Source organism: Xenopus laevis, chromosome 8S, assembly GCF_017654675.1.
Source record: "Xenopus laevis strain J_2021 chromosome 8S, Xenopus_laevis_v10.1, whole genome shotgun sequence".
NCBI lineage: Eukaryota > Metazoa > Chordata > Amphibia > Anura > Pipidae > Xenopus > Xenopus laevis.
Window position 1 is genome coordinate 92,363,403 of NC_054386.1, and position 144,179 is coordinate 92,507,581.

The 144,179-nt window shown below is 38.0% G+C and overlaps 1 protein-coding gene across 1 annotated transcript; it reads left to right on the forward strand.

Annotated features, from left to right (window-relative positions):
- Nucleotides 1-45,974: 45,974 nt before the first annotated feature.
- On the forward strand, nt 45,975-47,668 carry LOC121397635. Its single transcript, XM_041574692.1, has 2 exons — nt 45,975-47,014; nt 47,121-47,668. Exons 1-2 carry the CDS (start codon nt 45,975-45,977, stop codon nt 47,125-47,127), a joined length of 1,047 nt encoding a protein of 348 aa, XP_041430626.1. The 3' UTR covers nt 47,128-47,668.
- The last annotated feature ends 96,511 nt before the right edge of the window (nt 47,669-144,179 follow it).

Below are 144,179 nucleotides of genomic sequence, written 5' to 3' on the forward strand. Positions count from 1 at the left end.
ATAGGACAATGCCTATCAACTCCTTCTTTCTTTCCAACATAGAGCCATACATTACATTTAACACTTAGCACATTCGTTTTATACCCAACAGTAGTGTTATGTTACTTTGGTGGGTCCTAGGAGGTCTAGTTCAACACAGTGTCCATCTAATAATGCCTCTGAAAATTACAAGTTTTGACTTTCCAAGTGATATTAGAATGATGAAGGCAAGTTGCGTTATTTTGGGTATTTAGGGCAAAGTCAACCTGTCTATAGTACAACTAGGCCATCCAGAAAACAGCTGAGCAGGAGCGAAAAGGAGTTATAATTCCACTCAGTTCTACATCTGTCATAAGACAGACTGCGATCAAATGAGATAATGTGAAGGTCCCACAATGGGCCATACATATCCAGATGTTTAATTGTTATGGTCAAATCCTACAAAACTACTCAAGCAACTGGTGGTGCCCCTTTAATAATAAGCACCAAAACCCAATTATACCAGGGTGGTTTGTCTTAAACTGCATTAGGACTGGATTATGCAGGCAACTAGCAAACAAACTCAAGTTTACTGAGGTTTTCCCATAACTGAAAACATTTAGATGTACAGATCCAGAGCTGATATGGTTTCATATGCTCTTGAACAGAATTTTTTTCAATACACATATCTCAATGCACATTTTATATTTATAAAACAATGAGTAGAAACATTATTGATGGGTGCAGCTGGGCTACTGGCAGCAATAACATAAGTCACATGGTGTTGCTCTGGTTGGCTTGCACCTGATTAGAGTCCTGACACTCTTCAATTTTGTGTTGATTGCGACATTGATACTATTGATATTAAGGCCAACATTTGTACAGGGCCATGGATGAACATTGTAAATGATGTGTAGGTAAAGGCTGTCCAATAGAATTGCTCTAATGTGGCCCCTTACATGATGGCCACAAGTTAACCTGCCAATGTGCAGTCTTTTTACTTTCAGTCTGAAATCTCCACCCATTCTAAATGAGTGTTAGCTGTAGGGGAAAAATCATCACCACTGATAAACAATATTAGTAAAGTAAATAGAACTTAAAATATATTCTTCTTACCATGTTCTTATAAAGCATAGGATCACTATCACCTCCCTGTAGTCAACTGACTTGGTTTGAACAAAGATAACAACACTCTCTTTTAAATCAGTGATGTGGCTTACAGATGCATAGACATCCCAATGTGCATGGGTTATCTGAGCATTAGTATTAAATAAAATATGTTATCCTCCTCCTACAACTGCTCGGCAGAACCAGGAACTGAAATGAATTTCCTTTTTCTGTTTACCGTGTTTAGCTCAATGAATAACTAAACCCACTTATTTATCTTATAGAACACAATATGCCAAAAGTATGCTCAGACATATTCATTTTACTCATGCTGAACAATGGGGTTTACTGCCCCTTTAATATTTAATATAATGAAGGTGTTGGGAAATAACACAAAATGAATATAAGGCAGCCAGATACCAGCACAGAAAAGACCACTGTCCAGGGTGCTGAACAGCAAACATGATTTTTCTGCTTAATAAAACCCCACCCACATATAAAATTGAAAACCCATTTATTACTGAAGTGGTATTGACCTCTGCTGTCACATTCATCTACTCCTTTTGTGATATTATCTGCTTCTATTTACTCTCAACTTTTCAGTTGCACTGCTAAGATTGACGAGATACCCTGAGGCCTGTGAGTATCTTTTGATGCAATAGGATAATCTCTCTACCTCTTCATGTAATAAGAGATAATCACTTTAGGGTATAATTACTGTCACCTCATAGGCAACTAACCTTAGGCGGTGACTTCTTGGTGCACAGATTCCCTAATCTAATGCAAACCCATACAACGAAAGGACTCATCGGAATTCATCGAGCTCAGGTTGCCACATTGTACAAAATGTTAAGCCAAATAATGAACTGACCCAGGATACTGTAATTAAACAAAGCGGTCCATAGTTACTGGTGATTCACTGTCTGATCCACCAATGGGCATTGCATAATTCCACTGCCTCTCTAATAGTAAAGACAGCCCCAAGACTATAATCTGCTTTTTTTAGCTTTGATGCACTTTTCATTACTGATCACTTTTGATACTATTAATTGCTTTTTACAAAAGGTTTGGGCCATTTGGGCAACCTGTGTTCCCACTGTAATGCCAGTCACTCACAACAGATCATGCTATACTATTCTGAGAACAGTTTTTGTGTTTTCCCTTCTTTGTCCGGGGTTTGAGTATTTCGATTTCAGCTGTATTTCAATAGTGATCTGCCAAAGGTCCTTAACTGATGTCACATATTTAACAGGTTCATTGAGCAATCATTGAAGACTATTCATCCGAGCAGCTTCTTCAGTTCAACTGACCAGTACGAGAAGTCTTCTGCATATAAAACCTTCCAATAATCCAATCACAATGGTACAATGTAAATAAATGCTGAGGACTTCCCGTACCAGTCAGTTGAACTAAAAAAGCTGCTCAGATGAGTAGTGAAATGTCTTCAGTGATTGCTCAGCAAGTCCAGTTTTGATTGATATGATTTTCCATGACCTGGAAGAATGAATTCTCTTTGAGAAAGGCTATAGGATCCGTTATTTATTTTCAATACATTTCACCAATTTTTTTGCATCTTAAGACCTGTGAGTGCTCCCCTTTTTCCAGGATATATATATATATATATGTTTACCCAATATAAAATGTTGCAGAAGGGAAGAACAAAGGTTTGGGAACACAAACCCCAAATACCCTGATCACTCATACCCCCAAAACTCAACATTGATTCCCCAACTGACTTTTACCAATGATGTTTTTTTAGTATGCTGGTATAAGTTTTAGTCGGTTCAGTGTTATGGAACCTTGTTCTATTTCGACTAGGACTTTTGTTGCATGTTATGTGCAGATTGGAGTTATAGATATCCCATTTCTTGCATATATGCATATTAGTGATGTGCGGGCTGGCCCGATACTCGCTGGACCCGGGCTGACCTTGCACCCTCATTTGTGGGTGGTCTGGGTCAAGCTCTTCTTCCTGCTCTCCCGCCAGCCTCCTTACACTGCCGGCTTCCGACTTTCGGGTTCTGGTTTTATAGCTGCGCGCCTGCTCGCCCTGCCTCTTTTGTGACATTATTGGTGGCGGGTTGGCACAGGTCTATAAATGGAACCCGAAAGTCGAGCTGGGCGGGCACGGGTGGTGGGAGAACTGATATCGGGCGGGTGCAAATCGGGAAAAACCTGATCCACATTTCACCACCGGTGAATAAATTTGCAAAACTGCTGCAAAAAATGCACCGGCGTCAAAATTGACGCGAGCACAAGAATTTACTTTTTTGGGACCAATTCGCCCATCACTAGTCATGCCTCAAAAAAAAATTTGTTGCCCATAGACTTCAATGCATTTTGGCAAATTTTTGCTGTTTCGCAAATTTTTGGGATCTGAAGTGTAAGATAGGGATGCTGAGCAAAATAGGAAGTATTATCATATCCACTGGGAAAAGCTGTAATTATATTGTAATCTCAATGGGAATATTTTCATCCCAAATCTTGCATGGAATGTATTTCTGATTTTGTGCCCTGTTTGGATGTGCCCTGTTTGGGGAAATTCGGGAAAAGAATGACCAATCGAAATGTATAAAAAAAATTGGAATTAATTTGGGTGAATAGGATCGACCTGCAAACTCGAAACAAACTCGAATCGAATTTGATTTGAGTTTTTCACAATTTTTTTTTTTTTTTAAAGAAAATTGATGTTTTTCAAAAGTCCACCAAACAACTCCAAATTGATTGTAGAAGGTCCACCATAGGCTAAAACACCAATTTGGCAGGTTTAAGATGGTGAATAGTCAAATTTGAATTGTTTAAAGTATATGATACTTGACAGTACAGGACAGTAGATGATAAATTTCAAAATTTGAATTTTGAATTTTTTTTTAAACACAATCTAATTTGGACTATTCCCTAGTCGAATTACACTAAAATAAACTTGAGATTTGAAATTTAAAAATCTGAACTTTCAATTAGACCCTTGATAAGTCTGACCTTTATTGTCAGCATAATTTAGAAATTTCTGAAACTCCAAGTACACAAATATATCCTGACACGAGCGATAGCCAGTTTTCATTCAGTTTGTGCCAAATTCCCTGGGGGCACGGGCACTCTGTAAAGCACATTATGTAACATGCTGGTTCTGCAGGATCTAACATACAATAGAATAAGTGAATGGATGCGGGATCTCCTATTTAAAAGAATGTAAGAACAGTAGATTCATTCATGATTAATCCTCTATAATCTGATATCAGCCTCCTAATCACCAGCTAAAATTAGTGTAAAATAGGGAACGCTGAGCAAAAATAGGAAGTATTATACTATCCACTGGGAAAAACTGTAATTATATTGTAATCTCAATGGGGAACAATTTCATCCAAACTCTTGCATGGAATGTCTTTCTGATTTTTGCCCTGTTTGCCATCATAATATACTCATTGAACTGCATCATGTCACGTAGGTCATCTTTAACACGGTAGAAATATTTTGTTCTCTATTTGATTGTTGGAGACTGAATAATAAAAATAATACATAACCTAAAATCTGCAGATATAGTGGTAGCCTACTTACCTATCCAGCATCAGCTATTCTATAAACAATTATAATGAAAAAACAAATTCACGCACCATCTACTCACAATGATGCCTGAAAGACAAAGTGTTGAGATATAGACATCCACCACTTTTAAAAATCTTTCAGATTCCTTCTTTTTTTCCTACAGGTATCTTCAAAACTCATCTAAAAATAGTGGCAGTGCCTTGTGTCAACATGTTGCTGAGACTAAATGTTATGTGCAGTATGGCATTTCAAAGGGACCCTAACAAAATTGATAGCGCTGAAATATGTTTTGAGCCTATTCGTCATGCTGACAGCCGTAATAATGATGACTGCAAGGTTACTGATATTTTATAATATATTGATTATATCAACTTGTAAAGTACCAGCACTGGAGGACCCCTTGTTGGCACTGGATGCCCTTTTGGTGCAAGGCAAACTTGCCTTTTAAACACAAGCCAAAACCGAAGACTGACACCAGGAATTGAAACCCTGACATCAAAGTTAAAAAAAAACAAAAAACGGCACGAATGATGTCATGATGCAGATTTCCAATCTTGGGGATTTCTCTTGGCGTTGCCATGAATTTTCTTTTGATTCCACTAACTCAACTGCTGGATAAAGGAGTGTAGAGGGAAATGTAATTGCATTACAGTGCATTAGCACATTAATCTGTACATGATATTATCATTACATCAAACTATTATTACTATAGAAACACATTGCAGTGAGAACTCAATAACATTTTTCAGTGGAGGCATAAGAACAACATACAGAGTTACTGTGTTACTGTTTTACTATTATGTTCTGAATATCCAGTATTCCATGACATGTCCCAAATGTATGTAAAGTGGGGATAGGAGTCTAGGTCATTCTCTTGTTTCCCCTTCATGGATGAGGTTGGAGGCGTGTTTTCCTACATAAGCAACTAGTGATGTGCGGGTCAGGAAAAAACTCAACCCAACACCTGACCCTAACATGCAATACCTTAAGCCACACACGACCCTAACCTGAAAAAATTGTAGGTTCCCGCACTCAACCCATACCTGCGTCTTCTGTACGCTACATCTGTAGATGCCTCTGGTTCCAACGACAGGGAATCTTAGGGGGCAGTGGAGGAATGTACTTCCTTAGTCTGAACAAATACAAAAGGTCCTCTTAACCCATTATCAATATGTTTAGGACATTTTTACCCACACTAATATGGGACTTATCCTCCAAATACGATTAAACAATATTAGATAACCAGGACCATGCAATTTAGATTAAAAAGCAATATTTATTATCACCATGCCAAAATTACTAAACCATTTAAAATAAGCAGCGCTGCTTGGGGGGTGGGGTTCCCATTTTCTCCTAAGTATGTATTAATAAACAGTCCAATGTAGTGTAAGAGGCTGCGTGCACGCTTTGAATCCGAGCCTCCACTGAGTATCAAATTGTAACCAGCTTCTAGTCAAAAGCGCCCATCCATACGAGGACCGTGGTTAAACTTCATAAGCTGAGGAGAGCAATAGATCATCACAGCAAATTAAATGAAACACCAATGAAGTGCTTGGTTCGATGAGGAACCTCCTCATCGAACCAAGCACTTCATTGGTGTTAGGAGAAATGCTCGGGTTATATGGATATATGTTTAGGACATTGAGACATGTTGTGCCTTAAGCTACGAAAAATACCTTAGCCTTTAAAACAAATCAGGGATTGAGACATTTGTGCCTTAAGCTACTAAAAATACCTTATCCTTTAAACAAAACAGGGATTGTTTGTCCATATATTGCAATATATTTAAGATGGCCAACTATGTCAAAATCATCAAGGCCAGTCCTACACTCAACTTGCATCTGATTCATTAAGAATTCTTTTGTTTCATATGTTTCGTATACATTTTCTTTAGTCTGACCCCACACCCAAACCCAACCTGCCAAATTTCAACCCAAACCTGCCCAACTGGTGGTCAATCCACTGGTCAAAGCAGGTTTCAGGACAACCCACACATCACTATAAGCAACCCAAAGCTCCACTTAGAGATTTAGTAGGGTTAGTAGCATAGTGGGGTTGTTTGTCAAGTAACAGTGATAGGGGTAGAGACAATCTCCCATAAAATTTTGAAGAGGTGCCTGTAAAATATCATTTGTGGGGATCCTACATTTTCTTCCAATGACCTGCATTGAAAAATATGCTCTGCTGCCTAATACTAAGTTGTTATTGTTTGGTGAAGAACCACTGATGCCCCACCATTTTGTCCACTTGAGAGAAGTGCCACATAGTGTACCCTGCACTTTCCTTCATACCAATACGGGGGGCTCAGCTTAGGTTTAGGTGGTCAGAAGTAGAGTCTAGGATTTAACATATAAAGCCAGAGAGGGATTTTAGGAGCCCCCTGTTTTCAAAGACCATTTCTCCTGTCTTTTTTGTATGGTAAAGTTGTGCCAGCATTTACTATAATGACATTTTTGTTGTATTTGATATTGATAAACATTGGTCTTAAGAGAGGAGAGTTCAGATCCAAACTACCCATTCTTTTTAATCATGTTTTTTTATTGTATATTATACAGTATATAGTGGATCATTTGAACTGATCCGTAGGTGGGCTCTTCCATTCCTTTGTTCCTTTAAATATTTACATTTCAATGTCTTTTTAAACAGCCAAAGTTGTTAGCCGTTGCTTGTGTTACTCTAATATAACTTAATTAGACATCTATCATTTTTTATAAGATATTTAGACCTTTTTAAACATTTCAGGGAATTTCCCAGAGAAACGTGTAAAAGCTGTTTGCTTATCGCCTAGCTTTTTGCAAGAACTTTTATAGGATTTATCATGCTTGGAGATTTACATTTCCTAGCAGATTTGGGGCTAATCTGACCATGTGATTCATTGCGGTCTTATTCTAGTGCGTCATACGCTGAACTTTAAACTGAGCGACAAAGTGACAAGGAAAGCTGTTCTAATACATAGTTCATTTTATTCATACAATTTCCTTCTCTGCATATTTGACTTGTTAAAGTAGATCTTAAATAATACTTGATGCTCTTTCCGTTTAGACCCATGATAGCATTGGTTTATCTCTCTACTGAACCGAAGCAAGTCATTTAATTTCATCAAAGCACAATCTAATCCCATCATTCCCCATTCTGAGGTCAAATGACTCACATCTACATCATTTTATAAGCAGACAATTTCAGAGACTTGGCCTATGTATAGAAACATATAAACTGGAGACCTTAATATGTATCCTTACTGTTTGTGGATCAGTGGAAATGTATATAAGGCAGCAATAAGATTATACATCAATCAGTATTATAAACAGTATTATTGGGCCTTATGACCCTCTTGCAACACTCAGATAATGGTATGTTCTAGAGCAGTCATCCCCAACCAGTAGCTCATGAGTAACATGTTGCTCTCCAACCCCTTGGATGTTGCTCCCAGTGGCCTCAAAGCAGGTGTTTATTTTTGAGTTCCAGGCTTGGAGGCAAGTTTTGGTTTTATAAAAACCAGGTGTACTGCCAAACAGAGCCTCAATGTAGGGTTGACAATCCACACAGAGGCTACCAAATGGCCAATCATAGCACTTATTTGGCACTCCAAGAACATTTTCTTTCATGTTGGTTCCCAACGCCTTTTACTTCTGAATGTTGCTCACAAGTTCAAAAGGTTGGGGTTCCCTGTTCTAGAGGAAGCATCAATGGTATCCCATATCAGCATGTGGCACCTTCAGCAGCTAAGGGTAGGGTCGTCATTTGCAACAAGTGCTTTTTCTCAATTAGGGGGAGAGGGTCATGTTTTCTCTCATTTATGTGTGGACATAAATAAGAGGTAACATCTGTTGAATAAAGAATTAGCTTTTTACCCCACTGATCCCCTAATATTAAAATCAGCAGTCCTTCTAAAATGGCACATAAGTTTATATCTATATATTCATAATAGATGTGACCTGAACTCTTAGGTCTTTATAAATGGTGAAAAGGGGGTTACTGACATATCTAACATATCAGCTAGGTCCCCAAACATTTATTAAAGGAGAAGGAAAGGCCTATTTACTTGGGGGTGCAAAATGTTAGGCACCCCAAGTGATTATATAAACCTATCTCACGCCGCAGGCCAGTGGCTCCTATCAGAGAAAACTGCACTGGTCAGGGTCTATCCACCGAGCACCACATAGCGATTGCCTTCCTTCTTTCTTCTTTCTTCAAATTTCCCAGGGCAAATGCATACACCAGTAGAACGAAATAGCCGACTTCTTCATTAAAATTCGGCTTTTTGCGTTAATTCGCATGCATACCAACATGAGACTAACCGTTCTGTACCAATTGGATTAAAGAGGGGGTATGCTAAGATATTAATCTAACACTAATATATCTATATATATTGTATCTTTTATTTATTTCAATAACATACTTTATTCTCTCCTTGAGTCGAATATTATCCTTCCAGGATGTTGCTTTATTTCCTGCTGTTGCTTTCCTTTTTCCATGGGTTTATTGGCTTGTCAGCGCAACTGTTCACACACTTTCAAAATAGGGAGCATAATATACAAGCTCTGATGATCCAGTCACAGATCCTTTCTCCACCAGTATAATTGCTAGTCCTTGTATCATAATGTGATATTATTTCTTCTAACCCTCAGACAAAGAGTGCTATTCCTAATAATGAAAACCAGTAATATTTACCACAGTGATGACAAGATGCTGCAGCTGCCTTTCCCATCCTCTCAATGCTCCACTCACCATTGTGTTTGCATAGTAAATGGTTACCCACAATGGGCCCTTTGTGCATGTTGTCCACTCAGCTGTTAAGTGCTACTAAAATGCACTCTATAAAGTCTGGAATTTTATCTATCCAAAATAGCTGCAACCCCTTGCACAGCTAGACTTTAATGAACATATAGATATGGAATGTGCCTTCATATACATAACAAGGATCCACATTCCATATATAAGGATAAAAAGTGATAGCTAGCCTTTAGTTGCAGGTACCAAAGAATACAGTTCAAAAGTCATGAGTTTTAAACCCATAAAGTAGACTGATCAAACTTCTCTGGCGTTCATGCCATCCATTTCAAGTTCATAATTGATGGGGCAGGCCTGCCATTTATGGCATGCTGCCCAGCCTCCAGTGGGCACTCTGGGTCTAAAAGCGCAGGTCTCTACACTTCCTGACCCCTCGCGCTTATGCGAGATCCTGAAGAGGCCGGGACAGTAGAAAGATACTTGCCAGTGCAACTTGCAGCCCTGTGTGCATGTATTCCTGAGGGGGGCACCGGGGCAAGTGTGGGCAAAACAATACAGCCCTGTGTAAGTGTACATGTTTTAAGGATCAAATATATTGAAACACAATCATCAGAGTAAAAGCTGTTCATTCACAGGAAAGAATAAGCTGCAATTCAGGCCCCTTTAGACTGCATCAGCAGCTTCATCTGCCCCTGTATAAAGCTGGCCATGGACGCAAAACGATTGTACGCAAAAGATCGTACGAATCGAGGTTCCATATTGATTTTCGGGGTCGTGTTTGGAGATTCCCGACATTTTTCGTCCGGCGGAGATCCGTCACCGTTGGTCGATCGGACAGGTTAGAAAATTTCTGGTCGGCTGCGATAGTTTTCTTAGAATTGTATTGCCCGATCGTACGATTTTCAGTGGGAGACTGTCACTAGCTTTGGTCGGACATAACTTCATATGATTGACTGATCATATTATATGATATATTATTTTATATTTATGTGAATTGTATTTCTAATAATGCACTTACTTGTTACTTATTATTGCAATGACTCCTGTGTTACTACTAATTCCTATTTTTTTTCTGCTGTACAGTGCTTTGCCCTCAAGAGGGCTATCAACAAATAAAAAAATATACATACATACATACAAGTCAATAAAAGCTAGCAGATTTGTAAAACATAACAACTACTTTTTATTTCAGTCGTTCAGGAACTACTAGGAAGAGAGGGACTCTCTTTTTGAATCTGGTAGTAAGCTAATAAAACTAAACTCATCCTTCAGTATTTGTGTGGCGGTGAGTCTATTTAGGCCAAATAGTGATCATACTATGTCTTCTTTGAGATTATGTTGAAGACAACTCTATTAGTTAATAACTAAAAAAACTAAAAATTTTAAACATGCAAACTTTCCAGGGCTTCTCTGCAATATATATAACTGGAAAGGCTTTTACAGGGTTAAACAGAGAAAGAATGGAATGCCCTTCTTAAAGCTTTCTTAATAAATAGACGTCCAGTGCAGGTATGGATCGGTTCATCAGGAAACCCCTTATCCACAAAGCTTGGAATTATGAATGGCCATCTCTCATAGACTCTGTTATAAACAAATAATTCTGATTTTTAAAATGATATCCTAACTAAGATATAATTAATCCTTAATGGAAGCAAAATAGTCCCTAATGGGTATTCATTTAATATTTTAATTATTTATAGAGATCCAAATTAGGTAAAGATCACTTTCAGAAAAACCCACAGGTCCCAAGCATTCCAGATAACAGAATCCAGACCAAAACATTTTATAAGTTTGAAAGAATGTTGGTGTTTGAAATGGTAAGAAAGAAACATATTTTTTAAGTCATTCAAGTTACAGCACAGCAACCTTTAATCAGGGAATAACACCGAGGCCAATAAAGCATTAAAACATGATCAGATAATCTCAAAAATAGAGATGAAAATTGATCCAAAATACTTATTTTTTTCAAATACGTAACAATAGTTAAAAAAAGCAAGAAGGATGTTCCTTAATTTCCAGGAGGGGGTCAGCTAGCTGAATGAGAGCAGGAAAAAAAGCAGAGATTCTAAACTATTTTTCATCATCGTCCTACAACAAATGAAGAAGCAGCTAATGAAAGTTTCTTTTTTAAAAGAAACCCAATTCTAATAATATAGCTACAGATACATCGGTGACTCAGGAGAAAATTAAAAAAGAGACTAGAACCAGGATCATGCCATGGTACTAAACAAGCTTATCTGTGTGATTCCCAAAACCTCTTTACTTATTTTATTTTTTAAAACCATAACTACCCAGCCAACACAATATAACATCAGGGAAATTAGGGTTTTGCTTGCCGGGCTAAATAAAATGAACAATATGAGAGTGCACTCATATGAAGCAGCCAGCCTATTAAAATACAAATGGCATCTTGGTTGTCTATAGACAGATAACTAGTAACCATATACAGTAAGTAAATGACCTGATGTTTACATATGGAAATAAAAATTAAAATAATGTCCACATGAACAATCCCCCAAAGATGAGAAATTAGCAAAAACTGCCAAAAAGTATACCTTCTACTGATATCTGAAATACTGAATTTGTGTATTCAAGAACAACAATCAATATATCATGTTAGACTTATAAAAATGAATATAACTACATCCATAGTGCATAGTTGTTATTTATGAAGAAATATATATTATTGCCAAAATTCTTTTAGTTTTCAAAGAGATTCTTCTGTATATTAAAGTTCAGGGGTGTCAAGCTCAAGCATTTCATGTTTTGGGTGATTATTTACACAGTATACAAACACTATTCTGACAAAAGCGACTGAATCACTAATGATTGGATGTAAGATGGGGGATAAGTGAATGGCTCCAGTGTGGTGCCAATCTGTGATAATCATTTACTTACTGCTTCCATTTAAGCAGTGTGGCTCTCTACCTGACTCTGGTTGGCCATTGACCCAAGTTGGTCAGTGTGCTCAGATTGCTCAAACACAGCTCCCAACACACAGACCAATGATCTTGAAATTTTAGGAGGAAGACATGTATTGTGTGACCAGCTCATGTCCCTGTTTAATGTGGAATACATGAATCAAAATGAAGAATTTTTTGAAGTGTAATAAAGGAACTGGATCCAAAGTATTCAAACTTTAAACCATTGTGTTTTATTTGACCATTACTTACCACTAAGCTAAATATAAGGGAAGACAAGGGACTTCTCTAAATGTTTTTGTGGATGTATGTAAATAAAAATATACAAACAACAGTATTAAAGAACTATATAAAAATATTTATAGAGATGAGTATCTCTTAAATGAACCCATAAAACCTTGTGCTACATAGATAGCTAACCAAATAATATTCCCATTCTATTTACCCACAGTAATCAAAACACCCCTAAAAAATATGACCCAAAACAAACTTAATGGCTTTTCAATTTAAATAGCTTAGAGGCTGTCTGTGGTGACTCAGCTGGAAATTTCTACTTATACTCAGTTAAATACTTGTTAAACATAAGGCTCTTGTTCTAACTGACAACTGTATGATTTGGTACCAATAAAGAACAGAGTAACTAAAGAAGAGTATAAAAAAACACACTGAGAGCCGTGTAATTACACATTAATCTGACTCTTCTAGCTCAGTGGTCTTTGGTTTACAGCTTCTCATTAATTCCTCTTTTTTCTGTTCTTGCCATTCATTATGCAATTCCACTGTCCAGGATGGTACCAGAAAACTTTACTGCTTCATCCAGTGGGTATACACACTATACTATTAGCCATGATGCTAGGTGCAAATTCACTAAGCGCCGAAGCGCCTAACGCTAGAGTCAAATTCGCTAGCGTTTGTCATTTTCGTTACTCCGCAAATCACTAACGAACGCTGGCGTAAACTCACTCCCCGGACGTAAATACGCAAAATTCCTAACGCGCGCATTGTACTGAACGCACCTTTTACGCTAGACTTCCCTTCGACACTAGCGCAACTTCGCAACCCTTACGCTACCCCCTGAGCGCAACTTCGGATTTTAGTGAATTTGCGGGAGCGGCTGGCGAAACTTACGGCCTGGCGAAGTGCGGCGAATTGCGGCGAAGTTATGCCTGGCGCAGACTTCGAATCTTAGTGAATTTTGCCCCTTTAAAAGTTAGCTCCCATTGCCATTCTGTTAAATAATGAAGACATGCTATAGATAGGTCTCCGGGGTTTTCTATGAATTATTGGTGTTTTCATTTTATTGTCTTTTTACTTGTTATTCACTTTAAAGCCCCAGATTGAACTCACATTTTCATTCACACCGGTGGTTTTTTCATTGCAATATAAATATATTAGAGGGTAACTAAGTGATATTGGGTTGTATTCCAATCATAGTTTGAATTTCTTTAATATTAAATATATTTCCTTTATATATGAAGACAAATTTGTCTTGTTGCACTGCCAATTAATGTATTATTTTTTAGTAATTCTCCCTCACATTACACCAATACCAAAGACTCAACGAGACTCAACTCATATATGTAACCAGAGAAAACCAAACTTAATTCTGAGACCAGAATTGTAGTGGTTTAGAGGTTTTTAAACCACAATTAAACTCTGTTTCTCTAAAACCACAAATGCCATAAAAGTTATTAAAAGATCTGAATACTAAACGTATTAATGAAAATAGCTGCCGATAAAAAACAGAAAACCATGAATTTTTCATGAACAACGACAAATTGTATGTCAATAAAGGTTTTGATGTCCAAAAACATCTAAAACCACACACAAAAGGCTAATCTTTGCAAGAAAAGAAAGGGAACTGACTTCTACATGATCTTGACAGCTTCTTATTTGCCTTTCTTTTGTATTTGTAGATTTTACAGTTTTACATCGGATAAATAACTAAAAAACGTGAATTAAGCTACTTTATGAAAAATGTATTAGTTTTCACTAAAAAATACGTTTCGGAGAAACGAACATTCTACAAACTTTCACAAATCTGCCCCTTAGTGTTATTTTTTAGTTAAATGTCCGTAGATAATTGCTAATTATTTGCAGTGGGTTACTGGAATGGATGACAAATACCCCATATTTTGTCCAGTGTTGGTACCCTTAATGGGAATCATTCAGTAAATGCTATAAATTAATGAATTCTGCGAGCAACAGATACTTTCCTTGCACCTATGTAAATTTATCATTGAGACAGAAGGAAATGCAATGTAAAGACTACAGAATATTTATACAAATTCAGATAAATTTCTTTAAAACCTGTGCCAGAGAAATTATCAGCATCAAAAAATGTGTCTCCCTTTTTCATTCATGTTTGTATATACATAAAGCCCTTATCTGGAAATACAGGTATGCTACGTGGGAGGTATCATTTAGGGGAGACATCATTTAAACAGTCAACTTATCATAGAGACACACCCAATCTATAATTTGTGTGTTTATGGAAGTATAAATACTAGCAATACACTGTGTGGTATCATCTTTTACCCCACGCATTTAACACAAGTCTAACTGTAATGTTTTTATAGGTATAATTTATAGGTATGATTTATAGGAAACTGAATATATAATAGACACAAATATAAAATAGTGTTTCTTTTTTTTTATCCCTATCAACATATCTTACTTACTTTAAGACCATCAAATTTTTGACATTCACACATAGCCATTGGTTATGGCCACACTGGCCGATTCATGGAATAATTTTTCCAAAATAAAAAAAGACCTTTATTTGCAAGTCATTTAGGGGCTGATTCACTAACTTCGAGTGAACGGATTCGAAGTAAAAAAACGTCGAATTTCAAAGTGTTTTTGGGCTACTTCGACCATCGAATGGGCTACTATGACCTTTCGACTATGACTACGACTTCGAACGAACTATTCGAACTAAAAATCGTTCGACCATTCGACCGTTCGATATTCGAAGTACTGTCTCTTTAAGAAAAAAACATCGACCCCCCTAGTTCGCCATCTAAAAGCTACCGAACTCAATCTTAGCCTATGGGGAAGGTCCCATAGGCTTAGCTAAGTTTTTTTGATCGAAGGATATTCTTCGAACTTTGGATTAAATCCTTCGAACTCGTTCGATTCGAAGGATTTTATCGTTCGATCGAAGGAATAATCCTTCGATCGTTCGATCGCACTATTTGCGCTAAAATCCTTTGACTTCGATATTCGAAGTCGAAGGATTTTAATTCCCAGTCGAATATCGAGGGTTAATTAACCTCGATATTCGACCCTTTGTGAATCGGCCCCTTAGTGTAAAAACAAGCCAATGAGTAGTAGAAATTGGCTTAAGTTTTAGTTAGACAATACTGGGAATTCTGCTTCTAAGTTTTAGCTAGCCAGGCTTTGATGACAGAAGAGACACAAAGTTTGTACTTTTGTTGATGGATTTCTCAGTCTCTTTTAGAAAGCCACATCACAACATAATGCACTGTGAAGATAAATGTGTTGTAGGTACAAGGGAATGATCCTCGGGGTCGGGTGTTGATAGTGAACCACGGCTTAGGAGTGTGATTTAGAATTATTAGGTTGGCCCACGTGTTAGTCCTCATGTGCCACCCTTATGCTAATATGTACAGCCTTAATGTGACTATTATTTTATGTAGTGTCTTCTACTAACTTATTGGTATTTGTTTACTGTTCTTTTTCTACTCATCCCAAATCCTAGGGGCATACGGGGCTCAGTCCACTAGCCCTACCTTGTAAAGTGTGTCTACCTCATCTAGACCTTCAGAATTACTTTTAATGCATGCTTCAAAAAGAAGAGTTTTGAGAGCAAAGTTGGGCTCAAGACATGATTGAGTGAAAATGGTCCTTCTTCATTACTTCTGTCCTAAAGGAGACACAGCAAGCCAATAGGGGTACAATGTTTATAATCCTCCCTATGGAGTCCACCAGTCAGCACCAGGTTTAGTAACCCCTTCAGACTAGAAAGAAACTAACTTTCAATATGAAGCAGCGTAGGTGGTTCTTCACAGTGAGGACAGTGAGGTTGTGGAATGCACTGCTGGATGATGTTGTAATGGCTGATTCTATAATGCTTTTTAGAGTGGCCTGCTGTAGATACTGAGATGTTTGTAGTCTACTACTTTTTGAATGGTTGTATGGTTATTACATTGCCAAAAGAACAAAACCATGTTGAATCAACAGTTGTCACATTCCAAACTTTAAATGTTATATTTAGCTAAGGTAAAATAACATCAGGGAGCAATAATATCTTGTTGACTAATGTAACTCCATAATGAACTTTTCTCAAAGTGTCAAAACTGCCATTGCTCTGCCAGATGAATAGATCAAAGTAAATAAAAAAAAGTCATAAAATTAGCTCAACCAATTGACTTCTGTCATAGGTTCAATGTGAGATCATTATCGATAGTATTCAGTGGAACATTCTAATGCATCGTCTTATGCAGTCATTGTTCATTGTGACTATACAGGGGAGCTGACAGTTGGAATTTCTCATTCACTTGATAATATTTGTATTTTGCAGCCTCCTCACTGATCCAAAATGTAGATAGGTTTAAGTTTGAAACCTTTCAATCAACAGAACATTGATCCCCATTCTTCCCTGAATGTGTGTAGTTCACAAGGGCATTAAAGACTGAGTCTTGTACCTGATATGCTCAGCTTTGCTTGCTTCCAAAACAAAATGGGTTATTTTTTTTATTCCATGTAAAGTGAATGCCTTATAAAAGGGAGCAGTAAAGTCCCACCTGCAAAATGGAGACAAACAAACAATATTCTGGTATTTGGTTTTAGAGTGGCCATGCCCAGCAACACCAATAAGAATTACAGGGCACAGGCTACGAATGAAACAAGTGACAAGAATACCGTCATGCACAATTTATGTCCCCAGGCTCTGTGTAATATAGAGGAAAAAAAATATTTATAGTTTGTGTGAGAACCTTGAAAATACACAATTAGTAGCTTCAGGGTTTGCTGGGGTCAATATATGAAATTGTAACATTTAGAACAGGAGGAGGGACAGACACAACAATGCAGAGCGCAACCATATTGAAGAGCACGGAACATCTTTTGATACAGGTACCCTTAATGGAGAGTGTAAATTTAAAATTGTAGTTGTGGTCGTAAATTAGCCATTTGGAGTTTCTCAAGGTCTGCAGAAAACTAAACCCTTTATTAAAGATATTTCTTGGGCAAAAAAGCAGGAGTTGAATAGCTGCATACATGTCTGTACAGTCTGCAGAGCTGATCTATGTATGTTGCAAAGTAGATATGCAGCATGTGGCTTTTACATGAATCTGTTTTTAATGGGATGATGAATACACTATGAATACATATTAGCATTTCTCTACATGAAAAATGTATAATCCCTTCTGTCTCCCCAACTCTTTGATCTGATATAACCTTACCAATATTAGCAGTATGCTTTTTAAGGAAATGCCTTTAGATTGGCCCAAAGGCAGGTGAGAACAGCTGAAACTTCTAAAATACTTCGAAGAAATTAATATCAATCTTAATAGATGTCAGCTGGAACAGAGCAACATTTCCTTTTACAAACTATATTGTAGCTCTCTATATTATTTATTCCATTAGTTGACCATGTGTGTCACTGTAGCTCACCAAAAATATCAATTAGAAAATACATAAGCTACAAAAAAAAAAACTACAGTTGTACATCTCAATTACTAGAGAATACAATCAGTTTTTACTGCTATTTGTTATAACAGGAGCTCACATCAAATTCTTTATCCTGCCCTTAGTTAAATGTTTCTAAAACAGATAACCCAGGTTTATAGCCCGTTAGTCCATTTTTATCTCATATTGGATTTTGTCAATTTAAAGTTCTTGGCTTATAAACTAGTAACATGTTTTGCAAAAAATTAATAGCAGCTTGGACTACAAATACTCATAGAAGAAATGAAGCACCTAATCACTGATATAGAAGCAATAACGACCAGTAAAACAAGGGGTATCGTTTTTCTTTTATGCATTTTTGACTAATATTTTAAAACAATATCATGGTAAAGATATCTTTTTGAGCCCTGCGCCACTGCTCATTATATTCTCATTATATTCATTTTTCATTGCATTTTCTTTAAAAGACTTGTATAATTTTAGGCTGTTATGTAACAGGATAAGCCAAGTACAGAGGGGTTAATTCGGTGCTCTGGCAGCACGAGTTGTGTAAGAAATTATGCTGAAAGGTTTTTGTTATAAATCACAAAACTAATTCTCCTGAGAAATTCTTTGATGAATTTAAAGGGAAAGAACAAGCTTGCACTTGAACAGCTGAATGCAAATCTCATATCATTCCACTGAGTGTTCTTTCAGAACTGGCCCCAGGCTACATAACATTTTTATTCGGTCTATGGCTGAAGGAGGGGGCTCACTAGGTTTGAGATAAAGTAAAATCTGTGCAATTTTGCTGTGGTGTATGCCTCCACTTTTCTAACTGTAGTTAAAAGTCGAATTAAAGTCACAGATGTCTTATTCAAAGGGGATAAAGAACTAATTTACACAGTAGTCTTATCCCAAAATACACCCAGTCCAAGGTTTGTACATAGTTAAGTAATTATAAAGGCAAAAATCAGGAAAGACTTAGGGGGCCGATTCACTAACTTCTAGTGAAGGATTCGAAGTTAAAAAACTTCGAATTTCGAAGTTTTTTTTGGGCTACTTCGACCATCGAATGGGCTACTTCGACCTTCGACTACGACTATCGAAGGATTTGAAGTAAAAATCGTTCGACTATTCGACCATTCAATAGTCGAAGTACTGTCTCTTTAAAAAAACTTCGACCCCCTAGTTCGCCATCTAAAAGCTACCGAAGTCAATGTTAGCCTATGGGGAAGGTCCCCATAGGCTTGCCTAACTTTTTTTGATCGAAGGATATTCCTTCGATCGTTGGATTTAAATCCTTCGAATCGTTCGATTCGAAGGATTTTATCGTTCATTCGAAGGAATAATCCTTCGATCGTTCGATCGTACTATCTGCGCTAAATCCTTCGACTTCGATATTCGAAGTCGAAGGATTTCAATTCCCAGTCGAATATCGAGGGTTAATTAACCCTCGATATTCGACCCTTAGTGAATCAGCCCCCTACTGTTTAGTGAAGACGGAGCCCAAATATTATAAAAATGAAAAAACTTTATTAAGACATATTCTGGCCTGACGCATTTCGTGCCAGAGATGGGCACTTACTTAAAGTAAAATCAGCTTCAAAAACAAAAACATTCTGGGGAAAACGGCACTTGCATTTCTCATTTTGCCGTTTTCATAAAAGTAGCAATGAGACAAAACTGGCTTTAATTTAATTGGAAAATAAAATACCAAAACATCAATTCAATATGACAATGGCGGGGGACTGAACCAATTACTGCCATGGGTACGTGAACCTTTTATTTCTTTGGTCACTGCACCAGTTAATTCTTTAGGTCACTGTTCTATACTATACTATAAAACTGAGGATCACTGCACTTTTTTATTGTATGGCCCAGTTAATGCTTTACTGTGCCATCTTATGCAGATGCTCACTGGTGACTATGATTTTATAATGCAGATTGCACAGTATGCAGAGTGTGGTCTGCATAATTAGGTGTGGTTTCTGTAAGTGGGTGTGGCTAATACACATTTTCATAGTCAGACACTCTGGTAACCAGATAGCTTAAAAGCCTTAAAGGAAAAATTATATTATTATTATAATTATATTATATTATTATAAATAATTATTTTATAAAAATAAAAACTCTGTAAATAGACTGTATATAATAAAAAAATGTTTTTAATATAGTTAGCCTAAAATATAATCTATAAAGGCTGGAGTGACTGGATGTTTAACAGAACAGAATAGAACACAATTTCCTGCTTTTCAGCCCTCAAAGCTGAGTTAGTCAGCGACTTGAAGGTGGGGCCACATGGGACATAACTGTTCAGTGAGTTTGCTTTTCAACCTTAGCATGCAGCTCAGATTAAAAAGCAAATGATTATCACTCATGTGGCTCCCTCTCAAGTCACTGATTGGTTAATGCCTGGCAACCAATCAGAGAGAAGCAAAGCAGGAAGTATTGTTCTATTATATTAGACATCCAGTCACTCCAGACTTTATAGATTATGGGGCAAATTTACTAAAGGGCAAAGTGGACGTCGCTAGTAAAAATTCACCAGAAATCCAATCTGCAGGGACATCCGCAATTTAGTAACAGGCGTTGAGGGCAATTAGTTAGCAAAATTCACTAAAGTGCGAATTTTACAGAACTTTACTTTCGCCAGAGTTTCCTTCACCAGCTTAGACCTGGCAAACTGATAAGATGAAGCTACATCCTCCTCAATCTTATGTCAGTGACATCTTTCCTGTATGCCGAAAATTTATTAAAACGATAAAAAAACGTTTTTTCATATTTTAAAACAGGATTGTCTTTATAAGCTCTTAAAAATTTTTGATTTACATTTTTTTTACCATTTGCGGGGCATGCCACATTTGTTTTAGGGTGGGCTCATGTCTAGGGCATTACAGGATCTCTTTTGTCTTTATTTTGCTTCCTTGGACATTTGAAATAATAAGAGGCCACTTCAAGCATTTACACCAACATCTCTAATAAAGACATATATATGACCTATATGTACCCGCCCTATTCAAATTGACCTAAGTGTTAGTGTATTAACAATGTTTTTCTAAGCAGAAATGAACATTAGCGAAAAGTTCACTATGATTTAACACTAGCGAAACTTTGCCAACGTTCGGCTACCGAGACGCAGCTTCGCTTTTTAGTGAATTACCGTAGTGGTACCGAATTTCGCCTAGCGAAGTTTGGCAAAGCCTTCGCAGGTGAAAATTCACCCTTTAGTGAATTTGCCCCTATATATTTGGCTAACACTATATTGAATTTTTTTTTATATTGCACAGCCTATCTATTTACCAAGTTTTTTATTTTTACACTGAAGGACTCTTTAAAAAAAATACATATTTATTAACACTTCAGTTCCCCCACCCAAAAAAATATGGAGACTGCTTTTAAACTGTATTAGACTAAATTACTGATCATAATGTTTCAAGGTGAATATTGAGATAATTTTGCTGGTGATTAAAAGTATGTGCTAAAAACAACAATTTCATATGAAATTGTTACTTGAACCAATTAGGCCGCCCCTTTATTAATTGTCCTGGTTCACACAAAGGAATATGTCAATAAAAATAAACATAGCTGGTGAAAATGTAGTAGGAATTTGGAAGTGTCTCTCTCTCTCTCCATTCCAGCCCTTTGGTTGACTGATTTCAAGCTTAAATACTCTGAAAGGAACATGTAATGGAAGGAAAATTCTATGAGATGATACTTTCTATCACCACTTCAGCTAATGAGACATCAGGAAAGTCACATTGCACAATGGAAGATGCGGCACGCGCTGAATGATGCCCATGGTTCAACTTTGTTCTTTGCTTGCTGATTTTCTGTAATCCTTTAATTACTTTGCTGTAGCATATTAACTTGGTCGCTGGGTGCTGGTCTTTTATCAGAATATGCACAAACGTACATACAGTAAATAATGATTATACATATTACACATTTATAATTTAAAATTAGTATTAGCTTGTTAAAAGTAATAGGAGTGAGCAACCAAAGAAATATGTTGAAAAGGTGAGTTTAGCCTTTAATTTCACCATAGCGGGCAATATAAGCTGCAGGGAAGGTGTTGTTGAACAGAGAATTGGCTTATCTGTTAAATAATCTTGCTATTGGAACCTAAAAGCTGAGCTGTTTTGGAAGGAACAAACATGTTAAACACTTAATTACACTGGTCCAGCTCACACATTGGTGAAGACTTTTCATAGTAAGACTGCCCTGTGGTATTTAATGGCAATTAATGTAGTGAAGGTCTCAACAAACAAGAAACAAAGCAAAAAGAAGATGAAAGATACCTTCAGACAGACTGGGAGTTCCATTTGCCACTGCAAGGAGCAGAGAGAGAGCAACTGACTGCAAAGAGACTGAGAGAGAAGCCATGAGGCAAGAATTATCAAGTGGAGTGAGTACAGGGATAACCCAAACAATTGTGCTTTCTTTCTATTTTCCTTCTAGTTAATGTTTTTTTAACAAAAAAGACTAACATGTATATCTAAAACATTCTTAGGGCAGTGGCACACGCTGCTACTGGGGAAGATTAGTCGCCCAGCGACAAATTGACTTTTCTTCGGGCGGCTAATCTCCCCTAAATGCCTTTCCACCGGCTTGAATGTAAACCGCTGGCGGGATGGCACTCAGATCGCTTCGTTTTCCTAAGTCACCCAAGTTGCCTCACGAAGAAACAGATGGCAACTTAGGAAAGCCAAAGCGATCCAAGTGCCATCCCGACGACGATTTGCATTTAGGGGAGATTAGTCGCCTGAAGAAGAGGCGATTTGTCGCTGGGCGACTAAATGCTAAAGCATGTGATACAGTGCCACACAAAAGGTTACTGGTTAAATTAAGGAATGTTGGCCTGGAACATAGTATTTGTACCTGGATAGAGAACTGGCTAAAAGATAGACTACAAAGAGTGGTGGTAAATGGAACATTTTCTAATTGGACCAGTGTTGTTAGTGGAGTACCGCAGGGCTCTGTACTAGGTCCCTTGCTTTTCAACTTGTTTATTAATGACCTGGAGTTGGCCATTGAAAGTACTGTTTCTATTTGTGCAGATGATACTAAATTGTGCAGAACTATAGGTTCCATGCAGGATGCTGCCACTTTGCAAAGTGATTTGTCTAAACTGGAAAACTGGGCAGCAAACTGGAAAATGAGGTTCAATGTTGATAAATGCAGGTTATGCACTTTGGCAAAAATAATATAAATGCAAGTTATACACTAAATGGCAATGTGTTGGGAGTTTCCTTAAATGAAAAGGATCTAGGGGTCTTTGTAGATAACACGTTGTCTAATTCTGGGCAGTGTCATTGTGTGGCTACTAAAGCAAATAAAGTTCTGTCTTGCATAAAAAAATGCATTAACTCAAGGGATGAAAACATAATTATGCCTCTTTATAGGTCCCTGGTAAGGCCTCATCTGGAGTATGCAGTGCAGTTTTGGACTCCAGTCCTTAAGAGGGATATAAATGAGCTGGAGAGAGTGCAGAGACTAAGTGCAACTAAATTGGTTAGAGGGACGGAAGACTTAAATTATGAGGGTAGACTGTCAAGGTTGGGGTTGTTTTCTCTGGAAAAAAGGCGCTTGCGAGGGGACATGATTACACTTTACAAGTACATTAGAGGACATTATAGACAAATGGCAGGGGACCTTTTTACCCATAAAGTGGATCACCGTACCAGAGGCCTCCCCTTTAGACTAGAAGAAAAGAACTTTCATTTGAAGCAACGTAGGGGGTTCTTCACAGTCAGGACAGTGAGGTTGTGGAATGCACTGCCGGGTGATGTTGTGATGCTGATTCTGTTAATGCCTTTAAGAATGGCTTGGATGATTTTTTGGACAGACATAATATCAAAGGCTATTGTGATACTAAACTCTATAGTTAGTATAGGTATGTTTATATAGAATTTTAATTAAAAGTAGGGAGGGGTGTGTGTATGGATGCTGGGTTTTCATTTGGAGGGGTTGAACTTGATGGACTTTGTCTTTTTTCAACCCAATTTAACTATGTAACTATGTAAGCAGCAGAGTGTGCCACTGCCCTTACAGACACAGAAATGATAATTAAACTCAACTCTACATTAGCTCTTTATTAAATTATCCTTGATTTGTTGCAAATCGATCGATCACACACACAATGCTACATTTCAATTATGACTCTAGCAAAAACCTCAGAAGAACTTAGGGAAAGCAGGTACATAGTTTACTCCTATTTCCAGGGACAATTAGGTGTCCCCTTGCAAAACTGTTAGTACAACGTTTAGGAGAATAGAGGCCTGTTATTAGTCTCAGATCGGCGCAGGCGCCAATTCGATAGCCACCGGAACAGTCGCTAGCATTCATTCACATTCTATTGCCAGACAACTTTTTCTCTGGTGAGCGATCGTTACTCCGCAAATTCACCTCAGACCAGGCAAAGTGGTAAAAAGAAGCTAGCTCTTCCTCAATCTTCTATCACTTACACCAAATCCTGTGTCCTGAAAATGCATTAAAGTTCAAAAAAATTCTGGTGACTTTTACTTTTTTGAAGAGAGATTGCCTGCAAAAGTCACCAGTTAGTAAATCTACCCTCACTTGTTTAAAAACAGCAATACCATGTTTAACAATAAGTGGCTAGTAGTTTTTGACATTAGTGACATTAGTGTCCCCAAGGTTTTCATGCTCATACTATTAGCACCACTGAAGTCTTGGCTAAAGAATAGCTAAGATCAGTAAACATGATCCCTGAAATGTGACTCTATATATTATTTTATATATATATATATATATATATATATATATATATATATATATATATATATATATATATATATATATATATATATATATATATAAAATACACAAAAGCCATAAATATCTTGTAAATGATATCCTTATAAACGGTGAGTTCTGATGTCATCAGTTATAAACTGAGAATTCTGATGTCATTTCTGTCACATGATCCACTAAAACTTGTGTATTAAAATATATAATGTACCCCCAGTTGCAAAATATTATTAGAAGTAATCACGGAGTTCCATGACTCCGCCTTCAGCCTCGTGTTTTTATATGGTCATGAAACTCCTAGGTAACTTATAATATCCTTATAATTTACATGAGGGGATACTTTATTCACTATATATATATATATATATATATATATATATATATATATATATATATATATATATAGAGAGAGAGAGAGAGAGAGAGAGAGAGAGAGAGAGAGAGAGAGAGAGAGAGAGAAGTGAAGAAGCTCGCACTCACAGGACTTATCAAAATCAAAAATGGTGTTTATTTCAATATAAGTAACTAACGTTTCGGCTTGCACTCAAGCCTTTCTCAAAGACTTTGAGAAAGGCTTGAGTGCAAGCCGAAACGATAAGTCCTGTGAGTGCGAGCTTCTTCACTTCTCTACTTAATTTTTGGGCATATTGCACCCAGGCAGCGATGACTTTTTGACGTGCTGTGCCGGCTTCCTGATTATCTTATATATATATATATTTGTGTGTGTGTGTAACGCTAATCTGTGCTATCCAGACCACAGATAGTTAATGTCCAGCTATTGGTATGAGCATGGGTTACACTGCGACTTACACAACAGGGTCAGAGCCTTCGCCAAGTGGAAGCTTTCCCTTTTAAGGTGTAGTGGAACTACAAAACACAGGCTACTGTATATAAAAGATAGGAATTTGGACGCCAGGAGGTTTTTGGTGCAAACAAAAAATGGATTTATTGTACAAAGACAATGACCTCAGGTTTACTCACATGAGCGATGAGGCAATAGCAGGTGATAATCACAGAGGTACAGGTCCCTTTGGGGCGATGGCTTCACTGGGGCCTTGGTGATCCGAGGCTCAATGGGAAACACCTAGTTGCACAGACACCCGGAGCCAAAGAGGAAGAGGCCACTCCTTTCCAACACTATATGGAAGTGTGGCAGGAAGTGGTCATTACACCTTTGGCCAATAACTAGTGATGTACTAAAAGAAATGTTACAGGGTTTAAACCCAATAACAAAGGCGTACGGAAGGAAGGTAGGGATTTAACTCTATAGGGGCATAGAAATCATATAGGTCCCTACATATATATATTTATGTGAAGCCAAATAAATGTTGTTTGCAGAAAGCCCTCTCATAACTATAAATTAAATGCCCAGACAATTGTGGTTCTATATTGTTATAAATAGAAAAAAACGTGTTTGATTTCTCAATATCCAGCTCAGCTTGCCACTCAGCTTCACCCTCATACCGTGGCTGCGCTTTGGTTTTAATTTGATTTATCAATCAATCAATCAGTTACTGCCTTTGTATTTGATGCAACATGATTACAGTTTTACAAGTTTGTTACATTCTTTGTCAATTCTAAATTATTTTTCTGTCCCCTCTGGCCTATAAAACTTTATTCCTTTCTATTACTTTCCCTAGGGTATAAAACGAAAGCTGTAATTACACAATTTAACATAAGGATGATTTAAAACGCTTTTGTGTATCTTCGTGTCTGCTGAAACCTTTACTGATGAGTCAAAATGACTTGTGTAGATGCTCGGCATGATTGATGACTCTTGAAAATTTAAATTCAGAAATCGTTTATTTAAAATTATTGATCATATATTTCATCCCTGCATGTGATTTGCATAACTGAGCACTAATACCCTACAGCAATTAATGTGTTTAATTGCTCAGAACAGCTAAACACTTTCAGACGAGCTGATCCCTCTAATCAACTCTGATAAATACGTCATTTAATTAACAACCTTCCTTATTGTCCAAAAAATATTTTGTTTTCATAGTAATAAAAGTCATCATGACAATTCATGAAATGTTTTCACTTTATTTAAAATAATTGTGTTTCCTTTAGAATACACCAATTACACTGACACCTATAGGCAAATACAAGAGTCCTCTGCACTCAACCCATTATCAATATATTTAAGACAGAGACATTTTGTGCATACAGCTACTGAAAAATGCCTTACCCTTTAAACAAAACAGGGATTGTTTGTCCATATATTGCAATATATTTAAACTGGCCAACTACGTCAAAGTCATCCCATATCTGGCCAGTCCTACACTCAACTTTCTGATTCATTAATAATTCTATTGCTTCATTATACATTTTACAAAGGGACTAAGTTTTACCTGCAACTTACTTGCTGCTTTCAAAGTAAAACTTCCAAACTTGGCTGCCCTTTTATTAGACACCAGTGGGATCACCTGACTATAGCTGGGAAGGGTGGGAGCTACAACATGGAGCTGGTCACTGCTCCTGCATAACTATAACAAACAAGGGAAAGTTGTCCCACTGGTGTCTAATAAAAGGGCACCTAACCACATTATACAAAGGGACTAAGTTTTACCTGCAACTTACTTGCTGCTTTCAAAGTAAAACTTCCAAACTTGGCTGCCCTTTTATTAGACACCAGTGGGATCACCTGACTATAGCTGGGAAGGGTGGGAGCTACAACATGGAGCTGGTCACTGCTCCTGCATAACTATAACAAACAAGGGAAAGTTGTCCCACTGGTGTCTAATAAAAGGGCACCTAACCACATCCTAACCTAGATTCAGTGCTAGTGAGAATTTGTGGTGAATATTCATGTTTCGCCGCCAGCGAATAAAGTCAGCGGACAAAAATACACTACATCACAAAAATTTGGCCCATGCGTCAGAATAGTCGCACGCATCAAAATTGTGGCACGTCAAAAATATTCGGACTTTAATGCATTTGGACAAAATAGGTGCGCATATAAAAACTGATGCAGGCTTTAAAATTGACGGCGAATTTATCATCGTTTTGTGAATCTCACTTTAATTTCGCACAATTTTCGAAACGGAACAAATTTGCCCATCACTGTTCAGTTTTAGTTTGTGGATAGTGATGGGCAAATTTGTCTGGCGGATTTATTCACCATCACTATTTGTGGGTCCTAATACTAGTTTATTGGGGATAGCATCATCAAAACGGGCCTTAAATGCTAATTTTGGCTCTGTTTCTGTTAGACTTTGGACAGGATGATCAAATTTACTATATAATTTCTTTGGCCTTTAGCTATTCACGCTGCTGAAGCAGAATTTAAAACACCCAAATAATAACAAATTGTTCCTTGGAATAAATTATTATTAGACATGAGCAAGGTGGGTCCCTTACTCATTTGCTCCACTCCAGTCTTGTTCATGAATTAGAAAATGATTTCCAACATGCAAATGGGATCCCTGTGGGAAGCGGGTTAGTAGCATCTGCCAAAATGTGGCTCATTCTTTAGTGATATGATACCGTGAGCCTATGTGTAAAGTTACTGTTAGGCAGAGAACAGGATGACAGATAAAAGTAAGGAATCGTATGCAGATCCCTTCACAGGTTGCTTTTGTATTTTTATGAAGTACACTCCAGTTCTTATAATGCTACCGATAAAAAAGGGAATACAAAAGAATTACAGTGCAGTAAATGTCATTATGCTCAGTGGGAAATCTAAAGCACCCATTATCTGCAAAAAGTCGCAACGGGGGTGCGGTGGTTTAAAGTAAATGCAGAGACATGGAGAGAAAGATGGCTGTATTTTATATAAAATCTCTGTATAATAACAAGAGCTAAACGTTAACTCAAAATGTGGGCTGAACATTGCAGAAATTCAGAACACAGTCTATAGAAAGCTTACTGAAAAGTATACGGGAAGGCAGTATTATTTGTGCTGGACATGGAACAAGATATGTTAGTTCAGTTTGGCCTCATGTCTATGGGTTGAATGGATAAACACAAGACCACACAAGTGAATAAGTCAACCATTGTAGTGTTTATCTGATAAAGCCTGCTCAAGTTAAAGCAGGCTATACATATAGGGGCAGATTCATTAAGGGTCGAAATGAAAATTCACCCGTATCGGATGCATCATGATCCGATTGTTGGGCCCTAGGGTCCACAATTGGATCAGCCCGATTTCGCCCACTTCAATGCGCGCATATCGGGGGAGATCCACTCATTTGTCGATACGTCTATGACCACCTTTAGGTGTATATTAAATCTTGTCTAATTTTGTTGCCTCCTTAGATATATACTGTATCTTATCTAGTTTTTTTGTTCAAACGAAATTGTCAATTGTTCAATGCAAATTGTCAGGTTATCTGCCATACTTGTTTTGCCTGTTCCACATCTTGATGCCTTCCTTGGGTTAGGAGATATTGTTGCTGATTGTCATTCTTGTGCTATATGTCTTCACTGCTGTCATTCTGCTCTAAAACATATGCTTCACTTAAATTTCAGTTCTACCTTCACCAACACCAGCACTATGATTCAGACGATTCAATGACCTGAACTAAGCCCATACATTCTAACATACTTACGACATGCCGCGCACACAAGAATTTGCATATTATTGCAGCTACTTGTGTGTTTTGCTAGTGCAGATTTTCACTATTTCTCAATAGCCATGCTATTTCTGATGAATCGCTCCAAAAAGGGTCTCTGTGCGTTTTGGGACTACAGGCGATTTCAAATAGCATTGTGTGTGTAATAGCTGGTAATTCACATATTTTTCTATGGCAAGTAAAAACGAAAGACTTGTTGTCGAAGCAAATCTCCCCATGTGTCACTACCCTAAGGCGGCACTGTATATTCAATCCTATTAATGTTTTTATTCCAACATAGCATTCTCAAGTCAATGCTACAATACAAACCCTTCTTCAACCCCACTTCAAAAAGCGATGGCTGAAAATATGAGGAAACTATAGATGTCAAAAAGACCACAATCACATACTTAAAGAAATCTTGGTAAAAGTCAAAGGAGCATCGCACATGCCAAATATCACTACATGATATTTACAGTCATGGGTACAGAAGGCACTTTTCTATTCATCACTTTGACTGATAATAAATGAGATTTTACTTGTGCTTAACAGAGGTTTCTTTAAGGATAATGACGTAAAAGTTTAAATAGGAAAGGCAAGGGTGAAAGCAAACTATAAATGTATAAACTTTATATTTAATACAGAGTCAAAGAGAACCATACTTTTTCCAGCAAAGAAATGGTTGAACCGAGTAGGGGAATTAAAATTCTGAATAAAGACTCTCACTCAGCCATCTTTAATGTAAGATTTTAAATGTAATCCAAAAACTTAGATCCAAAGTCCTTGTCCTTGTGGTTATCCTCCATTCAATCTAAAATTTTAAATGGACCTGGAATTGTAATTTATATAAAAATGTGCCCTCTGTTTATGTTACAAGTCATTGTAAATGTTGAGGACAATTTTAAGTAAACAGAAGTCATATCCATATTCCAATCTTACTGCTCAAGCTTTTTATTAGACTTTTTTGTAAATTGTTTGCTGAATTATATGCCTTATTAGTTACATTGGTGTCATCTTTTCCTCCTTATTACATTGATATCACCTTTTCCTGCTTATTACTTTGATGTCACCTTTTCCTCACCTGTCAAGGGGATTTTTGGCACTTTTCCACCTAAACCTACTCAATAAACTTAGGAAGTAACCAACAAAAAGTCAGAATACCTTTTAGTCCATTTTCAAGAAACCATTTTCTAGAAATCAACACATTTGATATTATATTGTTCATCCCAAATAACCTTTAATATTAGGTGTACAAACTGAGAGAATTTACAGAGGGATTTGGGACTTGGGTGTTTGGGCAACAAGAGCAGATGCTACTGGTCCATAGCTGCTAGCTACAATACAAGAAAGTTGATTTGCATCGTATTATTAGGAACTTGGTCATTGGGCACTCAATCACTGGGTACCAGAAATGGAGTCACCATGATTTCTGCACCTGGCACAGATGACACTTGTGACATATAGTTCTTTTCAATAGGGGAAATGAAATGACTGTATGAACTAGATGCACTCTAATTTCTTTCTTATTCTGTTATTTGATATTCAAAAAACATAAGAAGTTGGCCCTGCTATAGAACACCCGTCATTTCCCTGTTCATCTGATCACATATGTATATCACGCTGAAAAAAATGGCTGTTTAGACAAAGCTAAAACTAAAAGATTAAATAAATAGATTAATACCTTCCAAAGGCCCCCCATACACGGGCCAATAAAAGCTGCCGGGACGGCATCTGATCGATATTTCAGCTGTCGATTTGGAAGGGTGAAAAATCCTGCCCGTATGGCCTCCATTCTGATCAGCCCAATAACGCCCATCTCAATGTGGCCATATTGGGGAGAGATCCACACGTTTGGCGACATCACCAAACGAGCAAATCTCCCTGTTTATGGCCACCATTAGAATCTTGTGAGGAAGGACAAGAGGAAAATAATGACAAATTCCACACAAGTTCATTAGTAAAATCTTAAGTGAAAATATATAGTGAATAAAGTACCCCCTCTTGTAAACTATAAGGATATTATAAGTTACGGAGGAGTTTCATGACCATATAAAAACACAAGGCGAAGGCCAAGTGTTTTTATACAGGTCGTGGAACTCCGAAGTAACTTATAATATCCTCACCGTTTATAACTGATGACATCAGAACTCACCGTTTATAAGGATATCATTTACAAGATATTCATGGCTTTTGTGTATTATATATAAATATATAGTTTCCCTTACAGTTCAGATTCACCATTCATATAAACATCATGACACTTTTTTGTGTTTTTTCAAATATCAGAATAGCAAGGGGTGAGTTATTTTACATCATGTCATCTGAATTCCGTGTTTGTAAATATATGTAATTCCAAGTAAAGTACAACCACAACTGTTGCAAATGTTTTGATTTAACCTAAATGGTCAATAGAATTAATAAAAAGTCCTTTATTTATTAAGTCAACCAAAATAGCTTTAATGTATCCAATAAATAAAACCATTTGGCTCGAAAAAATTATCTGGTTCCAGTTTCGTTCTGTCTAACTTGGGAAGATTTTTTTTTAAAACCAATAAACTATAAACATTGGCAATCCCTAAGTGCTTATTGATCAGATGTTTGCAAATAATTCCATCAAGTAATCGTTCCAGTTTCCTATTCTAAGCAGCAGTCCAGCTGATGGCACTAGGGTGCAATTTCTGGTTTCTGGATGCCAGATGAATTTTCAGATATTAAAAATGAATTTATATTCACACTGTAGACCCTGATATTTTTATCTTAATTGATATTTCAACATAAAGATACACTATACTGATTGCACAAAAAGCAGTAGATACCATATTCTCTAATAATAATTCCCTAATTACCATTGTTGTCATCTCTATTAATACATGACAAAAAGCTCCCACATATATATATATATATATTTATATTCACATAGAGAATAATGAACACCATTTTGTATAAGGATATATTTTAAGTGACTGAGCAGTTCTCTGATCATATAAAGTCACAAAACCAATTACTGAGTCCTTTTATAGAGGTTGTATCTTGTGATACAAATGATATCACTAAGCTCCAGTTATAACTGGTGACATCACTATGCACTGTTTAAAAGGATATCTTTTATATTCATGACTCTTGTGTGTCACAGGTATGAAATTCTTTATCCGGAAACCCATTATCCAGCTCCAAAACATCAATCAAAACATTTTTATTCCCTTTTCCTCTGTAATAATAAGACAGTATCTGGATACAATATCTGGATACAACTTTATACAACATCTCCTTAAAGGATGCAAAACAATCCTATTGTTTAATTAATGATATTATATATTATTCTATTATATTATTATATCCCCAGAGGATCGAAACGGGTTGATGTCCCAATTTGTTGTGATGCAGTAAAGCATTATATTTGCTTCTATCAGATCTTTGCCGTGAGTGCTTTCTTCTTCTATACTATATATAAGTCCAACCAAAAGCTGGTACATACAACTATATAACCTGATGATTTGCCTAAGGCCTAGACTGTATCTCAAATAACGTGTGGGGATTGAGGAACAGAGTAATTCCATATTTACAAAAATACAATGTTTACAAAGGAGAAATAACCCAGTAACATATTCATCTCTAGAATACGTGTCACTATGCTCCTCCATGGGTAACAGGTGGCGGAGTTTACTGGAGTGCTGATTGGTATTTTGACTTTCATTTTGGGGATTCTAAATTTTTATTTTATGAGAACTTGTGAAACATTTGTATATGGATAGTTGCCCCAGAAGCAGACACTTATATTGGGACACCGTTTAACATGTCATGTCGAGTGAATAGAGAAAATAGAGACATAAAACAGCCCCTTATTAAATATAAATACAATATGTATCTTCCCTTTTTCTTGGCAGGGATCTTGGTTTTTTCTTCTTACATTAGTTAAGCCATAGAAGAGAGAGCAAATGTACTGTGCTGGGTAGGCAGAATGGTAAACGGGCTGCAAGTTGTTTCTCATGCAGATGAAGGCAGACAAGAATAGTTAGGTTGAATACAAATACTGAACCATTTTACTATATAGGCACATTCCTAGACAAAAGAGTAGATAAGACATTCAGGCAACTTTACAATGTGACTTAATTGGACAGTAAGGGCGCATATGGCCACTAAGTTGTGCCAAGGTATAACAGTAAAGCAGCCAAGCCCTGTTTTTAAAAGTTTTTTAATATTCAAAAAAGTTTTATTTCTTCTTTAAGTAAGGTCCTAATAGGGTGGTTCCTTATTATCAGAAAACACTCCACTTGCTGATATCCAACAGTTAGCAGCAAAACTTGCTCTTAGGTGGTACCTTGGTAGAACTGATGTCCCTCTCAGCCACTCACCAGTAGGAGCCTGGCAGCCCTAGAAACGGCTCCAGCTAAATTAAAAGAAAGACATATAAAAAAAAGTAGAAATAACATGGCATCATACCTGAAATATGGGCTGATCCGTCCAAAAATTATATTTGGAGGATCGCTATGTACCCAAACGTGTAATATAACTCCAGCTACTGAAAGTGAAGGAATGCGTCTGTCATTTGTGGATAAAGCAACCACAAAATATATTTTTTTTTTTGGAAACTATTTTCGTTTGTAACAACTAATCTTTGTTTAAATTTTTCATATCTGACATGTTCTTTCGTGTTTATATTGGTTTAATGCACTATTTAGAATAAAACGCTGCTCTGTGCTACCGAACAAATTGTGGAACTTCGGTAAAGTTAATTTCTATAACAAGGGAATTATTAAGAATTAGTTGCAAAAGTACATTGCTGGGAAAGAACCTTATCATGGGCGAAATGCTTTTGTTTGTGTCTGTAAACATTGTGTAGCACACAGTAACCAAGTAACATAATCATGGGGTTAATAAAAAGGACATTGTGTTTGTACATTAATCTCTGTCCTTCTCAGAAACATTTCTGGTTCTGTAGCTCCAGCAGTAGATTTAAAAAATTGCGGGTTTTTTTTAAACCTAAAAGTTATTTTTTCTATTTTGTTTTAAATTGGATTAAACGTCTGCTAAGTAAGTTTTGTAAATGTGGAAAAAAGTCTATCCAAAAAGAAGATTAAGGGCAGGATTTCACGGGCGATTTCGCAAAATCGCAGGCGTCACATCGGATGCGACGGAAACAAGGTAAGTAATGGCAGTGTTGGATCGTGTTGCATTGTTGACGCAACAATGCGACACGATGCAACAATTGAATTACTTACCTTGTTTCCGTCGCATCCGACGTGACGCCTGCGATTTTGAGCAGCGCGTCAGACCGCTGCGAAATCGCCCATGAAGTCCTGCCCTAAGAAGTGTAATTTCTCCTACAACCACAGTCAACCATCCCACCACCTGACCCAGCATTATAATGCTAACACTTCCTTGATAATTCCATGTAGAGCTATTTCTGGGAAATATTCATGTTTCATATATTGATGCACCTGTCAAGATAAGCTCACTGTAATTAAACCTTGAATACATATGTATATCTCCATGGCTGTCAACAGACATGATTTCCATTTCTGCCAGCCTTCCCTCACTGAATTCACAGCTTCATCACTCTCAGTATGCTGTCCATATTTTTGAGCTTCATCAGTCTGAGAACTGGAACGTTTTTTGATAAAGTTTTGAAAAGATTTTCTCTCCCCTCTTTCTCAGATACATTATTCAGCCTCTTAATTAACAAATTCAGGGAGGCCACTTTTGAATGAATTTTTTTTCTTGGCAACTAGAATATTTACAACAAAAAAAAAGTATTTTTTGCTTTATATAGTTTTTATTTGTTTTTTTTTCAATTGTGTAGCAGAAAGTATAATAAGAACAACTGAACAGACTAGACTGAACATAAACATTTACTTAAAAAAAAAAAGATGTAAATATAAATAGCATTAAGGTTAAAAATACACCTACAGTTGACCTCAACAAAAGGTTGGCAAGTTTTATTTGCTAAATTTTTTCATTAACCTTTTCAATGTTTTTCTTAAATAGCTCTCAAAAAATTTTTTGAATTTCGAATAAGAAGAGCTTTTTGCCAAAATATTATCAAAACTAAACTAATACACATTTAAATATGTTTGCCTTGGTGTGCACCACTGGGTGGCTTTGTTCTCAATATTCTATAGTAATCAGGGGCAATTCTAGCCCCAAAGCCACCAGAGGTGGCTTTCCTGATGCCGCCCTACTTCAACCACCATGCTTACCCTTACATTGCATAATAGGGTCCGGAGGGGCGCAAAGAACTGGAAAACCCGTCTAGTATCTCTTTTTCTATTAGTTTAATCATGGCTGGCTTACAATACATTCCCAGATTTTATATAAAAGCAGAAAGAGAAAGAAAAAATACATATTAACTCAGAGGCGTTAGCAATGTATTGAGGTGTTATGCAACAGCTTAAGTGGAGCTGAAGCCTGTATGCATAGTTAGTTTAGGTCAATAAAACCCAACCTTCAATCAAATTCAACTCTTTAGCTGCATCACAATCTCGATCTGAAGCACAATAATCCCTTACACCAGTGATCTCCAACCAATGGCTAGTGATCGACATGTTGTTTACCAACCCTTTAGATGTTTCTCCCAGGGGCTTCAAATCAGGTGCTTCTTTAGTTATCCCTGGCTTGAAGACACATTTTGGTTGCATAAAAAACAGGTCTACTGCCAAATAAAGCCTCCAGTAGTAGGCTGCAAGCAAACATAGGGACTACCAATTGGCAATCACATCTATACATTTTGTGCACTCATTTACTAGCAGTAATGGGGTTAATGTTGCATTCTGCACCAATCTTACTGACATGTCTGGGGTTAAACTGATCTTCGTTCATTTTCCGGGCCAATCCAAACCCTTAAAGTAAAGTCACTTTAGGTCACCTGATCAAAGAAATCAAAATTTTCTCCTCTTACTTACCCTTGTGTGCATATGAAGATGAAAAATAATTTTTTTACATCTACAATAAAAAATACATTGCTCTACCTTGTTAGAGATGCTCTTTCCCAGTATGCTACAACTCTTACTCATAGACAAAAAAGGCTTCCTTGTTGCCAAAGCATGGACAACTCCTTAATGTAACATACTGTATGGTATCCCAAAACACAGAGCAAACTCCAAGGTCCTGGTCTCGGCTCACACTTCTATAGCAGCCACCTTTGACTTTGGGAGGAGCCCTCCGCTACTTGGATGCCGTCATATCTTAAAGTGAGAGGACCAAGGGGGATCTCTGAGCAGGCTAGGGAACCTAAACGTGTACTGGAAAAATTGGGAACAAGGAGCGTGGTCAAGGGACAGACCAGGGTGAAACCAAACAGATTTGCCGTACTGTAACGAGATCCAATAGAATAGTTGAAGAACAGGCAGAGGTCGGGACAGGCAGCAGAACAGCAAAGGTCAAGGTCAGGCAGTGGTCAATTAACAGGATCAGACAAGATAACACACCCAGGAACTATGGAACATAGACCTATCTTGGGCAATGAGTCAGAGCAGAGTAGGGGGTTTTATAGCCAGCATAGTGGCTTACAATGATCAGCTGTGGCCAGATTGGCAACATGTCCAACATGCCATGCTTACTTGCAGTTACAAGCATAGCCATAGGAGTGAACCAGGGCCTTAGCCATCTGCTCACACTGGTACTGTGCTTCAAAGTTTGTTTATTGCTACTTCATATATACTGTTTCTGGTGCTATAGAAATAAATTAATAGAAATGCAATAGAATACAATCCAGGGCTCAGTAATCAACACTGTGCAGATTTGTACATGGACAATTAGAACAATGAAAGCAAAACTATGATTGGTTGCCACAAATTGCCCAGGTACAATTTTGAAAAGTGAAGATAAATGAGCTGTACGTATTTTCTACTACATCAGTGAGAATCTGAAAATTGTGTGATATCTTGACCCTCCAGCTTAAAAATGAGAGGACAGGTTGAAATCAGAAGATTTGTTCTGTACTGGCTTGGTATCTGTTTGTTCTGCAATTTTACTGATTAGCCTGTATGTATCAAAAACATTTTGTTTTCCTTCTAACTAGATATTATTTTGCTGTTGAGGCTGTTCAAGGATCTAGGAAACAATGCAGAAGGACACATTCTGAATGTGCAATATTTGTTATTAACTGGAGCAATTCCAGCCACCATTAGAGTTCTGGGGCAGTTTTAGGGGCTTATTATTTTCAACCCAGATTAGATATTACAAAAAAACTTAACAGAGGGTTCAAAAATGTATTTTCAGTGCTGGAAAGATGAATTCCAGTCAGAAAATACTTTTCAAATCCTTTCTATTCAATATGCGTAGAGTTGGGATTTGAACGGCTTTTAATGCACAGCACAAGCGGGATATTCTGGTGTCCCAGAATATCCCAATCTGATGTGAAGGAACCATATTAAATGCCAAATGGGCATGCGGCCACACTGTTCTCTGAAATATCCCTGGTTGGGTACTCTCTGTTGCCACCAACAAAAGGACATATCTGATCGTAAGTGCTCTAAATATACTTTTATTACTTACAGAAGCATTAAGTAACTAAAAGACCCCAATGTCTTTTTTCTATGTCAAGTTTTAAAGAAGTGAAGAGAAAATGTGTTGAGTTTTGAGTGTTGAGTTGATGGGTGAGGTTGAAAATTTCAGAGCAACAGATGCCTTGAATAAATATAAAATATAACACAAAAGGGTTGTTTTAGACATTAGAAGGTGCGGTCTGGATATGGAAAGGCCTGGGTTTGGAACTTCAACTGGGATAGGATCCAATAGGATCCAATGTCCAGTCCAACTTTCCTTCATTACAGATCACTTGTATAACCCCAACTTTCCACAAGACTTCAATGCTTTGATCGTTGATGAATTATGAATTATGATGGTTGAGAGTTCATAAATTAACTAGAAAATAGAAATGAAAAGAGATCTGGGCTATAAGGGACGGCTGAACACATTTTGGTTTGTTTAGGTTAGAAAGTAAGGCGCCTACAGAGATATATTATTTCTTCAGTGTATGCAAATATATTGTACGCCAGGTCAGTTCAAAGCATCCACCATGGAACTTTTTAATCCTGAGAAAAGTCTTTAGAGGGAAAAAAAACTGTCATCATCTGCAAGGCAGTTATATTTGGTATAAACTGTAATATTCTTCTCATGAAAAGAGACTGACAAGAGACCCCAATTGCCCTTTAATTCCTTGTACACATACTGCTGATTTTCATTCACTGTGTCTTTTTTCTATGTCAAGTTTTAACGAAGTGAGGAGAAAATGTGTTTGAGTGTTGAGTTGATAGGTGAGGTGAAAATTTCAGAGCAACAGATGCCTTGAATAAATATAAAAATAACACAGAATGGGTTATGAGACGTTAGAAGGGCCAGTATGGATATGGCAAGGCCTGGTTTTGGAACTCCAACTGGGACAATAGGATCCAAGATCCAATTTTCCTTCATTACAGGTCACTTGTATAACCTCAACTTGTATAACAAACTTTAAATGCATAAGAATTCTATTTGCCCTTTGAAATGTATTACTATTACACAGAAGAGTAGACGTAAGACTTTCCCCAAGACTTCAATGCTTTGATCTTTGATGAATTATGATGGGGTTGAGAGTTCATAAATTAACTAGACAATAGAAATGAAAGGAGATCTGGCTATAAGGGATGGCTGAACACATTTTGGTTTGTTTAGGTTAGAAAGTAAGGCGGCTTCAGAGATATATTATTTCTTCAGTGTATGCAAATATACACCAGGTCAGTTCAAAGCAGCCACCATGGAACTTTTTAATCCTGAGAAAAGTCTTTAGAGGGAAAAAATCAAAAATCATCTGAAAGGCAGTTATATTTGGTATAAGCTGTAATATTTTTCTTATGAAAGGAGATTGGCAAGGTAAAATAAGTACCAGATAGAAATGCAGGAGTTTTCTTTAGCAAGATGTGTCATGGGGTTGGCCCTTTAACTTCCAATTCCCAAATCAGGCTGGATTAAGAGAAAAAGGGGCCTCTTAGTAATAAAGTTATAATGGGTCTCCCCAGGCCCGGGCCAAGCCAGCTGGGCACCCAAGGCAAACCGTCCGGACACTTCGCCTCCATTAGCTGCATGGTATTGAGTGCACATCCGCGCGGTCCGGTACTGTCCATGCATGCGCGGTTGGTACTGTGCATGTGCGTGCATCTGGAGCTGGGCATGCACACTCGATTTTTCAATTCTTGGAGGGGCAGAGAATGTGCACAGAGCTGCGCTGGTGAGTGCTGGTGAGAGAGACAGGGCAAAACCAGGGGTAGGCAAAAGAAGAGGTACGTGCTTGAAGCCCCCAATTCGTTGCACCCTAGACACGTGCCTCTTCTGCCTACCCCTAGTTCCCGGCCTGGGTCTCCCAACTTTCTTAGCAAAAAACACTTTGCGATTGGGAAATCTTATTGCATATACTGCACACGTTCACAAAAGCCATTTGTTCACAAACATTGAGGCATGGCTGCTAACATTCACAAAGGTGTTTGTGACCACAAAACATATTACATTCCCCCATAAAACTCTAATATAAAGGATGACCAGGCATCTAATTCAATCAAGCACCCAACATTGAGAACATGTGAAAGGGAGGGATGTGAGCTGGCACTGACATCACAAAGGCAGAAGCAGCAGATTTCTTGGAACCTCCACTGAAAAATTCTACTGACAGTAAGTTCTTGCTAACACTTGGACACTCAGTACAGATCCTGCCAGCGATCAACATTTTTTTGGTCAGAGTTGTAGATTATTAGTCTTTCCTTGGTCATTAAGAATTCGTACACAGTATAATGAGCAATTTGTAGCCTTATCCAGCTTTTGATTTCTAATGGGCCCCTCTGTGGTTGTGGGTACTGGTTAAATACCATGTCTGCCCACCATTAAACCTATGGTAAAAGGTGTTTTGACTGTCACATAAGCAATTATATGGAGTGCAAATTCCTTTGGAGGCTTGAGCTGCAGATGTTTCTTTGCTGATCTGGAATGTTTTATATTGATATACAAATTAACTATCCCAGACATGGTTTGACAAGGGAGATTCAAGTGAGTTATTGCAAAAGCCTTCAGACCTTGTGGGATCCAAATATAATCTTTGAGCTTGAGAACAATATGATTCCCTTCAGCCAGTGACTCACAGATAGTGTATGTGTTTTTATTATAGTTTGTATATTTTTTCATCATTAGTGATTTCTACATATTTCGAGTGAGACATACAAGACACATTGCATAGGTTCCCAGTGAGTTCACTGCATCAGATCAGTATCGGACACTGAGGAATTAAACATAATGCAGATAAGGGTGAGGTCTTTCCAGAGCTGGGCAATATGTTGGTGCTCTATAAATACAATACATGTTAATAATAATAATAACAGTTTGGTCATAAGGTTCTTAGTGGCACATATATCTCCTACTCAGATCCAGTATGCGGTGAATAAAAGCTGGAGTTCCATAAATATGTATGGACAGGTACAATAAGTTTCACAGGGATAAATCAAGTTTGGGCTGATAAACATAGACTGCACCTCAGATCTGTGGTTTCATTTTGTAACTTGTAGTCATCTGATCATGTCTAATTGCTCATGGAAACCTTGAAAACTAGAATTATACTACATTTTTGTGTTCTGATCCTGCCTTCTTTCTCTGTCATAACATACCATTAGTTGGTGAGTGCCTAATTTCCCAAAATGAGGATGGGATGCAACTTCTGGTAAGAAGTATTTTCACACAGAGGATGAGTCCACAACACAGGCCAGAAGTCAGAGCAGGCGGTAGGCAGATTCCAAATAACAGGCCAGAATTCAGAACTGGGATATCACAGTGGATACAAAATGGGGATTCGGGGGCCAGGCAGGGAAAAAGGAACCAAAGCAGGGTATCAGGAACCAGACAAGGACTTAGGAACTCAGTAAATTGCCAAGAGGCTGGGTTGTAGCCAGAAGCTTAATGACCAGGAAAGTGGTAGTAGCATAAGACAGGGTGATATAGGCATTTGGCTAGGGCCACACAAATGTGGATCCACTCTCCTGATGTTCTTCTTCTGCTGCCATGCCTGCGTCTGGAAGCAAAGTCTCCCCTCTGGTGCTGACAGGCATGGTGGATTTCAGAAAAAAAAACACAAGAGTTCACATTTAACAACTGATATCGGGTGCTTCTGCCTGCACCCAAGTCAAGACAATGCAGGCACATTAACCAGAACAGCAGCAGTGCAGGAGCAGATCAGTCTAATGTGGCCCTAGCCTTAATAAAGCAATTATCAGCAGCTGTTCTAGAGCAATAGGTGAAGATAACAGAGTCACTACTGAGAGACTTAAGGTGTCCATACACTGACCAGTAAAAGCTGCCAACTCCATCCTTCCAGGCCAAGTTTGCAGCTTATTGGCCCATGTATGGGGTCCTCTCATGCCTCGAAAATCAACCAGATATCTATTGGGCAGGTGTGAAAATCCCGATGGATGATGATCATGTGGGTACAATGAGGAGCCTCTTCCATAGGCACCAGTGTATCATTTGGTCACTGGCACCAGGACCAATGATCTGATCAGCCTGATTTGACCTTGTGCATGTGTAGTCAAATCAGGACCAGATCTGCTCAATTGGTGATCTCGCTAGATTAATGGATCTGGTAGTTATTAAGGCTATTAGAGAAATTCCATAAGACAAGCTCACAAATCCTGTAGTGGCTCAACAGTTAAACAGCTCCTGACATTGATAGTGTTTTTGTTTGAGTTTGTACTTCTGTATATTTGCTGTACCTTTCGGACCCTAGTCCTCACACAGTTCAAGTTCCATCTGTGCTAGCTCCTATGCAAACAATGGTTGGGTTTTATTTTGCCTGTAATAGTTGTGCTTTCAATCATATCCAATATAATATAATATAATATAAGGCAATGAACATAATTCCATTTTGTTTCTTCCCTTATATTGTATTACATTGGATATAATTGAAAACACAGATATTACAGGCAAAATAAAACCCAAACATACTAACTCTTTATTCAATACTCTCAGTGGGCTGTATGTGATGATACTGCCAGGACATTGTTAAATGGATTAAAGCTGATTAAACTTCATGGGCCTTCTTAAAGAATTGTTCCTGATTACGATTATGCCCCAAATCCTGACTATGCCCAGGGAACCATATTGTCTTAATCTTTACATGAATTTACATTATGCATGCTTTACATATAATTTACTTGCACCAGAGCGAAATTACTTCAAATTTACTTTAAAATATGACATTTTTATCCACTCTTTGAAAGATCATTCTTTGATTTACCCTTATGTAGGTCACAGACATGAAATTCATTTATCAGGTTAATGTTTCACAAAACCAGCTAATTGTACAGTATTTACTGCTCTTAAGAATGCAGCTTTGAAAAGGGCCCCCTCGAAAACTGTGTGTGGTCCACATCAGATTACTTTGTTTGTCCTTCCTCAGTTTACCAACCTGTTCCTGGGTAAATCTGTTAACAATGTTCCCTTTATTGTTGTCTGACAGGCCAGGGAGGGACCAGTAGGTCAAACAACAGGAAAACTGCATTAGCTCTGGATCAAATCTCATTATAATCAATATGTTTCTTTTAATAAAAATATATATATATATATATATTACAATGTCCAGTTAATCGTTTCTGGGGAAACGTCAGGATGGAGCTAATAAAAATGTATTGAAGAACAAATGCATTCTCGAGGACACTGCTGTCAAAACTGCAGATCTGCAGACCTAATGTGGCCCTCCAATGTCTACTTTGACTTCTTTCTCAGTCATTATCATTCTAATAAAAGGCCCCAAATATGTGATATGGGATTAATTAATAAGTATAATCATTTAGAACATGGTTTTCCAAATGTAGGTCTGATGGCCTTATGTGGCCTTCATATAGATTGTTATTACCACTTGCCTATCCAAGCCAAAGTCTACTTTGGTTTCTTTCTGTGTCATTATGATTCTAATAAAACCCCCTGAATATATGATATGGGGCTAATCATCATCATTATTTAGAACACGGCTTTCCAAATTTAGGTCTGCTGGCCTTATGCGACTTTCGACTTTCGAATGCATTGTAAGTGCCAATTGCCTTACCAAAGTCTACTTTGACTTCTATCATTCATCATAATAGAAGGCCTTGGATATGTGGCATGGGGAGAATCAGCCCACTACAAATGCAGAACTTGTGTCCTTTGCTTGCTTGTGACATGTGGGTTATCCATCATTACAGGCTGTGGTTTGGCGAACTTTGTTCAGACTGAAGTCCTTTGAAAGTCATGTTGATAATTCAGTTAAGACTGTCTTTATATATCAAAGACATGCACAGTTTCTCGCTTAAAAACATTTATTGGTGCATATATACCACAAAAAATGACATATCAATGTTCAAATCACACACACCACGAAGCAGTGTCTCCCCCCCAGTCTGCCTACCTGTTGTTAACCACACCCTCCTGACGCGTTTCGCGCTATTGGGCGCTTCATCAGAGGAGGTGTGGCTAATGCTGGTCATGTCCCTTAAGTACCTGCTGGATTACTTAATGCAGGTTCTAGGGTTGGATACGTGCACAATAGTTACCAGCAGAATTATTTTCTACAGGTTCAAGGGTGACATATGTGTTACATACCAATCCAAAAGTCTATTCAATTTGCCACTGTGTGCCCATTAGCCCCAGTTATTCTACTTATATTTCATTTCAATCCACATTGTAACATTATCTTTATACAAATCACTTAACAGTTCACTAATATCGGAGACATGACCATATAATTGCAGTGACTAAGTGAATAAAGTGCAATTGTGCAAAAAATTAATTAATTAATAATAAATCACTAATCAAAATACAATAAAAACATTTTTTATATAAAAATTCATTCACTTTAATCCCATACTGATGTAAGAAACGGTTTTAGTTCAAAATGGCTATTCATTCCCTCAGGTATAATTGTTCCTAACTTAAAGATCCAGTTAGATTCTAATCTTAGTAATTTTGTAGTTAAATTGCCCCCACTATTTTCATGTATTTTATCTATACCAAACATCCTTATTTTCTGGGGTATGCCATCATGGGCCATTATAAAATGTTTCAGAATGGGATTGTCGACATCTTTATTGTCAATACCTCTTAGATGTTCTCTCTTTGCTCAACAGGCTAAGGAAGAATGCAATAGGTTAAAAAGTAGGGGATATAGTAAAAGAGACATATCAGAAGCAATGGAAAAATTAGAGAAATCGAAAATTTCAAAAAAGACTAAGGACAGTATGATAATAATGAATAAGCAAGAAAAAGGAGTAAGATGCATTTTAGAGTACGGACTACATTATAAAGCTGTTAAAAAAAGTATAGTTAAAACTGGAATATTTTAAACACTGACCCTACTATAAAAGCATTAAATTTAACCCCAATGGTAATTAGTAGGAAAGCCAAGTCTATAGCAAATCAAGTAGCTCCCAATCGACTAAACAATAAAAAAGCAGAGAAAAAGACGTGGCTTGATTTGAAAGGTTTTTTTCCTTGTAAAAAATGTGTGGTCTGTAAAAACAATAAAAGTAAAAAAGTTATAGAATTCAGTGATAAAATAAAAGCCAGGAGTTAAAAATAGGTAAAATGATCACTTGTGGTACTAGATATGTAGTATATGCAGTGCAGTGTGAATGTGGTGCTTTATACATTGGTCGCACAATCAGACAGCTACGGGTCAGACTGGGAGAACATCTAAGAGGTATTGACAATAAAGATGTCGACAATCCCATTCTGAAACATTTTATAATGGCCCATGATGGCATACCCCAGAAAATAAGGATGTTTGGTATAGATAAAATACATGAAAATAGTGGGGGCAATTTAACTACAAAATTACTAAGATTAGAATCTAACTGGATCTTTAAGTTAGGAACAATTATACCTGAGGGAATGAATAGCCATTTTGAACTAAAACCGTTTCTTACATCAGTATGGGATTAAAGTGAATGAATTTTATATAAAAAATGTTTTTATTGTATTTTGATTAGTGATTTATTATTAATTAATTAATTTTTGCACAATTGCACTTTATTCACTTAGTCACTGCAATTATATGGTCATGTCTCCGATATTAGTGAACTGTTAAGTGATTTGTATAAAGATAATGTTACAATGTGGATTGAAATGAAATATAAGTAGAATAACTGGGGCTAATGGGCACACAGTGGCAAATTGAATAGACTTTTGGATTGGTATGTAACACATATGTCACCCTTGAACCTGTAGAAAATAATTCTGCTGGTAACTATTGTGCACGTATCCAACCCTAGAACCTGCATTAAGTAATCCAGCAGGTACTTAAGGGACATGACCAGCATTAGCCACACCTCCTCTGATGAAGCGCCCAATAGCGCGAAACGCGTCAGGAGGGTGTGGTTTAACAACAGGTAGGCAGACTGGGGGGGAGACACTGCTTCGTGGTGTGTGTGATTTGAACATTGATATGTCATTTTTTGTGGTATATATGCACCAATAAATGTTTTTAAGCGAGAAACTGTGCATGTCTTTGATATTTACTGTGGTTTAACTGGACCTGTGCACAGTACTCGCTGTATAGACAGCAGCTACCCCATAATTGATTTTTGTTTACTATAAGTGATAGCTGGTGGTCCAAGCTAGGGGTTTGTGCTGTCTGAACATTTGGAGTGCTATTACTGAAATATAAGGTTTAAATTATATTAAATTTGACTCAAAATTGGTTAAAAAAATAAATTAAATTTGTCATTTAATTATACAATAGCTGGTTTAATTAAGCCTGCTCACCACCACAATGGCAGAAAGTCAACCCTTCTGTCTGTCTGACCCTATGTCAAGTGATGTAAGAAAACAAGTTACAAATTTATTTAAGCATCCAGGGAAGGTTCATTTTGGAGATGAGGAAGATATTAAAAACCATTTCCGAAACCTGCAAAACTATAGAGAAAAAGAAATTAAAGCATGGTGGCAAAAAGAGACTCTTTTGCAATACTCAACTGAAGGGATAGTACCAAGGGGCCTAAGAATCACGAAAAAGTGGCCCACCTTCAGTAGAGATGATGCAGAGTTTATGCAAGAATGGAAAAAGATTTTACAAGATTGCTCCATGAACCTGATTGAGTTGATAGTAAAACAAAAGGAAAAGGAATTGAGTAATATCAATGCTGAAATAAATGAAATACAGAAAGATTTGTCCCACTTTAAAACCAGTGAATTCTTTGATGGTTTAAATGACCAGTTGCAGAAATATATACAAACCTTTGAAAGGAGAGAGATTGTGCAAAGACAAAATAAATTTGAAAGAGATCAAATGGATTATAAAACAGGACATATTTATTGGTGGAGAATTGAACGGACTGAACGAAGTAACTTTAACAATAAAACAATTTTGAAAAATCGCAACTATGGAAAAGCTAAATATAATAATTACAGAGATGATACGATTACTGTGCAAAGCGATTCTTCTTTTTCCAGCTCAGCGAGTTTTTTAGAAAGCCACGAGGGCCTGGCGTCCCCTGTACAAACAAAGATGGTGGAAGTAGTGAAAGACCGCGAGACTGTGACGCAACAGGGACCCGCAAGCACCAGCGGGAAACCAATACCCAGAATGCAAGGCGGACCGGGAGCCACCAGCGCCAATATGGATGCGCAGTATCAGGAGGACCGGAGATACCGCCAAACGGAGATGCCTTACCCGGAGGATCGGGGATATCGGCAACCGGAAAAGCGCACAGTCTGGAATCAGCGGTACAAAGGGGACAGACCAGTAGGTGGCGAAAACAACTATGGAGAACCGCGAAGATCAATGCGGCAACCCAAACCGAATGCGACACGGTGAGTAATGAGAAATGAAATATTTTACCTTCTCAATTTGTTGATCTCGCTGAGCTGACGTGCGGACATAATTATGTGAATGGCATTAATGAATGTTTATCCGCAGATACTGACACTGTATTTACGAATGGCCATAATGGAGTGGACTTTCACAGAGACACATCCATGCACAAAGAAGTTAAAGGCAACTGGTCAAACCACAAGTATGAAACACACATGCCTGCTGATACAACCACTAATAATATTGAATTAATTGAGTATGAGAACAAACCATTGAAATTACCAGGACTGGCTACCGCTGAATTCGCCTCTAATGAAATGACAAATGATACAGATTGGGATGATAATTCAATTTTAACCCAACATGAAATCGGTTTATTCTTAATGGATGACGACAATGAAATGATAAATAATGAACTGTTGCAACCTGAACAAATATTGAGTACGGGTGATTTGGAGGGTGATAAATGTAATGATGATGACCTGTTTAAAAATGAATTTTCCAAAGGGGATCAAGGTGATTTGTATAGTGAACAAATTCTGAATTTATCAAAGTATAAGCTGCATCTAGATGAAATTGAAGTTTTAAAAAAAGGACTAAATTTCTGTCCAACTGCGCAAATGAATCAATTTAATACTTATGTGGATGTACAGAAATTTATTAGAAAAATAGCGTTAAAAAAATTTTTTGCAGATAAAAAAGAGGGATTAAGCTCGGATACCTCATCCTGTGCGAAGGTTGGAAGGCTGAATTTTAATGCACAAGAATTGGAGACTATTGAATTTATGGAGCAATGTCAGAGGGAAGGAGAAAGCAATGAACTGAATAGAGAGGATATACAATTCCAAGACTCCATTAAGCATAGTGGTTTAAAACAAAATTCAACCTTCCAACCAAATGTTCCCCCAGGAAGTGGTATCTTAATGTATAGAAAAGCAGTTGAACAAGATCTAGCTAAGATTTTCTCTCACAGTTCATTAAATTATAGGTATAAAGGGAACATGACTTATAAACAAAAAAGAGCAATATTGAATTTACAAAAAAATGATCAAATATGTATAAAAAAGCTGACAAGGGAGGTAAAGTGGTTATCTTGGATAAAAATTATTACATTAACATGGTTGAAGAGATTTTAAAAGATGGTAGTACCTATGAATGTTTAAAGAATAATCCCCTGGAGAAACACAAAAAGGAAATGAAAGAAATGTTATTGTATGCTAAAGATTGCGAGGTGCTCGATGAGACAGAATACAATTTTATATGGCGTGAATATCCTGTCATGGCACATATATATGCATTACCAAAAGTGCACAAAGATGCACTCAAACCACCCGGGAGACCGATAGTCTCCGGAATCGGAAGTTTGAGTGAATGTCTGAGTGAATATGTTGACTATTTCCTGAAGGAAATAGTGGTTAAAATGCCAGCATATTTAAGAGATAGTCAAGATGCCATGAACAAAATTCATACTATTGCATGGAGAAAACAATATGTTTGGGTAACTCTTGACGTTCAATCTTTATACTCCAGGATACACCATGTAGATGGATTGAGAGCTACTAATAAATTTTTAAAACAATATTTACAATCAGATGTCCAAATCAATTTCTTGCTGGAAGCCATCGAATTTATTCTGTCTCACAACACCATGTCCTTTAATGGTCAGCTTTTTCGCCAAATAACAGGCACGGCGATGGGAACGAAATTTGCGCCCTCATACGCCGGCCTGTTTATGGCAATGTGGGAGGATGAGTACATCTTTGGGGCTGACAATCCATACGATGATGACATAGTAGGGTGGCATCGCTATATAGACGATGTCATCATGGTATGGAGTGGCCCGGAAGATGACTTAAAGGGCTTCCTAAATTATGTGAACGACAATCCATATGATATCAAATTTACTATGCAATATCATGCCAATCAGATCGATTTCCTTGATCTGACTTTCTATGTAGAAAATAATACAATAATGTCTAAATTATATAGAAAAAAGATAGCAGGAAACACTATTTTGAGAAAAGATTCCTATCATCCTTTACATACAGTTAAATCTATTCCTTATGCTCAATTGGTGAGAATCTATCGGAACTGTACAGACAAGGAAATCTTTGCTCAACAGGCTAAGGAAGAATGCAATAGGTTAAAAAGTAGGGGATATAGTAAAAGAGACATATCAGAAGCAATGGAAAAATTAGAGAAATCGAAAATTTCAAAAAAGACTAAGGACAGTATGATAATAATGAATAAGCAAGAAAAAGGAGTAAGATGCATTTTAGAGTACGGACTACATTATAAAGCTGTTAAAAAAAGTATAGTTAAAAACTGGAATATTTTAAACACTGACCCTACTATAAAAGCATTAAATTTAACCCCAATGGTAATTAGTAGGAAAGCCAAGTCTATAGCAAATCAAGTAGCTCCCAATCGACTAAACAATAAAAAGCAGAGAAAAAGACGTGGCTTGATTTGAAAGGTTTTTTTCCTTGTAAAAAATGTGTGGTCTGTAAAAACAATAAAAGTAAAAAAGTTATAGAATTCAGTGATAAAAATAAAAGCCAGGAGTTAAAAATAGGTAAAATGATCACTTGTGGTACTAGATATGTAGTATATGCAGTGCAGTGTGAATGTGGTGCTTTATACATTGGTCGCACAATCAGACAGCTACGGGTCAGACTGGGAGAACATCTAAGAGGTATTGACAATAAAGATGTCGACAATCCCATTCTGAAACATTTTATAATGGCCCATGATGGCATACCCCAGAAAATAAGGATGTTTGGTATAGATAAATACATGAAAATAGTGGGGGCAATTTAACTACAAAATTACTAAGATTAGAATCTAACTGGATCTTTAAGTTAGGAACAATTATACCTGAGGGAATGAATAGCCATTTTGAACTAAAACCGTTTCTTACATCAGTATGGGATTAAAGTGAATGAATTTTTATATAAAAATGTTTTTATTGTATTTTGATTAGTGATTTATTATTAATTAATTAATTTTTTGCACAATTGCACTTTATTCACTTAGTCACTGCAATTATATGGTCATGTCTCCGATATTAGTGAACTGTTAAGTGATTTGTATAAAGATAATGTTACAATGTGGATTGAAATGAAATATAAGTAGAATAACTGGGGCTAATGGGCACACAGTGGCAAATTGAATAGACTTTTGGATTGGTATGTAACACATATGTCACCCTTGAACCTGTAGAAAATAATTCTGCTGGTAACTATTGTGCACGTATCCAACCCTAGAACCTGCATTAAGTAATCCAGCAGGTACTTAAGGGACATGACCAGCATTAGCCACACCTCCTCTGATGAAGCGCCCAATAGCGCGAAACGCGTCAGGAGGGTGTGGTTAACAACAGGTAGGCAGACTGGGGGGGAGACACTGCTTCGTGGTGTGTGTGATTTGAACATTGATATGTCATTTTTTGTGGTATATATGCACCAATAAATGTTTTTAAGCGAGAAACTGTGCATGTCTTTGATATTTACTGTGGTTTAACTGGACCTGTGCACAGTACTCGCTGTATAGACAGCAGCTACCCCATAATTGATTTTTGTTTACTAAGACTGTCTTTATCCCTTCCAACAAACGTACAGTAAATTCCACAGACATACTTGTTGAAATTGAATGGCTTTAAAACCAAAGCTCTCATATTCTGTTTGCTAGGAATTTCAGTGCCAGATTGGATGCTGGGAAATAGAATAAAAACAGTGACTCTATGATGTGATGCTATTTGATACATCCTCTATTTTAATGGCATATCATAAACATATTAATTAGATGACTATTTTATTTCCTTTTAAGGTGATTAAAGTGCCACTGTTCTACCAAAAATATGCTTGATAACCTTTGATTAGCATTAATCTTTTTCTGTCTGGCAGGTTTGACTCTTTTGACTCTGATTTGTTTTTCTCAAATTTTTCTCAAATTATTTTTACAATAACTGTTCAGCAAGACACAGCACAATGAGGGATCTTTTTTCGTTTCAGAAACCCTTTAACAAAATCGACTTCAAGACCTATATATATCAATACCTAGTTCTCACATTTTATACCAATAACTAGTATTTTACATACGTTTTAAATTCACGTGCCCTCTAGCACACTAACCGAGTGCTTCCAACTTTTCAGCAGGGCGAGTCCCAGTAGAACAATATTACATTCTTTGAATTGGGGGATAGATATTAAAGCTATGAAATCAAATGTTTTATTTTTGTATGTAATAGTGACATATACATATACTAGACTCTACAAAATATGAGGAATGTTAATTTTTAAGAAGTTCTCTGCTCTCAACCCATTATCAATATATTTAAGACATTGAGACATTTTTTGCATACAGCTACTAAAAAATGCATTACCCTTTAAACAAAACAGGGATTGTATATTTAAGATGGCCAACTACGTTAAAGTCATCCCCGGTGGGGTCAGTCCTACACTCAAATTGCATCTTATATATTTTACACAGGGACTACATTTTATCTGAAACTTACTTGGTGCTTTCAAGGTTAAAACTCCCAAACTTAGTTGCCCTTTTATTAGTCACCAGTGGGATCCCCTGACTATAGCTGGGATGGGTGAGTGATAATGGGTTGAGTGCAGAGGACTCTAGTATTTGTCTGCATTTTGTGGTCACAGCCTCATTGCACCCCAGTCTAATGGTTTTAAAAATTAGTGGTGAGCACAACTTTCCCTTGTTTGTTATAGTTTATACAGGAGCAGTGACCAGCTCCATGTTGTAGTTAACACCCTTCCCAGCTATAGTCAGGTGATCCCACTGGTGGCTAATAAAAGGGCAAGTTTTGGGAGTTTTACTTTGAAAGCAGCAAGTAAATTGCAGGTAAAACTTAGTCCCTGTGTAAAATGTATAAAGAAGCAATAGAATTCTTAATGAATCAGATGAAAGTTGAGTGTAGGACTGGCCAGATATGGGATGACTTTGACAAAGTTGGCCAGCTTAAATATATTGCAATATATGGACATACAATCCCTGTTTTGTTTGAAGGGTAAGGCATTTTTTAGTAGCAGGATGCACAAAATGTCTCAATGTCTTGAATACTTGAATATATTGATAATGGGTTGAGTGCAGAGGACCTCTTGTGTTTGTCTATATATATATATATATATATATATATATATATATATATATATATACATACATAAAATGTATTTTTAAATAACTGTCAACATTGAGAAGGGCCAGCAACATATTGTTAAGAACAAAAACAGGTAAAGATTCATGATAGAACAAATAAAAGTCAATGGCTGACTCCAGACCCAGTTAACAGACCACCTTATGACCCAACAGACTGCCCAATGGGGCCAATTAATAAGAGCCTGATTTGGTCCAATGCTCACTTGTTTACCTCGCTAAAGAATGACTGTATGGCCAGCTTAATTTGTGTCCATTACAGAACACTGGTAAGGCCCCATATAGAATATTGCCATTTTCTGTGGTATGGGTACCAGTCATTCCCTACAAAGAAAGGCATATGGTGTTTTGAGTATCTATTTCCCAGCTCTGGGTGGCATCAGTAGTTTCTACAATGAGTGAACGTTATTGTTGTATTTTCTTACTAACTGTCACCCTTGTTTTGCAATGCAATATACAATATATAAGGTAATAAAAGTATTGTATTGTCTTATGATAATAACTGGTTTCTACTAAAGGATTTTTTTTACATTGAGACTACCATTACTTTCTGTTTGTTGGGTTTTGATAACTTTGTGTAAGTATTATGAAAAAAAAAAAATATTGGTTGATTTTGTGTGCTTCCTTGTGGCCCAATTGGCTAAGCCATAGAATCTTCCACTCATAAAAATATCTTTGGAAGAAGAGCAAAGCACATGAAAAGGCCACCATTCCTGAAATATTCTGTAGATGAACATTTTGAAAAACAAGCTGCACTTGAAGGGAAAATCTACACATTCTTACCGTAAATTTTCATTTCCTGGACTTTCCCTCCCACTACATTTTATAATTAAGACCAGGAAAATGAATTAGAATCTAGGCTTGGATTAATGTTGCTTTTTCTCAGTCCAAAACTTGAATCCCAAATGTCTGCACGTGGCAAATGAAGAAATAGAAAGGGCTATTCTTCAACATGTGTCTACAAATCCTATATTTTAAATCATAGAATCAATCTTAGAGAACCTTAAATTCTTTTTGTGGAGACTTCTAAAAGGGAGATGTTAGTTGGCTGTTACACTACATCTAAACACATGGCCCTGTATATTTTTCTTTTGGAAATCACTTTTTTCAATTTTCCAGTCAAACTCAAAAGATAACATTTTTTTGCCAGGTATGAACCCACGTGTGCTGATATCAATCACCCCGTATTGCTTTTCTGTTAAGAAACTATTTCAAATAGAAGTATGTTTCACACATAATTTGTTCTTTATATTGAAGGTCCCAGTTGGCTTTGGTAATTTTTGGACCATAACATTTTAATTATCTGATTGTCTACAATGCAGATGCAACAGGTTTATTATTCCAGCATTCTTAATGGATACAAAATCCATAGCCTAGCATCAAGGCAGTTGTTGAGTTTAAGATTCATTACCACTAGTGATGAGCGAAAATTTTCACCAAGTTTCGCCGTGAAAATGATGCCAATAGACTTTAATGGGTGAAAACAATTTTTCTTGAGTGAAAAATTTTTGTCGCCCATAGACTTCAATGCATTTCTGTGAATTCTCGCTGTTTTGTGAGTTTTTGGCAAAACAAACTGGCTCAAATTCATGCAAATTACCACATGAAATTAAGGCCTTGCTGTCAGGCTCTTTTGGAGATTCGATAGGAAGAGCAGTTAGAACTGCTGTTAGTGTACAGCTTGCTGGACTTGACCCGAAGGAATAGATGCAAGCCAAAAGCGTGGTCGGAGAACAGGCAGAGAGTCGGTAGGCGGGCAGAGGTAAACGTAGTCAGGGACAGGCAGAGGTCGGAGGCAGGCAGAAGATATTCGTAAACGGGAATCAGGCAATAGGTCAGTAGGCAGGCAGAAATACTCGTAGTCAGGAACAGGCCGAGGTCGATGGCAGGCAGAAGGTAAACGAAGTCCAGGTCAGGCCGAGGTCGGTAACAAGAAAGACAAATCCAAAGAATAATCTGAGAACACAGAAACAAGCACAAGCAAGGAAATCACCAAGCACTGTTTGCTCTTGCTGACGTCTTTTTATAGGGACAAGTTTGGCGCCAAAAATGTAACGACGCAGCGTCAATGCACCCGCGTCCACCGCGACGCGCGCGTCCGAATAAACGGACGCGCGCCCGCGCGACAGACGCGCGTGCGCGACAGACGCCGGGAATCCTCAGGAACCTAAGCACCCCCGTGTCTGCGCCCCAGCTGCGGTTACAGGTACCTTACATTGCCCCCCCCTGAGGGGCGGCCTCAGGACGTCTTCAGCAGGTTTCTCAGGGTGACTCCTATGGAAAGCTGAAACCAACCTTGGAGCATGAACGTTTTCCACTGGTTCCCAAGAATTCTCTTCGTTAGGAAAACCTTTCCACTTGACAAGATACTGTAATCTCCTGCCTCGAAGCCTTGAATCCAGAATCTTCTCTACCTCAAATTCCGCATCGCCTTTGACAAGAAACCACAGGAGGAGGAGGAAGGATACGACCATGAAAAGTATTTGGAACAACCTTCTTGAGCAGAGCAGAGTGGAAAACAGGATAAGCTTTCAAGGACTTTGGTAAATCAAGTTCAAAAGAGACAGGGTTAACAACTCTTTTAACAGAAAAGGGTCCCAGAAACTTCGGAGCCAGCTTCTTGGAGGGGTTAGAATGGCGTAGATTCAATGTAGACAGCCAAACTTTATCACCCACCTTGAATTCCGGATCCTCCCCTCGTCTTCGATCTGCAAAGATCTTAAAGTTTTGTTGAGCCTTGCTGATGTGTATCTTCAGAGTCTCAGAGTTTTGCTTCAAAAACTTCAAACGATCCTGGAGCGAAGGAAGGGTTATTTCAGGCAAGATATCTGGAAACATAATAGGATGGAATCCCACATTAGAGAAGAATGGTGTTTGACCTGTGGAAGAATGTATAGAGTTGTTATAACAGAAATCAGCACAGGGAAGAAGTGAAAACCAATTGTCCTGGAGATAAGAAGAAAAAGTACGAATATATTGTTCAAGAGTTTGATTGGTTCTCTCGGTTTGGCCATTAGTCTGTGGATGATAGGCAGAAGACCGGGATAATGAAATACCTAAATCCTTACATAAAGCAGTCCAGAACTTAGAGGTAAATTGTGACCCTCGATCGGAGATAATTTCATTGGGTAAGCCATGCAGTCTCACAATTTCCTTAATAAATACCTCTGCAGTAACTGCTGCAGAAGGTAACCGAGGAAGCGGAATAAAGTGAGCCATTTTTGTAAGACGATCTACTACCACAAAGATAGTGTTATATTTGTCAGAAGGGGGAAGTTCCACAATGAAATCCATCGAGATCGAACTCCATGGTCTCTCAGGTAAAGGTAAAGGGCGAAGTAACCCTACCGGTTTGTTACAGGATGGTTTAGACCTTGCACAGGATTCGCATGAACGTACAAAAGAGACACATTCTTTTACTAACGAAGGCCACCAAAAGAATCTTCTAGCCAAATCCAACGATCTTCGAATCCCCGAATGTCCAGCTAAGGGATGATCATGAATAAGTTTAAGAGCCTCTAGACGAAGACTGGGAGGAACCACCAACTTGTTGTTTGGAAAAAGAAGGTTATCTTGAAGAGACAAATCATTAACCCCAGGATAATCCGTTAGTGACTGAGGGAAATTTCTTAAATTCTCGATAAAAGAAGATTGAAGAAGTAAGAAATGTCCAGGCTGAAGAATCGTGTCAGGTGCCACATCCTCCTTCTCTACAGGAAAAATTCTGGAAAGAGCATCCGCCTAGATATTCTTAGAACCAGGCTTGTATGTGATATGGAACTGAAAACGAGAGAAGAAAAGTGCCCATCTTGCTTGTCGAGGATTTAATCTTTTTGCTGTGCGTAAATATTCCAAATTTTTGTGGTCAGTAAAATGATCATTGGATGTACAGCTCCCTCTAAAAGATGTCGCCATTCTTCTAAGGCTCCTTTAATAGCTAACAGTTCCCGATCTCCCACGTCATAATTTCTTTCGGTAGGGGATAATTTCTTAGAAAAGAAGGCTACTGGATGTAAAATGTCCTTAAGTCCTGTGCGTTGGGAAAGAATTGCTCCAATGGCCACCTCCGAGGCATCAACTTCAAGAATAAAGGGTTTGGATACATCAGCATGTACGAGAATAGGGGCAGAGACAAACAACTTCTTTAGACATTCAAAAGCTTGTTGAGCAGCCGGAGACCAGAAAAATTTAATTTATTGCTTGTAAGGTCGGTGAGAGGTTTGATAATAGAAGAGAAACCTTTGATGAACCTTCTGTAAAAGTTAGCAAACCCAACAAAACGCTGAATACCCTTACGATCCACAGGCGGGGGCCAGTTAACAACTGCCTCTACTTTCTTGGAGTCCATCTTGAAACCTTGATCGGAAACTAAAAAACCCAAAAATTCAATGCTGGATCTCTCAAACTCGCATTTGGAGGCCTTGGCATAAAGTTGGTGTTGCCTGAGGCGAAGTAACACCTCTCTTATATGAAGACGGTGTTCTTCCAAGGAATTAGAGAAAATTAGAATATCATCAAGATAAACAATGACGAATTGGTCCAACAGATCATGAAAGATGTCGTTGACAAAGTGCTGAAAAGTGGCAGGAGCGTTGCAAAGACCAAAAGGCATGACAGTATATTCGAAATGACCATAACGAGAACGAAAAGCAGTCTTCCACTCATCCCCCTCACGAATACGAACCAAATTATAGGCTCCTCTGAGATCAAACTTTGAAAAGATTTTAGCACAACAAAGTCTTTGAAAAAGATCAGGAATGAGGGGTAACGGATAACGATTCTTGATAGTTATTTTATTGAGTTCTCGGAAGTCGATGCAAGGTCTTAAAGAATGGTCTTTCTTTTCGACAAAGAAGATGCCTGCTCCAGCGGGAGAAGTAGAATGTTGGATAAAACCCTTAGCAAGGTTTTCATCGATGTAATCCTTTAAAGTAGCCAGTTCAGGTTCGGATAAAGGATAAATTCTTCCGAAAGGGATGGCTGCACCGGGAAGTAAATCGATAGGACAATCATAGCTTCTGTGTGGAGGAAGGGAGTCCGCTGCTTTCTTACTGAAGACATCCAAAAATCGTGATACACCTGAGGGACCAATTGAAGAGTCTCATCATCCACAGTGGTGAGGCCTAAAACTTTTGAGGAAGAAAGACAATTCTTACGGCAGTAATTAGAATTAAAAACAAGTGTCCCAGACTGCCAATCAATACAGGGATTGTGACTTCTTAACCAAGGAATTCCAAGAATGACAGGGAAGAGAAGATTTTCCATCACATCAAATTTTAATAACTCAAAATGCCCCTGAACAGAAAAGGTCGGAATATGTGGGGTCTCCAGGGATACAGGTCCCGAAGCAACAAAATTTCCATCCGCCATCTTGACAGGAATGGGCTGGGTCTTGGGAATGAGCGGAATCAAATGAAGATCTGCAAAAGCCTGGTTAATAAAACATCCACAGGCTCCCGAATCCACCACGGCATCCACTTCAAACTTTCTTTGGTTCCACTGAAACGAGAGATGAAGTAGAATATAAGATTGTAGCGATGGGATGCAGGGCAACTTGTAAGTTTGAGATGGAGAAATTTTACCATCAGGTCTTGTGGGACAATTCTTAAGCAGGTGTCCAGCCAGGCCACAGTACAAACATAGATTTAGACGTCTACGTCGAAGTCTCTCCTCCACTGAAAGTGTCTTACGGACCACACCAAGTTGCATGGGTTCTGGGTCAGAGGAAGGAGAAATTGGGAAAACTGGAGGGGGAGCAGTAGGGAGCACCCAGTCCGGAGTAGATGAGGTGACACCTCTTTCTTGGCGCCTCTCCCTGAGTCTCTGGTCAATTTGAATAGCGAGAGAAATCACTTCCTCCAGGGAGGAAGGTAGACCAACCCTTGCCAATTCATCCCTTAGGGTGTCGGACAGTCCCATACGAAATTGATGTCGAAGGGCTCTGTCATTCCAGAGGGTATCTGGAGCCCAGCAACGAAACTCAGCCACATACTCTTCTACTGGACGACGGAGCTGTCGAAGGTTTCGTAGAGCTGCCTCAGCTGTATCTACTTGATGAGGGTCTTCATAGATTTTAGACAGGGCCAGAATGAAGGAATCCGTCGTAGCCAAGAGAGGACTATTTTGCTCCAATAAACGGTGAGCCCACGCCTGAGGTTGCCCTTGAAGCAAAGAAATCATCACTCCCACCCGGATCTGATCGGTAGCATGAGACTGAGGTTTCAATGTAAACAGAAGACGGCAACTATTAATAAAGGTTCTAAAAGTCCTTCGATCCCCAGAAAATTTGTCAGGCATAGCTACCTTAGGTTCATGGAAAGAAGAAGTTGCTCCTCCGGCGGCAGCACCAGATTGTCCAGATGTGGGAGCGACTGGAGGAATCGCAGAAATCTGTAAATCTTGCAACTGTTCCTGCACATGCAAATAATCTCCCCGCAGTTCTCTCACTACCTGGGTGAGTGAAACGATTTGTTGAGACAAGTCGACCAGGGTAGGCAACTCTTCCGAATGCTCCATTTTGGCTTGGTGATTCTGTCAGGCTCTTTTGGAGATTCGATAGGAAGAGCAGTTAGAACTGCTGTTAGTGTACAGCTTGCTGGACTTGACCCGAAGGAATAGATGCAAGCCAAAAGCGTGGTCGGAGAACAGGCAGAGAGTCGGTAGGCGGGCAGAGGTAAACGTAGTCAGGGACAGGCAGAGGTCGGAGGCAGGCAGAAGATATTCGTAAACGGGAATCAGGCAATAGGTCAGTAGGCAGGCAGAAATACTCGTAGTCAGGAACAGGCCGAGGTCGATGGCAGGCAGAAGGTAAACGAAGTCCAGGTCAGGCCGAGGTCGGTAACAAGAAAGACAAATCCAAAGAATAATCTGAGAACACAGAAACAAGCACAAGCAAGGAAATCACCAAGCACTGTTTGCTCTTGCTGACGTCTTTTTATAGGGACAAGTTTGGTGCCAAAAACGTAACGACGCAGCGTCAATGCGCCCGCGTCCACCGCGACGCGCGCGCGTCCGAATAAACGGACGCGCGCGTGCGCGACAGACGCGCGCGTGCGCGACAGACGCCGGGAATCCTCAGGAACCTAAGCACCCCCGTGTCTGCGCCCCAGCTGCGGTTACAGGTACCTTACACTTGCACATAGGGGCAGATTTATCAAGGGTCAAAGTGAATTAGTCTGAATTTTCGAAGTAAAACAAATTCTAAATTCAAAGTAAATTTTTGGATACTTCGACCATCGAATAGGATACTATGACTTTGAATTTACTTCGAATTCGATTCGAAGTAAAAATAGTTTGAATATTCGACCATTCGATAATCGAAGTACTGTCTCTTTAAAAAAACTTTGACTTCAATATTTCGCCAAATTAAACCTGCCGAAGTGCTATGTTAGCCTATGGGGACATTCTACAACAATTTTCTAAGTCTTTACAAATCGTACTAAAATCGTTCGATCATACGCTAAAATCGTTAGATTCAAATGATTTAATCCTTTGATCGAAACGATTTTACTTCGATCGTTCGATGCCCAAATTCAGTGAAAAATACTTCGACTTCGATATTCGAATTCGAAGTATTCCACACTTCGATTCGACCCTTGATAATTCTGCCCCTTAGTGTATTAAAAAGAAGTAGTTAGTGCTAAATATTTAACTCCAAATGTCTACTCAATTACTTTCTCATTGTCTTTCCATGAAAACCCAAACTCGTGTACCTTCTGTATTCATATTTATAGTATCCAATCCGTCACATAAACCCAATATTTGAAATGATAGGAAGAGTAATGGGAGGAGAAACCTAAAAATATGCATTTAATATAAAAATTACAAAAAAGCACAGTATTTGCCCTCCCACATCCAAAATAGGTAAACAAAAAGATTGTTCTCTCTGTTGCAAATAAAGTACTTTGTAATTATGCTACAAAGTCAATTCAATTAATAAAAAAAAGCAAACAACCAAACTAAGGGGCAGATTTTTTAAGGGTCAAGTTGAATATTCAAATTCAATTTTAAATTTTTTTTTTGGGTCAAAACTCTCAAATTCAAATTGTGAATTATCCAAAATCAAGTTGAGTTTTAATTCAAATTCAAAGTTTGAGATTTATCCTCTGGCCCTTTAAGAACTTAAATTCGACTATTGGCCAACTTAAAACCTGCCGAGTTCATCTATAAGTCAATGGGAGAGGTCCAGGGACCAACTGGGACGTTAGTAGCCTTCCTGACATTTAAGTTTTTTTCAGAGTTTAGTGCTTCGAAATATTGTGTTTATTCTCTGGTGTGGTGATCAATGAAAAAAGCCATAGCATTCTGTTCAGTGATTGGTTCAGCCTATTTCACGAATCACCCTTTATGAACATGTCACATGAACATGGATTTTTAAGGTCTGATATCCAGATACTTTACAAACAGAAAATAAACATTTTAAATGCATGGCTCGTACTGGGAACAACTGCAATATAATATAACTGTGTGTTCTCGAGCATAACTGATTCTTCAGACCTAAGACATCAAGCCTGGAAAAAGAAAGCGATACAAAGATTAATTTAACTAGCATTTATAAAACACTCACACATGCCAGCAAGCTGTTGCAGTTACAATCAGAATCGGATTTTCCTGTAAAGCCAAGGAAAGTTCTTTGATTTTGTTCCACTATTTGGATATGGCTAATAATAAAGGTTCACTTGGTTCTGGTGACTCATATTTGACAAATATAAATGATGATGGTAGTTTCTTGGCTAAGTTTACATTTACAAAGTACATTTTAGATCTCCCAGCTACTAATTTTATACTTTTATACTAGTGAGTCACAATGGTCAAGACTGTTTAGAGATTCTCTCAATAGTTTTGCATCTGAGAGTGGGAAATCTCCGTGATTCCCACACAGCCGCTGGCTGCCCAAGGTCAGGGTTATCTAAATAAACTATTCCATAGGAATCATGTGGCAGATTTATTCTGAATGAATCATTACCCCAGTGATAACATTTGATTAGTTACTTTTAAAAAACAAAACAATGAATAACGCAAAAGGTTCCCCTTCCATTAATAAACATTTTTTATTTATCCTGGAAATCAAGAAATGTAGCTTCTCAAATTATTATTTCATGTTAATTACTGGCACACAAAACAAATGAACTTCAGTTCTAAGACAAAATTTGCTGTATAATGCTTCAGTTATAATTTTATAGATTTGTATTTATTGATATGATTGGGATAACTTGGTTTTCCCTTATCATTCTGCCTATTACAACAGCTAACAGTGATATAGAGGACTATACATTCTCTATTGCTTTGGCAATTGTGCATCATGCTACCCTTATTTCCAATCTCAGCGTAGGAACCTCAGAGGCTGTAATTTGTAGCTATAGAAAGAATTCATTAGACATTGCTTTTTATAGTCCCTAATGGCAGAATGTTGATTTACACATTAGCATATGTAACATGGGTAGACGGGTAGGGAAAATGATACATGTACAAAGTCAATAAGGACCTCATATTCATATATCAGTACAGGTATGGGAGCTGTTATCCAGAATGCTTGGGACCCAAGATCCGGATATCAGATCTTTCAGTAATTTAGATCTTCATACCTTAAGGGGCAGATTTATCATGGGTCGAATTTCAAAGTAATGGGAGTTTTTATGAACTCCCATAACTTCGAAATTTGAATAAAAAAAAGACCAACCGAAATTTATTAAAAAAAATCAAAGTTATTTTTTGCGGGTGAATAGGCTGTATTCGATCATTCGAATTGAAGTAAGATCGAATTCGATCGAATTTGATTGGTAGTGTTTTAAAAAAAACAAAAGTCCACCAATTGACTCCATATGGGTTCTAGGAGGTCCGACAGGTTTTTTCTAATTTGAATTTAATTTGGAATATTCCCTAGTCGAAGTACACAAAACAGCTTGAAATTCGACCAACCAAAATTAAGTCAAAGTTTTTTTTGCCCAAATAGGTCCACATTCCATCGAATTCGAATAATTTTACCCCAAAAAAACTTTGATTTTTCGAATTTTTAAAGAGACAGTACATAATTAATTTCGATATTCGAATTTTCACATTTTTTTCAAATTCTAATAGAATTTGGACGATTTCCTAGTCGAAGTACACAAAAAATAGTAAAATTTGTTGAATTCAAAAATTCCCCTCGACCTTTGATAAATCTGCCCCTAAATAAACCCAATAGGCTGGTTTTTCCTCCAATAAGGAGTAATTATATCTTAGTTGGGATCAAGTACAAGCTAATGTTTTATTATTACAGAGAAAATGCAAATAATTTAAAAACAATTTGGATTATTTGGATAAAATGAAGTCTATGGGAGACTACCTTTCCGTGATTTGGAACTTTCTGGATAATGGGTTTCCGGATAACAGATCCTATACCTGTACATTAAGCAAGCAGTCTGGTTATCTAGATCAGATATTAGAACATTTGAAGTAAAAAAAAACGGGATAACCGGGAGATTAGTCGCCCCGAAGAAGAGGCGATTTATTGCGGGGAGAAACAATCTCCCCAAATCTTCACGTATGCCCTTACCCTAAAGGTTCTTTTTAAGTTTTAAAAAGAGCTAGAGACTGAGATGGGAGGACAGGTAATTTCCAGAAGAAAAATGAAGTGCGTGGGAAGTCTTGTGAGATTCCTTATAGACTCATTACAACTTAACTGACTAGAAACTCATCACGCGACTTACTTCATAGAACAAAGTAGTTATTCTTGAAATGACTAATAGAGAAGCATATAAAGGCTGAGGTTGACTATTTGCACTTTGTATGTCTTGCAAGGAGTGATAAAATATTTCTTGATCTCTATAAAGTAAAACAGATTCGACCTTGACAAATACTTTGTTCTGATACAAACTCCGGTTGTGTTTTCAGAGCTGTGTAACAATCCTGTTGTGAGTATAGACCTATTTATTATGCTGTGTAATTGCCAAAAAAATTAAAAAGCTGTGTAAAATAAATGGCAAAGTTATCAAGGTTTGTGTGCCATCGGAACACCGCATTTGACACCACCATTGTCCAACGCTTTAGACGTTGCCTAATCTATTACAGTGAATGGGAAGCCCAGATGTGTGTCCACACTTTGATCGTATTCACAAAGAGGTGCTTGATCATATACCTCGATAAAGGTAAAAAAAAATGTTTCTGTGGCGGATTTTCTTTTCAGAAACCTTAAAAGTACGGTAAGGCCACCTGCCACGACTCCATTTTATCCAAATAATCCAATTTTTTCCTTTTTTCTGTAATAATAAAACAGTAGCTTGTACTTGATCCCCACTAAAGGTGGCCATACACGGGCTGATAATGCTGCCGATAGAATGAGTCGGCAACTTATTGGCCCGTGTATGGGGCCCTCCGACAGGCTTTCCCGATCGATATCTGACAGAAAGTCAGCCAGATGTTGATCGGACGTGACTAAAAATCCCGTCGGATCGCGGCCACATCTGTTCGTTGATGCGGTCCCGCGATCTGACCGCCCGTTACCTATCGTTAGGATCCGATCGTTGGGACCTCGGGCCCACAATTGGATCAGCCCGATATTGCCCACCTCAAGGCGATGTCGCCAAATGAGCAGATCTCTCCGTGTATGACCACCTTAAGATATAATGGGGCATATTCACTGAAGGGCGAATTGTCGCCAGTGAACAGTTTGCCACAATTTGCGACACTTCGCTAGGGTTTCTTCGGCAGTGCGTTTCAAAACGAAAAAAAAAGCGATTGATTCTGCCTAACGAAACTGCGTTAGTCCTCTAACTCCTAGGTCAATTTGAAAAGGGTGGGTACATTAAAGCCGCATGGACCTCTTTATTACAGATGTTGGTGCAAATGCTTGAAGTGCCCACTTTTTATTACAAATGTCCAAGGGACTTGAGTAATTTCTAAAGAGATCCTCTAATGCCCTACACATGAGCCCACCCTAAAATGAATGTTGCATGCCCCTCAAATGCCTGAGGAAAAATGTTAACCCAAAAAAGTTCAATAGTTAGGACTTATAAAAGGGAATCATGCTTAAAAAAAAGGACAAGTCACCAGTGTTTTTACAACTTTAACGCATTTCAGGCAGACAGGATATGATGCAAGTGACAGAAGATTGAGGACGACGAAGCTTCATTTTAGCAGTTTGTCTGGTCTGAGGTGGTGAAGTCAACTGTGGCCAAAGAGGTAACGTTCAGTAATATTTGCACTTTACTGAATTTGCAGTAATTTGAGTAAAAACCATTTGCCAGAGCAATAAGTTGCTTGGCAATAGAGTACGAACAATCGCTAGTGACGGTCCCATTCACTAGTGAATTGTCGCCTACACCTGTGAATTGGCGATGTCCCTGCAGATGGGATTTCTGACGAACTTCTGCTGGCGTTAGCCACTTCTTCCTTTAGTGAATCTGCCCCAATTAATCCTTATTGGAAGCAAAACCAACCTATTAATGTTTAAATGAGTTTCTAGTAGACAAAGTATGAAGATCCGAATGACAGAAAGATCCGTTATCCGGAAAGCCCCAGGTCTCAAGCATTCTGGATGTTACTTACACTTTTTGTAACCATTTGAAGCTCATGCCACATTTGTTTTAGGGTGGGCTCATGTCTAAGACAATAGAGCAGTGATCCCCAACCAGTAGCTTGTGAGCAACATGTTGCTGTCCAACCCCTTGGATGTTGCTCTCAGGGTCCTCAAAGCAGGTGTTTATTTTTGAATTCCAAGCTTAAAAGCAAGTTTCAATTGCATATAAACTAAGCATAGTGCCAAGTAGAGCCTCTTGTAGGCTGCCAGTCCACAAAGGGGCTACCAAATAGCCAATCACAGCCCCTATTTGACACCCCAAGGGACTTTTTCATGCTTGTGTTGCTCCCCAACTCTTTTTACATTTGAATGTGGCTCACAAGTAAAAAAGGTTGGGGACTCCTGCAATAGAGGATCTCTTTTGTCTTTATTTTGCTTCCTTGGAGATTTGTAATAATAAGTGGCCACTTCCAGCTATTTCATCATCACTAATAAAGACATACATATGACCTTTATGTACCCACCATATTTAATGTAAGTAGGTTAACAAAGTTTCGCTAGGAAGAAAGTAACACCAGAGAAAATTTGTTAAAAAAACTTTCATGCTGATGAATTTTTGCTAGCGAAAATACACCAGTGTTCATTTGCCAGGATTAATTTTTTGCATTGTGATGAATACACAGTCATAGAGAATTAACCCCTGATGTAGTTGCGCAAAGTAGGGCAAAGCTTTCCGAAGGAAAAATTCTGACCTAAGTATATGTGTGCCCCTCTGAGAGAAATCATTACTTCAAAAACAGAACCCAAAATATTTCACTTTTTAAAACCCTTTTACCATTCATAGTGTATTTATTTATGTCTCAGATACCTCTGTAGTGGCACATAAATGGTAGGAAATTCTGGGATCCAGCTATAAAATCAAACACATCTGTCGGGGGAGAAACTGGTACTGAAAGAATTATTGTTGAATTTTTTAAAAAAATTTCTTTCCCCAAATGCCAATATGATCAAGTCCTGTCTAACTTGGCTCTCAAATTTCTAAAACAGAAAAATTATGAAGCTTTATACCCGGCCAACATTCTTTAAAGGTAACATTTCCCCACAAAAGTGGTCTCCTTTCTTTCTATGACATAATAAATAACATTTTAAACTTACTGAGTATAACAGAGAGATGTTTGGAGGTTTAAATGAGCATCACTGGGGATGTAATCAGATTTCATCAGTCATTTGCGGTTTGGGTTCCTACCATCGAGTATGAAAATATATGTTTTTGTTTCTTATTCAAGGAAAAATCCTCATATTGAAATCCTATTTAGAAATTGACTGTTATTTAAAAGTCATTCAAGTTTAAATACATTGTTTTTTTTGTAGGGTGATAATATATTCTATTCTCCCTCTACGTTTTTTCTAGGGTGTCTCCATTTGCACATACCAAAGGGAACAGTCATATACCATCTTACACATGACCCCTAAAGTAACATTTTATAACTGGGCTCTTACCATACATTTAAGTAAAATAGATATATACCTATATTAAGAATGATGCAATGGATTTTAGACTTTATTTCTTTGCCTCGGGTCAATAATTAGATGGGGTTACTGGGCAGGTCCCACTGCTGTGCTGTATATCAGCCTTTACACTGAGCTGGGTTATGGGTTGAGGAGCTAGAGATACTGCTACATTCAGCCAGTTATAGCATCTCACCAACCCGACCTGATAGATGAATGCGTAATACAGCTCTGGGGCAAGAAAAATATCTTGCACCCTACAATAATGCTAGACTGGAATTTTAGAGACCACAATGTTTTAAACATTACTGATTACTGTTGGTTTCTCATGGCAGCCCTACCTACATAAATAAATAAAGAATAATAATAATAGTCACAATTGCTAAATAAGTATCTAGTATATAAGTATCTGACCAACTCTAAGGGGGTTATTTACTAAACTCCGAATGCAAAAATCCTTTTTTTTTTTTTTTTTTAAAAATCAGATTATTAAAATTTTTCAGAATTTATTAAACCCCGAGGATGGAAAAGTCAAAATCAGAATCACAGACCTGTCAAGGTTGCATTTCAGTCAATAGGAGAAGTCCCAATGCAACCCAAAAGTTTTCAGGAAAAAAGCATGCGAAGAGTTTTCAGATGAAAAATCAGAAAAAAATGTGAAAATCATATTTTTTCCCACAAAGCAAATTTTCAGGAAAATGTTTTAATACATAAGCGTAAAAAACCTGAGCGGATTTGATCGGAGTTTGTACCAGAAAACGCTAAGATAAAATCAGACTTTGATAAATAACCCCCTAAACAGCTTGAACCAACTTTATGCAATCCCAGTCTTCACTCATTACACAGATACTGCCACAGAATCAATAAAACACTCAACCAATAGAACTTTGCAATAAAGAACCAGATGTTCCACCTGCACATTTTATACATGAGAATTCCTTGTTTCCATCTGATACAACACTGTCCATGGTGGCTAAGAGGAGTAATTTTATTGCAGATAGTGCCAGATGAGAACTGAACAATAACATATCACTGCCATTAGTACACTTTAGACTGGGAAGGAACAGCCTTACTAAAACAGAAGGTTTGATACAGGCTACAATGCAAACACAATACTGGAGAACACTCTGATGTTTTCCTTATCAAACAATAGGTTGATCCTTAACAATGACTTTACAAGTTTGGTCTCCTGCAATGGCCAGAGCTTGTTATGTTTTTTATGAAACACCCTCCCAGATAGATAGCGGCAGTGCATTGCCAACTCTACATTGGTTATCAGTCTAGTCTGTAAATTGTGCAGTATCTTATCACTAAGCGGCTACTTAAAGGCTTTTCTAACTTGGCAATAAGCCATAAATACCATGGTAGCTTGTCAACAGTGTGAGTGTTCGGAGAGCACACCTAAGGTAATGTAAGTGTTGTTAAAATGCAGCTGATCTGACCAAATACTCCATCTAGCACACTTTCTGTTAAAAGATTCAAGAGAATTGCAGAAAATTCGGCTAATTTGTATGATATGGAAGGCCTACAGATCTAATGAGCTGAAGTAAAGGCAGAGGGGTAGTAGCAGACAAAACTGATGCAGTACTACACAGATCAAGGGAAAGTTAGCCAGATCTTAGACACAGACATAGTTTCTAGAGCAAAGAGCATGTTGAGGGGATAAGTTGAGCTATAGCAGTGCTCAAGAACCGAACATTCATCAGCAAACAAATGCCTGTGCCTATAGTTCAAGGTGACCCTTTAATACTCTTCACTCAAGGACCTTGGGTATGTTGACCAGAGACATTAAGCAGTGCCCAAAAACTTAACATTCATCACAAAACAAATGACTGTGCCTGTAGGGAAAGGCTGCACTTTAACACTTTGCACTCAAGGACCTTGGCATGTTGACCAATGGCATGAGACATTAAGCGATAGCAGTGCCCAAGAACCAAACTTTTATCACCAAACAAATGGATGTACCTTTAGGGCAAGGCTGCCCTGTAACACTTTAAATTCAAATACTTGCAGTGGCTATCAATCTTTATGGCCATTCTAAAATTTTGGGGGGACCTCAAGCTGAGAGGTCTGCTAAGTGCTTGTGCCACTTTCTTTTCCTCATATAGAGTTTTCCTCTCTGAATTATTTAATAGAAATCTGGATTTTTTAAGGTATTCTCTGTTGGCATTTTTCACCCAGTGGAGAAGCACCAAATTGACTTCCATCACCCATTAACTTGAAAAGGAACTGCATGTTGACAGAGGTACTTGAACTCTTTAGTGTCACCATTTCTATTCAAGTGAATGGTAGGTGGCAGTTATGGTTTCATATGCTTCTCTGCTGGCAAATATACATTGGTGGAGAATATATTCTCTATGCCGTTAGACTTAAAATAAGGTTTGTATTTGTACCTGAAATATTTTTCATGTATAGACAGGAGCTAGGCTGTAATATTAAAGGGATTCTGTCATGATTTTTATGATGTCGTTTTTATTTCTAAATTACACTGTTTACACTGCAAATAATTCACTCTACAGCAGGGGTCCCCAACCTTTTTTACTTGTGAGCCACATTTAAATGTAAAAAAGAGTTGGAGAGCAACACAAGCATGAAAAAGTCCATGGGGATGTCAAATAAGGGATGTAATTGGCTATTTGGTAGCCCCTATATGGACTGGCACCCTACAGGAGTATCTGTTTGGCAGTACATCTGGTTTTTATGCAACTAAAACTTGCCTCCAAGCCAGGAATTCAAAAATAAACACCTGCTTTGAGGCCACTAGGAGCAACATCCAAGGGATTGGTGAGCAACATGTTGCTCATGAGCTACTGGTTGGGGACCACTGCTCTACAGTATAAAATGTCATTCCTGAACCAGCAAGTGTATTTTTTTAGTTGTAATATTGGTGTGTAGGTGCATCTCAGGTAATTTTGCCTGGTCATGTGCTTTCAGAAAGAGCCAGCACTTTAGGATGGAACTGCTTTCTGGCAGGCTGTTGTTTCTCCTGCTCAATGTAACTGAATGTGTTGTAGTGGGACCTGGATTTTACTATTGATTGCTGTTCTTCGATCTACCAGGCAGCTGTTATCTTGTGTTAGGGAGCTGCTATCTGGTTACCTTCCCATTATTCTGTTGCCAGGCTGCTGGATGGGAAAGGGAGGGGTGATATCACTCCAACTTGCAGAACAGCAGTAAAGCGTGACTGAAGTTTATCAGAGCACAAGTCACATGGCTGGGGCCAGCTGGGAAACTGACAATATGTCTAGCCCCATGTCATATTTCAAAGTTAAATATAAAAAAAATCTGTTTGCTCTTTTGAGAAATGGTTTTCAGTGCAGAATTCTGTTGGAGCAGCACTATTTACTGATGAAAATAAACATTTTTTCCCATGACAGTATCCCTGTAAAACAGGTGGATCTGCCAAATACATACTGTATATCTGCTTATTAGTCTACCTGTGATTGCATATTTGGTTGTGTCAAAGACCAAAGAGAAAGTCCTGGGAACATCTCTGTTGACAGTAAGGGTATGAGATTTAATAGATTACTTTTATCTGAGAAACATGCAAATGGCACAAACAAGAAAGTTCTATGGGTCTTACTTCCTCATCTGCCCTTTCAACCCACTAAGAGTGGGCATCCACTAATGAACGGTTCCTTTTGTAGTGGAGGCAATGATCCAGTAGGATCACTGGATGTGATGTCTCCCTGGCACCAGTGAGATACATGTCCAAATGATAATGAAGTTTGGTCATAGATGGTCAAACTGCCCAAGTAAATTTGGATGCACCATGCACTGTGGTACCTAAAACCATACTCATGCAGTTGGAGCTTAACGGCCTGATGCTCAAGGCATTCTTGGAGAAGGTTTTTGACTCACCTGACTTATAGAGCGTGGGTAAAAACCCGAACACACAAACCAGAAGAGAACATAATGCCTTGTACACTCTATTCTACTATAGTCCACAGTGCTTCAAGGCAGCATTCAGCCACCATATTGCTAGCTAGCTCCAGTATAGTGACTGTGGTCTTCTTCTGGGTCAGTCTGTATTTCCAATAGACATTATGTTGCACAACTGATGTTTTGTTTAAGATACTTTAGCTATTACATTGTACTTTGAAATCAAGGAATTTTAATGAATGCTTGTTGATAAGTTCTAATGAATGTATGTTGCAAAGCTCTACAACCTGCTCTTTTATAATGGAACTTTAATAGGTTGCGTATTCTCCTGCCACCATCTGCGGTTTATAACATGTTCCAGTATAAGGTGGGTGGTCCCTATATTATAATCTGTGCTTCACATGCAACAGTTAATGTGGGTGAAATTTGAAGTACATTTGAGAAAATATACAAAATCATAATATGACAGAATTACAGCCTGGTACCAAATTAGGCTTTACCACAGTCAACAAAAATCTCCTACTTTGGGAATAATCTAATTTAGTCATTGTGGATATTTCTTTTATAAAATTTCCGTTATACTTCCAAAGCAATATTATGTGGGAATAAGCAATTTTCCAAATATTCTATATATTTTTCCATATGTCATTTAACCAGTGTTGGGAATGTGTACATTCCAGCAGAACATTGCTTCAAAAATATCACCAGACCGTATCACATTCCTTTTGTAAACAACAGTAATAAGTAACAGTTTTCGCCCAAAAAACACACAGTAGCGCTGATCGGGAAGTGCTTCGTCATGTTTCAACTGGACTGACTATAAAACATCAGCTACTGCCCCCGTACTACAACCACCCAATGAATGTCATCTACGTGGTCATAGAATTCTGAAAAAAGCAGATTGCACCTTCCTGGCACATTGTCTCTTGACAACAGACAGTATTCTGTTGTGTTCCAAGTTTGCCTCAAAAACATATTCTTTAAATTTTTTTCTACTTGTCATAGTAATGTAGTGATGTTCATATGGTGATGTATTTCCTAGAATAAAATACCCTTCTGGAGGCATTGCCGACACTGGGGGTTAAGGCCTTGAATACATTACTATTTGGCCTCCTCCTGCAATTCTATAAGGTATGTATCATAGTGTAAATGCCTGAAAGTTGAAGCTAACCAGTAGAAATGTGGGGTGTGGATGCACAGGCCCCAGACCTACAGCTTTAGGGGATAATCCCTACTCAAACAGATATATGACACTCACAGCTCCCACAGACAGCCATGAACAAAAGAAAAGGATCCTGTATTTCAAAAACATGTCAGGCACAAAAAAGTAATGTACAGTCGTGGGGCAAATTTACTAAAGGGCAAAGTGACTAACGCGGACAAATTCGCCAGCATGACGTCATTTCGGTACTTTGCCGATTTACTGACTGCCGCTGGCGTAACTTCACTATCGAAGGAGGTAGACTCTAGCGGTACTTAGCTCCCTAATGCCTGGCGAATTTGCGCTCTTCTTAAAAAAATAGTTGAAAATGTTCCCAAAAAACACTAGCGTCTTTTCCTTTTTCAAGGTGATAGGCTGAAAAAGAGTGTACATTTTTTTTGGGGCTTCCCCCCTACATTTCCTAACATATGGCACATAAACTATACACTGGGCTCATGTGTAGGGCAATATAACAACTTTATTTTATTTTATTAATGTTTCCTGGGCTTGTGTAGTGTAATGTATTTGCTGCAACATATACGTCCATTGAACTTTAACTTCCATCTGTATGCAAATTAGCCAACGGTAGCGCAACTTCGATTTGTTTGGCGCAGTAATGCTAGCGCAACTTTGCCAGTGTTCTGCGCCTTGGACGCAACTTCGGATTTTAGTGAGTTAGCGTTGTCCTGTCGAATCTACGCCTGGTGAAGTGTTGCACTGTGAGCAAAGCCATTGCTGGCGAATTTTCGGAGGTTAGTGAATTTGCCGCATAGACTCCGATTAAAGGGTTGTTTCACTAATGGGTGAATTTTCACCAGCGTCAGTTTTGCACACCTCACACCATTTCAACCGACTCAAATGCGCTATGACTGAACAAATTCACTACTATGCAAAGTTTCATCCTGGCGCCAAGCGCTGGCAAGCATTTTATAGCAAAGTTGCACTAGCGTTCGTTTGTGCCTAGCAAAAATACACTAGTGATGTTGCGCTTAGGTCAATTTGCACATGGCGGGTAATTTAAAGTTGTATGGACGTCTTTATTATAAATGTTGGTGCCAATTCTTGAAGTTACCACTTTTTATTACACATGTCCAAGGACCCTTAATCAAGACAAAAGAATTAATATAATGCCCTACACATGAGCCCACTGTAAAATGAATGTTCCATATGTTATGAAATGTCTGGAGAAAACCGGTTACCCCAAAAAAAGGTTTCAGCCTTTTGCAGGCAATTCCGCTTAAAAAATGGAAAAATCGATAAAGCGTTTTTTGAACTTTAATGCATTTTCAGCACACAGGATATGATGTAAGTGATGAAGATCTAGCTTCTTTTAAGCACTTTGCTTGGTCTGAGGTGGCGAAGTCAAATCTGGCGAAAGAGGTAAGGTTCAGTAAAATCCACACTTTACTGAATTTGCAGAGCAACGGGCTTTGACCACTGCGAAAAGTCGCCTGGCGATAGCGTGCGAAAGAACGCTAGCGACGGTCTCTTTCGCTAGCGAATTGACGTCTGCACCTGTAAGTGAATAGGCGATGTCCCTGTGGATGGTAACGCTGGCGAATTGTCGCATCCTTTAGTGAATCTGCCCCTAAGTGCACTACTGCATGAAATGCGCAAGGCCAATATATATGCCTGCCATATAGTATAGATTTCCTCCTGAAAATGTTAGACAAAAAAGTGCGTACCACTAAATTCTGTTCTTGCTCAGGGGGCATAGGTCTGTTCCAGCCATTATGAGATTGCATGTGATTTATTTGGATTGTATCCACATTTCCACAAGCATTGATTTAATCCAGTGCCAAATTATATTTTATCTTTAGAAAATAGCCTGACTTTACTTTAAAGGTGACCATACACTGCCCCCCATAAGCTCCCCATTTTAACTACCCAAGTTGGGGCTTATTAACCTTTTAAAGATTACATTTCTTTGGCAGAGTTCTTTTCCAAGTTCACTGGACTCCAAATATGAAGTCATAAGCAATGAACTGGAAAAGGCCATGAGCTGTTCCTTATGGATCCTACATTTGTTATTTTTAGATAGATCATACTTTTGTTATGACCAGTGAGTGCACCATTCAATGATGTAGCTGTGCTTCTACAAACACTTCAAAGCTAAATATAATGATGAGCCGTGTCTGTGCAGAACATTAGGGGCGGCAAGTCCATATCCTGCTCATATACAGACTAAAGGGAGTTTTATTAGGAAGCACTTAGAGTGTAATGAATAACAGTTGTAATAAGAGGTCCCTATTATGTTTTAGTTTGCTGTCGCTGGAAATGTCTTTAAAACATCTAAACTGTGAACAGTTTTAAATAAATAATTGGAAATGCTGATTATGTTCTGTATATTGTACTTGACACAAGATTTGGCTCTGTATATTATTCCTAACACCTGATATCTGCATATCATACATTTCTTCTTTTTCAGTTTGCCTTTCATCATTTTTTATTTAATTTCCATTTTTCTCTACATTTTTCCAGTGCTCTTCTTTTCCTGCCCTGTTTGGAATTGAATAATTTCCATCTTTAATTGTCATTAGTGATTGGCGAATCTGTCCCATTTCGCTTCGCCGAATAATTCACAAAACCCTGGAAAAATTCAGGAAACAGCGGCAAATTTGCGACAATTCTGATGCGCGACAAATTATTTTTGTCGCAGCAAATTTTTCCAGCAGTTTTGCAAAAACATTTGCACATGTGCAGAAATTCGCCGCAAATCCATGCCTGACAAATAAATTCGCCCATCACTAATTGTCATCTTCTTGGATTTAATTTCATTTTATGACATTTCTTATGCCTTCCCCCTTTTACCGCCCCTCATTACTGTTTGTTTTTTACCTTCTCCCCTCTATGTGTTATTTCCTTCTTCTTTCGCTCCTTCACTTTCTATAACCATAACTGTATGTGCTGGTCTCCATATATCTTTGACGCCACTCTACTTCTGTGCCATTCTCTTCTAATAGGCATTTGCTTAGCCATGGACAGGGTAAGAATAGAAATCATTTCCATCTGTCATTTTCCCCCACAGGCCTGCATAACACCAAAATAATTTAGCACTTAGCACATCTAATGTTGGTAAGTTGGACCTCGATGTTATCTTCTCTGGTGAACCCTAGGAAGCCCACTCCAACATTACCCATGTGCTATTTTATCCCCATTTTACTTATTTCCATTTAACTTTTTACCTCTTATAGTGTGTCATTTTCTTCTCTTTTACCCACATCATTTCTATCTTCCTCATATGTACAGTAACATTTGTAAAATGTGAAGCTCCACCGTGACATACTCTAGTGTAACATTACTAAAGATTAGAAACTTCAATAGCTTGTGCGTTGCACAGGTTTGGAGGTATTTCATTAATTGTTGCAGACAGCAAGAGCACTTTGAGCTTCCTATGATTAAAATACCATAAGGTTTCTTTATTTGCCACACTTCAATTTTACATTAAACACATTTATTAGGAAATTTTGTTCTGTATATTCAATATGTGGTTGGGCTCCAACTGTGTTTCAGCATACACGTACATATTTCACTTGCCTAAAAATATTTAGACTTTAGCACTATAACACTTTAACTCACAGGACATTATCTAGCAGGAGGTATTACAGTAAACCAATAAATCAGGCCAACATGAAATGGGAAAGTGTGAAATAAAATCATATTCTTTGAAAATAGCCTGACCTTACAGAGAAGTATAATTGGCGGTAATATTGCACATTTTTCCTCTCTCTAGTGAGTCAGATACACTTTTGATTCCAGCAGTCTACAGGCTATTTGGGCTAAAGACCCCTTTGGAATGCAATAGCTGTTTAACCCTTACCCCACCTTCATCCGTAACAAGGTTACAGAGATAGATGATAGATAGATAGTGGGTGGATGGATAGATGATAGATAGATGATAGATAGATAGATAGATAGATAGATAGATAGATAGATAGATGATGGATGGATGGATGGATGGATGGATGGATGGATGGATGGATGGATGGATAGATAGTTAGATAGATAGATGATAGATAGATAGATGATAGATAGATAGATAGATAGATAGATAGATAGATAGATAGATAGAGGTACAAGAATACTCAGGGCATACAAAAGTATTTATCTCAAATATCTTTAATACTGACTTTCAGACTGGAAATCTGAAGTTGAGCAGATAATGATAGTGTGCTTGGCAATTGTTAAGAAACTTCGTAGTAAAACATTTGCATGGCTGAACCGTAATATGTTACATATGATGAAATGTGAACATTCTATCTTAGAATTAGAACCCATTCTAAGATACAGAAACAGAGTTTGTTTCTTACTATACAGAAACACATTTCACTGAGTTTAGTTACTTACAGTATCTAAAGGGTAAACGTTTGGTCCATGTTTACTAACCCACAGCAACCAGGCAGTTGGTAGCATTCACTGGTCACAGCTTTGCAGCTTTTATTTTATTACCCTCCCTAAACCTCCTGTAGAAGTGATACCTACAACTGATGCTGGTCTGTAGACCCCTTTTTGCTTCGGGATTTTCCAGGCGCTGTAGGCATCTAAAGAGCTATGGGTTGACAAGTCCTTACGTCATTACATTTTATCTTTATGTTTATTTGATGAAATCATCATGAACAATGGCCAGAACCGAAGTCAATGCGAGTCCAACGCAGGACACTATTAGTTTTATTCCAAGATGAGCAATAACCTCACTGTTTTGTCTTCAATTAGCCTACGCCAAGCCACGTAATCGCACGTAGTCACCCAAGTGATGGATATGAATTGGCTGCCAAACATTTCTCCAACATTTTGCAACACAGGAGACTGTATCACAAAGGAACATGGTTACAGGCAGGTGTGACTAACTCTTACTAGAGAAGGAGACATGGACAACTTCCATATTTAAGATGGAAAGTCTCCAGAAAAAGCTTTTCCCTAAGGCTTTGCAAAACATCACTGGGACAAGAAGCGATCGCAGAGCAACACCCCCCCCCCCTCCACTGTACATTATCCAGCTGTTGGGGGCCTTAGTTCATGTATCAATGGTACTCTCAGTTATTGCTAAACTGTAACTATCAACATGTTTCCACAGCATAGTAAAGAAAAAGATAAATACTAAACCATTCAGGTCAGTATGCCACGAAACTATACTTATTCTTCTTCAAAATGAGCACTGATGCAAGTCAATAAAAGTCAACAATCACAGTTATACCTGGAAACATTTTCTAGTTTGGTTGATATCAGTTGGTATGGGGGGTAATGCAATGAAATATGTGCAAATATGTGACATAACAATCAGCAGGTAACATTTACTGGCCTGATGGTAAAAAAAAACCTTCCAATTGGCTGAAGTCTGTTAACTGATTTTGTTTTTACATTACGGGGCAGACTTATCAAGGATCGAAATTCGAAGTGGAAAATACTACAAAATTCGACAATCGAATAGAATCCTCCAACATCCGAAATCGAACTACGCTCGTACTTCAAATTGTATGATTCAAACGATTTTATTGTATGATCGTACGATTTTCCTTCGAAACCCAAAAACTTAGAAATATGCTCTGGCAGGTCCCCAATATAGCACTTCGGCAGGTTTAAGTTGGCGAAGTATTGAAGTCAAAGTTTTTTTAAAGAGACAGTACTTAGATTATCGAATGGTCGAATAGTCGAACGATTTTTACTTCGAATCAAAGTCGAATCAAAGTCGAAGTCCTAGAATCCTATTCGATAGTCGAAGTATCCAAAAAATTACTTTGAATTTCGAATTTTTTTACTTCGAAGATGCACTCGAATTCACTTTGACCCTTGATAAATCTGACCCTACATGTGTCCCATTCCTATCAGGGACAGTCTGTACAAGCATAATGTAAAATATTTATATTTATATACATAGATTATTGAAGGGTTATTTATTAAATGCAAGGCATGGTGCAAAGTGCTGTCTCAATCCACCATATTTTTTGCACTGTGTGCCCTGCCCTGCATCTTTCAAAATTGCAGAGTCTCAACCATGAATACAGCTACCTGGGAGGGATGTAGATGCCCCCTCTCCTGCCCAATATTCAACTTGCAAATCGCTCAGACACCAAATTAGAGGAATCAAGCCATTAGGACAGGGCTGCCTTGTGCCAGTTGACAATGAACTTTGCATCTAGTGCCATATTTTAGGTTTTGCGCAAGGAGCAGAACATAGCCAGAAACTCCAGATGCAAGTGTTTTATATGAGAACTGCACTTTTGTGCCACTTAGTGCTCTTTCACTTGTCTCTGAAGTTCATCATGGGTTCATCCATGCATTAAATATTGATCTTTCCCTTGCAAAGTACTTTTCTGAAATCTGAAATGAAGTACGTCGCTAGGTCCTGCCGTAATGACGCCATTGCGCTCCATTGACATTGACGTCGGCACAAATTTTTTTTTTTTTTTTTTTTAAAGATTTATTTCTTGGAACTGGGGTCAATTTTATATTGCTCTGAAATCTTTCTAACTTCTTGCAATCTGTTTTCTCTCCAAAGGGCTCAGGGATTTGCGGTTTTATAGGGAAGCTAGCTCCTTTCATTAGTTATAAAATGTAACTTTTGAGACCAAAGTCCCTGAAACCCTGACTTCTGAATCTTTGTGGGTTCCCTAGAGTAGCCAAAAATGAGACTTCTCTCCCAACTATTTAATTCATTTTCCTACTTATCCTTGAAATCGGAGCTATTTTATGAATTTCAACTGGATGAATTGATATCAATAACATTAGCACTCAAGCACTTTATAACTTATTAATAGGCCACTTGTTCTTATTCTTATACAATTAAAGAGGATTTAGAGGTATTAATTAATTACTAATGATTTAGAAGAGTATTAGCAATCCTCAAGTGTCATCACCAGCATAGAATGTAGTCACTTTTTTTATTAAGAGGGGAATTCTACTAAATCAATTAATTTATAGCACCAGCACTTTCTTATTATACATACTTTTAGATTAATAAGTGGGATAAAGATGGCTAATTAATTCTTGTGATAGTACGGTACATACTTTAGTCATTCTAACTATTCACACAAGTATGTGGGGTAATCATTTTGAATGCTCAATATAGATCCTTTCAATAGATTTTCAGTACTGAAAAATTGATAACGAAGGGGTGTCTTTTTGTTTTCTCAATGCATTATTCTCTACACACTACACCCTCTTTTTAATCAATTCATTCAATACCCTTGTAGATAGATCCTTTTTCTACCAGACATTTCTGCAACTTTTATTTTCAAATTTCAAATGTGTACAATATGTTGTTTGGCTTACGGCAACAACAGTTTTCTTTTAAAAATCCCATTGCTTCAAGGACTTCATACAAAAGAGATCATGCATTATGGCGATTATGCACAGAGCACCTCTTCCCTGTTGGGCTTATGTTGAATATTCAGTGGAATCTTGCTTTCATGTCCCCAGAAATTATATTTTCTTTGTTGTTCCTTCATGATATGGCTCAGGTAAGCGTAATCATGGCCTCCCAGATTTAATATTTTTCTGAATTTTAAGACAATTTTTTTTTTAAAAAATTGAGTTACACTGTAGATTTTTTCATACCTGCTACTCATTAAAAAGATATTATTTCCCTTTAAATGGTCTGGCCAAGACAACCCGACAAGGAGTCGCCAGTGGGTAGGAAACTGCAGTAACTATGGGACATTGGGAGCTAATTCATATAAAAGCAATAGCTATATTTGTTTTCTTTCTCAGCCAGTATTAAAGGTCACTTGTGATTTATTGGTCATGGAGAGAAAATGTAACAGTCAAAAAATGTTCCAGATTAGGCAAAGAAAAAAGCATGTATGATTCAATAGCAGTCAAGCTAATTTTAAGCAGTAGAAATGGGAAACTCTCTTCTGCGACTGCCAGAACATAATAAAATATAGAACAGGTGGGGAACGGCCATGGGAGCAAGCCCATCAATATCCTGGCCAACTTTTACTGCATATGGTAATTGGAATCATTTTAACATGATACAGCTCAGAATGGGGGTCAGAAGGAGCAAGACTAATAAGTCTGCATAACCAAATGATTTTTCAAACTGCTTGGACTGTCATGGCCATGGTTTTATATAGTGGGACAGGCAGGAGCGACACATTGGAAGCAGGGCATAAATTCTGAGAACAATGGGGTTATAACCATTCAAAAAGGTCTCTCCTGAGCACTTTGTAAATAGGATTTTAAGATGTTTTACTTTTTGACAGCAAATATGTTGAGTTTTAGTCTCAGTAGCAGTGAGGTTGAATATACATATTCCTTTCAATGAGAAATTGACTTTACACATCCATCACACTGATACCTGGTATTGTCTCATTGCCTCCTCTATTGGTTCCTGTCAACCAATTTGATAAAAAAAACATTCTAGTTTTACCAGGCAAAGCAAAGAGGGCACAAAAGATGTCGCAATCAAAAAGGTTTTACTCTTTGTTTCCCGTAAAGAATTGTAATAACGAAAATGAGAATCCTGCCAAAATCTTTAGACATTCGGGCATGGGTATATAAGTAGTGATGGCTTTCCAAGTTGGGTAAGGTTTGGATAGGAAACAGACAGGTAAGGTTTGGATGCAGGTCAAATTTTTGTCGACATGACTAGTAGCACTGGGATATGTACAAAATTATTGAACTCAACATTAGTTGATAAAATATTTGAAACTGAGACCAGTTACCAATTTTTCAAATTTTCCAAGCATATGAACTATAAGGATTAAGAAACCAGTGTTACTGTATTATCTGTTCAGAAACGACGGCTTCAAACATCCATAGCCTTCTCCTAATAACCAGAGGTTCAAATGCAAAGGGGAAATAGAAGAGCCAAAGTGTGAGTGTCCCAAGCTTTGACTCATGGAGGTAGAAGTGCCAAGCTCTTTCTGACAATTTTTTGAAGTATTTAACACAGACATTTCCTGTTCTGCTCCTCGTTGCTATGATAAAGACGTGAGGCAGGACTGATTCAGGTTATGCACTGCATCAGAATATCTAATCTGGCAAAACCATCTGCGTTTTTTATTCATGCCACATTGCAACAAATCACTAGAATATTTTTAGCAAATATTCATAAATCACTTGTGAAACCGCCAGGTTGCCTCATCGCACTTTTCCTGTCTTTAACCACATGAAGATGGATTTTACTTCTTGTAGCTTCACAACCACAAACACTATCATAAATATTACTGTATTATTACTGGCCACTGACTCGCTGTAGTTACGTAAAGTCTCAGTAGTTGTGTGACAAGACGTCTCATTGCTGAAAAATGAGAACAACAGCTAATAAAGCTTGGTCAGCACAAGTCCGCTCATTTTTGCACAGGGTGCAATGCCCAATTTGCCTACCATGGTTGCACAGAGTTTTGGGTGAGTTGAGCAACTGATGGAGGAGAATTGATGTCAACTTTCATTTCCAATAGAACCATTTAATACATATACCATGTAATGGTAGAGTCTTGAGGATCAGGTGCTTTGGTGGGCCCTTGGAAGGCTGATCAGAATAAAAAGGCTTGCTGTTAATTCACTTAACCCCCCTGTAATTTGCTGTTAATTCACAAAGACCCCCATAGCATGCTGCTTTATAGCTTGTCCCCAGTGCAACCGGCTGTCATTGTACTTTCCTCTCTGCATATTTGTAGTTTGCAGTTTACTCATCCACATTCCTCCAGGATATTTGGGGATTAAGGACTGTTAATTTTCTTAACCCCAGTAACCCCGCTTCATCATAGTTTGTTGCTTATTCCCTTAACCACAGTGGAGATTGCTGCTAATTCATTGAGTAACTTTATGATGATTCACTTTCTCAGTGTTGCTTGCTACTCACTCCCTTCACACACACAAACCTGGCTTGTATGTATGTATGTATGTATGTATGTACTGTATGTATGTATGTATGTGTGCCTTTTTGCATTACATAGCACTACATGTGCACACAGAGCTACTTATAACCTTTGAGTTATGGCACTTCCCTTTAGAAAAACTTTCAATTCTAATTTGTGTTGTTTGCCTCAAACATAATATAAACCAGCCCCGAGAACAATGAGGCTTTTCTTTGATTACATAACCTGAATTCTTCTTCTTAAGGTATTTAACGGATACAACAGAATGGTACTTACCATTGCACGTCAGTCTCTTAAAGATTATACCCGATTTACTAAACTGAGTATGAATGTGTGGGGGGGTCATGGGGTTCTTGTTATGTGTTGATAACTTGCTCGGAAATGTCTATTGATTAAGGACATTTTGATTGTGTTGGAATGCGCTAGAGGTGTCAAGAGGCCCGTGTGTATTCAAGAGGATAATGTAAGGGTAACCCAAGGTGGAAGAGATTGCACAGAAATCCTCCAGTGAATAAGGAGGAAAGAAATTAGCTTGAGTGTATGCGCAGTGTAAGAATGTGTTCTGTCCTCAACAAATGTCCTTAACCAAAGTCATTTTCTTTAAGTACTTAGGAATGTTCTCATGTAACATTTGGTTTGCAGACTGATTAAATGCCTGGCAACGTATACACCAGATTAACAGCATAGTTTACAAAAGGAGAAACATTCTTGTCCTGCCCAAGCTTTCTTCAGTAGCAGTGAGGCCTAAGCAAAATGGTCTTATTTATGTTAAGTAGGACTGTCCAACCTATATCTTATACAGCTATTGCTGAAGTAGAACTCCAAGCATATCCCAAAAGCCTTGAGCAGCAAAGTAAAAAAAAAGACTATCCTTTATTTAATACACATTAAGTGGTATGTTTAGAAAAGTAACTCCACATTCCATATTGTCCCATTAAAACAGTGGGTTTTGAACTTTTTCAGATCAAGTCAACCATAGTGGTCCAGCATTTTGGCAACGTCCCTTTAACCATATGACACAGATGCAGATATAGAAAAACTGTCAACAAGCATCTGCCTGCAAGAACTTCAAGGGCAGCAAATAAGCTTTTGCACCAAATCTTACATAGACTGTAATGCTCAAGTACCAAGTTTGCTACTTCCCATCTGTTTCCTACATGCATTTACTATGCTTAATATTGGAAGAGTTAGCAGTCTGAACAGATTAAGCAAGAACCCTTTTTAACAAGTGTACATTATGCCCTATATAATATATACAAATTTGGTTCCATCTGTTATAGAGACAAGATAATGGCACAGTGAGAGGGTTTTCAGAACCATATCCTCCTGCAGTCACCCTTGCCCATTTTTCAAGATCTAAAACAAGATTGACCAAAAGGTTGATCCTGATATAGTCAGATCTTGAGCTGATGATCAGTATATCACAGTAGCCATAAAACAATGGCTTGAGAAATGGGTGTTGCTCGTTATAACACAACACAATAAATAAATGAATCAATAGCAATGTAAGGGCAATGGCAGGTGGAGCTATTCAAAGGGTTTTGTACCCTGAACTTAAATGCCTGACAATACTGTCTGTCAATTACTAGGGCCTGTATAAGCACTCACAGGTCAGGTGATTGTCATTTGGGAATGCTCTTTCTATACAACGCATGAAGGTCTCACATGAATATGAAGTTCTCTTGGGGTGCATCACATTATTCAAGCAATTGAAACTAATTGAAATTAATTGTGGGTTTTTAGAGATAGTCCAAAATAAGGCTTGGTCTTCATAATAGGCAGATCAGTACTTCCCCAGAGTACCTATATATATTATCATTATGTAAAAGGCATCAGTCCATTTCCATGGCAGTGTACAATCAAGGGACAGATACATGGGGAAGTTAGAGAAAGTGTTCAGTCTGGTTGAATAATTATGTATAATATGAATGATTACTTTTCAACATTCTACATATCCCTTCACCCATTCCCTCCTCCTCTGCTCAGAAAACCCAATTGCCCTGTCTCACACAATGTATAGCTTAGTTAATATAAACACAGACTTGTTTAGTACATTCTGTTTGTGATACAGCATAACCTCATATTTACATATGTTATATATTTATATTCCCACTCATGCCGAAGTGAAGAAGTTTGCCAAAAATAAAACATGCATACATGATTGAATATTTCTGTATTTCACAATTTTAATCCCTTCTTTCCAATGCATTTATTTCTCTGTGTTTTGCCTGACATGGCCAGGGTAACATTGCAGTCCAGAAGTACCCTAAATTGTGAGCACACTGTATCAATAGGCATTATTAGCTGGGATTGGCATTGTCTTCACTGGAATTTCGCAAACCCTTCTATAAAAAAATGGTATTGTTGGGCCAATTTCTTCATTTCAAGGGAAACAATACCATGTTTTATTAGTAGTTAGGTTTACATTTAATTTCTCTATAAATTCTATGTTTGCAGGTGAACCTGTAGGACAGTAAAGCTTTTGCCAGCTTGTAGTTTCTTAGTTTTCCCAGTTGGGTTATGAGACAGCTATGTTTGGGCCCTTAGTTCAGAGGGCTAGCAGGTTCCTTAGTGGTTCAAGGGGTCAAGTTTCTTCTAGGTTATAAAAAGTCCGCAGACGTGTAAGTATGCCAGGATTAACGATGAGATAATTTGTTCCCCAGGCATAAATTCGCAGGGGAATTCTGCATTTCGCCATCTACAAATTTTTTTGTGAAACTGCAGCAAAAATTCCCTGAGACACAAAAGTTGCCAATACATAAAAAGTTGCAGAGACAAAAAAGTCTCCACCAGAAAAAACGTCTTTGATTTTAATGCATTTGGAGTGAGAAAAGATGATAAAAAAAATTCTCCCCTACTGACTTCAAATTTTTAGCAGTTTTGTGAAATTTTCTGTGAAGCAAAATGGGACAGATAGGATAGATTTGTAGCTTACTCTAGGAGTGAAAGGCAAGAGCAGGGTAGTTAGTAGAGCAGTCAGGGCTCCAACAAGGAATATAATAAGGGTTAGTACCCTGCAGTGTCAATGCTGCCAGTATAGGGACCCGGGCAGTTAGGCTTAAGGATAAGGAGATTCCAGGACTAATAGACTTCTGTGGGTTCGCCTAGTTCACCAAGGCAGTAAGTACTACTTCTGTGACCGCTATCACTGGGATTTGAAGTTGTACCATCTGGTTGAGACTGAAGCATTTACTGATTAAGATATTGTACCATTTGAACCCACCAAAGAGAGAATTTGTGTATCATCCATCAATAAAAAGTTTCATCTGTTTTTAAAGAACCACTGGCACCCAAGTTAAGTATGAGGTTAAGTGAACTGATCAGCCTTTGATTTGGGATCTCATGCTGGACATCCTTGTTCCGTAAAACAGTTGCCTGTTTGCTTGCTGTAAAATGATTTGAGTCCCATAGTAGAAAAGTACATAATCACATTAACCTAATCCCTTCCCCCCCAAAAAAAACCCAAAAACATGGAATTCCCATTAAAACTTAAATTTTTCATTGCATAAATAATGGTTTGTGTTCAAATAGTAGACTGTCTACAAAAACAGGTAATATTGTGGTGTCCTTTAACTCCAACCAGAGCAAAGTGTGCATAATGCACTTCTACTGCAATTTTCTGCAGAACTATACATGAATACATGAGCATGCATGAAGTAAAGCCACTTTCTTTACTAAAGGGAGAAGTAGGGTAGTTATCAATGACAATAAGGCATGAAGAAATTTATAATCTGGTCATAAACTAGACATTATCTGGAAAACAGGTGAGAATATGTTTGTTTCTGTAAGAAGTTGCAGCAATGTAGCAATGCCATGATCAACTTATTTAAACATTATTTAAGAGTTGTTGGGGTTATGCTGTATATTGACTCAGTCTTTCCGGGAGGCCTCTGTCATGAGTGGAATTTAGTTATATATGATTGTAAATGTATCAAGAGGTTCATTGCCAAGTTTTTCTTCAAAACAGCCTTAGGGAGAAGTCAGTTTGAGGTGGGAGCGTTAATTAATAACTCTTTACCTTAGTTTACATGATGTTGTCTTGACTCACAAGATTCTTGCACAATTGTTGACGCATCTTCAACACATTGAGACATAACACTTCTCTCCCTCCAGGTTTCCTCTTTTAGCAGAAGCTGCAGATTTCTTTCCCTCTGCTGAACTGAGATTTAGGCTCTGTCAGAGAAGATTCTACTGTACAACTTACAGCTGTTGTTCCCCACAGAAAAAAAAACAAAAAACAAAAAAGTCCATTATCACCTAAAACAGTGCCTCCTAAACTGGGCTAACCCCATTAGTGGAGCCAGATCAGAGCATGGCGAGGTCAAGTTCAGTGTCAGACTGGGATGCCTGGGGCCAACCAGAACACCTATGGCCACAGGCCCACTCTCCAAACTATGTTTCCTTCTTGTCCCTGACTTTCTTTATTATTTTAATCACTTCTCCTCAAATATTATTATCAGTCTCCTCCTCCATTTCTTCTCTTTATTTTTATATACCTGTAGAAATGGGGCAATTGCTGTTGCATAGTCATACAAAGCAAATAGTTGGCTGAGTAGAAGGGCCCACCCGGAGTTTTCCTGGTATCCCTGTGGGCCAGTCCAACACTGGTCAAGTTTGATTATTAATTAAGGGAGGATTAGGGGATAATCCTGACTATTATATATATAACATGACTATTAATACCATCAGTAACCTTGTTATAGGCTAAAGCAGGGATCCCCAACCTTTAGAACCCGTGTGCAACATTCAGAAGTAAAAGGAGTTACGGAGCAACACTAGCATGAAAAATGCTCCTGTGGCGTTGAATAAGGGCTGTGATTGGCCATTTAGTAGCCTCTGTGGATTGAGGCTCTGTTTGCCAGTAAGTCTGTTTTTATGCAACCAAAACTTGCAAGCCTGGAATTCAAAAATAAGCACATGTTTGAGGCCACTGGGAGCAACTTTCAATGGGTTGGAGAGCAACATGTTGCTCACAAGCTACTGGTTGGGAATCACTGGGCTAAAGTAGAGAAGACACTCAGGTTAGTGGTGAAACTTTTCAAGATTACAACCAGAGTTCAGCTGCTTTGGATTTATCGTAGCGAGATACTGAACTTGTTGAGTATTTTCACACACTGGAGGTAATTTAATGACTCTGGGTAAGTTTGCACCTGAGCAGTAACACATAGCAACTAATCAGTAATTAGTGTTTTTCAGCGAGCTACAGAAAGAACTAAGAAAACAAACATTTGTTACTGTCCATGTGCAATTTGCCTAGTACTGATACATGTCTCCCTGCATTTTCTTCAACAATCTTTTTTTTAACGAGCCATTAGCCTAAACCTAATATTCAATCAGACAAACAGTGCTCAAACCATTTCCTTAGGAAACAAAGACATAACTTATAAAGTCCCAACCGCCAACATATGCACCAGCTCAGATTCAAAAATGAAAATAGAAAGAAAGGAAGGGACATTCATCATGTACAGTGAACAGAGACACAGAGGGACAAAGGCAGTAAAACAACAATCAGTTCTGCAAAAGCAGCAAATAATTAATTACCAAAATAAGACCACCCTTAAAGAGTTTTTTAAAAACATACTGACAATGTTATGATAGTGATGTTTATGTTGTCTCCTGGGCTATAATTGATGGGAAGAGATGTTTTTTTGGTTTTTTTTTAAAAGCCTACATCTGATTAGAGTAGCTGTTCAAATTTAGCAATGTGACTTAAACAAATTGTTTAGTGTAAAAATAAAAACTGGGTAAATAGATAGGCTGTGCAAAATAAATAATGTTTCTAATATATTAAGTTAGTAAAAAAATATAATCTATAAAGGCTGGAGTGACTGGATGTGTAACATAATAGCCCAAACCCAGCTTCCAGGTTTGCAGATCTGTGATTGGTTACAGGTTGGACTTGATAGGGGCATATTTGTCATAATTTTTTTCTTTTTGAATCTGACTTGCAAACAAACTGATCAGTTATTGGCAATGAACCACTTTGCTGCTCCAAAGAAAATATCTGATTGGTTAACAGCACTGTATTGGAATTAAAAAAACACATGCAGCAATCCCCATTCTTCCTGAGTAATAATTATTTGACACCGTATGAGTTATTTACTAAAACTTGACTTTTTTAAAAAAAAAAAATTCGACCAAACTCGAATCCCCTTAATTTACCAATAACACTTCTCAAAAAAACGGTGCGACAAAAAGGTGAATCGTGACTTTTTTTTTTAATCGTCTCTCTGAAGACTCGACTTTATCAAATTGGCCCCCCAAAAACTCAAAATTTATCGGATTATTGAACGAAAATATGTTCCAGTTGTTAAAAGGACAGTCTGCCATTGACTTTTACTGAATTTCAACAGGATTTAGCTGGAGTTTTTTCGGTTTCGAATTTTTAGCAGCTTCAGAGCATAATAAATCTTGAAATATTAAATTTTTTTCCCTCTAAAAATTTGAATTTCAGGACCAGAAAAAAATTGAGGCTTAAAAATAGCCCTGTCACCCGTGGGAGGGATGATCTCACGTGGGCGACAAAACATTACATCTGTCATTGCCAAAATATGCCACATATTTTAGGGTATGCAGGGAATGTATAATACAATGCAGAAAACCTCTGTCATGCTAGGGTTACACAGATAACCCCATTGTATAGTAAGTTAAACTGTGCATTGTACTAGTGCTTTTGGCTCGCAATAGCTAATGATATTATGACGTCTGAGCTGGCTGGCAATCAAACTCATTTTTGGCATTTTTAGCTAGCATCAAAGATTGGATTGTTAAATACCAATGACAGAGGAAAACCTGCTCCCTCTGAATATACTGTGCATATGAACTGAATATATGAGAAAGAAAGAAAGAAAGAAAGAAAGAAAGAAAGAAAGAAAGAAAGAAAGAAAGAAAGAAAGAAAGAAAGAAAGAAAGAAAGAAAGAAAGAAAGAAAGACTTGCTCTACTGAATGTCCCAGCAGGCACAAGCAGACCACCCCTGCTGAGATTCTTTGTAGAGCCAAATCACAGATCTATCAATCTAAGTCTAACCATATCATAACTTTAATGCAAAGTAAATGGGGGTTTAATGGATAAGCGAACCTATGCATTTCACTTTTACGTGTGGAAAAATTATTAATGAACAGGGAACAAAAAAAAGTAGAAAATAAAAGAGTCAGGAAAATGAGACTGTGTCCCAGCAGAAGCAAAATCAGTAGAAAAATATGAGATTAATTGCACTGGAAAGAACAAAAGGACATAGGGTCAGAAAAAAAAACCTTCCCCCAATTACCAAGTTCTCTGCTCCAGCTGCTGTCCCAGATCAAAATGTTCAAAGATAAACAGGTTGTCATATTGCTAGGAACATTTAAGAAAGCAGGGTATGGATAAATAAATTAACAAGCTGGTGGCTCGTTAGGGGATTCCAAATGTATTTTTTTGTGTAACTTTGGCAGTGAACAAAGGCAGGTGTGTGTATAAAGTAAGGCCTTGGAGGCATATGTGAGCCCTCCAATAGTTCAGTCCATGAATTCAAGCAATTAAAGAGAATTTTATATACTCTTACATAATATCCTACATATAAAAAATAGTATTACCCAACAGCCTATTTGAATTGCTGGAGAAGGTTAGGATTTAGTCTGGTGACCACCAAACAGACACAGGCAAAGGAAAATCTCCAAAGGTATGGCTAACTTTCCAAGAGGGAAAGTGACACTTTTCTTTTCATTTTAGCATCTAGTCAACACTCTCCTGCTATTCAGCTACAGGATTACATGTTCTGCAAGTGACAGATTTTTCCCAGTCATGGTTATTATAGAATTTAAATTTCACAGTAGTCACAAAGCTGCAAATGACAGATAGGAAAGTGAGCATACTGATAACATTACTGATTACATGATAAAGCTTAGTTTTGACTTATGAAGTTGGTGGGGCTGAACAACTGTACTGAAATGAACGAAAATTGCCGAAGCGCCAGAAGAAGACAGAAAGACCCGGCAGATGGCTGCGGTGAAATCAGATGCCTGAATCTGCGCCGAAAGGTAAGTATAAAGCTAGGGGCACTTCACCGGGGGGGCAGCTGGGCTGAGGGAGAGGAGGGAGGGAGTAGGGTTTTTTTTTTTTTTAAATGGTTGAATTCTCCTTTAAGGTCCCATCATTTCTCAATGGAGGGAACAAATATGCAGATATGCAGAAATATGCAGAAAAAATAGACTCTCTGACTTTGATGTGTCAAAAAAAAACCCAGACCCGTTTGCAATGGAAAATCACCCTCAATATATGTGGAGCTCCATGTCAAGTGCTTACTTCTATGAGGGATCTAAGAAAATGTCACTAACTGAGCAATGGCTTTCATTTCTGATGTGCAACTCCTTGTTATGTCCTCTAATATCAAATTAATCTTGCAAGCTCTTCAGGGATGGTCTGAAAACAGTAAAGCACAATATAAGGTACGTAGTCAATATATGAGCCATTTGATGGCGTCACACCCGGTTTCCCAAAACCAAGAAAAACCGCCCATGTCCTGGTTTCAGCTGACCCTTCTGCTTCTAGTAATCGCCTTTCACTTTGGAAGGAGCCCTCCTCTAGTCGGATGCTGCCAGGTCTTACTGTGAGAGGACCAAAGGGAGGAATTCTGGGCAGGCAAAGGAACCAGAGTTTAAGAACAGATGAATGGGGACCAAGCTGGGATCAATACCGTGAGATCAATTTAGCAACAAAATCAGAATCAAAATTATCGTCAGAAAAAGGCAAAAAGGTCAGGACAGGCAGGAGGTCACACGTGAAAATCACATCCAAATCACACCCAGGAACTAAGCAAAAAGAACCTACGTTGGGCAGTGTGTCATTGCCCATAGCCCCTTTAAATATTTGAATTTCCCACTCGACAAGACAAAGACCAGAGCATGACGGACACATGCACTTGGGTCCTGTGGATGTCCCTGCTGCCTTCCCACCGGACCACCAGGGACCATTAGACCACCAATGAAAGAGGATGGAGAAGATGGCAGCATTGTCCACACAACTGAAACATGCATTACAAGCAGTCTTGTAAAAAAAGAACAAGACTATCATCATGATGAAAGAGTGAATTGGGGACTATGAGTCCATGAGCTCTGTAATCTAAAGGTTACTCTCTTTTTCTAGGGAGATTATCTAAGTAAAGTAATACACATTTTAGGAGCCACTGGCTTCTTTGCTTTGGTTGCAAAGACGCCATTTCTTAATTCTGCAAAGGAATCTGTAGAAAAAGAAAATATTCAGTGTTCAAAAGTACACACAATATGATTCTGATTTACTTTTTACATTTAAGCAGAAATGTTTTCACCCTTGAGGTTAAGATAAAAACTTGACCCCTTTAACCTTCTTGTGTATACATTTCCCAAGAATATATTCTATGAACATAGAACCTGAAAGATTTACAGTATAGCATAGCAAATTACACTACAGTTAGCATGCAATAAGGTTCAGTTGAAAAACAAACACAAGTTTGGTCTAGACAGACAAATCACAGTAGAGGTATGAAGGAAGAGAGGTTTTGGTTTCTCATTTCTTGAAGGCAAAATAATGAAAATTCCTTTCAGTTGGGATTTGTTGATTTGCTTTGATAATCTGCAAATTTATGGCTCTTTTAACCGCTCAAGTGACTGATTTATGTTACAATTTTCTCTCAGGGAACAGTTTTGCTGCTGTCAGTATTGAATGGAACAGATTGAGAAATGCGTCCCAGTAACCTGCACTGGTGCTCAAGTCAAGGTTGCTGCTTGGTACAGATTAGAGAGCCAAAGGCTGTCGAGTGGCAGCTGGAGTTATAGCTCTGTAGGTCTATGAAGATTCATCCAGGTCATGATATACAGTATTTAGTAGATTTAAAATCAAAGGCTATTGGACATATAGAGTTTTCTTGAAAAAATTTTACCACTCAACTGAGTGACTTCTTCAATTCTTAATTCTAATATATAATCTATAGGTCTGTAGTTTTGCAAGTTGGATAACCCTCATTTAGTTGCTTTCCATTTAGATAGGGGGCACCATCCTTCATAAATTGCCAGGGAATCCCTCTTTTTTAAAGCTGGAAGAGTATTGTTTGGTCAGTTTGGCTGATTTTGGGGTTGGTTTGGACAAATTATACTGCAATCCAGTCATATAGATTGCAGTTTGTGTGTGTTTATTTACTAAAGCTACAAGAAAAGTGCAAAATATCACCAGTTAGGACCCATACAAAGAGCACTTGCACTTGTACTCCCACACAAGTGTACCTACTTTCCCCAGTGTTGTCTATCCATCAGCACTAGTGATGGGGGAATAAATTCCCAGGCATGGATTTGCTGCCCACAAATAAATTTGCGAAACTATGGCAGAAATATTCGCCGGTGAAAAATCCACTGTGACAAAAAAATTGGAGTCTGTCAAAATTGTTGCACGCATAAAATTGTCACGCATCAAAATAATTCAGACGCCCATTGACTTTAATGTATATGGACGAAAGAGTCACGCGTGTAAAATTTGACGCTCGCGTCAAAATAATTTTGCCGCCCGTTGACTTTGCACAGGACAGATTCGCCCATCACTAATCAGCACCTCTCAGCTAAACTCTCTGAGCTCCTCAGGGTGCCAGCAGCTAGGTGTTTTGCAGATGTTTTTGTACCTTAAATAAATAAAATAATAAGACAATCATTTTTGTTATAAATGAGTCCCTATTTTTGTTACAAACATAGTGGGTTTCATATTGTATTGGCATTTACCATTATGCTTCATATCTTAATCTCCCAACATTTCTTCATTTGCTAGGGTCTCTAGTAGACCTGAGCTCCACAATAGATGGCACTCCAACAGTTGCCCAGTCAGCTAGATTGAATTCTTCAAGAAAACTTTTGTACTTAATTCAAGTCCAGATTTCTTTATAGACTTGGAATGTTATATTTATGATAAACCATGAGGTTTAGTCCAGGCAATATATTACTCAGTTGGGATTCTGTAACATCATGGTTAAACCCTTTCCCTTAATGGAACTGGATATAAAATGTCTGACTTTTGGAACTGCACAGAGATAGCTGCAGAATGACTAAGATAAATCATATAGATGCTTTATTGCAATGTTTCACTCTTTCCATACTTTTCATTATATACAGCCGATGTTGGACTGTTGTATGTCATATCCCACTTCTACAGACCTTTCCAAAGCTCCATATGGAGGCTATTACAGTAACATCATTAGTAACATAAGGCTGGTCATCTTATTGGAAGCAGAAAGACTTATGTTAGCACCTAATGAATGATTGAATATTTATCGTCTCGGAAAGAAATGTACAATATGTTCTCCTTTGGCACCATTTGCCCCCAGAAATAACAATAATGTTATGGCCTGTTATAACCTCAGTCAAGTCAATTAAGATACATTGTAAATATTACATTATTAGGATATCATGGATATGCATGTAGTTCTAATTTCAATAAATATGTCAATTTAGATTTCCATTTATTTTACTAATCCTGTACTATAGTGCATATTTGGAAGACATTTCAAATAAACACAAGGAAAGGCTGACAGAAACAATGGAATAGAAAAGCTGTGTCTATTCTTTGTCAAACCTGGCATTTAACTCTCCCTCTACTGGGGTAATTAAGGCTGTATCTTCCAATGGGTCACCACATAGCAGTCTGACTTAATGGTCTATGGGAAATTGTTCTAGCCTACTATAACATTATCACTATTCAGAGCTTCTACCTGGGGCAGAATTACAATCTGTGCAACCACTTTAATGACTACTTTTTTCCAGACATTTCTTTTAAATGGTTGCACAAAAAATTCCCTGCATTACTTTTTCCTCTTTGACTTACAGATCATCTAGAGTTGGTATTGTAGTAATAGAAAATTCAGAGAAAGACTGGAGGATAGAGTGGTTAAGATTTGATTTGAAAAAAATCCAAAAAACAATTCTGTTTTTTTTCCATGATGCTATTTAAGAGGCATATGTCTTCAGAAGGTAAGGTCTCTAGTGAGTAGAGTGTAGCACTCCTTGTTACTAGATCTTGCTTGCATGATGGTTCTACCATAACGTTGAAGGCACTGATGTAGCTGAGAGTATTCCCTCAATACTATACTAGATGCTATATGGGAGTGTTTCAGGCCCTATTGGAATAGGTAGCATCAACTTACTATCCAATGGTGCATATAAGGCTAGAGAGGCCTCCTAGAACCTCCACTGGAAGGCAGTAGATTTTGTTGTTCAGAGACTAGGTTTTAGGTAGTGATGGGCGAATTTGTGGCGTTTCGATTCGCCGGAAAATTCGCAAATTCCCGGCGAAATTTGCGAAACAGCGAAAAATTCGCAAAACAGCTCTGGCGACACGTTTTTTTGACGCAAATTTTTTCGGGCGAATTTTCCCGGGTGTTTTGTGAATTTATTCGCTGCGAATCGCGCCTGGCGAATAAATTCGCCCATCACTAGTTTTAGGGAGCAAGAAATAGAGACTTAATTAAGCTTATGTAGTACAAGCCTAGATTGTAACATTTTATCCAGGGTCTAGTCTGATTTTGGAGTCAGGGAGAATTTTTGGAGAGGCTTCAGATGGGATTTTTTGCCTTCCTGTGGATCAACTAGCATGTATGTCTTTTTTCAACCTAACTTACTATGTTACTATGTTATGCTGAAGCATTTGCTAAACAGATAGGGCCTACCTGTTGAGCTTGTTGAACTGAGGGTCAAAAACAACAATGATTATCACCAGACCAGGGATTCAACTGTGAAACACTTTCTGCCTTATGTCACCTTGGATGCCCAAGAATATCAAGGCATTTTAACAAATTAAAAGTACTTGTAATGCCATTAATGTATGAACCTTAGTGGACTGTCGTGCTCCTCACTCAAACACCAATTGCATTTTCAGCTGACATCCTAAAGTGCCAGGAAAGGGTTGACCCAGCAATTCTCTATTTCTTCTTCTGTTCTAAAAAGTAAATATTACGTGAGTTGGAACTAGATCATTCATTTGGGTAGCTTCACTCTTTGTACGAAAATCTCATCAGAACATAGTACTCAGGACAACACAGCCCAGTTTATAAGCACATACAGTTCACTAGGGTCAGACTGATCAGATTCTTCTCTTTATAAGTACTGGCATCCACCACTCACAGAGACATAACCTGCTGAATATGTTGCTTTAATTAATTTGGAAGGTTCAATAAACTCCTCTATAATATGAGAATAATAACAGTTCAGGAGTCCCGTCTATTAATCAAGAAAATCTGAAAAAAGTAAAAACACAGGTATTCTAAACACATACATCATTTCTGTCTGATCAACTAAACCATTTTTCTAAAGTTCAAGTTAGCAAATTCCTTCTGTATTCAGTATGTGTTGTGTGCAGTTCTTGGAATCTTCTGGCCATTAATGTGCTTCTCGTCAGCGAACATCTTATCCCATTTCATTGAGAAATGAGGGAATGGTAGCCCCATCATTATATATTTATATAAAAAACTACCAACTGTAGAGAGACTATGGCATCATAACACTTTACACAAATTGTGCAAGGAATTAGAATTATTTTTACATTACACGCTTGTTGTCCCCCTTAGCCTATATCAGCTATTTTTATTAGCTACCCATATATTTTTTTGCATGTCATTTGCTTGCTTGTTAAACCCTGCATGATATATTAATTATCTTGTCTGGGAAACCAAGCTGAATAGAGTTTTATATAATATGTTGAAGTTAACCTTACAAGGGTTATTTATCAAAATCGGAAAAGTTCTCCCTATTTTCTGAAAACTACTCCGACCAAATCCACACTGACTTTTTTCCACCTATTTATCAATACATTTTTCCAAAATTTAAAAAATCCAAAATGGTACAAATTTTTCGGATTTGACGCCAAAACTGCGACTTTTTCAGATTTAAAACCCCAGATTTTTTTCATATGCCTGAAAACCACAAAATGACTTCTACATTAACTTGGCAGGTCTGAGCTGGAGTAGTTTTTTATTCTGACTTTTAGCACCATTAGAGTTCAATAAATCTCAAACAATTTGAGATTATTTATTAAAGCTGAAAATCCAGCTTTAATAGATAATCTCCTCTGTGGTATTGAACTGTTTAAACTCTAAAACAGTATTAGGTAGTTGCTAGGTTCCTACATACCCTTGGCAGTGGCTGTAATGGTAGACTGAAAGCAGAATATTAGTGGGTATGAAAAGGGAGTTGAGTGATAAAACTATTACTAACAATAGCATTGATGTACTTTTCACTCTGGGGCAAAGCAGACTCAAAGGCAAATAGTTCACATCCAACATACAATAAGGAATAAGGTCAGCAAACTGTCTCATTATACTGCTGCACAAAAAAAGTCATTTTAATTGCTCCCTTAAAACAGTTAAATAATTATTAGAATGAAGAAAAGTAATAGCAAAAGACTATGCAATAACAATGTCATTGTCTCAACATGTGTGCCAATGTAGCCATCTCTCGTGAACTGAAATCTTTGAAGTGGGCAAGTATATCAAGATGGGACATCAGCTATTTTTATAATTGATGTACTTTGCCATCATAAGGATACAGTGGGACTGTCTAGGCTGCTCAGGGACTTGTTGAAATCTATGCATAAATCTATTAAAAGGGGAACTCCACACAAACATAACTAAGCTTTTTAAAAAGTAAACATAATTTCAAGCAACTTTGCAATATACATAGATTAACAAATATGCAGACTTTTCATGATTTTTAATGGTTTGGAACATTTCCCTAAACCTAGCCCCCTGCTCTCCTGCTGATCTGTCGGACTACTTTGCTGAGCTGGCTGACTACTGTTACTTTGTATCAGCAGCCAGCTGCCCTTAATCTGCATCTTCCAAACCCCACAATTCCCTGCACATGTGATTTCAATAAAGAACAGAACATCATAGTGCAATGCATTGTGGGTTATGTAGTTCCTGCATGTTGTCTGTAAGCTGTGGAGAAGTTGTTACAATTTGTAACATCAGTGTTTAGTCCCTCCTTCCCTGCCAGGATTTGAAATGATTCAGACAGAGAACAACTGTTAAACAGCATAGAAAATGGCATTTATTCATAATTTTGAAGAAACAGGTAACTGTGATGGGTATATTCGGGGGGGTTCAATGTTATGTGAGCTATGTTATTTTGGTTTGGAAGCCGAAGTTCCCCTTTAAATTTAGGGTTTATATTATGTCCACTTCTTTAATAAGGATCATAAAAATTAATGTCTGTTACCAAAAATACAACATTTTACCAGAATTCCTGCATCAAGTTGATGTGAATGCTTGCAATTAATTCACTTCCCACAGTTATATATTGAAAATGTTAATAGGTCATCAAACTATAGAATACAACACAGAACAAGGATACATGCCTTGTTTATACCATAATATTGTTTTCCTTTACATTAGATATTTGTGCATCTGTAATTAGAGGATAAGGAACCCCATTGTAAGCACCATTGGGTACAACACTTGATCACAACTCAAGCTCTTCATGCCAAAATGATGTGTTCTCCTAGGTGGCATCCAAGTCTACCTTGTGTAAGAAAGAAACACTGTCAATCATATGAGGTTTGAGAAGCTGGTAGACTGCCAAAAATCTGCAAGTCAGATGGTCATCAAGGGCTCAAAAGAAAATAGCAGCAGCATGTCAATGGAATATTAGAGAATATTACAGAAACCTATCTCGGAATGAAAGGGTGAGGATTATATACATGGATGAATTATTTTATAATATAAACAATAACACCTGTACTTTTTCAGCAGCACCAGGCCGTGCAATTACAGCTCTGCTGATTGTATAAAGCAATAAAATGTTCCAACATCAAGAGAAGTAATGACATGCTCTTGATTTTGTTATCCAAAATATTTAAGTATAATACAAATCTGCAGAACGTTTAAGTATGGAAACATTACACCGAAATAGAAAAATGCAAGATTGTATAGAGGGAGTTCACATCTGGACCTTGTACTGTACTGTACGTGAGATGAACAGTTTTAGAATTTATAGTTGGCAGAAGAGATTAAACAAATAAAATCCGACAAGCTGAAGAAACCCACACTTGGAAAGTGCCTCAAACTGCAAAAGAATTGTACTGATACATATACAACACAACTCATTTACAAAATTCATGCCATGTTGGAGCACATGTGCATAATGAACTAGTGCCCCAGCTTGCTCATTATGCATTTTGTGACATTGGATCAGTTGACACATCCCTAAATCCTCTATCAGGTACATTTTGTCTTGACAAAATTCTGTGGGTTCTATTAGCACAAAACTCCGGGCAGGAGGGGGGGCGGGTAGGAAGGGTTAGAAGGACAATGTTTAACATGATAGATGACCTTTCAAGTGGAACAATCCACAAACACACAAAGTAGTGCTACACAATCCTCACAGCTTTTTGTAGCGTGCGTCTGTAGTGCAAAAGGTGAAGCAACGTTTTGGTCTTAAAGAGCCCTCTATCAAGCTTCACAAATAAATTGAATTTTCACTATATCGGAGTGCTGCTGTCAACCAGACATAAAAATCTGTATAGTAAAAGTCCTTTTCAAATTGAACATGAAATCCAATTTCTATTTTTTATCAAAGCATTCAGAGCTCATTTAAAAATCTCAGCTATCAATCAAATATTGTCTGCCCCTCCTCTATGCCTTGGGCAGGCAATTAATTTCACTTTCCATTCAGCACTTCCTGCTCTCCACACATTCCCCCAGTTCTCTTCACTATTTAATTGTGTAGCCAGGGCATGGGGATGGACATCAGGTCCCCCATTCTGGTGCACAAAGGAGATTCTGAGATGATGCAAGGCTTGCCTTAATAACAGTTTCTTCAAAATGGCTCCTGTCTGCTTAGATAATTATGAATTCACAGACTAAAGGAAACAAGACTATTTTATATTGTTTAATTAAAGTTCATTTTGCTTGACTAATGTGATAAAATATGATTTTGAATATTTTTTGGGCTGTAAGATGTTACAGGCAACAAAGCCCTTCCCAGATGCCTCTTACTTTACAAATGACTGTACATTCGCACAAACCTTGATTATGGAGTACCAAAAATTGGATCATTACTCTTTATTCCCTTGGGAATACTCATATGAAAAGTCAAGCCTGTATTTTCTGGTTGCTGTTGCAAATACAGCAATTTCAACAGAAAAATTTGTGGTCTCCAAACTTCAGCTAACACTCTTTCTTCACAGGACCCAGTGTCCTGAGGATGACTCTTTTTTAATATAAATACTCATATTTGGAGATATGGTCACCTTAATATCCATCAACTTCTGGCTTTAGAAGAGACGGAAATCAGAAAATTCATGGCTATAAGTTGGGACATCTGTACATCCTGAAAAAAGAAGAGCATACTGCCGATCAGTGCAGCAAAATGGAGAAACTTAAAGGTACAATTGCAGCAAACAAGTATGTGAAAGTCCCTCTTTAGACAGAACAGCTGATTCCTTCTTGCTGCCTCTGAATTCGAGCATGAAATAGGAAACTCCAGCTAAACACACAGAAGTACCACTTACATCTAAAACTGACCTGAGGTTAGATGAGGTCATGCAGAGAAGCAATAATGCTTGCCAAGTGAACCCACCTAGGGAAAAACATGGATGTTGTGGGGAAGACTCAGCTTTCTCATTGACAATTTATAACAAAACATATCAGGAAGAATGGAAATTATTACAGTAAGAGTATTTTCCACTATGTAAAGTTGCCTTTATAGATCATGTGTGAATCCTGCTTTAACAAGTTTTTGCTTGCATTTTGCCCCTATTCACTAAAACACTGGTTTTTAGATGCTTTGAGATCAAGCCATCTTGGACTAATGATTAGTCAAAGTATGGTTCCAGATACCATACACTGTACAAAAAAACTGGTTAGTATTAGCCAAAATCTTTCCTCAACAGACCTTTAAACAGCTATCCAGGAATACTGTATCTACAATATTAAATTAATATTCACCCCAAATTTTACCTTGATTGACCTTCAGTCTAGTTCCTCCATAGTTTTTTTTTATTCTCTGCCGTACAAAATGATTAAATTTGTGTCAATATCTAATTTCATTCTCTCTTTAACGGTTTCAAATAACAGTAAATAAACTTGCTTAGATGTAGGTGATCTTCAACAGAATGCAGATACCAAGGAATGTTTACAACACAGCCAACCTTAAAAGCATTGGCTTGTTGAATCTACACAGCTTGACACATCTGATTTGTTTACCTTAGTAACATCATCCAGATGTACAAATTACTTTCTATCCTAGGATGGCACAGTTGACAAGACAAAATCCATCAACCTTATTGATTATAAGGGATTTCTTCATATAAAACCAGTTGGATACATTTCTGGGGGAAAGGGCATTTTTAGTTCTGACTAATAAACTTTGTAGTTACTGATGTAGGGAGCCAGTCCCTGATGGGGTCAGGAAGGTGTTTCTCTTGGAGGTTAAATGAACAGCTTTCCAAGCTGGGGCGGTGGCTTGCTTTCCTCTCTGTCAGTCTGCTGCAACAGTTGACCTTGATGGACTTGACCCTTTTTTTTGCCTTCCCTAACTGTGTAATTATGCAATTATGGGTGTTTTGTCAGCTGTGGTAGGTCAAAATACTTAAACAGCCATCTGCACTAACTATTCCCTACATAAAACATGTATTGAATGTTTCACTCATTTAACTATAAAAAATCTAAACTTAAAATTAAAGTTATTTATTAAAAATAAAGGGGTGGTGGCCAAAATCCTAAGTATATAACCAAAGAATTTGGGAATTAAATAGAACTGAAAATAGGTTGTGCTCCTGGGGTTAAAATTGTATGTGGCCACCACAATGCTTATATAATTGGCCACACACATGTTGCTTTGAGGAACACTTGCATTGTCAGGCTGAAATCTCCAAATATCACAGTTGGTTGGTGGGGAAAGTCAACATGAAAATCTTTGTATTGTGAAGCTCTTGAAATAAGCCTTAAATGTTAGTCAATACTTTACAGTGATTATCTGTTCCCCCATCGAGCTTATAATCAAATTTCCCTGCTGGCGCACACACTCGGGTCAGTTTCATCAGGAACCGATTTAAAATCTTCTGGAGTATTGAAAGAAACCAGAACACCTAATCTCTACATTAAACATTTTTACGAGTGTTACTGTAAGCTCCAATGCTCCCCTTTATAAAAAAAAATGCATATGGAATATGTACAGTACAGTTCTTGGTGTAAATCACTGACATTAAAAAATAAAGTCTGCCACACTTTCTTGGACACACACACACATTCGGAAATGCTAAAAGGTAAGCAATTATTGATTCACTTTGTTATGCTTTTAATTGGCCAAATATAAATAGACATCTCATGAATGAATGTATAGTTGGCTAGTTCATATTCTCCACCATTGCATGTCTCAAGGTTCTGCATTATAAAGACATTATATGGCAGTGATTCTCGGTCTAATAGTTATTGATTTCATTCCTCATAGTTCTCGATAAGATGAAGTTTGCCAGACTTACAAGGTTCTAGATAAGTTGCAGTGATCAAACACTTTGAGAAACTTTGTAAGAGCGAGAGTTTCCATCCCTAGGGTTTCTGGATAAGTAATTGTTTATAATGTTTCTCCTTCTTAACTAGAAATGAAACAAACTAAAAATATACCACAAAGTAGTAACTTTCACCATCTGTAAAATCCAAACCATTGCATCCGTTTTTTTCTTTTTGGCAAGTTTAAAGAACATTTTTAAGTGAATTGTTCTAGGAAGCCTGACTTATTGACCACAATTTTCCAGGAAATTTGGGAAGGAGACAAGGAAAAAGATATTCTAGCATGGAAACACTGATAAGTTCTAGTTCAGCCTCTACCCTCATTCACTGCCAGGGTAATTAGAGCACTTGAGCTCTCAACTGCAAATGTCAAGAGCCCCTGTCAGCAAAGTCTTCTCTGACTGATCTCCCAGGTCAAAGCTCAGCAGCAGTAATTCTTCATCATTTTAACTTGGCCATGGCTTGTTTGCTCTATGTGCAACCAAGAGGGTTCATTATTCCATGTGTCAAAGACAATATGTGTACACATGCCAATCCATTATAGCAAGCAAGTCATATTAAGACACATGGGTTTTACGCTTATCTGATACGCTTTAACTGAAACAGATGGGCCATTCAGTACAAAATATTGGCCAAATGGTTCACATAATAACAGAAAAGGCAAACAAAAAGTGTAATGAAAATTAAAAGAAAATTAAGATTTCTGGGAGTAGGTAGTATTTCTCATCATCTTTCTGCCACAGACTCTTTCATGTTAGATTTTGACCTTCTGTCTAGGCAAGTTGCTTCAGTGTTAAATATAATAATGAAACTAATATAAATATTAAAATATATCTGTAAGGAAGTGATAAAAGGTGGTTTCAATCTGGTCAGAAATCTTTGCAACAAAGACACTCCCCAAGGATTTAATAGATTGTTTTGTCTTTTAGGAGTTTTCACTGTGCACTCCATCTAGTGGTAGACTCCATTAACATATAAATATATTTACAGTATTGGTTGGGTTTAGAAATGTCAGCTATTAAAAGTAACCCAAATAATCAGTGAAAAAGGGCAGAAACAAGAATAATTTGGTGGTCAACTTCATCTTCATTAGTGCGAATTCATTAAAAACAATGCAGACAATACATGTTAATGCATATTAATTAAACTCCTGTAGCATATGAATCACATTTATATCCCACTTGGGTGGTCCTTCTGTCCAATCTGCTATACATTTACATGTAGTTTTTTTTACCGGAAACTCATTTACAGTATAGGGAAGTGATTTAGAATCATAGATAATAGGATACATGTGCTCCCAAGGGACGTAAAAGGAAAAAACATAATGAAGCCGTACAGTTCCACCCCAGAGCAGGTTATTCAATGAAAGTTCTACAAGAAAGTTGACAAATTACACATTTGTCCACTTTTTTAATTTAGATATTAACTCGAAGGACCATTTGATCTGAAAATATATTCTGTGTTCTCTTGCTATTCCCAAAATAACATGGGAACAAAATGGCAAAAAATGCAAATTGAAGTGTGAAGGGGAATAAGAGACTCCTTAGTTAGACTCAGTTGACACATCAAAGTGATGTTCCATTAAGCATGATAGGAATGTAATCAAGCTCTATCCTGTTCCCCTCATAATAGGAATTCTTAGGGCTGGAAACCCATCAAGGTGGACCACACAGCTAGTTTAATAGACCAGGTACTGGGATGGTATTCCCTCCGGGCTGCTACAGCTGCTAGTTGTAGTTTTCAGCTGATATTAGGAGTCTTGGCAAGGATGAAGAAGTGGTAGAAAGGAATATTATCTGGAACAGTGAGGTCACCTAGTTGCAAAGGCACAGCAGGACTACAAATCAATAATCTATAAGAGTTGGGGGGGATTTTTGGATTACAGACATACAAAAACATTGTTGAAGCAGTAAGTCAGTCCTAATTACAAGAATATCTAGGATAGCAAATATTTTTTGGGTAAACTGGCTTTCAAGAAATCTAGGAAATCAACCATTCTTCTCCAAAGCTCACCCTAAGTGGCCTTCAGACTAAAACCCTCAAAAGACAGCATCAGGTCTACTAGGGGAGTTAGTCTCATTGTTTGAAATCACCTGATCTATATTACAATCTAGACTTGCAAGGTTTGGCGGTGGATTATTAACATCTCAAAATGACTTCAAATTCTAAACTATGTTGCTTCATGTACGTCCCCTTTGCCATTATAGTCTGGTTAGCATTAGGCAAACGTGTTTGTAGGGACACTATGAAACAAAGGCTCAGGGAGAGCAATGGAAATGTGTTTGAAGGATTACTCTGCTTCCTTTTCACCTACATTAAGATTGATTGTGACAACTAAATTTGTTCCTAATTTATATTCTCCATAACACTTCAAATGTTTTGGTAGAAATTTCATAACATGAACCAAACCTTACTTTTTTTTTTTTTAAAACAAATCCCGAGTTATCTGATCTTTATGTAATCTGGATTTGTGCACACACTAAGGCCTGAAGTTAAAAACAGATTGATTGATTGTATGTTAACATTTTAAAGTGTTCACAATTGAAATCTATAAAATGAAGAATTGAGCTGGATGATGGCCAGCCTTTTTTTGTCTAGTTTATATCTTAAATAAATTATGTTGAGCCTAATGCAATGTTTATAAAACATATATATTGCCCAACAGCAAGCAAACCCAATGGTTTACAATTTGGTCTCAAGAAGAATTTGTGCTGCTCCTCCAGCATTGCAAAATGGATAAAGCAGAAGTTCATTTTTTAAAATATCTTTTTAAAATATAAATTTTTTAAGATATCTGTTCCATGTTTCTCTTTGGGAATTCCAGCCACCTGAAAAGCCCACCTGCATCTGTTTATTATGTACATTTACCTGAGAGACACATTGATCAGAAAATAATTTCCACAAAGGTTTTTTTACTTCCTGTAGAGCCTGAGAGTTGAAGGAGAACATCTTGGAGGCAAAGATTAAAAAAATCACAACCTTGTATATTATTTTAGACATCAAACAGTTATTTCTGAAGAGTTTCCATAAAGCATGAGAGGAATGTGTTCAAGCTCTATCCTGTTCATCACACAATAGAAATTCTTAATGTTGGCAAGATATCAAGATAGTAACACAGCCAGTTCTTACAGAACAAGTAATGGGATGGTATTACCTAAAGGCTTCTAAAGGTGTTGGTAGTTTATTGACAGTACTGAATAGTGTTGAACTCTTAAAGGAGAAACAAACCCCTTATTAAAAGAAAAACCTCCCCCACAAAAGCCCCTCCCTCCTCCACCCCAGCCAAACCCGGGCAAATTCGGGGATTGGAGCTCACGGCAGCCATCTGCCGGGTCTTCATGTTTTCTTCCGGGGCTTTAGCAATTTACATAAATTTTGGCGCATGTGCAGTTGTCGCAAACTGGGAAATTGCTCCAACTACCCATACGCGCTACGCCAGGCTCATTCTCCGATTACCAAAGACCCGGAAGATGGCTGCCGTGAACTCCAATCCCTGAATCTATGTGGGGTAGGTGGGTAGGGTATTTATTAATAAGGGGTTTGTTTTTCCTTTAAGGGGTTTACTACATATACAGTCATGATAGGGCTTCAAATACAACGTTTATAACGTATATAAAGTGAGTTTAATCAGTTGAAGAGCAGCTATAGGAAAAGCAGAATAACATATATTCAATGTATTACCCACCCTATGGACACACCTTTAACAAGGAACACATGAAAATATGACTGATCCAAAACCACAGCCAAAAGATAACTTACATAATGGAAAAGATATGACATTAGCTAACTAATCCAGGAAGTCAGCCAAACATGTACATCTGCCAAACGCAACTGGCAGAAGAACATTAGACTGAAGAAGAGAGCTGGCCAAGAGATGTAGAACATACTATTAATCATTGCTGAGCCTTCAGGTGTACCTACTGAAACTAAGCAAAGAACACATGACTGATCCAGAAACGAATGTAGTAGATTAGCTTAATGTGCCTCATAGAAAAGCACAAAGCATCTGGTCAGTTACCACATTACCACAACCACCAGTTGAACTTATGGAACAGTCACGAGAATACATTATCAAGAAACAAAACTATAACAAACAATAAAAAAAGAAAATGAAAATGCAAAGGGTTGTTAAAGAGAGAAAGAAATCAGGCACTACCTCCATGACCTTCAGAAGTTATCAAGAAGGTATCTAAAGGCAGATCTCCTTGAGTTTCTGTCGGCTATAATTTAAACCTATGGCAACAGGTTTATCTCCAGTACAGTTATTATCTGGATATATGCTTAGCAATCTGTGGCTAATGGCCAATATTACATTGGTCCAACTATCTGTCAAGTGATTTCTATAAGCAAGCAGAACATACTGTACTTTAAATCTTATCATTTCCCTGTGTGTCTACTGAGAATAAAATTATATGTGATCTCTATATAAAGCTTTGCAGCTTATTATACCAAGGTTCTCTGGAGCTTTACAATATTCTTGTTAATGATCATTAGCTAATTCTGACCTCGCCCAGCATCAATGGTCAAATGAAGGCTTTAGCAATTACAGCCAGAGAACTTCTTTTATTATGTGCAAGTACAGTACCGTATGCACTATAAAAATATATTTAATGTCAGAATTTATTTCGCATGTTTGCTGCAAAAAAAATCAGATTTGCATTAGAAACATAGTTACATAGTAACATAGTAAGTTAGATTGAAAAAAGACACACATCCATCAAGTTTAACCTTTTAACTCTATATATATAACCTGACTAACTGCTAGTTGATCCAGAGGAAGGCAAAAAAAAACACTTTAAGCCTCTCCAATTTGCCTCAGAGGGGGAAAAAATTCTTTCCAACTCCAATATGGTAATCAGACCAGTCCCTGGATCAACTTGTACTATGAGCTATCTCCCATAACCCTGTATTCCCTCACTTGCTAAACACCATCCAACCCCTTCTTAAAGCTATCTAATGTATCAGCCTGTACCACTGATTCAGGGAGACAATTCCACATCTTCACAGCTCTCACTGTAACAAACCCCTTCCCAATATTTAGGCGGAACCTCCTTTCTTCTAATTGGAATGGGTAACCTTACCTACTGTAAATAAAGCATTAGAGAGATTATTATAGTATCCCCTTACATATTTATACATAGTTATGATATAACCCACCTTCTCCAGTGTGAACAACCTCAACCTGGCTAGTCTTTCCTCAAACCCGTAAAAACCCAACATAGACTCAAGGAATCTTCACCAGAAGAGGCTGGATATAAGGCTGATTAGTAATTAATACAGATAATTATTACATGGCAGCACAGAAACCAGTGCAATTAGCATCAGAATTTAATAATCAGCCCTGTAGCATCAGCTTATATTACAGGGGAAGCTCATTTTCTGCTGGATAATTAGTGACAAGCCCTAAGCTTAGCTTCTCAACAGCTGCTCAGAGCCCACTGAGCATGTGAGTGTCACAGACACTTTCAAAGATGGTGACCCCCTGTGACAAGTTTGAAGTCCTGGGTTGCTGTTATTGACAAGCTGAAACTTTAGGCTGTGCAATATGTTCTGTATATAAAACATGTTACATAATAAGTAAAAGGCATGCCAACATACCTCCAAAACTGCACTTTGCACATTGTACGTCCACTTGCATTTAGAATGTACCTCTTAATTAAAAGCAGAAAGGAAAGGACTATACTAGAAATTTTCCAGTTACAATTCTATATTTTTTAATACTGCTTATATGCGCTTTCCCCCAGTCCATTGTGCCAAACCAGTGTATGTGGTTAGCAAATACATTTCCGTCATTAAGGAAAATATTTTGTACCAAAACAACCCATTTTTGGCATATTCCACTTGTTCACATTAATTTTGCTAGATGTGTTGGATAATTCCTGAACTAAACCGTGGAACTCTTGTTGGAGGTATTCTACCTCTCTTTCTAATATGGAAGTATTCACATCTGCATTGGTATTATGCATATCTTTTAAACAGAGTTGGTTAATTTTATTTCAACTGGACAAACATTCTCATTCATCGTCTCTATTTCATTATTTATATACTTGGGGGATTGGGGGTCTCAGTAAGTTTCTTATCAGTTAGCCTTATTGTCATTTTGCATTCTCTTGACTTTTCTATATGATCCAAAACATCATCTTTATTCTTAAATAACAATACAGGTATGGAGTTCATTATCTGTATTTGTATTACATGAAGACCATCTCCCATAGGCTCCATTTTAATCAAATAAATCATTTTTTTAATTATTTCTTTTGTCTCTGTAATAATAAAGCCATACTTTGTACTTGACGCTATGTAAGATATAATTAATCCTAAAAAATCCTATTGAGCAATGATTTTTTTTAGTAGACGTAAGGTATGGAGATCCAAGTTATGAAAAACCACAGGTCCAGAACATTCTGGATAACAGGTCCCCCACCTGCACTAATTATTCATTTATATAATGCCCTCTGGCGCTTCAAGACTCAATTCTATTCCTCAGAGAAAGTTATTTACACTACAAAGAGCTGACATAATACCCATTGCAAGATCCAAATAGTCCAAATTCAATTTGAATTTAAAAAAAAAAATTGAAATTTGTCCTGTACTAAAAAACCTGTCGAATTGGAGTTTTAGCCTATGGGGGACCTCCTACAATCAATTTGGAGATTTTTGAAAATATATTTTTTAATTTTTTGGTGAAAATACGCGAATGGAATTCGATCGAATTTGATTCGAATTTGCAGCTCGATCCTATTCACCGTTTTTTAAAAATGTAATTTTTTTAATAGATTTCGATTGGTTGTTTTTTTTCAAATTTCAAGTTTATGGGATTTGATAGAAGTTTTTAGAAACTCCCATAACCTCGAAATTGACCCTTGATAAATCTGCCCCCTAGTGTCATTCACCGTATTCGGCAAAAAATGTATTGTCAGCTCTACTACTCATACAAATGTTTCCTGTCTGAAATTTTCTCCTGCATTGCTTCTTGTTCTTGATACCTGTAAACAAATCATCTCCCTCTTTAGCTTTCTTATATGATAATCAGATATTAATACAGTAATGGGACCAGTTATAAGGACCTAGGATTTTTACACATAACAGATCTTTCCGTAATCTGGATCTTCATACGTTGTCTACTAAAAAATCATTTAAATGTTAAATAGACCCAATAGGCTGGTTTTGCTTCCAATAAGGATTAATTATATCTTAGTTGGGATCAAGTACAAGCTACTGTTTTATTATTACAGAGAAAAAGGAAATCATTTTTAAAAATGTTGATTATTTGGATAGCATGGAGTCTATGAGACAGTCTTTCTGCAATTCTGAGCTTTCTGTATGAGTTTCCAGACCCATAACGGATCCCGATAACGTATCCCATACTTGCAGTTTGTTAATATAAATATAATTAATGAAATTGATTATTAGCTAGGCTGCATAGCTCTATTGCCCTCTCTTCTTTTCCTACTGTCTGATTCCTCATTCATATGGCCTGAAATGCACTTGATTAATATAAATATAATTAATGAAATATGGGAAAGTGCCAAGGGAGAAGGTGTGGTCCATGTAGGATCTACAGACTATACAGGACTGGTGTTTAGTATGGTTAATGTCTGTGTACAGAAATACTAAACACGTTTGTAGAGGAGCTTGATTTCTCCTCCCTGGCTCCTCTCCTATAAGGAAGGCAGGGAGGAGAAATCAAGCGCCGCACGATGGATCGTCACCGTGCCGCCTTTTCTAAAGAGGAGGACAAGTGGAGTTTTGGTATGGTTTTTCTTAATAAAGGCTGTGTGATTTTAAAGTTTAATTAGTCTAGGTGGGTTTTTTTCGTGGTATACTAGCAAATGTTTATTAATTAATTGATTAATTAATTAATTAAAATGATATTTTTTTTGATGTTACTGGTCCTTAAAGAGGGGCCTGATGCCTGATATGCACAGCAAGAATGTCACTCCCCCCATTCATTCATGTGCTCCAGCTACAGCAGACACAAAACTGTCTGATTTGGACAGGGGGGATTTCTGAGCAACAGACCCTCTATAGTGACACCGCTGTCTCAAAGTAAAGTAATATATTGGCAAGCCCATACTATTATATATCATCCTGCAATGGCCAATATAGGGGGATTGTGTCCACCAGACTGCATCATTATCCTCTAGTTAAACTACTTTACGTTAGCATAGAAGCGTAACATGACAAACCATATTTATTTCCTTTATATAGCAAATTTGTTTCACCACTTTCTTAAATGTGAGGTCTATGTAGGCAAGAAACATGGTTCAAGAGCATTTCGGTATTGCATGTATCAGCTGCAAGTTCACAGGCTCAAAGAGGGATCTCGGAATCAATTAGATATGGAGCATTAGAATTATGATTTGCACTCATGCTATGTCTGCAGTCCTTGTCCTATTGAAAGCTTTGCCTACAGCTGGTGTCTGTTGTTCAGATGTTATCTGCCAAACTGTGCAAGTCACGGTTGCTCAATCTTGTGTTGTAGTTTCAGGCAATCCAACAGAGAAGGGCTTCTTGGAGACAAGCAAAACTAAATTCCTGGGAGGGAATATCGTCCTACGTAGTAACATTCTCACCGACATCGGAAACTCCATATATGTCGCTGGCTGCAAGTAATTTCCCCTTGGAAAAAGCTTTTGCATTGCAGCTCTTATCGCTTGGCAAGCAAACACTCTCCCTTCAAAGGAAAGAATTTGCCTGTTTGCTTTCCACATGGGACATCCATTACTTTCCCACCTGGCTGAGACAAGGATCACTGTACAATCTTCACACACGTTATATTGCCAAGCAATTCAAACAACACATAGTTACGTCTGTGTCATGCAAGTACAGCACAAACAATGGGGATTCCATTGGCCTTTAGCGTGTGTGTCAGAATGCGTGGTAAGGGGGATTGCAAGATATTCTGTAAAACATTTCATTCACTTTCTAGTTATGTATATATTACCCTTTACTTTGACCCGACATACAGTATTATGCAGAATTATACAGGGCATCATTCACTGTCCCAGTGGAGCTTACAATCTAATGTCCCTATCACATTTACTCACAGTAGGGTTAGATATATCTACCAGTTAACTGGCCTGTATGTTTTGGGAGACATGTGGTCCTCATGTGATGAGATTTTGTAAAATCCCCGATGGATATCAGTGCAGGCTTTCAGTTTGGTCACATACAATAAGTTACTAACTTGGTGTGTAAAACCCGAGTACGGCCAGCTGTACCAATGCAGCTAAACAGGTGGAATGCCATTCACGACTCTTTACGGAGCTATAAAAACCTCCCTCATATAAAACAAGGCATTTGCTGTTGCAAGAAATAGTTCATTTATAGGTGCTAGATGAACAAATACTGTATAAACTTTAAATGTAACAAAATATATAGTTGCTTTATCGGGTTATAGGTCCTTTGTAAAATCAGCAAAGGGTAGGCACGCTCAGATTCCACATGTGTAGGAACCTATTTAGTATGCACTATGGGCAGAAACAGCTAAGGCTTGGAAGGCATATGGCTCTGCCTTGGAGATTCCTAGAGTGCTTACCACTTTTTACTCACATTTCTGTTCCCTTTAGCCTGTCTGGGGCATGTGCACCTGGTCCACTACTATTACTGGGCGAGATTTTAAATATTTACCTTGCCATAAATATATTTTACCAGCATTGTTGCTGATCCCATCAAAAGCAGTGCCAGAGATGGTGGATTGTGGAAAGATTTCAACACTATTTTCCTTTTACACAGGGTTAATATTTACAGTATAATGGTCATTTACATATGCCAAGTACAAAACACAGCCATTTTTTTTTGCACTTTGCACACTCTTTATCTCTCCCAGAACTTTGGAGCCTATGAACTTTGGAGTCTATGAACTTTGGAGCCTATGAATACATTGTTGCCCTTATCCAGCAGCACTTTTCATGAGGAAGGGGGGAAGCACGTAGGTGACCCTTCCCTTTCCTCCCACTCACCCCCTAATTTGTGCATCATTCAGACTCATACTGTATGTTGGGGAGCACCAGAGGTAACAGGTCACAATGGGGCCCTTTCTGTACCACCAGGACTGGCCTGTGGGCGCAAACACTAAACTCTGGACTTCGCACCACAGTTTTATCCAATGCAAGTTGCAAAGTGTAGACTTTCCCTTGGGCATAAGTATTCCATACCTGAATACTTCTGCCCCTTAGTGCTCCCAAGGCCACCATCAAGGGGGCACAGGGGGTACTCCTGTACTGGGCCCGGGCCTAAAGGGGGGCCAGGCTCTGCTGCACTTTTCAAAATAGCTGGGCCCCCTGTGACATCGCCAAAGCTGTATCGCCTCAGTAACATTCAGTAAAATTCGCACCAGTGATTTTGGGAAGTAACGATCATTCGCCAAAGCGAAAAGTCGCCTGATGATAGAGTGCAAATGAATGCTATCGATGGCCCCGTTCGCTAGCGAATTTTGCACCTGTTAATGAATTGGTGATGTCCCTGCAGGTGGCAACGCTGACTAAATGTCGCTAGCGTTAGCCACTTCGCCCTTTAGTTAATCTGCCCCATAAGGTTATTTACTAAAATCTAATTTTTCTGATCATTTAAATGTAAAAAGTCTGACCAAACTAGAATCCACAAATTGGCCTTATTTATTATTAAAAAAGCACGATTTGATTAGATTGGGGGAAAATTTAATAAAATTGAGAGAGACTCTGCTACAGTTAATGAAGTGTCAGATTCCATAAACTAAACAGTAAGAATAAAAGGGCTGGAAGCCCAGAGACTGGTTTGCATCATGGACACGTGTGGGGAAGTGTTTGCTAAAACAGGAGATCCAGGGAGCAGACGTAGGGTGGAAGTCTGTCTCAGCGGAAGAGAATCTTTCGGAAGAGGTCAAGCTGTAGGGTTGGTGAGTGGGTGGGAGGGAAAGCTTGAGAATATACAGCAATTCCAAAAGAAAAGCCAGAATGATGAGGTCATAGCAAAAACCTCCCGGTATGAGGAATTATGACATACTGTATGAGTTTTAGAAGAAAAAAGTCCTAAATAAAGTTAAATCATGCTTTAGAAGGTTTCCAAATGTAAAAGGAACATGCAGAAAATACATGTCATGGATTATTTGTAATCTTCATTCAGATGTTATGAATTCTGTCTTAAAATAATAATCAGCCAGTTCCCATACACATGGGAACTGCTCAGATTCTCTTTCCTTTGCCTACCAATAAGGTGGCACACACAGTGCTGCATGGGAACCTCGAACAATCATAATCCTTATTTCTTATAACCACCACAGGAAGGTGCAATATACTCATAGGGGGTGATCACAAACAGGATCTCACATAGTGGGGCTACCCTAAGCTTGCCCACCACATCTGGTAGTTTTCCCAACTTCTTTAACAACCCGGGGGCACGGTTGTATCTGGTTATAATATTGTACCATATCCTTACACAGTCTTCCATATTTCCACATCATACAGTATTTGTCCCATTATATAACTAGCTAGGCATCATAAAAATGTGGTGGGATCAGAATATCCAAGATTGTGATTTGAAACTCAATGTAGATACATAGACTAGAATTTGTGATTAATATGAACGTCCATAGGCAATAAACGACAATGACTTATCCCATTAGGGGATTATGCAGACTCAATAGGAGAGGGTGACATCAACATGCCAATGTGGTCCTTAATTATTGAAACTTGCTCATCCCCTACAATGGGGCATACAGTATATATCGAAGATTTAAACTAGAGCTTGACAGTGGGAAGTTCCACTTCTTTCAAATTATCCATATGTGATTTTTGGGAGCATTAATAACCAAGTGTAAACTCTCAAAATGATGCCTCTAAAAGTCCCTTGAACATGAATAGAGATCACTAGTGGACTGTGCTAAGGCCCCATACACAAGGCAACTTGATCAGCTTTGTTAATTTGTTAATTTACAGCTCTTTAGCGATGATGAACTAAAATTCCAGAAAAAAATTCTACATATTTGGAAAGCACAGTATGTTTATGAACACTGGCTCTACTTTTGCACTGAATGCAATGTATGGTGCTCTGACAATGCAAACTATAAGGCAACTCCTGCACTTATTTATAAATGCAAATATTCAACTAACGTTCTAGGCAAGAAAGCTAGTTAGATCATCAGTCTGTCTTCAGAGAAACTCTTACTAGTAAAGAGCTGATTTACTCATAAAGCATTTGGAAAAACCATGTTTACTAAAATTTGCCTACAAAATTCCTTCTGAATTCTAATTCTATTTTGCCTTTTCTCAGACTCGGTGTCTGCAAAACATCACCCAATGGCTGCTGTATTGCAGGGAAAGATAGCAGCAGTAATGTATGGAGTACACAATAACAATAAATCTCTTTTATAATGTCTATAAACCTCAGACAACATGAAGAAACAGGACAAAACACAAGCAGGCCAAGGTATAAATCACAATTATTGAAAATCACTTCATATCGGGCTTGTGATACTCTTAACCCATATATTAATCAACATCAAAGGCTCTTAATAAACACACAAGTATTGCTACATATATTCTCTCATGGGATCAGAACAGCTTGATAACTTTTACCCTACGTTGCTATGCAGGGCCCTAGTCTTTATCTATGTTTCTTTGGCAATGTGTTTATTAAGCATGTGATAGGTTCTTGAATGCAAATTGTCTTTTCATTGTATTTTAATACAAATAAATTCCTAGTCCATTCAATTTCCCTATGTTATTGCATAAAGATGCTACACAAGGTGCCCATACAGCCACAAAGACTCAGGTCAATTCTAAGGGGTTATTTACTAAACTCCGAATTCAAAAATCACGAAAAATTTGTGATTTTCTTTAATAAAATAGGACTTTTAAAAAATTCCAAGGATGGAAAACTCCTAATCAGAAAACCTGGCATCTCAGACCTGTCGAGTTTGATAAGTATAAAGCTGGCCATAGATGTTGAGATTTTTAAAAGATCAGATCCTGATCTTCTCAGAACGATCGTACGAATTTACCATCAACTAAAAAGACCAATTTGCCAGGAAAACAAAGGGGAGCTGTTTGCTTGGCCCTGCAAACATAGATAGATTGTACTGGGACCAACAAAGATTTTTTGACCTGGCCGATCAATTTCCTGACAGATGTCGGGCGAAAAATTGTAAGTTGTATGATCGTTTGAATCCCACTAACCGCGCGATAATTTCGAAGGATTGGTCGGACTTCCCTAAAATCGGTCGTTTGGCAAGAAGAATCATGGCGTCTATGGGGAGCTTACATCAATGGGAGAAGTCCCAATGATTTTTTGATGTGTGCTGGGTTTCGTGCAATACCCTGAAGTTTTCAGAGTTTTCAGCCAAAACTTAGAGTTTTCGGGTGAAAAATCTGAAAAAATCCTGAAAATCTGATTTTTACCGCAAAGCAAATTTTCGGGAAAATGCAATAATAAATAAGCATAAAAAACCCAAGCAGATTTGATCGGAGTTTGTAGCAGAAAATATTGAGATAAATTCGGACTTTGATAAATAACAACTAAATCTTTGCAGCCTTAAAACTGTAAGTAATGGTAGGCATGCAGGGGATATAAATAAAGTAATTACTTCTGGCAAGCAGCATGCAGGGTTTTTTTTGGAGGGGGGGTTGCTAAAAGCAAGAGCTTACCGGTAAATATAATACTGATTTTTAGAAATATACATTTAAAAGACAAGAAAACCCTAAAGCACAATTTGTTAGGGACTATTCATTTACAAAAACTTCATGTTTTCCCCTACACTATGGCACCACTTTTTTTTAAAAAAAAAAAAAATAGCACCAGCCCAGGATCGTTGTTTCTGAGCACTGGACTCCCATTTTTCCTATTTCCAGATATCCCTTGCACCTGTTAAGTCTGGGCTCATTCATAGTACAGGTAAGGAGCCTGTTATGCAGAATGCACGAGACCTGTGGTTTTCTGGATAAGGGATCTTCCCGTAATTTGGATCTCCATTCCTTAAGTCGACCTGAAAATAAAAACATTTATTGTATCTTAGTTGGGATGAAGTACAAGGTTACTGTTTTATCAATACAGAGAAAAAGGAAATAACGGTTAAAATTTGAGTTATTACCTTATAATACACAAAAGCCATGAATATCCTGTAAATTATATCCTTATAAATGGTGAGTTCTGATGTCATCAGTTATAAACGGTGAGTTCTGATGTCATTTCTGTCACATGACTCACTGAAATTTGTGTATTATAATAAATAAAGTACCCCCAGTTGTAAAATATGAGGATATTAGAAGTTACCTCGGAGTTCCATGACCTGTATAAAAACACTCGGCCTTCGGCCTCGTGTTTTTATATGGTCATGAAACTCCTCGGTAACTTATAATATCGTTATATTTTACAAGAGGGGGTACTTTATTCACTATATAATGGAGTTTTTGGGAGATGAACTTCCCTAGATGATGGGTTTCAGGGTAATTGATCCTATACCTGTACATTAAGCTTCAAAGAAAGTTCCACCATTCAGGGATACCTGGGAAAGGGGATCGGCACATGATAGATCCCCCTAAACCCTGCATTATTCTCTCCCCATACACTTCTATTTGAATATTATGATCAAGGGTTATTATGGCCACATTGGCTTTTGTCAACTTGTCTGTCCAACAATACCTTCCTTATACACAGTATATATATTTATCTGTATTTTACAACGCTGCAAAATATGTGCTCTAAAAATACTTGATAATAATAATACAGAGTTTTGTTTGCCTGTTGCAGCAATTGCTATTTTCATGTTGATTTTTTATTTCTGTGTTAAAATCACGCGAGGTGGAATTTTCATAGGACTCAGAGAGGACCAAGGGAACTTTAGGTTCAATTTCGACCCACTGATGAGGTTTTTCGGAATCTGTTCACTTGTGACTCTTTCCAACTGAATTGTTTCCCCCGCATTTTGTGATGTGCAGCGTCAGCACATTTTTTTTTGGCTCAGAAACAGAACGCAGTCCCCGAGGCTTTCCCTAATGCATGTCAGACTTAATATTACATTGTTGAGTTGTCAGGATGGCCTAATTAAGTGAAAACCTCTTACTGATAATGAGGGCAATTTCAAAAACGATTTATCATATTTCTTTAAGAAATCAATCTTTATAAGCGCTGACAAATAATCTCCACTGAAGGCAAAGTCCCTGCATTAACTATTGTCTTTAAATTAGAAAAAAAATGTAAAACATGCCTGCAGAAAATCTTACATCTCCTGTTTTTAGCATGGAACATATCTGGCCTTGTGTTACTCCATTATGTTTATGTTTGTTACCAATGGCTTTCAGTTAGAACAATCAAAGCCCTAGCAGGGTACGTCTAGGGAACAATATTGAGAGGAAGGGCTCCATAGACCAAAAAACCCTTAAGAACACCAGTCCCTGTGGCATATGTCATGGGCTTGACATCTTGAAATAAGCAGGTCATATTCATGTGTTCATGTGTGGGGCCTAAGGCCTTGTCCTGTCTCAAACACCTGTGTTGTCTGGAAATCAGGTCAAAGACAGGTCCATAAGTGAAATGCCATTAGCACCTTGGGGCTTAGAGAGATAATTGTAGCCTTCCAGGTGGCAGTAACCTTTTATTGCTGCCCACCAACAGGTTTATTTACTAATGTCCAACTGCATGCATCTACAAAGATATAAAGCTAAGGCCTGCGAGCTGTGTCTTGAGGTATTGTGCCTGGCAGTTAACCTATTAGATGTTCCCCCATTCATTCATGCAGCAAGAACTGTGACATAATCCTAAAGGCTTTAGGTGTCAATAGGTTATTGTTGTGAATTTTAGCAGAATTACTTAAGGTAACTTTTATTATGCTATAGAACGACCAGTTCTAAGCAACTTTTCAAATGGTTTTCATTATTTATTTTTTATAGTTAGTAGTCTTTTTCTACTGGTTCTTAGCAGATTTCAAATGGGAGTCACTGTCCTCTTCTAAAAAACCAAATGCTCTGTAAGGGCAGAGACACACGCTCAGATTCTGGGAGATTAGTCGCCCTGCAACAAATCTCCTCTTCTTCAGGGCGACTAATATCCCCGAACTGCCTCCCGCCAGCTAGAATGTGAATCGCCAGCGGGATGGCACTTGGAGTGCTTCGTTTTCCGAATTCGCCAGAAGTTTCCACATGAGGCAACTTCGGGCGACTTCGGAAAATGAAGAGCTCCAAGTGCCATCCCGCCGGTGATTTATATTCTAGCTGGCGGGAAGGCATGGGAAGGCAGTTCAGGGGGAGATTAGTCGCCCCGAAGAAGAGATTTGTCGCCGGCGACTAATCTCCCAGAATCTGAGCATTTGTCTCTGCCCTAAGGCTACAAATGTATTGTTTTTATTACTGATCCTTCTATTCAGACCTCTCCTATTGATATTCCAGTCTCTTATTCAAATCAATGCATGGTAGCTAGGGTAATTTGGGGCCTAGTTACCAGACTGCTTAAAGGAGAAACAAACCCGGCTAATGCCCCTAACTCTTTATTTACCCCTCAGTGCAGATTCTGTCAAGCGGAGTTCACGGGCGCCATCTTCAGCCGCTTCGGTAATCTTCGTAGTGAGACCAGCGATTCTGGAATTTTCATGAGTTTCGGCGCATGCACAGTTGTCACAAAACAGAAAATTGCTCCAACTGCGCATGCACCGCTTCGCCGGTCTCATTCCGAAGATTACCGAAGAGAAAAAAGCTGCCGTGAACTCTGCTGGGGGGGGCAGCTAGGCTGGGGGGAGGAGGGAGGGGGGTCTATGTAGGGTAGGGGGTAGGGGTTTGTTTCTTCTTTAAAATGCAAATTGAAGAGCTGCTGAATAAAAAGCTAAATAATTCAAAAACCTTCAATAATAAAAAATGAAAACACTTTGCAAATGATTTCAGAATATCACTCTCTACATCGTACTAAAAGTTATCTCAAAGGTGAACAACCCTTTTAAAGGGATATTGCTGACAGAGTAACATAGGTTCATTTGTATCTGTAAAATGTATGCTAACATTTAAGGGGTTATTTATCAAAAACTGAAAAGTTCTCACTATTTTCTGAAGACTACTCCGACCAAATCCGCACCAAATCCCCCTATTTATCAATACATTTTCACGAATTTTTTACTTGTGCGCAAAAAGTCACAATAAAACTGTAAAAAAATCCAAATCTTGTGATTTTTTCGTATTTTGCACTCTAAACCTACAATTTTTCTCGGAAACCAATCGCAACTCAGAAAGTCTTGCAATTGTTAACAGGACATCTGCTATTGACTTGTACATGTTCTCGGAAGGTCTGAGTTGGAGTACATTTTTCATTTGACTTTTAATGCCATCGACTTTAATAAATCAAGTTTTTTTCCTCCGAAAGAAAATTATTTTCCCCTTTAAAAGTCTGACTAAAATGTCCCTAAATGTTATTTTCACCTGATAATGCAATTTTAAATTGTCTGCCAATCACATTTTCCCATTGTTCTCATAGGCAGTCGGTGGAGACAAGTTTAGGGTGCTCTGATGCTGTTCCTTTAGTGAGGAACAGCTTGGCTTGAGTGTCATTGCCCCAAACACAAAAATCGCCATCTTTCTCTGTATAAGTACTTGAAAAAAATCGAATCAGTTCCTATAATCAGTTCCTATAAATACATCATTCTTGTTTGTCAAGCAAGGAGTTAAGGGGAAGAATTGGAATTCCAAGGAACAATGGAGAATGGCAGTGACTCTGCATTGGGCTCCGCCAGAGACAATATGCAAAGCGAGACTGGAATGGGATCAGCATAATCGTGAGTAATTCAATAGGGAGTGTATCTTTTCTGGTGAATAGTATCCATGATCCCCTGGCATTTGTCCAGCTCTCAGCTCGGGCCACATACTGCTACTTTAAAATACTCCAACCTTGGTTCTAACTTGTCTGAAAATAGCAGAGCTCTGAATAGATAAACATGTTGCAGACTTGAAAACACGTGCTTTACCTGTGATTACAGATCAGTGTTTTAGCCGAGGAGCTTTGCATAATAACACGGGGCTAAAGGCCTTTGTTTCTTTCTCCTTCTGTACAGATCTGTCTGGGAAAAGTCCTTCTGAGTTACATTCTTTTCTCATTTTATTTTCTTAGGAGAAGATAAGAGCCTTGTGTGTGCCTGGCAATCAGCTTTCAGACCCACAGGCAATTAGCGTAGACAGGCACTCAAACAAGGAATAACAGGTGAAATTCCAAAGTTAAATAGACATAGAATCATCCACTCTATATACAAGTGCCAAAGTACTACAATGACATATAGTAGGCAGAATAGACCTGTTCCCAGGAGTGTCAATACATTTAGTTCAGCATTCAACTTCACTCATTTGGTATTTGATTCCCTGACATCAGTAGCAAATAAATTGACAATGTTCCTTTGTAAATGAATTAGTTATACTGTACCAGGCTTTTTAAACCTAAAAATTTCAAAATGATTAATATGTTAATAGTGCTGCTCCAGCAGAATTCTGCACCGAAATCGATTTCTCAAAAGAGCAAACAGATTTTTTTATGTTCAATTTTGAAATCTGACATGGGGCTAGACATTTTGTCAATTTCCCAGCTGCCCCTGGTCATGTGACTTGTGCCTGCACTTTAGGAGAGAAATGCTTTCTGGCAGGCTGCTGTTTTTCCTTCTCAATGTAACTGAATGTGTCTCAGTGGGACATGGGTTTTTACTATTGAGTGCTGATCTTAGATCTACCAGGCAGTTGTTATCTTGTGTTAGGGAGCTGTTATCTGGTTACCTTCCCATTGTTCTTTTGTTTGGCTGCTGGGGGGGAAAAGGGAGGGGGGTGATATCACTCCAACTTGCAGTACAGCAGTAAAGAGTGATTGAAGTTTATCAGAGCACAAGTCACATGACTTGGTTCAGCTGGGAAATTGAGAAAATGTCTAGCCCCATGTCAGATTTCAAAATTGAATATAAAAAAAATCTGTTTGCTCTTTCGAGAAATGGATTTCAGTGCAGAATTCTGCTGGAGCAGCACTATTAACTGATTCATTTTGAAAAAAATGTTTTTTCCCATGGCAGTATCCCTTTAAGGATTGGAACTGATCCCAATTATGATTAAGGGGCACATTTACAAAGCTCGAGTGAAGGATTCGAATAAAAAAAACTTCGAATTTCGAAGTGTTTTTTGGGCTACTTCGACCATCGAATGGGCTACTTCGACCTTCGACTACTACTTCGACTTCGAATCGAACTAAAAATCGTTCGACTATTCGACCATTCGATAATCGAAGTACTGTCTCTTTAAGAAAAACTTCGACCCCCTACTTCGGCAGCTAAAATCTACCGAAGTCAATGTTAGCCTATGGGGAAGGTCCCCATAGGCTTGCCAGCGTTTTTTTGATCGAAGGATATTCCTTCGATCGTTATATTAAAATCCTTCGAATCGTTCGATTCGAAGGATTTAATCGTTCGATCGGACGAATAATCGTTCGATCGTTCAATCGTAGGATTAGCGCTAAATCGTTCGACTTCGATATTCGAAGTCGAACGACTTTAGTTTCTAGTCGAATATCGAGGGTTAATTAACCCTCGATATTCGACCCTTAGTAAATCTGCCCCTAAGTGTTTATGACACAAAACGCGTCAGGCTGTGGACACAATAAACTCTTTTCACTTTGAACTATTGTCTGGTGGAAGTTTGCCTTTACTGAGTGCCTGCTCCATATTGGTTTGTCGGTTTGTCTGCCCCCCATGCTGAGGGCTCAGGGTGGTGCACCTATGCCACTTCCCCTGCGTAGTGAGTAACCTTTATACTGTTTGGAGACCCTAACACCACAGATGTATTTTGATCCCAATTAAAACTCTGAAACCCCAAAATATATGTTTGAGAAGGTGCAGATAGGAGCAACTTTCCAGGGACTTGTAGATAGTGGAACCCCAAAAAAAACAGCCACTGGAGGTATTGAGAGTGGTGTATAGTAGGTTTAGATGGTGACAGTAGATAACTAAATCTTAATCTCATCAAATGCTATTGTAGTCTAGCCATAGCTGAAAACCAAGGTGCCAGGCACTACAATTTTATATCAATAATGAGGTTCCAGGATCTTAAACTAATAACTGCAACCCCGTTCCCCGCTTTAGAGAGCAATGTATTTCCTGTGCACATAGCACTGAGTAAATGGATGGAATTGCATTAATTCTACACCAGTACTTGATTTATAAAACTAACATCTCAGCCGCCTCTGAAAAAAATATTCTTAAATATTCTACATGGTCTGGTTAATATGAGCCAGCTGGGAATATACATATATGGTGGTTATGACACTGGCACCATTTGCAGAAGTCTATAATATGTAGGCCTTGGGTTTTGTCATTGTAACTTTTTTATTCATTAAAATACACTTACGAATTTCTGCCTCTGCTAGAAATAACATTGGTCACAGAGGACAAATCAAAGGTTGAGCGAAGATTGTAGTCGTCCTAAACAGAGAGGGAAAAAAAGCCCAGCTGGTCATCTGTAGACATGTCAAGAATCAAACCCAGGGCTGTGTGATTAAACTCTCCTGCATTACTCTGGTGAGGCATTTAAGGGTTTTAGCCCTCAAGTTTGCCCATGTAATTATATAATCCCAATTGGGCAGTTGGCCAATGCATGAAAACTACACTGGGCTCATATTTGTGAAATCAAAACTGCTATTGATTATTGAAAGTTATTGCAGCATCTACAGTTTTGAAGTGTAAATAGCTCCAGTAAGTGTGTCTGTGTGGTGGTCTGGTGACATGCATGAGCTCCGAATTACAGGAAGGCAATTTCCCGTAGACTCCATTATAAGCAAATAATTCTAATTTTAAAAAATGATTTCCTATTTCTCTGTAATAGTAATACGGAACCTTGTACCTGATCCAAACTACAGTGAATGAATCCAAATTGGTGGCAAAACATTTCTGTTGGCTTTGTTTAATGTTTAAATAATTTTTTAAGTAGATGTAAGGTATGGAGATCCAAATTATGGAAAGATCCCTTATCAGGGAAAACCCCAGGTCCCAAGCATTCTGGATAATATAACTTATACCTGTACAATGGAAGACAACTTAAATTACCAGGATTTAATAAAGATGTACTTTGTGGGTGAACATGGCTTGATCCAGGAGACACAGTATAAAGGCAAAGTAGTAATGGCACCCAAAGCAATAGTACATGGTCCCGACCTTCCTGACCACTTTCTCCCACATACACCTCTACTGCTCACTCCCCCCTTGTTGTGCACCCCCAATTTCCAAAGGTGCTGCCTGTGTTCCTCTAGTGCCTAACTGAACAACAATATAAGAAAAGACTGCCTTATGGAAAAGGTGATAACTTTGCGCTTGACTTTGATCTACTGATTTAAAGGATCATATAACAAATATCACAAAGTCATTGACTCAATTATTGGGACAAATTAGGACACTTTGATGGCACTATGGGTTATCTTCAGATGCTGGAAGCATTCCAAATGTTTACAGTAAAAGCTGTTTCTACTAGAAAAATATGTAACAAACTGTAATGTATCTACAATATTTTTATTGCCTATAGCTTATATAACTCCTTTCAAAATACAGTTGTTATAAAAAATGTCATCTTTCTACAATTAGGAAAAACTATAAAATTGTGATGGTTGACTGCTATGCACTAAAGGGGCAGAAAACTGAGCAGACCTCTCAAAATTGCTTGGTAATTGTGGAATTTTAGATGTTTAAGGCCTGTTTTGAAACCTGTGGATGTAAACTATTTTTGTGTTTTAATATACTGAGCGTAGGTGTACATGTGGAGACAGGCAATAATGCACGGTGTTCTGATGAGTTCTATGGACATAACAAGAGGAAGGAGGGAAGGCTGGAGATGAAGACAAGAGGCAGGTGTGGCTATGATAAGCTTGCCAGAACAACCCAATTGCAATCTGAACATTCCATTCCATCCAAAGGATAATGAATATCAACAGCGTGAAATACCAGAAGCAGCTACCTGAAATTGTTGAGGATTTTGTTATTTATTACAGGGCACAAATTATTTTTACGGTTTGTTTGTCTTTCTAAGAGAGATAAATGTCAGACATTTGTTACATTTTAGAAACACAAGACAAATGTCTTTTAGGCTAGGGCCACACTGAAATAGGCAGACAGTTTTCAGCCCTTCTTTCCAGCTCTTCTTTTCACATCTGGAACTATTGTGTTGGCTCCAGCGCAAACACACTCAGCTGATTTTGGTGCAAAGTCTCTTGTTTCTTTGCCGAAATCAGCCGTGTAAGTTTGCGCTGGAGCTGACACAATGGTTCCAGATGTGAAAAGAAGAGGAGGCTACTGCTTGCATATGGGCTGAAATGGGTCTGCTTATTTCAGCAGGCTGAAGTCGCCCCAATGTGCCACTATCCTTAGAACTTGAGCTGGCCATTTTCCTACAAGTCAACTTGTATATCTCTTTTCCACACAGTTATCTCCACCTATGTCATTTACAGCATGTGGCTTCAATATGAAAATTAAGCCTGCCTCATTTAACAGATAGTGCTTGATCATCAAAGATCTAATGCCTTATCCAGCCTGTTAATCCGCTGAACTCCTTCCTTGTTCCTGTTCCTTGCCTGATTTTAACATCAGCCTGTACTGGACTTTGCCTCTGTCTGCAGCCTGCCCTGACTTCAACTTGCCTATTAGACACTCATTGCTTTCTGCCTGCTCAGACCTTTGCCTGCACTTGAGATTTGAACAAGCTGCTGCTACCACCGCCTGTAATGCATGCTTCTTTCACTTATGGCTTTTACTTTTTAATCTGCTTTTTTGTCATATATTTCGTTTTTTCACCATAAAATGGCTTTCGTTAATTATCCAGCCAATAACATGTGTTCTTTGTGTTCCAAGCACCTAGACTCTTACCTGCCAGTCACACATTTGTGTTGGTTTTTTTGATTTTTGACCTGATATAAGTAGGGTAGGCCTCTCGATGGGCCCCATACACAGGCCAATAACTGCCAGCTCAATTGGGAAGGATCAAGTCAGCAGCTTTTATCAGCCTGTGTATGGCCACCGTTAGTAGTGGGTACATACTATATATACAGTATACTGTATAGTATATATATATGTATATATGGTGGTTTATAGTCCTATTTATTACTCATTTTGGAACAGTCTAAAATCTAGCCAATGTATAGTCACTGCGTCACATATTTGGAAACCCTTTCTAGAGTACACTATCATCAATCAGCTGACTCTGACTTCATTTGGCTCATCAATACATCTGCAGTATTTGGTGTTGTGTAGAATATAGATGCTATATATATATATATATATATATATATATATAGTGAAAACGGATTGCGGCACTCACAGGGTTTTAGTGAAAAAACAAAAAATGTTTTATTATTAAGCCTCAACGTTTCGATCCCCCACAGGGATCTTCGTCAGGAGCAAAAACAAACAAACCTTTTTTTTTTTTTGCTCCTGACGAAGATCCCTGTGGGGGATCGAAACGTTGAGGCTTAATAATAAAACATTTTTTGTTTTTTCACTAAAACCCTGTGAGTGCCGCAATCCTTTTTCACTGCTTATTTCCCATGCTGGCACCCAGGTATTAATTTTGTCTACGGAGTGCACCATTCCTTTGGTTATATATATATATATATATATATATTTTTATATATATATATATATATATATATATATATATATATATATATATATATATATATATATATATATAAAACAATGCAATTCAAGCAATGGATCTCATGTCACAGTAACCCTTAGGGTCGGTTAGGTACAGCTGAAAAGTACCATGCAGCCAGGATTTAGCAATATCCCCTTTTTAATAAGGTTGAGTTTCTTCATGCAAGTTCTGACAGAAGTTTAAGGGGAATCCGATCATTTCAAAATCAAGGTTAGATTTGTAATGCAATAGTTGCAACAGCCGCATCTTATTTTTGTGGTTAAACCAATGTGAAATATTGGATTCAGCAGTTCCATCTAAGTGTGCCACAAGGCAACCCATATCTCTTTGATTCAAAGATTCAAACCCATGACCATCCTAATAAATATTTGCTGAAGATTTTGTTCCCTTAGTGACCTTTTGTTCCATTCTTGCTCCTCTTCTTCTTGCCATACCCATACAGAAACTCTTGATTCCTTCAAGAAACTTTCTCCTAATCAAATAATATTCTTAAGGGTGACAATGGGAAAGGAAACATATCTATTCCTTTTATTGTTATACCTTTCTCTTAAGGCAAAACTAGAAATACATTATATAGAATGATAAAAAAAAAATACTCCTTTGCACAGAAAAGACATACTTTTACCAATTTAGTCAGAATAAAATAAGAAAGTACATGCAATACAAAATTCCCCTCTCTATTTGTTCAGACTTCTGAGCAGGAGGGCACAGCTTTGAAAGTGGAAAAACCCATTTAAAAAAAATAATTCTTTACCTTTGCAGACATCTCTTTGCACATCTGAAAACATTATATTAATACAATTGCAATTGTAAGATAAGAAACCTAAAGGTCAAATAAAAAATATAGTTCTACAAACATGTCGATGTTAATGATTAGCTTTTAACAAGCAACAGATTGGTAGATCTATGCTAGAGGTCTGCACAAATATAAACAGCAAATGCTTAGAGAATGAATTAGGGAATACTTAAGAAAGTTTCTGAACTGCTGTTTATATGGGAGATTGTAATGCTATGGCAATGTTGTGTGACCCTGCAGCATGCAACATGCTTTTCTACACTGGGATTTTTATATACAGGTATGGGACTTGTTATCGAGAATTTTCGGAACCTAGGGTTTCCCAGATATCAGATCTTTCCATAATTTGGATCTCCATAACTTAAATCTACCAGAAAATCATGTAGAAATTAAATAAACCCAATAAGCTGTTTTTTCTACCAATAAGGATTAACCATATCTAAATTTGGATCAAGTGCAAGGTACTGTTTTCTTACTACAGAAAAAAAGGAAATCATTTGTTTAAAATCTGGATTATTTGGAAAAAATGGAGTCTATGGGAGAGGGCCTTTTCCATATTTCGGAGCTTTCCGGATAACAGATTCAATGTTGATAAAAGTAAAGTTTGGCAACTGAGATATAAGAATATGCAAGTCACTTACTGTATAAGGGACTGCACTATCCATAATGGAAAAGGACTTTGGAGTCCTTGTAGATAGTAAACTTGGCTGTAGCAAGCAATGCCAGTCAGCAGCATCAAGGGCAAATAAGGTCTTGAGCTGTATTAAAAGGGGCATAGATTTGCGGAAGGAGGGGGTCATTCTTCCACTGTACAGAGCACTGGAAAGGCTCCATCTAGTATACACCATAGCGTTTTGGTTTCCAGTGCTCAAACAGGACATTATTGAATTAGAGAGGGTACAGAGAAGAGCAACTAAGCTGGTAAAAGGTATGGAAAATCTTAGCTATGAGGAAAGACTGGCCAAGTTGGGAGAAGAGGCGCTTAAGGGGTGATATGATAACTATGTATAAATGTATAAGGGGATCATATAATAATCTCTCTAATGCTTTATTTACCTGTAGGTCTTTCCAGCTGACGCAAGGTCACCCATTCTGATTAGAAGAAAGGAGTTTTTTTTACAGTGAGAGCTGTGAAGATGTGGAATCCTCTCCCTGAATCAGTGGTACAGGCTGATACATTAGATAGTTTTAAAGGGATCCTGTCATCGGAAAACCTGTTTTTTTCCAAACGCATCAGTTAATAGTGCTACTCCAGCAGAATTCTGCACTCAAATCCATTTCTAAAAAGAGCAAACAGATTTTTTTATATTCAATTTTGAAATCTGACATGGGGCTAGACATTTTGTCAATTTCCCAGCTGCCCCTGGTGTTAATTCGCTAGCGTTTGGCATTTTCGCTACTGCGCAAATTCACTAACGAACGCTGGCGTAGTTTCGCTAGTGTTACTTCGCAACCTTACGCCAGGCGAATTTTCGCTAGCGACGAAACTACGCAAATTCACTAACTTGCGCAGTGTACTGAACGCTACCTTTTACGCTAGACTTCCTTCACCACCTCAGACCTGGCGAAGCGCAATAGAGTAGATAGGGATTGTTTAAAAAAAAGTCAATTTTTTTTCTAAGTCCCAAAAAAACGCTGGCGTGTTTTCTACATGATGGCTGATAGGCTGAAAAAGATCGAAAATTTTTTGGGGCTCCCCTTCCTCCCCCCTACATTTCCTGACTCATGGCAACTTACCTAGACAGTGGGCACATGTGTAGGGCAAAATAAAATTTTTATTTGCTGATTTGAAGGTTTTCTAGGCATTTGTAGTGCAGATACGTGTTCCTCCATTGAAATTTGAATTTCGCGCCGTATGCAAATTAGCCTTCGCTAGCGTAACTTCGCTTTATATAGCGAATCAACGCTAGCGCAACTTCGCAACCTTACGCTACCCCTGTGCGCAACTTCGCATCTTAGTGAATTTGCCCCTAGGAGAGAAATGCTTTCTGGCAGGCTGCTGTTTTTCCTTCTCAATGTAACTGAAGGAGTCTCAGTGGGACATGGGTTTTTACTATTGAGTGTTGTTCTTAGATCTACCAGGCAGCTGTTATCTTGTGTTAGGGAGCTGCTATCTGGTTACCTTCCCATTGTTCTTTTGTTTGGCTGCTGGGGAGAAAGGGAGGGGGTGATATCACTCCAACTTGCAGAACAGCAGTAAAGAGTGAATGAATTTTATCAGAGCACAAGTCACATGACTTGGGGCAGCTGGGAAATTGACAATATGTCTAGCCCCATGTCAGATATCAAAATTGAATATAAATAAATCTGTTTGCTCTTTTGAGAAATGGATTTCAGTGCAGAATTCTGCTGGAGCAGCACTATTACTGATTCATTTTGAACCATTTATACCTGCTCATAGGTTACTAACCACTGATTTAGCAAAAGTAAAATCTGGAAAGGAAGCCCAAGATAGCTCCTAAAATCTCCATTTACACGGAATACCCTAGAGACTGAAGCTCAACAACTCATTTTAAAGCAAGCCCAGTACGCTGGTAAGGTTCCCGACCACAGACGAGTTTCGTTCTATTCAGTGCACTTTCTGGTACAGCCTTATAAGATACATTTGAAAAATCAAGCTAAATCAAAAAGGAATATGTAGAAAAAGCTCAAAGCATAAAAGAGGATCACAGGAGTTTCAATTTAATGCACATGTTGTGCGAACACAGATCAAGGAGCTTGCTGGTTATGAAACTAATTAAAGCTATGTATGTTCCTGTCTAATCAGGTATTTATTGGCAAGAGTACAAACTCTAAGAAGAAGTATGTTAACATGTGAACATCTGTAAGTGAAATATCTTAAGCATATGCAGCAGGTTGTGAAAGAAAAAATAAGGTATTTGTTATTTATTTGTAGAGAAATACAAAATCTTTCAGTAGTTCAGATAATGTAAAATCATCTTGTAATTGATGATAAATCTAGTAATCCTCTATGGACTGCAAAATATAAATCATCATAGCCAAGAATATTGTATAACAAAGCTTCAAAACTCATTTAGATTAGACCTAGCTGGTATCTGGTTTTGTTATAGGACGGACCACTGTAAACAGGGGCCAACCTATGCTACGTTATGGCATTTTTTAATTCAAGAATTTCTTGATTGCTGCTCCTGCTATTTGTCCACCTACTCATGTCACCAGCAATAGCAAACCATACAAAAACAGAAATAGAAGAATGATGGCAGGGAGATGAAGAGTGAAAGTGTGGCTGAAGTGGAGTGACAAGTTACAAAGACCAAGGGTTCAAGGTAAGGCATGAGACACAGGAAGAGAACTAGGAGGAGAGAGAATATACAGCATGTCTGATTCTCAGGAATTGATACAAGGGGTAATCAGAGCAGTTGTGGATCAAATGTCTGAACAAAAAAGTACAAGTAAGGAAATAATTATCAGAAACAAACCAGGAAGATAGATTAAGAGCCAGTACAAAGGAAATTGAGTCAGTCCAGAGGGTGTCTAAGCGATCAGAAGTAGTGAAGATTAATCAGTGTATGAGAAAAAGAGTGTACAGATAATTATTAACTCCTGTTATGGAGAGAATAGTGAATATACAGTGGTTCAGCAGGAACACTTACACAGCTAATTGGTGGCCTTTAAATGATATATTTTGGGTGTAATTGTGTCAAATCAGAGGGTAGTTTTCCAGCTCCTGCACACAACATCATTATATTGGTTGCACTTTCCGATTATATACCATCAACATCTCTGTTCCCCTTTTTTAATTATTTATATTGGTTGCAAATTCAGATTATATACCATTGCCATCTCTGTTCCCCTATTTTAGTTATTTACATATACCCTCCACTATCCAGCATCCACCAACAATTCAATTAAACAATTAAACAGCTTTATGCCTGAGCACAAAAATAATTCTTGCTACAGCAGGTGCTGCAAATGTCTACGAGCAATGCTGTATAAATAAACACACACACACACACATATATATATATATATATATATATATATATATATATATATATATATATATAGCAGTCCAGTGAAAGAACTCACGGCATTGAACCTTCAGGTGTATATCAAAATATTTTTTATCCATGTGAGAAATGATTCCATTTGTTAAAAGGGAAGCGTTAAAGGAAGATATGTACACTGACACTAAGGGCTGGGACACACTGGGCGATTTGGGGAGATTTAGTCGCCTGGCGACTAATCGCCGCGACTTTCCACGACCAATCTTCCCCGAATGCCTCCCCTCGCTCTGCGCCTGGCTAAAATGAAAAATCGGCTGCGCTAATCACATGCGGCGATTCGTTTTCCGGGCGACTTCGGAAAACGAATCGCCGCGTGTGATTAGCGCAGGTGATTTTTCATTTTAGCCAGGCGCAGAGCGAGGGGAGGCATTCGGGGAAGATTGGTCGTGGAAAGTCGCGGCGATTAGTCGCCAGGCGACTAAATCTCCCCAAATCGCCCAGTGTGTCCCAGCCCTAAGGGGGTTATTAATCAAAGTCTGAATTTATCTCAATATTTTCTGCTACAAACTCTGATGAGATCCACTCGGGTTTTTTTCGCTTATTTATAATTACATTTTCCTGAAAATCTGCTTTGCGGGAAAAAAATCAGATTTTTACTATTTTTTAGAATTTTCTCACCCGATTTCATGATTTTTTTGGATTTTTCACCTGAAAACTCCAAAAACTTCAGGGTATTGCCGAAACCCAGTGCACATCAAAAATCATTGGGGCTTCTCCTATTGACTTGTATGCAACCTCAACAGGTCTGAGATTTTTAGATTCTGACTTTTTCACCCTCAGGGTTTAATAAATTCTGAAAAATTCGTGACTTTTTAAAATTCCAATTTTATATAAAAAAAATTGGTGTTTAGTAAATAATCCCCTAAGGGCCTTATTTGTCAATATACAAATTTCTGTGTATTTATATAAATACAAAGTCTGACAAACTAGATTCCACAGTTGGACGTTTTATTATTAAAAAGGCACAATTTAATTGGATTGGGGACAAACTCGATAAAATCTAGCAAAAACCTGAATTGTATTTTTTCACAGCTTTTTCCAGAAAAGCCCAAATTTTTGCCTAAAAAAAATCCAAAATAGTCAGATTTTTTGGCTAATTTCAGTGCAGACCACAGAAACTTTCAAATAGGATAGGGCCCTCTCCCATTGATTTATATACAACCTCAACAGGTCTGAGATGCAGGATTTTCGGATTCTGACCTTTTCCATCCTTGGGGTATAATAAATCTCGAAAAATTCAAGATTTTTTTTCCCCACTAAATATTCAAATTTTATAGTTAAAAAAAGTCACAGTTTTTGAGTTTTTGGAATTCGGACTTTAATAAGTAACCTCTTAGTGCCATTTGTATCACCATTTTAGATTTAAGGGTGGAAAGTAGCATTTTCAGCCAGCCTAGAGGATAAGTATTGAATACATTAGTAATACATTGCATTACATTACATTAATACATTAGTAAATAAAGCTGGCCATAGATGTGCAGATTTTGAACTTTACACAATGAAAGATTGTTTATTTCTGTCTGCCGATCTACTAACCATTCAGATTAAATAAGTAGGAAAAATAACATATCAGACGATGTTCTGGCCATTAATTGTCAGACAGCAATTGTACAAAAGTGACAAATAGTGACAGTCACCCATTGATATTCTCAGATAAGCAATACATGCAGAAATCTTATCGGTTGCCAATATAAATCTTTTAACCTGTCCAATCAACTAAATGACAGATCACCATGGTATGAAAGATGTCGGGACACTCCTTACACAATCCATTTTGTATAACTGCATCTTTGCATCTATAGCTAACTTAAAGGAATGGACATTATGGATGGAGATTATGTAATTGTCTTGTTATTGAGCTGTAAAGAAAACCAGTTCCAATAAAGCAAGCTGTGGGCATGTCTTTCTGGAAAGATAATGGGAGGACTGGGGGCTGTGGTAGTATAGAATAAGTGCCAGTTTCTAATGTATGGAAAATGTACTTAGTTTAGAAAGTTAAAGGAGAAGGAAAGCTGAGAGTCACATGACCAGGGGCAGCTGGGAAATTGACAAAATGTCTAGCCCCATGTCAGATTTCAAAATTGAATTTAAAAAAATCTGTTTGCTCTTTTGAGAAATGGATCTCAGTGCAGAATTCTGCTGGAGTAGCACTATTAACTGATGCGTTTTGAAAAAAACATGTTTTCCGATGACAGGATCCCTTTAACCATACTGCAGAAGCAACATGGAAATACATTTTAGGACATATATTAAATCTGAAGTGACTGACAGACAGATACTGTTTACAGCAGATTAGATAGAGGGAACAGGAATGGGAACAGGGGAGTTTATATTGAAGGGCTACACGTGTACATTTCCTTTAGGATATTGGTGAATGAACCATATGCAATGTACAAAAGATATTGCACCTGGGAAATAAATGTGTTCAGTACTTTGATTGTGTGTCCTGGGAGAGTTGTGTTTGCTCTAGGAAAGACAAACAGCTCAGATAAATACAGACCAGCCCAGTGTTTGGGAGGGAATTGAGCAGATAACGTTCCACCCTGTACTTTTTCAAACAGTACCTGATTTCCATTTTAGTTATATAATCTCTCTGCCATTCTAGGTCCTGTGTTCTATTCAGGTACTTCAAAGCCTGAACATGCAATGTATTGTATTTGAAACAAAGGTTTCTTTTATTAAACCATCTGTCGACTTTGAGCAAAGACTTATTTTCCACCCTCGTCACACAGATGTAAAATACAAACCAAGAGCATTTTATTAAACGTCATCTTTCATTAACACGTTTTTAATCACTGCAAAGTGACTCTTGAATTGCTGTACACTGGCTGATATTCATAGGTATCCATAAGCCTGCAGGCCAAACAGATGGATACCATGGCCAACCTTCTATTGTTCTATTTGATCAGAACAAAATGAAGTGGAACTGCAGCTCCTCTTCTGCTTCATTATCTGCAGCTCATCTTTACTTCTTCATTATATTATCTTTTAGTCTTATTTCTTTCAACTTTGTCCAGTGTCTGATGGTCCTAGATGTCTTCCATGTCATCTCTGGTATTTCCATTGATGAATTTTAAACCCTATTCGCTCTCTCCTTATCACTCTTTGAAGCTGTACGGATTAAGGTCTTTCACTTGTGTTGTTCCATTTAAGACAAATAGTCTCAATAGCCCTTCTTTTGAAGATATCTTCCTGTAGACTCGGTGTCCAAAATGGAACGTACCACTCATGGTATGGTCTCACCTGAATAACTCACCTATATAAGCTTCCTCTTTCTTCTACTAATACCACTTCCATAAAATTGACTTTTTATTTGCATTGCACTCCATATATTTATATATATATATATATATATATATATATATATATATATATATATATATATATATATATATATATGCTATTTGGGGGGCTCTAAATCACTTGTATATTAAGTGATTATATATGATTATAAAATATTATGTTATAAAAACTTGCATCATTGCATGAGATACAAGTAGCATTTGGGCGCAATACTCAAAGTACAGGGATCCATTATGCCCGGCCTTTCCATGTGATACAAGTGGCCTTGGATGAAATACTCAAAGTACAGAGCTCCATTTTGGCCAGCCATTGCATGAGATACAAGCGGCCTATGGATGCAATATTCAAAGTACAGAGCTCCATTTTGCCCAGCCATTGCATGAGATACAAGTGTCCTATGGATGCAATACTCAAAGTCCCGGGCTCCATTTTGCTTGGTCATTGCAAGAGATAAAAGCGGCCTATCGACGCAATACCCAAAGCACAGGGCTCCATTATGGCTGCCTTTCATGCTCTGCATTGTACCTCATGCACAGAGAGCAATAAGAAATAGCAAAACAGATAGATGAGCAAAAGTAGCATAAGCATTAGGAGACTGTAATTTCAAATTGTTTATCACTATTGGCGCCTTCCTGGTAAGAAATCCCATAGTAGGTTATGGGTCAAGTTTTAAGTAATCAATATAAAAAAAATATAAATACTTAACAAATTCCTATTTCTTGAAAGCATATCTTTGATTTATCCATAACCAATAATTACTTACATTAAGGATCAATTGCTTTGATGATGATGAATTACAGCTGTTTCACCACGATGTATCATCGGTGGAAGCAATAACAAACACACGTGAAACAAACACATCTCTTTCTGAAAAATAACTTATAGCATGAAGTTGTACATGATGGTGTATGTGTTCCCATCAGTTAGCTTTATTAGAGGCTAAAATGCTTCATTGCACATATTCTATCCTAATAACAAAATTGTTATTTTAACTTCATGTAGTTACGTTGGATGGATTCCCTTTAAATTATCAACTGGCCCCAACATATTTACCTAATAGGTATAATTACAGATGCATTTATACATTTGTTTGACTTTCTTTGTTCCCCTCAAATGTACAGTGTTAGTGGCAGATCTTTGCACTTTCACTCTCCTTACTAAACTTTCTAAGGTAGTGCCACATTACTTTCTTACCTACTTTTCCAGCCATCACCTTCAGGGTCATTTACTTAGACCCTAAACTCAGGTGTAAGAGCAGACCAGAATTGGGTGCACAGCACAATAATGGTGGGTGCAAGGAAGCCCTTTCCTCATGGCCTGGTAAGTACAGGGCTTCATTATAGTCTGTGCCCATTGGTCCTTCCTGATGGGCAAATTTGCGAAACGTATGAAAAATTAGCGAAATTCGAATTTTGACGCCGATAATAGTTGACGCACATTAAAGTCAATGCGTAGCCATTTAAGTGTCACCGGCATCTAAATTTTTGCTTGCATCAGATCCGCCGGGAATTTATTAGCCGGTGGAGAAAAGCAGAAATTCGCTACAAATTAGCGCCTGGCGAATAAATTCATCCATCACTACCTACGTCATTTAGACTCCCAAGTTAGGGGACAAGTAGGGAATAAGAGGGGGCCAACCTGAAAACATTTCTGCTGAATCCAGACAGCACTCTATTCATGGGGGGACACCGTTTTTGTGCTCTGGTTTGGATCATAGAGACCTGTGGCAATTTTTCAAAGTCAGAACCAAGAAACAAAGTACAAAAAACATGGCAGAGTGCTGTCTTTTTTGCTCTTTTGTATGTTTTTGGATGTTTACGCCCTTCTATTGTGCAACACTAAAGAATATGTTTGTGGTTTTAAAATATCAGTCAATGCCATAATGACAGGCACCTTGGTGAAGGGCAGTTTGACGAATCAATAAAAAAAATATAATATATTTCTTTGAGATGATCTGTAATTCATGCCCCAACTATTTGACCTCTGCATCTACTGTATCTGCTTTAGAACGTATGGTGGATGAGGATATATTGAATTCCTTAAATTGTAACCAGGAGATAAATGAGCCTATGGTTGTTCAATTTGTCTAGTCCTGTGTTTTCCAGTGTCTGTGTATACACCTTAAACTACTAAATGAACAACAGGGTGAACAAATGATCAAAGAGAATGATGTGCCAAAGCTACAAGGCACTAAATATTTGTCATTGTTTCTATATCCCTTAAGGCTCTATATACCTACATCTAAGGAATGTCCAACCTGCTGCCTGCAGCTACTGCTCAAGTGCAATTCCATTAAAACCATGACAGTCAAAGAGAGTTGAAATTCAAGAACAGTGAAAGGCCTGTAAGTTGGAACTCCTTGGGCTACGTTAATATTAAATGAATCAGTAATAATGCAGCTCCATGACTTCAAAGCAATTCCATTGCCACTCCCTGATACCGTTTACTACTCTGTTTTAAGAAACACAGTTAAGCAATGGCACAACTTTTTTTCCTTTTAATTACTTAATTTGGGAAATCTATTTTGACCTCAGGTACGCAGCAGACTGTCTCACTCGGAATGCTGCCGACAACATCAGCTTAGTTTTAATTGCATAGAAGCTTTATCTTTCTAGCGTGTTATTATTAAGACATCAAATGCAATAAGCATGGAAGAAAAGGCATATTAATTAGACGAGTCCTCTCTTTTTTTTTGACAATTAGCTTAATAGCACTTAATGCAATTGGAATGTTCTTTAAAAAAGGGGATTATTTGAAAAGCCAGACTTCAAACCACAATGTAATTTAAGGCTCTGCTACAAGACCCCAAATCCTACATGTTTTGGCTCCATTGGTTCCCTTTTGGTTTTTATGACTTTATGTTTCTGTTCTGGGACTCAATATTTGTTAGTGGAAAACTATTATCATATTAGCCAGGAGTTTATAATCTTTTTTAGCTATTAAGGCAACATTGCGTAGATATGTGTTTCATAAGTCACAACTAATGCTCTACTTTATGTTCAGTTTTTTTATTAAATATTTTAGAAATTTTAATAAACTGTTTTCTAATGTGAAACATTTCTTTCCAGCACAGAAACAGTTGCCCAATTCATCAATCACTGTTTGTAATTTCCATTGAGGATTAGCAGTTTTACAGGGTGTTAGAGCTCAGTGCTGACCTCTAACACCTTAAATACCAAAATTATGTTTGACATTAATGATTGTGCATGGATAAAAGATTATCCATGGTTTAAAAATTACTCAGATGATACTTTTTCAGTTGACTTGGGTAATGTTTAAGAAAATGCTATGAACTGGCTATATTACTAAAAATTTAAGAAAATGTGCATACAATTAAATGGGGGTAATGTAAAAAAAAACAAGTAGCAATCTACAGCAGCCAATTAGATGTTTATTTTCAGACAGACAGGATATGCTATGCTGTGATAAGCTACTGGAACAAACTTTGTACCTGCTTTTACTAGTGATGGGCAAATTTCGTGAAACTGCGCCGGCATCCTTTTTTTTTTGGATGTTCGCACCCGTTTCGCGAACGTATTCGCCGGCGGCGAATCGAATAAATTCGCCCATCACTAGCTTTTACCATTATTAGGTAAATCTGATGTTAGTGCATGGTAATAGAATGGAAAATCAATATTCATCCCCCCAGATAGGCATGTAATCTGCAACCTCTTAATAAATGGGTCCTATGTGGTAGTTTTCCAGATGTCTAAAGTTTTGTGGATGCTGTATTTAGTTGGTTTCAGTAGCGTAATGCACAAGACCAGATAATGCATGTTACTGTTTATACAAAGATGAAAATGTGTTTAATTTTTTGTTTCTAATTTATCCAATAAGGATGCAACAAACCATTTCAGGGACCATCCTCTCATCCCAGGAGGAAGTCAACCATTATTTTTTCTACAAAAAGCATGGGGACCCGCCATGCAATGTCCCTGCTACTTTATTGCATATCAGTTATCAATAATGTTTAGTATGGTATAGCATGGGAACTACAAAGTAGCATATTCTTTTCCAGACAAAAAAATATACCTAAAAAAAGGTTTCAAAAGACCTGAGTTTGGTAAGTGGTCCATTTTCCTGCAAAACCCAGGTAAAGTTAGGCTGATTGAAGATGACACCGCTGCCCGATGCAAAGACATTTGTGGTAGTACTAGCCTCAAGTTGGTGAACCTAAATATAAAGTCTGTAAGAAGTGTGGAGTTCAGCTGCAATGCTACTCTAGGTAAAAGCTTTTCCCCAAATGGTCTAAATGCTTTTTACTGTATGTTTACATTTGGGAAGTGTGCGTTTCTATATCAAATTTTATATTAACCTGCAAACAAATCTTGCACTGATAATACTGAGCCAAAGCACAGCAGAATTTTTAGCTAATTTTTATTTCTTCTGTTAAATATCTGTTAAGTGTTTTTCCTCCTTCACGTTATCTTCGGATCAAACATGCAATATGGGGGGGGGTGACTACTATAAACCACAAAATATAAAACAATTCAAATGTGAAACAGACTCAGCATGTCAGATATTAAGCATTTAGTAAACCACTAATAAAGACACGCGGCACGGCACATTCTGTCTCCTATTGTTTCCCAATCATTCCCCCCACCCAATGTCCTTCTTGTTCACCTGCTACTGTGGTGCTCCTACTGTAGGCCAATGAAGAATATTTTTGTGGACAGTCAATTATAACGTTTTTGTTCTTGTATGCAGAAAAGCTGACAATCTCAGCGACTGGAGTTATAAAATAGTTATTGGAATGCAGACCTCGCACTCACCTACTTCTTTATCTTTTACATCAAGGCTTCCTCTGATCAACAGAAACAGTTACAAAAACCATCAAAAGGGAGTGGAATAATGACGCTGTTTCCCTTCCTGCACTCGTCTAATAAAAGTTATTGTTTGATAAAATAACCATGCCTTTCCCCTCTTTTATTTCATATTACTGTATAGATTTCTTTATCACCCTTTGATCAGTGTGGGCTGGAAACTCACCCTTAGACTCATTTACAACGTCCCAGTTATCTGGCATGCGTTTATTGAACTATGCATCATCCATAGAATATACAATGTATGGGCCTGACATAAACAAAGAAAACGGCTGCCATGGAAATGACTTATACTTTAGATGAAGTGAAGTGCCTAAAGCTGTTGCAGGCATCTCTCCAGATTTGCTTAATATTTGGCTTTAGGTCAGGCACATTACAACATGTGTGTGGGGAAATTAATGGATCTAATTATTTTTGTACATGTGCTAAGAATAATTATGAAAAAATATATTTTTAGAACATGTGATTGCAGGTGTTTCCTGCAATTAAAAAATGTTGAATACCACACCAATTGCAAAAATTTTCGTCCCATATCTATACTGAACCTGGATATTAAGCTCTTGGCAAAAATTATGGCTTCGAGATTGAACCTTAATTCATAGAGACCAATCTGGCTTTATCCCTGGCAGGCAAGTCTTGGATAACTTACGTAGAATTGTCAACCTCCTACACCTTGCGCAGGTAGGGAACACCCCCTCTATGCTTTTATCATTAGACCTAGAAAAAGCGTTCGATACGGTGTCATGGGTCTACCTACGCAAAACTTTAGCTAGCAGTGGTTTTCCTACTCCTTTCCTTAACGTTATTAAGGCGCTTTATTCCCAACCCACAGCATCAGTGCACCACATGGGTTTCAGCTCTCCTACATTTTCAATTGAACGGGGCACACGTCAGGGGTGTCCATTGTCCCCCCTGCTGTTTGCCCTGGCTATTGAACCTCTAGCTATAGCAATCCGGGCCCAGCCCAAAATTACGGGCATCAAGGTGGGTAAGGTGGATTACAAATGTGTACTGTATGCTGATGATATTATGCTCACGGTCTCCCACCCTATGTCATCCCTTCCATTTCTCTATAACGAACTTCAACTTTTTGGGACTATATCTGGGCTCCATATCAATGCGTCCAAAACTGAAGCTCTTAACATTAATATCCCCCACCACACGGCTAAACTTCTGGAACTTAACTTTCAACTGCAGTGGCAGCTGAAAACTATAAAATACCTAGGGGTTCATATCCATAAGGATTACAAAGCTCTTGCACCAAGCAACTACAACAGAACGTCACAGAGGATTTTACAAATGATTTCCTCTTGGAGCAACCTGAAACTTTCCTGGCTCGGGCGGATCTCGGCTATTAAAATGTCAGCTTTACCCCATCTGTTGTACCTTTTCAGAATGCTCCCGATCTCTCCTCCTGCCGGAATGTTGATTTCCCTCCAACGAGCTATCAATGCCTTTGTCTGGGATCGGAAAAAGGCCCGTCTTAATTTTTCCACAGCAACTAGACATAGGAGCAAAGGTGGCCTGGGAATTCCCAACCTGAAAAATTATTTTCGTGCAGCTCAATTGAGTTCAATGGTAGACTGGCATCGCTCGACTGATATCCCCCTGTGGGTCCACATCGAACAGGAGACACTTGGAGAGGGCTCCATTAGGAACCTCCTATGGACCAAAGCACAGATCAAGAAGAATGGCACTAATCCAATCGTCTTCCACTCACTACAGCTATGGAAGACGGTGCTTTCTGCCCAGGGACTTCGCTCCCCGCATACTCCGGCAGCACTGTTCGAAGCGAACACTGACTTTCCTCCAGGGTCCCACTCGGGTTCTTATTTTTGGTGGTCGGAACATAACCTCCGTTCAATTCACTCGTTGACTAAATCTGGGGAACTACTAACGTGGCAACAACTACGTGATAAATATGATATCCCACAGAGCGAATTTTTGCGCTATCACCAAATCAGGCACTATATACATGCCTTATGGAAGGAGAAAAAGTTCCCGGCCCCTACCTTATATGAAAGGATGTGCTTGCAGGACTTTCCTCAGAAACGTTCCATATCTATTATATATGATCTTCTCAATCATCCTACCCCCTTGAAACACCTGGGGATTATAGCTGCTTGGGAAAAAGACTTACGAATTTGTATGGAGGAGGATCAATGGCTGGATATAATTAGGGATGCCACCCATTGTTCTATTAACATTGCTATCCAGGAAACCTCTCAAAAGATACTGCACCAATGGTACCTCGTACCTACTAAACTAGCGAAATGGTACCCAACTAGCTCCCCATTGTGTTTCCGGAACTGTGGTCACCAAGGTACCTTTATGCATATCTGGTGGGAATGCCCCAGAGCTGCCAGATTTTGGATCCGCATATACACTTTAATAACTAACGTTACTGGTCTGTCGCTCAGGAGAAACCCGGCGGAGGCACTGATTCATAAGAGGATCCCAGGAGGAAATAAACATATACGGAAATTAATCACCCACATTTTTTCAGCCTCCAAACAGGTTATAGCATCCTCATGGAAATCTTTGATTCTGGACTTCCACTTGGTTAAAACCAAATTAGATAACATGCTCCTCCTGGAAAAAATGACCAGCATACGTATGGCCTCCCAGAAACAATTCTACAAAGTTTGGACACCGTGGATGGCGTACCGGAACGTTTTGCCCACTTAACGCCCCCCCCTTTTTTTTTTTTTTTTTTCCCCTTGACCCACAATGGAAGGGATGACAAATAGATTTGTGAAACTCCCACGGAAATTCACTGGCGTCCACGCATCTAAAAAGTTGATTGCGTCAAAACTATTCGCATCAACACTATTCGGATGCCCATTGACTTTAACACCGTTGTCAAATTTGACATGGGATTCAATTTCCAAGTTTCGCAATTTTTTTGAACAGGAGAAATTCGCCCATCTCTAGCAGTGATTCCTCTAAATAAAGCTCCATATACCTATTGGAATGGAATGTGTAGCTAGAGAGGCCTACCTGAAATCCCTGCAACACTATAGGCTGCATATGTTTTCTGGTTTTCACATGACTTGCTTACCACAATTTAGTGAAGGATCCCAAGCTCCTATTCTATTCCCACATATGGCCTGAAGAAGAGCCATTTATGTCAATATAAAAATTCTGTATATTTGGACACTTAACTCTCCCAAGAGGTCATTGTAGTCACATGCTAAGTTGTACATGATGCAACAATTAAGACACAAAGTAAAATTCATTTTGGATATCACATGCTATTTCCCCTTTATTTGTGTTGGAATACTATCACTTCCTGCATGCAGTGTTATTAACCACAGTAGCATCCAATTCACTTGGTGCAATCGGTTGTAGCTATTGATACACTCTCTAAGCCAATGATCCCCAGCCTGGGGCTTGCAAGCAAAATGTAGCTCACCAACCCGTCGGATTTTGCTCCCAGGGGCATCAAAGTAGCTCAAATTTTTGTATTCCTGACTTAGAGGCAAGTTTTGGTTGCATGAAAAAACAGGTGTACTGCCAAACAAAACCTCCTGTAGGTTGTCCAGTTCAGAACTGATAAATTGTTATTGTGGCATCATCATCCAGCAAGTTTTGAGTCCACAGAAGCTGTGATCCAACCAGCTTCTACAACAGTCATATATAAATAGCTTTAGGGCTCAATAACACTTCCAGTTTTCTTTATTGGAAGGTGAACCTCCTAGGTAAAGTCATATAGAAGAATGAATGAAGATAACAAAGCATTGAATCAGTTGGGAATGGGTTTGGAGTGGATCTACAGAACATGTAACTAATCTGATCTACACAATAGCAGGTAAACATTAGCCTTTGGACTTACCACTTGAACACTGGAAACACCTTCTCCTGCCCAACTTGCTTTGGAATGACCCACAGCATTCCAATGAGATATATTTGCAAGACACAAGATAAGCAGATGAATAGCATTTCCTAAAAATCCAATATATTCTATACTTAGAATTATTTAGCAATTTTCCACTACTTCACCGCTAAGTGACTATGATAAAGTCAGACAGTCCAACCCTGAAACACAGTTAAAATACTGTGGGCGATGACATTTGGAAAGCAAACTGTGGTCTTTTAATGGAGTTCTCATATGGAAAGTTACATTGTGTAATTTGTTACAAAGGACAAAATGTCTTCCCGTAAAACAAATTAAGGTGAGAAAAGATTACTATTGTTTTCTAGCTCTGAACTGTGTCATTAGTCAAAGGGCTGGTATGATATTCTCCACTGAGTGAATACTTTCCTGTGGATGTAAGATCCAAAATGTTGCAAATGGTCCAAGGCGTCGGTGACAGATGTGGATCTTCATGAGGGAACTAAAGCAATGTCTGTTAGTATAATAAAAAGGGGCTGCACGCTGCTGTCAACTTGTTTGGCAGATAATGCAAGGATATTTCACAATTCGCGAGCAATTTGCAAAGACAGGTTTTTCGGCACACTTACTGCTTTACAGGCTGCACTTATGTTTTCTTTTTTATTTTGAGCCCTGCTGGATGTAAATGTATTATGTAAATGTAGCTGTATTAAACCTGCAACAGCACCCATTAAACTGGTGCAGGTCTTCGTCTACTCCTACTAAGTGTACCCAGCTAGGCCTCACATTTAAAATATTAAATAGTAAAAACAGTGAATCTTCCAGCTTTCAAATGGGTGTCACCGACCCCCATCTAAAAATGAATGCTCTGTAAAGCTACAAATGTATTGTTATTGCTCAGCAGTAAAATCTGACAATCACTGATATAAGGAATAATGTATAAACTATTGTCTACAGGGGGACCCGAATGCTTCCTCTATAGCTAATAAAAAACCTCTTCCTCATCACCCGCTCTCTCTTACCGGCGAGAAAGGGGAAAGCAAGTCCGGCAGGAGTGGGCGGAGTCGGGATGTGAGTGGAGTCAGGCGGCCCATGGGCGGATGTGGGTGGGACAGAGGTAGGATGGGAAGTGGGTGGAGGATGGGGGTCGGGGTGTTTGTATCCTGGAATAGTTATGATTACAGCACCATCATGTTACAAAGTAACACAAATATAATGAAATAATGAATAATGGTATAATAGTATATGTTAGTAGGTCACTGCTTGCTGCATCACAGGAGACTTTTGAGGTGAAGGCCAGTTTTAGCAGTGTTCTGCAATGTAATTTTCCTACCGCACACCTGTAGTTCACCAGTCCTGCAATGGGGGTGCGTTCTTCCGTTGACCCGGCCGGGTCCCTTAGCAACATGCACGTATAGAATCGGATCAGCACACACCCTCCGGGTGTTCCCCCCCGAAACATTGATGTGTTTTGTGGCATAATAAAAGGGGTCCACTCCCCGACTGCATAAACTCGAGTGTTTGCGGATCCATTTCTATATGTGCATGCTGCATGTGTTCTGCTCCTCATTCCCTTGTGTTTGTGTCACTTCTGATGTTACTTATAGAGAAAAACACTGCAGAACATAAATCAGACCTAAGAAAAATATATACTCTCGCAAAGAACATGTCTAAATCTTAAATTAATTAGTGAATGAATAAGAGAGCTACAAGCAAGCGTTTAATATGTTTATTTCATTCTCCACGTACTCGGATGGACTAAGAATTGAGTATTTGGTCAATGTGCCGTGCGGGGCAGATACCTTAAAAAAACATCATTTTTTGGTGTTAAAAACAAATTCTTTTAGCTTCTGTTTTGTATCAAACAAATGAAGCTATGGGAAGAAACTGGATTAGGCAATAAAGAAATCCATGTCTTGCGAATAAATTCTCCCATCACTAGCAACAAGTTCCTCACAAACCCCAATCACGGCCTTAATTTGGCATCCCCTGGGACTTTTTTTCATGCTTGTGTTGCTCCCCAACTCTTTTTACATTTGAATGTGGCTCATGCGTAAAAAAGGTTGGAGGAATAAACTGAAGAATGCTTGTCCCCAGTGTATCCCAGACCTGCCATGAATTATTCCCCAATGTCCATGGAGAAATAGCAAAGTAGTTGGAAAAGTCATTTTGCATTCCAACACAAGCCATGAAACAACACACAAGACACAAGGAAGTAGTGTAGCAATGAGCTATCTGACTTATCCCTGATCAGATATTATTTGGAAGGCATTCATTTAAAGCTGGTCATTGACGAAAAAATAATGTCTTATGAAACGAAGCTCCGTACATTTTGTGGTCCTTGTGTGGATCGTCCCCACTTTTTTCCTACCATGGCAATTGGTTGTTTAGTCGATCGGACAGGTTAAAAGATTTCTGTCAGCTACCGTTAATATCTCTGCATGTATTGCCTCTATGGCGATATCAGTGGGTGATTGTCGTCACTATTTGTTGGACATAAGTTTCGTACAGTTGCTGTCTGTCATTTCTTGGCCGGAACATCGTCTGATTTGTTCTTTTTAAAATGTAATCAGAATGGTTAGTTGTAGGTTGGGAGATTGCAGGACACGATCGTTCATCGTACATGGGAATAAAATCTGCACGTTTAGGGTCATCTTAAATACCAAAAACTTCCAACCTAATATGGAGCAACAAATGTCAACATACTGAAATAAATAATGGGGCAAATTCACTAAAGGGAGAATTTATGCTAGTGAAGATCCGCCACACTTCACGCCACTTGGCCAGGCGCAAATTCGTTACTACTACTTTACTAAAATGCGAAGTTGTGTCTGTGCAGCTGATCAGGTTTCACCAGCGCTAATTTGTCAGAGCCAGCATTTCATAGGAAACTTTCGCTAATGTTCATTTCTGCCTAGCAAAACTTCATTAGTATACTTACGCTTAGGTCAATTTGAATAGGGCGGGTACATATAGGTCATATATATGTCTTTATTAGAGACGTTGGTGCAAATGCTTGAAGTGGCCTCTTCTTATTTCAAATGTCCAAAGAAGCAAAATAAAGACAAAAGGGATCCTCTAATGTCCTAGACCAGGGGTAGGCAACCTGAGGCTCCGGAGCCTCATGCGGCTCTTCATCCTGCTTGCTGCGGCTCAGTCTTGCAGCTTTGCCTATCAGGTTGG

Excerpts from the sequence above, each read along its gene's own strand:
- LOC121397635 (XM_041574692.1), top strand. The coding sequence starts at position 45,975 with ATGGCAGAAAGTCAACCCTTCTGTCTGTCTGACCCTATGTCAAGTGAT.